This window comes from Musa acuminata, chromosome BXJ1-7 (assembly GCF_036884655.1).
Source record: "Musa acuminata AAA Group cultivar baxijiao chromosome BXJ1-7, Cavendish_Baxijiao_AAA, whole genome shotgun sequence".
NCBI classification, from domain to species: Eukaryota; Viridiplantae; Streptophyta; class Magnoliopsida; order Zingiberales; family Musaceae; genus Musa; species Musa acuminata.
Window position 1 is genome coordinate 216100 of NC_088333.1, and position 103880 is coordinate 319979.

Genomic DNA, 103880 nt, shown 5'->3' on the forward strand with positions numbered 1-103880 from the left:
AAAAAAGGAACTCAACAAGGGGTCAAGGAAATAAGGTCACACTCTATGCTACAAGAGTTTTCTTCATTGTAAACATGTCTAATACCAGAAAAACTTCCCTAAGCACAAAGTGCCAGACTGGTAGCTTCCGTCTGATAATATCTCCTATGATGAACTAAGACCCACCACCTTTGTTTCCAACATCTCAAACACAGTTGCCTTTCCTGTTTGCAAATATTTAGAACTGCAATTTGGATCATCTATTATGCACTATCGGACGTCCATGCACTTGGAATCTCCTGATGCACCATTGTTCATTGATTCCAAAGTAAATCTCCATCAAATTCACAGTATGCTACTTCTTCTGTGCACTCATTATCACATCTTTATCAAGACATCAAACACCCATTTGGGATTGAGTACAATCAGCTACAACCATTGACAGTTAGAAGTCTAATACAAAGGTTGCTATCTAAAATCAAGTTTCTACAACTAGAGTCAGAACTTCAATGTGAGATGCTTCTTCACCATAACCAATTTAAAATTACTGTCATCAAAGGAATTAACATAAGAACAACATGGAATACAAAGGATAGGCTAACACAACACTTTCTAAAGATAACATTCCAGGCCAAACATCCTACTGGGCAAACACGCCGAATAAAAATTGAAGACCATTCTGTAATTTCTGTAATTTAATGCCCGTTATTATGTTCTGGTATCCTAACCATTGTTCAGACTACAAATATTGACCAAATTAAATCCTTTTTATGTATAATGATTTGAACAGAACTATCAACAGACTTAGATCAAGTTATCCTTGAAGGCAAAAATAAAATGTCGCCAAGTTATTTATATGATCAACATTTGATCATCAAAGATAAGAGTATATATTTGACATAAAAGGGTGTCCAACAAAAGTAAATATCTTTTGTCCTACCTATGCCAGTATATCTTCTCTACTCCAATTTTTTTTTAAAGACAACAACATCCATTTAATCATGTTCTCCAACTTGAAACTGTGTTTTGATTAAAGTTCCTGATATAACAAACTCTAAACTGAAACAATTATGACAACAAAATCTACAACCCAAATAGGGATTATAAGAAGCTATTCCAGCTACAACTACCTTGCTTATTCACAATATAGCTAGTGAAATTTCTTCCCTTTGGCATATATTTCTGTAGTCATATATCTTAAGTCGACTAGAAACTTGCCAAGAAAAGCCATTGCAACACAGGTAATCATCTTGAATTCTTCTGAATTATGCATCTAAGTGGAATTTTATGTGCAATTCCAGATATCAGGTAGGGAAATATCCTTTTCACCATTTCCAGGTTCATGTATTGAATGGTCCGAGTAAAACAAAATAATGTCTGATCTCATCTGAATTGAAGGTATGTTGATCATATCTGGAAATAAAAGGAACTAATGAACTGCCAACTCAATTTTTAAAAATTCCAGAACTAGACCAGATTTTCATCTGTAAGCTATCAACCAACACAGTCAGCTATCTCTGTAGTAAACGTGAAGTGCATGAATAGAAAGACATCATAATTAATTATGGCACACCTCAAATATCATTCGACGACTACTGCTGGAATGCAAAATTGGTCAAGAACTTGCTAGCTCTTGTTCATCGAGTGACGTTTGGCATGTAAGGTTTAGAACCTCAACAGATCCTACAAACAAGAATTTATCTTTCTTCCCCTCAAAAAGAATTTGCCTTCCTTGCCCTGAAATTCTATCTTCTGAAAATGAAATGCCCATAAAACATATATAACACATTAAACAGCTAAGCATTTAGGCAAAAAAAGTCATATGCCTGTGACTGTACCAATCAGAAACATCAAAAGCTAAGCATTTAGGTAAATAGTGTAATAGGCCTGTAACTATACACTCTGGCAATGTTGAGATTTGTAACCTTCCACCAAACTTGGAAAGTAAATGGTGTTCAACCTCTTTGTTCTATTAGTTCTGTTTAAGGGTCACTTAACAAGACAACAATGTTTCTGATGACATCCTTTCCACATCAACTGATTTGCAACTTACACTACGAAAACAAAGTTCACATAAGACATTCATTTTCCAAAATTTTTTGTCCTTTAAATTAAGGTCTAGAAATCAAAGTTCCCTGGATGCATTTTAAAGAAATGTAGAAGTAACAACTAGATAAGTGGATGTAAGTCTCCAATGAGTTCAAAACAAATGATTTGAAAGGGGGAAGGCAACTTGAAAAAAAATCGGAAAAATGTGCATGTCTTTACTTCTTTTGTCAAGGAGAACCAACAAATTTACTCGGTAAATGATTAAATATGAATAAAAATTTTGGTGCATGGTGTACTTATGAAGAATGAAGCCTGCTTTACTCTTTTATTTTCTCAATTTTCATGATGCACAGACAACGGAGGATAACCTAAATTTACAAGTAGTTTGTAATTTATTCTATCATATGACAGCTAATAGATTCCTATATTTATTGATAAGGATCAATCAGTCCTAGCCAATTTTAGTCCATATTAACTGTTCCAACCTGATTCATATGTCACACTTTCACATTGATAGTCAAATATTAAAAACTCAATGCAGGGCGATCATCTCTCCAACAAAGAAGCTGGCTTTTGACTTTTGAAGAAAGTCCCCAGAAAGAAAAGAGTCATTAATGCCAGTGTCCCAACGGGGAGAGTGCTTAATAGAGATTGAGATTCTATTCTTCGGGAAGCATGGAGGCATAAAGAGGAAAGGGAAGAATGTTGCTAAAATCATCTTTTGCAACAGCTTCTCAAAAGCATAGGTGAATTAAGAAATATTTGTTACGTTCCTCATGCAAACGAAGTCCAAATCCATTGCAACTCCATTATATGTTGGATGAAATTAACTAAGTATCGTTGTTCTATCAACTATGTTATGGCCTTACAACTGAATTTCATGAACTGTATATATTCTCAAAAGCATAGGTGGCTAATCATTTACAAGATTGACCTCTCTGGTACATATTATTTGCTGATAATATTGTTTTAGCTTATGAGAATCTAGATGAAATAACTCTAAACTTAAGTTGTGAAAGCAATCCATAGAAGCTAAAGATTTTATATTAAGTAGAACTAAATTTAATAATACTAGAAATAGACAAGAGAATATAGTTAAATTGGATGGACAAAAAGTTATCTTAAATAAAAATTTAAGATATCTTGGATCAATTATTCAACAAGATAAAGAGATTGATGAATAAATTATTCATAAAGTAAAAAACAGAATAACCAAAATGACGAAGGCATCCAAGGTCTTGTGTGATCATCTGATTTATTTGAGATTAAAAAAAAAAATTTATAAGACTGCTGTTAGACCAATAATGCTTTATTGATTGTATTAAACTAGTTAAGAACCAACACATACAGCGTGTGTTGCTGTGGTGAGAATGTTGAGATGACATGTGGAGTTACCAAAAAATAAAAAAATATTTATATTTATGAATAATTAGATATCACTTTGATAAAGGATAAAATAAAAGACAATCAGATAAGATGGTATAAAAATGTTCTTAGGAGACCTACGGATGTAGTAGTTTGAAGAAATGAAATAATTACTATTAGTGGTACAAGAAAAGATAGAGGAAGACCAAAAAACTTTTTTTATAAACTATAGATAAAGACTTAAATTCTCTTAACTTAACTAAACATATAACTTTTGTCAGATTTCAATGGCGATAAGAGATCCACATGGCCAATCCCAAATAGTTGGGACTTGTGTCTTTGTTGTTGTTGTTGTTGTATAACATTCTTATTATATTTTCATTTTCATTTTAGAATTATTTTGAACTGAACCTTTTTTTACTTGAAATGCCAATTTGGCAATCTGATCCAACCAGTCTGGTCCAGAAACAATACTAAATCCCAGAACTGGATACCGAAACTAGTCTTATTCAGAAATATGGTTGATTATCTAAGAAATTATGCTCATTTTGTGAGCCATTAAAAGTTATATTCTAAAGTTATAATAAAAAAACAGAGTATCCTTATTTGGAGGAACAATGATGCCAGCCTCAACCAGCCCATCCTACTTGAAATTAAGCAAGAAATCAGCAGTGCAACAGAGATCATACTAAATAAACCAGAACAAACCAGCATGAACACACAAACAAAGCAAAAATAACAAGGGAAAAGACATCCAGATACATCCATATATAGAAACTGTAAACGATGCCTCCTACAACCAACCTAGCTAGGATCTAGAACTTTGAGTATCATATAATTTTTGCGAGTTTGGTACCATTTTGAGTGGTTGTCCTCATGAGCAAGTCCCATATACAACCTTGGAGAGATCTTCAATTTGTACAATGCCTTAATTAAGTCGAATATTGGAAATCATGCCAAGAAAAAGGGGACAATTATGTAATGATTCTTTGTCAAAATCCTGTTTTGAGGTAATATCTAAATATGGAAGTTCTTGCATTCAACAAGAAATCTGTTAGTCCAGTGCCAGCAATACCCATCAATTGTCATGGAATGCATTAGTTAATAGACTCTAGGTTATGCTATTCAGTATCATGAAGGGTCAAAGATACAAGAACTTAGCCATTTGAAGGCATCAAAGAATAGAGCACAGCTACAACAGAACAACAAGCCTTTATCCTTGTTACAACTTCAAGGTTTTGAAATAAGTTAAACTAATTCAAAACACAATGTGAATGAATCTGAATGATAAATAAATTGTAAGCTAGTTGAGCATAATTTGCATAAAAAGCAGCTTTCTCTTTTCTCTTTCAAATGAACAAATCACTCATGTTAGTGATTTGCATGCATTATATACAACAGAAACAAACATCTACAGATCTAATCTCTTTCATCGTTAATATATCTAAATCAATGAAAGAGTATGCAGTTGCATAAAAGCGAACCACCGTCAAGTCAAGAGCGTTTTTTACCATTATTTTTCATTATGAACAGCGTCATTTCAGATCCAAGCATGGTTGTATTCCTAGCCTCCAAAAGGCTTGATCTTCTGAATAAGGCCTTGATCCCCTCCGCCTCCTGGGCGGAGGACGGGCGGTCCACGGCAAGGACGACGGCCCCGCCCCGGCGGACGGTGCGCTCCAGTTCGGCCACGAAGCGGGTGGGGAACAACGCTCCGGCTAGGCCAGAGCTGAAGGCGATATCGAAGACGTCATCAAAGAAGGGCAGGTTGTGCGGGTCGGCGCGGCGAACCAGCGGGGGGAAGTCGACGAGGTCGACGCCGGTGACGTCCGATACGCCGGACTCCTGGAGGGCGGCGACCTCGTGGCCGGCGCCGGCGGAGACACAGAGGACGTGGGAGGCGTTGGAGAGGAGGGTGGGGGAGCGAAGGCTAGAGAAGAGGGCGGCATAGGCGTCGGCGCGTCGGCGCCAGGAGCGGGAGGAGCGGAGCTTGGCGAAGCGCTTATCGGGGGTGAGGACCTCACGGGAGGCGGCGTCGCAGGACGAGCGGGGGGAGGAACGGGCTGGTTTTGGGTTCTGGGGTTGGCTGCGGCCGTGGGCGCGGTGGGCGGTGGGGAGAGGGGCGGGGGCGCAGGAGAGAGAGGAGTGGGAGAAGAGGTGGAGGAGGGCGAGGGTGGCGATGGCGGCGAAGACCAATGACACCCGGTTCAGCAGCCGCTCCACTTTCTTTTCCATTACCACTTCCATTTCCATTTCCATTTCCATCTCTCTCCTCTCCATCGGAGGCGAAAGAGGGCAAGAGACGAGACGAGGAGGTCGAGGCTGGTCGGTGGATTCCTCTCAACCAAAACCGTCCAAATGCCGACATCAAGGCCGAAGTGATGCGGGACCCACCCGCCACCTGTGGGGCCCAACCGCATTCTCATCGCAGAACAAAGGCGCGAGCCGCAGTTGGACCATATCATTCCTACGATTACGGAAGGAGGGGATCCGTGGTGATGCCCTGCTTGGATATCCGGGCCGTGTCTAGTTGAAGACGCCGAATGCGCGACGACGGCGTCTTATTCGTTCCATACCACCGACGCACAACGATCGCTGCAGGAATCGTCGAACGAAAGGCCGTCCTCAAGCAACACGCGGGAAACGAACTCCTGTGGCTCCTGCTGTCACATCCACCAGGTCTCCGTCCGCCGCCGCCGCGTCGCCTACGACGAGGGCATCCTCAGATCGCTGAGCTCCAGAATATCTCCCCGAAGTCACCTGATTTATCCCCTTCGGTTCCTGCGAGACGAAGCCGTCCTTTGCTGCCGAACAGATTTGGGCTTCGGATGGCCAAGAAGAGCAAATCGGCCCGGATCGGAGGAGCTTCGAGATCCCACATCGAGGTGGCAGGTCTTGTTGTTGATAAGGACGAGACTTGTCGAACGAGGTGCGTCGCCAAAATGGGATGTTGGAGGAGATGAAAGAGGTATTTCCCCTCTCTGCATGCCGATCTATGTTCGTGTTTTCTCTTCCCTTTTACGAGTGTGGCTTTTTTTTCCACCCCAACGCTTGCTTGGTGGTGGACGTTGCATTCATTCTGCATTAGTTGTTGATTTAGCAGCTATTAATGCTCTTTTCTCTTGATCTACAACGGATCATCCATCCTATGTCTTTAATTATTGATGTTGATGTTCTTATCGTTGAGAATTAATTCATAGTAGTAGTTATCTTGGTAGTTATTATGATCTAATAGTTATTTACTTAGTTACCATGATCTAGATGTTATCTGATAGTTTCAATAACTATCTCTATAACGAGTGATAGGGTCAATAGGGTCATACGAGTCATATAAATAAGATCGTAGTTCATGAAGTAATAGAGAAGGGAGAATACACTTAGAATATCTTGTAAGTGTTCTATGTCAATCTTGTTTTAAATACTACATCAGTTTTTTTGAATCGAAAGAATTCTTTTTACTCGTATCGTAGTTTTTCAATATAACAGCTTAGTTAGATTTGGGATTTCTTGGATTAGAAAAAATCAATAGCATTCTTTCTTTTGAGTTAATTCATTCTTTGAAAGAAATGAAATGGCCATTCCAATGGTGCTTATTTTGTTAGTCGTTTGTGACCCACCACAGTAACAGAAAAGAAAAAAATAAAAATAAAAGATAACATGATTCAGAGGATTGACAATGGTTATTAATTATAGTGTTCAGTGATCAAACCCCCACAACAAATTGGCCACCAAGGCATAATTGTGAAACCTTTATTTGAATTATTTTTGGTTTATGATATTGCCTAAGTCTTGTAAGATTCCATATACATACATACCATTGGCAACCCAGCTTTTTGATGCAACCTTGGAAATGGAAAAATGGCACATCTTCCTCTTGGGTTTTTCCCTGCTTGGAGAGCATGAGATGGAATTGTTGGGGGTGGAGGAGCAATGAAGCACAAAAAACAGATTACTACTAATCGAAATTGAAAGCAAGAAAACAAGACTAGTAGTATTCATACAAGAGGAAATTAACTTCAAAACAAAACTCTTAATACTTGATTCAAGGTACCTGTTTACAGGTCTTGCAACTCAAATAACTTGCCATCTACTTCATTAGTGGTAGGAGTAATTCTAGGCACTGCGCTTTAGTGCTTCAACTAAATTAGCATCCTGAAGCACTACTCTAACTACACCCAGTTAATAGGCCACCAAAGCCAAATAGTGCCTTCACTAACAACAAGAAACATGAGCATGACACTTGACCACATTTTAACCATATAAGGAGGGAAATTAGGGCCACTAACATCATTAAGGTGATTAGCAATTGTGAATCACTTTGCAACCCTCCCCTTGATTCACAATTACAATATACCAGGTTACAATTTGAAATAAATATCCATGTAATTTGGTGAGTCTGTTTGACACTCATCCCTACTGCAATTCTATAGAATTGTAACTCCACTTACCCCAGATGAAATAATAGCATTTCTCAATATTTTTCCTTCTTTCATGCAAGGTTGGATTCTTTATCATTGTACTCCTCTTTTTTTTTTTTAATGATGATCTCTACATATTTTGCCAAAGATGTTGCATCTACATATTTTGCCTCTACCGTTATTGCTTACTTCTTTGAGCTTCAGATTCAATACTGAAGAAGTAAAGGTCATTGCTACTTCTATGTGTGAATACCTACATACATGACAACATCTTAACCTATGTCATTTAGACAAATTATATTTTCCTCCTGCATCTTAGGGATTTCTGCTTCCACAGCAGTTTGCCTTGCAGGTAAAAACTATTTCCCTTTCGCTGCTAGGATGGGAGATTTCTATCATCAGTGGTTCCTAGCTAGGTCTTGTGATTTCTACCTGCCTCCCTCCTTTGGTTTTTTGGTTTTGTCCCTTAAATGCTTAGTTACAAATAAAAAATTATTATTATTTTCCTGTGGAAACACAATATCTGTGATCTATAAGCATTACTTAATTAAAAGAAATGAAATCTAAAGCATTTTATTTTTGTAAATTAATTGCAAACATTTATCCAAAGCACTCTTTTAAAGGAAATGTTTGTTTCACCACCATATTTTTTACATTCCATATTAATTTTTCCTTGTTTGTCAAGATTTTTTGCTTCCATCTGGTCCCCAAGCCTACAAATGTGATGCTTAATTTTTTTAATTAGATTTGGCTCTCTCAATTCAGAATAAATCAGAAATAAACTTTTAGTCATCGAACACCAAAACAAGGAACCATTTGTAAAAGTAACCGATTACTATTGTTTGTTCGATGCTTAAACATGTAATACTAGAAAACGACTATTAACAAACCAGCTTGTGACACGGCCTTGGAGATAGATGAGTACAAATTTGACACAGTCGGAATCTTCAAAAGCTGACAAATATAAATAAAAACAGAATCTCTGTTCTTGCTTGATTGACACAATAAATATATCTGTTAGTATCCTTTTATTTGTTGAGATTTGAATAATATTTTATTGAGTATGTCTAATTCAATAAGAGTGTGATATAGGTTTATTTGATATTTATTTATTTATTAAAAGTTCAAGTCCTAGTGAACTCTGGGTGAAACTCTATAAATAAGGATGTATCTGTTTTTTTTTTCCTTCGAAGTGATAATTCCTTTTCTCCCTCTTCTTCTACGATAAAACCCTAGGGGTTTTATCATTTGATATCAGAGCAACGATCCTCAGAGTTCTCGTTGTAATTTCTCATAACACTTGCCACAACTATCATCACCTCAAAAAAGAAAAAAGGGGGTGAAGCCGACAGCCACGCCCCATCTAGCTCGAGCGAGAAAGGGTCGTCGTTACTATTCTCGGCTAGCGGACCACCCCTCTCGTCGCTCCTAGCCTTAGCAATCCTTGGTTGCTCCTAGCCCTTGGTGATGCTGCTCCTAGCCATGCCACCATTACTACCTCTCGACCTCGGCAGCAACCTTCCCTCGTCGCGGTGATCGAAATAGGAGAACTCTACATCTTTTATCGTAGCCATCGGTCACTACTATTTCCTCCCCTTTTTGCTACCGACATCGATAGTAAACCTTCCACCACGGTCGCCCTCCAACTGTGCACGCAACGACCATGCGCGATCGACATTTGCAACCCCCTCAATCGCTCCTCACGCCGACGCTGTCACCTTCTAGCCCCCGTAGCCTCAACCTCGACCACTCGGTGATCGCTCCCCTTGGGTCTAGCAACCGTAGTCACATGCGCAATCGCCCTCAATCGCTCCCCACGCCAGCATTGTCGCCTTCTGACTCTCGTAGCCTCGACCCTGATCGCTTGGCGATCACTCCTCTTGGGTTGTAGCAACCACAACCACACGCACAGCTACCCTCAGTTGCTCCCCACGCCGACGACACCACCTTCCAGCCCCCGCAGCCTCAAGCCCCAATCGCTCGTGATCTCTCGGCGATCTCACCCCACGTAGCGACAAAAATAGGGTAGCAACCTTTTCTCCTCGTAGCGACCACAACAAGCCTCTACGTCGCCCTCGGCGTCCACTTCCTCGGTAGCTTCGCATTCCTTCACGCCCTCAATGATACCTCGGACCAAACTTCACAACAGTCGCACCGAATAGTATAGTACCGATGCCCTTGTCCCAACACCAAAAACATGAGATGGAGATTACAGATCTGTAGTCTTACACAATAGCTGCCGACAACTCAATAAAAACCCAATTAGAAATCTTGGAAATCAGAATCGAGAACCGGTTACAAGAAACCCTTAACGATTTTTAAAAAAGTCTATTGGAGAGCTTTAGCAAGTTTCAACAAGATGAAAGTTCAAGTCTTATATTGAACCAATCTAGAGATACAGGAAAAAGGAACCAAGGACAGGACACAAGTTACCCACGCATAAAGGTGAAATTTTCAAGATGGGAAGATGGAGATCCGACCAGTTGGATCTCTAAAGTAGAAATTTTTTTTTCATTTTCACAGAACTCCAGAAGAATTCAAGGTGGAAATAGCTTCAATCCAACTAGATGAAGATGTAATACAATATTATAATTGGTACGAAACTTGCCATGGAGTTCCCTCGTGGGAGCAATTTAAGAGAGGGATTCTCGTTCGTTTTAGACCATCTGAATATGAGAATGTTGATGGGTAGCTCGTTAAAATTCGTTAGATTTCTACAGTGTTAGAATATCAGAGCAGATTTGAACGATTGTCAAATCAAGTCAGAGATTGGTCCGAACAACAACTGGTGGGAACATTTATTGAAGGACTTAATCTAGATATCTAATGTGAAGTCAAAGCTCGCCAACCCCGCACTATGATAGCTGCAATCTCATTTGCACATTTACACGAGGAAAAAATCAGCAAAGAAAATCGACGCCAACCTCGCACTATGACAGTTGTAATCTCATTTGCACGTTTGCATGAGGAAAAAATCAGCAAAGAAAATCAATGAAATAGAAGTGACAACAAACAGATGATTAGCAAGCCACCCGTCCCATCTATTCTTAGCCGAAACCCTAACACTCGAAGACTAATCCGAGAAGAACTCAAGGAAAGATTAGCAAAGGATTTATGCTAACACTGTGATGAAAAGTGAAGTAGGGAGCACCGATGTAAACAAGGGCAATTTCTAATGATTGAACTAATCGGGGAGGAATCAGAAGCTAAGAAACGTAGAGATGGACCTATCATGCATACAATAGACGTGGTATTCAAAGGTAAGTCTATAGATAGATGCAGCGCAACTCGTGCTGCATGAGCTTGATGTAAAAAGCAGTATGTCGAACAGAGTTATTTGCCATTTGCATTGCATCGGTTCTGCTCCATGGAAGTCGTGCCGCATGAACTTTGACGTAAAAGAACAGTGCCCATACGGCTTCTCGTGTGATTGTCACACATGATCGAAGAGTTCAAACAATCGAGGGACAGAGTGGGCTGCAGGAAATGAGTTTGATATGGTGAGTTAAAACAATCGATTAACATTGCATATAACTTCAAAAACATTTTGAACCCATTAGTTTGGTATAACCCACTTACTAAATGCAATTCCACCATAATTCCCAATGCCTACCTCTTAATTGCACACGTTTTAGACTTTAAAATGTTCAACCTAAATCCCTAATGTTGCATACATCATTCAACATTTCAAAACATAACATATTTTTTATTTCATATTCTTACTATCTAAATTAAGCACTCACGAAAAACTTTAAGTAATTTCAAAATAATTCAAGAGAGTTGAGTTACTTGTAGTCGAAGTCCGTCAAAGTCCAATTCATCGTTTCACCTTTGGAAGTTCTTGATTCATCCTTGGTTACCCTCTTCCTTCATTCAAGTTCATTATTTATTTTAGATTTTTATTTAATAAACTTATTAAGATTTAGTGTTCGAATTTCAAGTTCATCATTGTCCTTATTACGTGAGTCATGTGGTATTCATTTATCCGGAGTTTCAAATCTTTCTTATTCTTTGTAAGATGATTCAAGTGCTCATCGGGTTCAAAATGTTCCAAAAGTATCATTTTAGGTCATTAATGACCTGATTAATTGGCCGACCAAACTATATATACATGGATCAAGCATCAATAATACTACAATCCAAGGCCGACCAAACTATATATACATGGATCAAGCATCAATAATACTACAATCCAAGTCACTGAGAGGAAGACGAAGGCCAACAAATTAAAACTGACAATTCCAGCAATAAAATAGCATACCTTTGGTTTTAATTGGCAGACATCTCACCAGAATAAAAGACACGTCGTCATGTATCCCACGGATGATGAAGCAAAAAATTAGCTTAGCTGGAAACACAACATCATGCGTGTTCAAAGGAATTTGGGATCACTAATGGTGGACTTCCATAAATTGGCATCCAGCACCAGAGCAAGTAATCTATCATTTTACAGTTTTAAGGTTACAAGTGCACCTGGCAAATATATTATTACTTCAACCTGAAATCAACTTCAAAGGAATGTATAAACTTCCACCTTGGAACAACTGCAGTTTCCCGATTGTTACTCCAAAAAATATGCTAATCATTAAACAGAAATAAATAAATAGAAGATCCCCGCAGGATGACTTCTTAACCATCACTCGCTATATTTCAAATAACCTTTTCTGGTCACTGGGACATTGCAGATAATATCTACCTTCTCATCAGATGACGCCACCAGATTGCCGCAGCAAAATGAAAAAGACGCATTGAAGACAATGTGAGTGCAGAGACCACAGTTAACCAAACTGCAACCATTCCAAAAGGTTAAACTTCTCTAGTACCAATTCAAGTTGATGAATTGATCAGTAACCATTGATCTGCCTCTGAACTGGCCCTGAGTACAGCTCCCTGGTATTTGTTAGGCGTGAAAATGGAGGCTGAGTCTGACCAGGAGTGCTCCTCAGGGTAGTAAAGTCGTTCTCCAGCTTGGCATCAGACACAGACCTTGAAAATGCTTGTGCAAGCTCCATTGCAGAGGCTGCTTTCCCAGATCGAAGTGCCTGGATATCAGGTTTCGGTTGCTCAACAGGTTTGCGCCAGGTGTGAGTGTCCGAGCGAGGTTGTTCAAGTGGTTTCTCATTCCCTCCACTATTCTTCCGGTTATCATTTCTCCATGAACCCTTATGTGGATCTACTTTCTCAGAATCTGGCCGATAGCCTCTCCTCTCAAGATCCTTCTCGGTCCTTTGTCCAGCAGGGAGCGGAAGCCTCTCAGATCTTTCTCTAGACTGGGTGGTTGCATTGGGTTCAATCTTTGAATCATTCTTTGGAGTGTCATCCCTAGCCCTTACACAAGACAGTAGAACACAAGATAAGTAACTCCAGAAAGGTGTCTTAACTTTCTAAACTCGTAAAGTAGCTGCACTACTCACTTCCAGGTCACCACCTTATATTCAGTCAAAATAAAGGGAAAATTAAATTAATAAAATGAACAAAAAAATACATATTGCAAAACAATAAAAAAAACTTGGGCTATGATCTCATTTTAAAATATACTATCTAAAGAAAATAAATGATAGAAAATACAAAATAAAGGACCATGGAACCACTTAAAAGAATATTATAAATTTATTGAAATGAAATTATAGTTCCTATGCAGCCACCATCTGAAGTAACCAAGACATAAAATAACAAATTAGAAATATTAACCGTTGATCAATTCCAACAGAATGGCAGCTATTTTTCAAGATTATGAAGCTTACTTTTGATATTTCATTGTCTCCATAAACAATCAAAGCAGAAGAATGGTTTTAGTTCATGTAGCTATACTTAAGAGTTTCTGTGCTATGACAAAGCAAACTCTGATATTGACAATTTCTTGATCTTGCCTGATTCCATACAAGCAAGTTCCAACTTACAAGACTAATCAGTGACACATGAAAAATCAATATCAGGAAAGAGATTGGAGAAGATGATTAAAAATAAAGTTGAGCTTATCAACCTGCCTGATTCTTCATAAAAATGTTTTGTTTCTTAGCTTATAACAAAAGTCCCACCGATATGGTGTCCCAGAAACTAAGAGTCATCATAAGTCAGATTAAAATTGTAGTCTATTCTCTGAACAAGTCAGTACATCTACATTAAATTTGGTGAAACAAGCAACAAGGAAAAATTCATCAGAAACAACTGCTACCTGTTGGGTGGTGTGGTCATCTCAAGATCATTAGATGCAACATCTATTCCACGCTCCTTCAAGATCTGCAAGATTATCAATATCAGCTATACACCCAAAAGCAAAATCCAATGTTGCCAGCAACAAGGAATTACCCATGCACTGGGCTTAAGAAGGGCTTTATGAGGATAATCACTTACCAGTTCTCGTGGCCGAGCTCCGCCAAACACAGTTTGCCTACAACAGAAAAATGCATGGTTCTTAAGCAAATATCACCACCAACCATATTGTTTAGAGAAAAATCATAAAGTACAGCAGTTAAAATGTTTAAGTGTGCAATGAATGGGAAATAAAAGGGCGCATTTTCTTGAGTGTATAGCTACAGCAATATTTTTCCTCTGCATCAAGGGGTACCAATGGATTAAAAAATTCAATGAGAAATAAATAAAAAGGCATATATTATATAATTGTAAAGCTACAACAAAACTTTGCCTTTGCATATCTGTTTTACCTAACAACTAGTACATATAACCCAATCAACAAAACAAAAGATGCAGTACCTAAAGAGCAATGATGCATGGAGCAATTAGGAAATATAGAACATCAGTATGTCTTTGGAAACTAATTTGAGAATAACAAAAATCTTAAGAGTAGTGACATAAAAGAGAAATATATGCATGTACAAATATACAAGCATAACCTAAAAAAGGAGAACACAACAAGAGTTCGGTAAGACCAAATACATGAGTCATAGAACTTATCTGGATATATGAAGCAGAGTTCAGACCGGAGTCAGACATGTACGTATGAGTAATTAGATCAGTAAAAAAGCTGTTCTTCAAGGCACTAGGACTAAATAAATGCTCCCAGCTGCTAAAACTTTAGTAATTTGAACAACATGATTTTTTCGTTTAGCAAATGCCCTTCTGCTAACCCTGTATCTGTGGAAGCCTCCAGCATCAGACCACCCTTTATTTGGAAAAGGATGATGTGATTTATCAAAGCAAACCAAGCCAAGAAGAGATACAATTGGATTTGAGTTGGAAAAAGAAGACTCATATCCCCACTAGTCCTTGTGGAAAAAAAATCTATTGAAGTAGAGGAATCAGGTATGGTTAAAAAGGACTAAGTGGGAATAGACAAAGATGAAGTGACAGCTCTGCTCAAATAGTGAAGCACAATCAGGTTTTTTTTCTGATATTTCATGAGGTGGAATTTTCTCAGGGAAAAGTTCCTAGCCCCAATAAACATAATCCACAGTATATTAGGAAAAAAACATCGAGAGATCACGAAAATGAGAAGTCAACTATTACACAAATGTCAGCACAATATGCACCAAATTTTAAACTGATATAAAATAATCTCTATAATAATGAGAACTATTGCAAACATTTTACAATGAAGCTCATCTTTGGTAAGACTTCTTAAAAAATTCACTTGGCTTCCACATTTAGAATTCTCAGTCTTCTAAATTCAGTCACCAAAAACTTCTAAAATGATGTGAAAATTTAGAGTCTACATTACCCCATATGAAATCCATAGTTTGTAAATCAAAATCAAGATTAGAATTGGGCCATGGTGATACGTGTGGCTATACTGGCCACGTCTTATCAGTAGGAATTGAATCAGCAAAGAAAAGAATTTAAAATTCAAAAAAGGATACAACACATTAAAATAAGAAAGAAAGAAAAATTAACAGAGTTGCTAACATATCTTATCTAATGCGTTTTAATTTATTAATATTTTCTTAAAATTTTAATTATAACATTTCTCTAACATTTTGATACTTAATTATATATACAGAGAAGTAGTTATAACTTAAAGATTAATATACAGATTATAAGTTTCTATATGTTTGTGTTATAAATATTAAATTTTATTATAATTTAAAATAACAAGCCTCGGTACATTGCTCTTTTGAGATATGAGAGATCAAGGTTTAAGTCACGAGAAGAAAGGTTGCATTACTCCTTTATTGATGGCAACCTCATGCACTAATCGTGCACTAAGTTTGCCTTTAAAGTTTTTTACATAATATTTATATATTATATATTTAGTGCAAATTATACTCAAGTGATACTTTATAAGTTAATAATTTATAATAATATAAATTAATATATCATATATTAATTCTAATTTATAATTAAAAATTATATAAATAAATTACAAGAAGAAAAGATATAAAAAAATCTTTCTAATTCTTATCTATCCCTTCAATGCCCTCACCGAGAGGGCAGAGCTGCAGAGGGTAATTCATTGGAGCTACTAGTGGTAGCAATTGTTGAGACAATAAAGATGAACAATGATAACAGCAATGAATGATAACTAGAAAACCAATGCAATTCCTCTGATCTCTTCTTCTCTCTCTCTCTCTCTCTCTCTTATCTTCCTTTTCTTCTTTGTATTTTTTATTCTTCCAAATGGAATTCATGTCAAATTGCAAACCGGAATCAACTTGAATCATCATTCTTTTCCCCAATATTGATTAGCACCGATCAATTTTTCACCAATCTTTCAAGATGCCCAAGGAAAGAGGATAATTTGGATGATCAGGGGTTGATCCCAATTCGGCTCGTGATTTTTGTAACTATGGAAAGATCAATATGCAAACATAAAATTTAGAATAAGATAGACAGAAAATAAAGGAGTGAGATACAAACTGTAACTGACAAACAGCAACATTAAGTGAATCAAAAGTAGTTTTAGGGACAAGGAGCTAGGATAAAAAAATTTAAATAAAAATTCAATATAATTGAAGTAAAATTTATAATAGGTGACAAGCAATCACATAGGCCCAAAAAAATAAAGGTTCTGTAAGATTATAGATATGATAAAGATAAAAAAAGGAGGTGTTATCTAGCATTTTGCCATATTTTCTTGTCCTATAATTGCTATTACATATTTTTTAAGAAGAGACAAACATGTAATTAGTTAAAGTGGGATAATAATTGTGATCAAATATATTTATTTTCACTTAGAAGTTGGATAAATCTCATGAAACTGGGTAGAGAAACTTGGCTTCACAACACATATTAATGTAATTGTAGATAATGTAGATGAAAAAACAAAAGGAACACCAGACAGCAATAATTAAATGGTAGATACGGAGAAAAAAAGGAATTATGAGTTGAATGGATGTTAAAATGATTATGAAACTAGTACGGAATCAACATATATATATCCTCAAATAATGTACTTAATTGATATGAAATGCATGAGCAAATATAAAAAAGGTGCTCCATCTCCATACAATATTGATGTTTTGAGATCTTGTCTCTCGATACAAGGGAACAATGTGTTTGGCTATGCCAAGTCATGGAACATCAAAAAACAGAACAACTCCATAAACTCTTCGAATAACCACTGTTGTATTAATTATTTCACCTTTTGGAAAACCTAATATCCAATGCCCCTACATCTACTGTCGAAATCTGTTCAGCTTTCCCCCATTCATATAAATGTATTTATCAACTGATCCATCACATGAATTGCACGAAGGTAACCAGCTGAGTAAAAACATCCAAAAGGAAAGTAATCTAGGTTTGTTCAAATAAATAGCAATTGAAAAAGAAACCGACCAAGGCTCCCTGAAGATGTGTAAATAAACCAGATACTGATAGGACAGGGTTACAAGCCAAATATAGAACGACAAGATGACACGAATGCTGAATTCACAAAAAGATTATTCATTATTTAGTAGTAAATCATCCTACTAGCGAAATTAAAGCGTCAGAAGATTGGCACTAAATGAGATTTCTGACCTCCCCCTATCAGCATTCCCATCTGACTGCTCAATAGGCTGAGTACGAGGCTTTAGGTTCAATCTGGGACGCTCAGCTGCTCGACTCCCCTCTTCTGCACAAGCAGGCCCTGGTTGCGGCAGATTTATACTTCCATGCATTTCATGGACATTCTTAACTTGCACCAAGCTAACAGATGTCTGATACACCTACAAGAGTGCCCAAATGAAAGCCACAAGGTAAAGCCAAAGAGCTGGAAAATAACCAGCAACAGGACGACGGATAGAAAATGCTAAAAATTCAAGACGAAGAAGATCAGTATACCTGCTTCCTATCAAAACCTCTAGCGTGAATGTCTGGAGATTCCAGCGGTTTCCTCCTTGGAAGAAGGGTCAGTTTCGGACGCTCCAATACCTCCATCACGCCTTGCTGATTTAAGTTTGACCCACCAAATCTCCCATCACTGGAAGTTGGCCGAGAAACCCCTTCGCTAGAGAAGCCCACTGCATTCTTCTCCATCTCAGGATACACTGGAGATCCTGCCCTCTCCTGATCGCTTTCCCTATCCGTATGATATCCTGGTAAAGTCGTCTCCTTGGCATCTGCGTAGGCCACAAGCGACGAAACTGATCTCGGCCTCTCCGTCTCACGATCCCGATAGACATCATCCATAACCCGATTCGCCTCTCCAATCCTCCGATCCAACCCTTCGGATTCCTGTGATCTGATAGCCTCGCCCTCGGGAGGCCTCAGTTGCCACCTGCCCGATGACACCTTCTCAACCGCGCTGGCCTGCGCAAGCCTTGAAGCGGACCACATCGTGGCTTTGGGTTGAGTTGGCAACGGAGGTGGCGGTTCAGTTCCTACCTCCTTCCTCTGGCCCCAAGCAGATGAAGCGGAGCCCGGGTTGCCGGAGGGGGGAGAAAACGCGGAGACAGGGACAGGAACGGTGGCAGGAGACGGGACCACTTGGCTAGAGATGGGTCGCTTAGTGTCAGATCTGGTGGGCGGAGGGGTGCGGAGAGTGTTGTCAGGGGCGGCAGGGGAGCGGCGAGGTGCAGACGAGGCGTCGAAGGGCTTGCGCTCGTCCTCGTCAAAGTGCCCGCCGTTGGGGGTCGAATGGGGGAGGAGGGCGGGGGGCCTCTCGTCGAGGCCTCGAGCGGATGAAGAGGCGGCGCCCGCGGATCCGGGTCGCGGACGGAGAAGATGGTGGTGGTAGTCGGACCTGCCGGAGGCAACGGCGGTGATGGTACCCCAGGCGCCGGGTCGATCGGACTGCCTGGCGGAGCTGCAGAAACAAAAGGGAAGAAGAAGAAGAAAGAATGAATGAACGAAGAAAGATTAGCGTTGAAATCAAACTGAAGAAAAGAGGACAGTAAAGAAAGTAGTGGAGTACGCGCTGGCGCTGGCACTGGGGGCGGAGGGGAGGGGGAGCTGGGAAGGGATGGAGCCGCCATGGAAGTCCTTAAGCGTCATCGTCGTCGATCCGCTGAAAGAAGACTTCTTCTTCGACATCTCCACCCTTCTGTCTCCCTCCCTCTCTCGCTCCCTCCTCTCCGTCTGCCTTGGATTCCTTGCGAAACACACGAGACGAGCGAACGAGGGTGGTGTGTCTTTTTTGTTTTGCTGCTCTTCCTTTCTTGGTGGTCATATGATGGACGACGGATGATGGGGACACTGAGGTCGGTGTATGGGTGGAAAGGAAGACAGATATAGATAAAGTTGGACGTGGATGGGCTTCGTGTCCAAGTGTACGGCTAAAGATGGGCTGAGCCTATATTATATTACTTTTTTTGCCCTTTTTTAGTTTGGATCCGGATGAGGCATGGGATCCTAGATGAATCCGACCCGTGTTGGAAACAGCCAAATTTATACCCAAACCCGCCAGCCCGCTTCCAACACCGTACTCTAACCGAACTCTGTCCCCAACCAAACCCCAATAGGAGGCCCCTCCTCCCCTCTCACCTCGCCAACACCGGTACCGGCGACGCGCCGCCGCTTCCTCCTCCGTTTGCTTCTCTCTCGAGGTATCTTGATATCCTCTGTGAATAGATCCATTTCCATTTGCCCTCTTTCTGGGTGGCAGGGTTCTTATTCTTGTTGTGGACTTGTATGGACGTGCTGATCGTTAACAGGAGCTTGGGTTTTTTGATCGCTCTACTGTTGTTATCGCTGTTGTTAATGGAAGATGGTAAGGTCAATTTTGGTTGTCAATCTGAAGTGGCAAAGTTGATTTGCGAGACAAAGTTGGGAGAGGGGAAGAAGTTTTTATTAAGACGATGCGACGTAGAAGTCGTGATTCGAAGACTGAGAATTTCTTTTATGGATAAAAAAAAATGATTGTTTCTGGTTATACATATCCCGTTTCAATCTCTTCTTACAAAAGATTAAGTCGGGCGTGCGTATATTCCGTTGTTGCGAGGGTAAAAAGCTCACAAGGAGCTCAATATTAGTTCACTGAAGAGATTGTTTTACAAAATATAGTTTTATAACTGCTAGTTTAATGAGCAAATATTCTCTTTAAGCATCATGTTGATTTACCAAACTTGTTTGGGAGTTATGAGAGAATATTATTTGAGAGAAGACATGCGGAGCGGAGCGGAGCTTCAGGTTGATATTAGTGCTGATACGAGCACAAAAAAGGCACCTTCTATGTGTATGCTGTAGCAAGCTGCAAATGCTTACGCTCCTGCTGCATACAAAATGTTCGAAAGGGAATCTGAACTATGCATGGATTCTATTGTACATAGTTGCGGCCTAGTTGGGACAATATCTGAAGACAGGGTAACTGTTGAAGAGAAACTTAAAGAAAATTTTGGTGAAATTTGATTTCCTATATGGTTCTGTGACTTGCAGTTGCAAGAAGTTTGAGTTTCTTGGGCTACAATGTTGTTATGTTTTAAAAGTACCATATACAAAGATTTGGTATAATGTGTAATGTGGCACGAATTTGTAAAGAACGAATTTGAATCATTGGTATGTTGCATTGGAATGTTTTTTTACTTTATTGTGTAACAAGTGAAAACTGCCCCTCCATTTACCTGAATAATTCCATCCATGATTTGTGTTTAAGATATTACACGTTTTGATTGAGTTCTTCTTTCCCTTTTAATGCAGGATTTCTCAGCACCAGGCATCTTCAACCAGCCATGTATCGAGGACCAAATCCCATCAAGGCCACTGGAATTGGGACAATGGCATTGGACATCCAACTTCCAAGGTGATCTGTAGTTTTCTGTATGGTGTAGTTTCTACCGATGCAAATTGTGTTGAGTAATCTAGCACAAAATTTCAATTTGTTATATTTTACTTTGTGGCTAATCCTGTGGTCTGCTAATGAGAGGTCATTAGATTGGTGCATTTAAAGAACATGAGTTTGTCTAACTTCACATTTAACATGTCCTAAAAGTCAGTTCACTAACTTTTGCAAGTAGGCGTATGATTCATAGGATGAAGTGGTTTCTCTCGGTCATCATTACACGTCTTGAAAGGTTTCTCTTTTTTGCAAATTACTTTTATTGTTTATCAAGAGTTGGAATGCTCTCGATGTCGATCGACTGTTGCTTGGTTCAATGCATTGCAGTCTTGACCATAGGCTTCGTGGTCCTTGAATGGCTTGACGCATTTCCCCATTTCTTCTCCACCTCCACTTTCTGAGCATATTAGATTAGAGTGATGCTGCGTACCTTAACAAAACGCTTGGTTTTTTTCCGATTGACTTTGATCTTCTTGTCGAATTTTTGGCTTGTTCCTCACTGAAGTCTGCAAGTGTTTTAACTTTGAATATTTTGCAGATCATATTGGCAGAAATTGGTATTTGGTGGGGATTGGCCTGATGCTCCTACAATTGATTGGGCCGGTAGATGTGTCCTCTTCTGCTTCTGCCCTAAATTGAACAAATCCTGTATGTTCATCTTTGGTAGTGTGATTTTGGCACTCTTTATATTATGTTCTGGTGGTTGTAAAGATGATATTATAATTCATCTCATTACAGTGAAAGCATTGGCATTTCTTCTTAGACTGATGCTAACGAATTACTTGTTTTGAGAATATACGTATGTATATATGTATGTATGTATGCATGTATGGATACGGAGAAATTGATTTTTGAGTTGTAGTGGGAATCTGATCAATCTTGAATCGCTTGATAGAGCTACAAGTCTATGATCCCTCAGGCAAATGTTGATGGAGCAGACCAGAGCAGAGGCCCAGTTCAAAAGGAGTGGAGAGATGAGAAAGATAAAAAGATTGAACTTTATTCTTCGATACAGTGGTTTGTGGAGCTCCACCATTATTCTCAAAATAAAACAAAGCATCACGACTCTTTGGGTGCCAACAACAAAAAGACAAGGAAAATAATACAAGGAAGCAAGGAAAGCAGCATATAATATATGCCTCCGAACACCGACTGACATACTAGTCGATCTAGTTAACACCATAACATGTTTCACCGCACCCGTGAGGACATGAATGTTCCCCAACTTGACCGTGGCGTCCACGAAGTCGTCGAAGAACTCGGAAGCAAATCCACCCGCATGGGGTAGCACATAGGCTCTCGCCTGTGAGTCCTGCAGAAGAGCCGCGTCAGAGATGGAACAGCGCCCCTCGCTTCTACAGCTGCTAGTACTAAGTAGCCTGTGTCGAACGTAGTGAAGCTCCCGGGATCCATCTTCAGGAACGACGAACCTCGCTGCGTAGTTGGCAGGATCAGAGCTGGAAAGTGAGGAACAGGTCAGCAAATTAAGAGCATTAACTTAATTGGAATAGCTTCGAATGAGATCCAGAAAGAAGAGTCAAATCTACAACCAAGTTCACCTGATAGAACTACAAGGTCCTGCAGGATTAATCCCTCGGCTTTAAACATGCCGATCAACGTAGAAATTCCCGGAAATGGTGGTGGAAGTTGCGAGGCACTCTCGTTTTTTATTGATACAGTGCCATCTCTTCGGCCAGTCGGTACAGCCCATGAAGGGCCTTTGCTCTGATATCAAGCATCTCCATATAAAATCATCGTATGATCTCTCTTTCTCTAGGGCGATTCATTATGTGTTCTGATACGGGGAGAGAGAGAGAGAGAGAGAGAGAGAGAGAGAGAGAGAGAGAGAGAGAGAGAGACTTTGTTCAGGTGTTGCTCTTACCAGAACTACGACGTCCCTGGCAACCAGAGCCAGGACGGTCCACGGGCAGGCCTTATCCTCCATCACCCTATCGATCACGCCAAACCCTCTGGGAGTTTTATTTGGATCTGCATCCTTCTCAGTTTCATTTCCGTTGGCAGAATATAGTAGAACTGAAGCGGCGCATCCCTGCATGCATGCATCCACAAGCAAGCAAGCCTCGCTCGAGCGGTGTAGATGAATAGGTAGAGATATGTTCACATTTAAATTAGGAACTCGCCCTTACAAAACAATCAGGGAAATGCATCCTCAACAGAGCGCCAAAGAGAGAGACTCGGCGGCGCTTTTGATGACTTTGGTCATCTCACACCAAACACAATCGCTTCCGCGTTGGTACACGTCTTGTTGTAGAACCCAACACTCGGGCCTTGCGCTTCTGCAGAGCCTGAGAAGCAAAGGGAGCAACAGCAAGAGGAACAAGAGAGCCCATCCTTGTGGTCACAACTAGCTAGTTTGATTCCAGCGATGCTGTGAGGGGATTCAGAACTCCTACATAGATCTCCAGTGAACCAATACGTATTGTAGACTCTTCACACTTGCGAATGATCAAACTATGTCTCGTGAGATAAAGAATTTTTGTCACTTGGAATCTTATGAAACGTTCCAATTATTGTAGCCATAAAAAAAAAGAAAAAAGACAGGTAACTAAATCATTGATGGTGAACACCACTGTTATTGAAAGGGTTTCTGATAAGATTTAGAATTTTGAAGTCGAAATGCTAATTTTATTATCATTTTTATCTTTTCATGAAACATGTGCCTCCCTCCGCGCAGGAGAAATTTTTTTACGATGCTCTGTCCGATCGAAAGCACAAACCTCTGAACATCTTAAAGCTGACTTCAAGGGGGGGCATATTTTAGAAATCAGATCTCGGAGCAACATTCTAATTAACAGCCATAAATCGTAACATATGCATAAGAAACATAGGTTGCAAGTCCAGCGTGCAACCCTATCAAAATAGAATTCCATGCTAATCTGGTCGTGTCGAACGAAGCATATCCACCTGCAAGATGAGCAAGTCAAGCCGTCTTCGATTTGCCCGTTGTTCATGGGAAGGAAAGAAGGAAGGAAGGAAGGAATTCCAATATGGGGTTGACCACGTACATGGTGCAAGCAGTAAGAATGTGGAGCAGGATTTGGTCATAAGATCATGATTTCCCTGTTACTCTCTACATGTTTCTTAGATTCCCAGTCGGAGTGGAAATTCTAGATCAGAAGAGGCAGAGAATATGAGATAGATAGAAGAAAGATCGGGGCACATGAAGTGCCAAAGCCGTCAACAATCCCTTACAAAGAAGGTCACGAAGTCCTCGAAGAAGGTGAGCCAGTTAGGGTTCCCAACCGACGTAAAGAAGAGGTAGATGATGGAGCCATCAACGACGCCACACTCGGCAAGGGCGCACTGATCATCTCGCAGCAGCCGGCCATTGCTCAGCATCAGCACCAGCCTCTGCTCCTGAAACATCTCCTTGCTCGCGATGGCTTTCTTCAGACTCCCCACGGTTGCGTCGTCCTCCACCTCAACATGGAAGAACCTCCCTGTCAGGATCTCCACAACCAACTCCATCTCTCTCTCTCTCTCTCTCTCTCTCTCTCAGAGTGTGTTTTGGGACCATATGAGATGAGATGTTAACGAGGTTGCCGCACCAATTTCTTGACAGGTTTGGCCTCCAACAAGGTAGGGCATGGTGACCAGAGGATTACAGAAGGGAAGGTGGAGATGCAGGTTAAAGATGTCAATGGATTTGGGCAGCGAGGCGATGCTTTACAAGGAAGAAAGTGAGACGTGGTGGTGATTAGGGGGCATGCATGCGTCGGTCCGTTCCCTTAGCAAATGGAAACAAGTGGAAATATGGGAAGCAACGATGGATTCATCCATCATTCATGTACGTGATTCCAACTTTTAATGGGTCAAATTGACAAGTAATTTATGCGGAGGGGACGAGAGATCTCAGGGAAAATGGTTACCATTTTTTGCTGTGCTTTCCGTGAATATATATATATATATATATATATACATAATAAGGGGATGATCGAGCTTAGCTGGACCATCAATCCATCATATCGAGTTTTAACTCCCGAATTGTATGATAAAACCATCCCCAAAATTATAGAGTTGACAAGTCGACAAATTTGATCCCTTCTTCTGCTTCTGCTTCTATAATTTAATTTGATGTCCAACAATATAATTTAGTGATTTTTCAATAATATAACGATCTTTATCGAAGTTGAAAATTCATCAATTATGCAATTTGTTTTGCCGGAATTCTCTTGCCATATCATCTGAAAACGTTCGAGTGAGGTTCTTTTATTTTCTGTCAGCCACAACGATCCGATTGGTGATCTTATTTTTCTTCGTTTCTGATTGATTGTGTGATGCCACAGCATATGCTATACGAAGATAAATTTCAATTTTTTATTATTATGCAAATTCCTGTTCAGATCAGAAGGTCGCTTTTAGAAGAAGATTGTAATTTTGCAAAATCACGAATTAGTTCGAAGATTGTAAATTTTAATTACGAAAATTAAATATGTTTATCTTAAAATATGAGTAAGTATAGTAAGTAATTAAATCAATAAGTAATAACAATGAAGAGCATAAAAGGAAATACACACTGAATTTATAGTCGTCGTGACTTACGTCTATTCTAGATTCCTCTTTTCATTGAGATCATTCACTTTCACTAACCATCTTTTTTTCAATAAGCAAATATCAATTATCTAACTCTTTTCTTATTTTCACGTGAGAATCCTTACAACTCTATTTTATAAATAATCCTCACACCTTACTTAGAATCTTGAGAACTCAATACTTTCAACGGAGTTTATACACTTCGAATTACAAGTTTTCTTTTTGCTATCTTAAGCAAGAATGAGTGAGGTATTTATAGGCCTCAAATAGCTTAAAAAATGAATCATCTCTAGGTTTCTGGAGTACTAACGGTACTACCACCAGGCGGTACCACCGCTTGTCACACTAAGCACTAGCTATACCATCATTTACCTAAGTGGTACCATCGCTTGACACAGCATATAAGATTGTGTTCTAATGGTACTACTACTAATTTAGGCGGTACCATCGTTGGGTTTTCCAAAAACATACACTACATACTTTCTAACTCACAAGCAATTCCACCGTCTAATTTAACGGTGTCACTACTTAACTCAACTTCAAGTCACTAAATTAGCCTTCCAATAGGCTCAATTCATTCTTGATTTAGGCCAAATGAGACCATAATCAAGTTGACATTGTTACACTCAAAACCAACTCAATTAGAACTTAAACTATTTCGATCAAGACACAAATGATTATAAACATAAATCCTATGTTGTCCAGCATATTATTGGTTAATCCAGCACTTCATCCGAACTTCTAACGCGTTATTATTTGATCTTGGCATAATGCTTGATTCTTCCGGTCCGATGCTCGATCTTTGACATTATCCACTCTGACTCATTCGATATAATATTTTTTATTATTATTATTTTAAATAAAACAAGATTTTATCAAAGACTAATTATGATATTATTCATCAATGAAACTATTCACTCGTTTCATGAAATTTGACGTTATGGACTAATTACATATTATCTTTTAATTTTTCGATCTCTATATTTTACGAATTAATTATAGATTATCTTTCAAAATTAATTATCTTTAATATTTCGATCTCAAAGAGAACGTTATTATTATGAAAATAAAATATTTAATCTTATTATTTTAATATTTTTTTTAATTTTTAATCTTATAAATTTATTTTTTAATTCTTATAAGAATCTTAATGTTTTACTTTCATAAATATAAAAATCTCAATATAATTTTTTAAAAATATAATAATTAACAATATTAAAAATAATTAATTATAAAAGATTATATATATATATATATATATATATATATATATATATATAATTACACATTCAAATGTAAATATAAATGTAAATGTTGTTGGGTTAAGATACTAATAATCTTTAGCAGCACTAAATTTGGCAGCAAACTGCGAGGCCATATATATGTATGGCACAGAGAAACGAACGAACAGCAGCCACACGGAGAGAGAAGATAATAGGATGATACTTTCTTAACAACAAGAGAGCAGCATAGCATTTAAAGAGAACCCAAGAAGAAGATGAAGAAGAAGAAGATGTCTCGAATCTCTCTCGGTCACTCCTCCCCCTCTGCGTCTTATCGTTCCAACCCACCAAGAACAAAAGTCCATCACCATCCACCCCTCCCCTGCCCCCTTACCATCTTTTATTTCCAGGAAAAGCTGCTGTGGTGGCTGCAGTCTTAGGCGTCGACGATCTCCCCGGCGTCCGACGAGGCCAGTACCAGCTCCGGCTGCACCGCCTCCGCTCCGATGGTGCCGTCGATAGCGTTGGGCCGCCCCAATGCCTTGAGCGCCAGGTGTGCCGCCTTCTGCCCTGAGATCATCATCGCCCCGAAGGTCGGCCCCTGCAACCAAACCAAACACCACCGTGAATTCCTCGCAAGGAACATACCTTCTTCGTTTGTCTCTCAAGAAATTCACATGACGAAGAAGATCAAATCTTTTGCCACGAAATCAACAAATTTTAGGACTATGCTCTGTTTATGTTTGTTTCCCTGCAACCAAATCAAAATTAGGAAGACCTTCCCTGAGAGCTCTGTTTCTCTCGGGAAACAAATGTGATGAAAGGAACCTTGCGACGCACCCCTTAAATCTTTACCGAAAGAACAAAATTTGCAGCCAAAGAATGAAGAAAGATGAAATTTTGATACCATTCTTGGAGCACCGTCAATCTCGGCGACCTCCATGCCGGTAACGATCATCCCGGGCACGACCTCCCTGGTGAGGCGGACGATCGCGTCCTCCGCCGCGTTCATGTCGAGGGCTTTCATCCCCGGCACGGAATCGATCATCCCGATGCCCTTGAGCCGCTTCACTCCGGTGGCGCCGAACGGTCCGTCGTGGCCGCAGGAGCTGACCACCACCCTGGCCTCCATCACGTTGGGGTCCATGCAGGACTGTGTGTCGTGGTTCATTGACACCAGCGCCCAGTTGGTCACCACGCCGGCAACGCGGCCTTCCTTGACGATGAGGTCCTCGGCGGCGACTGCGTTGAAGAGCTTGACATTGGGGCGGGCGAGGAGGCGGCTCATGATGGTGGAGGTGAAGAGCGCGGCGTGGTGGATCACGACGTAGCTGTCGGCTTCGTCATAAGCCACGCCGAGCTCGTCCAGGAAGAGGTGGGCGGGCTTGCGGACGACCATGGCCGAGAAGAGCTGGCCGCCGAGCCACGCACCGCCGCCGGGGGAGACGGACTGCTCCACGATGGCCACGCGCACCGACGGATCCTTGGATATCTCATACGCGCAGGACAGCCCGGCGGAGCCGGCGCCGATGACCACCACGTCAGTGTCGGCGTAGGTGATCATGTCGGTCATGTAGCGGCGGGTCATCTCGCGGGAAACGACCGACTCCTTGATGGGCTCGAAGCGGAAGGAATCGAGGTCGTACCTGGGGGCGGCGGAGGCGGCGGTGACGGACAAGGAAGGTCTGCCACGGCCGGGGAGGGAGCGGAGGGCGGTGGCCGGGAGGCGGAAGCCGCTGAAGGATGAGCGGTGGTGGTTGTCGGAGATGAGGGACTTGGGGTTGGAGAGGAGGGAGGAGGTGGCCACGGAGGCTGCCATTGCAGGAGGGTGGCGAAAGGTGTACGTTTGGAGTTGGGGGAGAGGCCGGAGGAGGAGGAGGAGGAGGATGAGAGTGGATGGATGGGGTGTAAGCGAAGGGGGGGGGTATAAATAGCGGATATTCGGGAGTGAAAATATCTATGTTAGCTTTTGGGTGTCATTTTCGTCTTTACGAAGGAAGGCGAAGATATTTTGATGGGGAGTGGGAAGAAGGCGCAGGTGGCCTGCCTTCTTTGGTGTGGTGAGACTACCGCCACTAAGTTAATGGAATAAAGTAAAATATTAATTTAATTTATTGTAATTACCGCATTGAATGGGGTTGTGATCACATACAGTCAAAATAATTCTGGTGGTGATCTCCTCTGCTATTATCGTCCGTCCTGAGAGGGCGTGGATGCACACCGAAGAAGAAGAAGAAGAAAGAGCTCTTCAACATTCTATTCGATTTAAGGATTCCCTTTACTTGGAAACGTGGAATAATATTAATTGCTCTTAATCGTCCATCTATCTTAAATAAATTAAATTACTAGTTGGGGAGTTGCTATCGTGATGGAATATAAATTGCACGCAGCGAAGAAGAAAATATCTGCTGATACAACAAGGCAGCAAGCAAATGTGGATGGTCCATTCTCCCTCCCTCCATCATCAACAAGTCAAGTGGGAGGCCGACGACGGCATATTCCCGTCGCTACTCCTTCCTCATCTTGTAGCCATGCACACACCCCGATACTATCTATCGGCAACGTGTCCTCTTCTTCTATGCTTCCCCCCCAACCCCAACGTATAATAAAATATTTAACTCTGTTTACAATCAATCATATCAGGGAATCAATAGCATCATAGTTATTATTTAAACAACTATGTTGAGAGGGCGACCGACCAAAGAGAGAAACGGTCCATTTTCTCTCTTCCTCATCTTAATCCTAAATCCTAAATCATAGTTGGAAACTATCATGGATTTCCTCTTTAAATAAATAATACGAAAAGAATTTTCTCTACTTCTCATAACTATGCTGTCTGTCAACAATCCCCCCACACAAGCCACTCTTCTGATGAGACACAACACAATTAAGCAAATAAGAACATGCTCCGTAGACCATTTGGACTATGCCAGACTGGAACAAGATGCAAAGCAAAGGTGCTAACCACACTGAACGATATCACTCCCAAGATATCTAAACAAGGTTACAGCAAAGATATTTAAACACACACTATGTCCTTTGTATAAATATATGTTTAAAGAGAGTATCCATCCGGCAGTGGGCTCTCCTACAGCTACAGCAAAGTGTCTGGAACCATTCAACCAGAGGCAAGCTAGATGATATATGTCTTACTGGTAAATTACTTGAGCCCGATACGCAACTGCTTAGAAACCATGAATTTTAATGTGCTCCTTCTTCACAATTCCAGCCTGCACCGTAAAGACAGCATCGTCATTCACCGCATATAATGGAACATAATTAACTCAGGTTCACCCCTAGATATCTATCGATCACGGCCAAGACTACACTAAGGAACCGTGGAAAAGGCTATTACCTGAACTAAGAAATTTGAAGCATTCTTTCGTTGATCACCTTGAAGTTGAATGACCTATAAAAACAACAAAAAGATAAATGCATTGGCCATCGAGGTTGCTAGCAATGAGTGCATATCTGATTAGACGATAAGCTTTCCGCCTAATGACACATCAAGCAAAGGCGGCAAAACAATAACCTGGCCCAGCTCTGGGTCCTGAACCACAGTACCATTACAGCAGAATTCCTTTTTCAGATCCTTCAAGATCTTGTTATAGCTAAACTCTTTCTTGAGTCCTTGCACTGTGGTCAGACTCTTCCTGCCATTCCGCTGCTGTATGCGGATATGCACATAATCCTTTGTGCCGGCACCAGAGTCATCAGCATTTGCATCAGCAAAAGGATCTACAGAAAAAGAAAGGGAATAACCAAGATGACAGACACATTGCAAGACGGATCCATTCATCTGCACGTGCAGTTATGGTGTAGAAAAACTTCAGACACATAACCAAGGATAGTTGTGCAAATTGTCAATAACACAACTTCCTGAACATACCAAAAGCAGATGGGATCTGTGCTTCTAGATCAGACATGAACACTGCAACTGTCGAAGGGAACGTCGAAACAAAAGCTAACTTGCTTCGAGAGCCACGACCAGATCTGAAAACCACGCAAATACGGATACTGTCAACATTCAGTCCAAATTTGATACAATAATGCAATACTGCATTTCCTTAGAAAAAGACTGTTTGGTCAGCTATCGGTACAAAGGCACATTGGTACAAGTGAGAACAAGCTGTAAAACACTATGGATACTTCGCTACAAACAACACCACTTCATATATCGGCCAAAAGAGGACATCAACTGCAAGTCTAATTGCTTTGATTTTGTGGTCATGGCAATAAGCCATGTGCATCTTGATATAGAACACATCAACAAGTCAATATACAAGTCAATCAACGGCAGCAATAAAATTAGTGCAAAATCCTCAAGGGAAGTTCTTAAGAGTGACGCTTTGCATATAGTTCCGGTGTGTGCACAATCAAGAAACGATCGACAGCATACAATTAAGAAGAGACTTTGCAATTGCCTCACTCAATCTTGGTTGAATTTTCAAGAACTTCAGAAGCAAGTTAAAAGGGAGAATTTTTTTTGAAGCTCGAAGTGATGCAAAATAGTGCCCAGAAATAACAAAAAGGGAGGCATAAGAAAAATATTCTTCGTAGTTCTGTAATCCACATTTCATCCGCATTGACGATATCAGATCTAAAGTGCCACAGACGGCAGGGCAAGTATTCTCCTCTTTCTTGTTCATGTTTTAGAACCAAGTAACAACTATAGCTTTGTCCTCAAGTCAACCCTCGGATACTCTAAATCGTGAAGCATTCCTAAATCTAAACATTCGGCGTCCCCATTCAAGTCCAAACATGATCTAAAGAAGTAAACAAAGCAGGCTATTTCGCGTCAACGCGAGCTCTTTCTCTTTGTCCTTGGATCTTTCTACGCCCGTCATAATCCACATGGGAAAAGAATTACTTGGGACAATCCGCCAGTTTTCCCAGAACAATCTAAATTCCCGAGCAATATATTTCCACCTATCAGGCAGCAGATTCAAGAAAGGAAATACCAGAACAAATCAACAAAAGAGAAGCAAAACCACCAAACGAAAGCCACAAATTCATGCCCCCATATCACCGATCAAACGCACGAAAGAGGAGATTTTTTGTGTTGACCCAGAAAAGAAAGAAGAAAGAACAGACCTTTTTCGTGTTCTTACCTTGCAGCAGCGGACTGGAATACGACTCTCGCGGAGATCACACGCAAAAGCAGAACAAAAGAGTGTTGAAACCACTCCCCTCTATTATATATCGAAAGAGTTGCCGAAGTCGACGGTACAATATAAAGATGAGGGGGGGGGGGGGGGGGGCGTGGGAGTGGGTGGAGCCGCCTGCCGCCTCCTTGTCGACGACCGTATGTTTTCGAAGCCACCGTGGCCTCGGCATCAACGACTTCACGAAACATAAAGCAAAATGGACGATGCTGGTGTAACGCAACGCCATGGCACAAGAATCGCGTGAGCAATACTTGAGATCTGGTGTGCGACCGTGGTCTTATCGCGATACGGACGGCTGCGATCGTTCTTTGGTCCCACGGGGTTCGCGCTTACGTGGCGCGGATCTATGTTCTCTCTCTCTCTCTCTGTATTATTATTATTATTATTATTATTATTATTATTATTATTATTATTATTATTATTATTATTATTATTATTATTATTTCTTCCTTTTTTTAGGGTTTTTACTGAATCAGAGGCACACGGTCGAGCGTGAGGTTGGAATCCATCCTTTGAGCCAAGTGTGGTGGGATTGAGCTCAACCCCGCTAAACCGAACCATTATAATAGTGCAATTGTAATAGACGAGCACAGCCACATCGATCTCAATAAAAATATTTCAAAAAATTGAAAGAAAATTCTATTACTAAAATATGACACATGCATTCGAACTTTGAACATATCACTTTGTGTAATAATAATGCACTCGAATGGCTCAACAAAGAAATTTTATATATTGGATGCTATAAAAGAACGTTTGTGGTTATAAAAGTGTACTACTGATATTTAGAAGCTCAATTTCTAATAATGTCAAATTAAGCAAAGGGGGCAGTATGCTGAATTGTATCTTTGGATATGCTGCTAATTGCAAATTGCCAATTTAATTTGGAGACTCAAAAGCAAATGACGTGCCTGATAACTGTGCAAAGCCTACTCCATGGATTTCTCTATATGCTGATGAGAAGCTGACAAGAAGTGAAATCCCAGGTTCTTGATACATGTCCACAAACCCCACAATTGATGGAAGAAAGAATCAAAATCCTGTATCTCTACCAGGTTCTGATTAACATCCATCAGGGATTTGTGGTTTATGATCTCTTTCAGAAAGCAAGTTTCCGACTTTTGCTTGTAGAAAGTTTGCAACAAACAACAGATCATTAACGATCAGCAACATGATCGTGGAAAGACAAAAAACAAAGTTTCCAACCACACAATATAAAGAAAATCTCCCCAATACAACAACAACAACAACAACAACTACTCTAACAACGAAGATGATATATATATATATATATATATATATATATATATATATATATATGTAGAAATGCAGCCATGAATCACTTATTTATAATTATTTTTAGACTTTGTAACAATGAACCAATCCTCAATCATTTCCTGGTTTTGAAGCAATAACAGCTGAGAAATAATACAGTTGCAATGGTTTGCTTCAATGAAGAGCACATGAGGCATGAATAGGATTTACATGTAGTAGTAGTAGTCTTACAACATACTGGAGGAGAACCTGCTCATAGAAAAACAATGAGCTAGGGCTTTAGAGAATTTGACAAGTAGTGAAAGTATCTCCCTTTGCAGATCCTTCAACAAGTAAACGCTGTATTATTCCGCCACCAGGAATCAACTCACTCCATGGAACATTATATACATCAGAAGCTATTATTTCTTGGCCTGCATTTGTGAAAATGTACTTAATTATGATAACCTTGCACTAGACCTCAATCTTATACACATCAACTCATAAAAGCAACACTAGAACTTCATGGAGGCCACTACTTGAAGTTGTACTTCCAAGCTAACAAGTAAAAAGAAAATTGCAGAACTATTTGCAATCTAACTCGATAACAAATCAAAGATAGCAAAAGTATTATTGCCATGGAAATATCAACCAAAGAAATGAAGGATCTCATCAAAACCCGAGTTTTCAGGAGAGGAGTCTGGCAAGGCATCACAATGGGGAATTTTATAGGCTGGTACTTCAGGCTTGATACACCCATGTGTAAATTAATTCTTAAAGCATTCTCAGTTTAAAACTCATAATAATAGCTAAATGTATCAAAGAGGAGTAATTGTACTTCAAAAATGATGAGGTATCAAAAAAATCTAGAAAATTTTGAAATGAATGTCATTGTTTAGTTTGCTTATATTGGCCTCTCCAACAAGCTGATATCCAGAAATATTTCAAGTTATTGCATATCACCTATAAGAATATTCTAGATTCCAAGTAAATGGCAGAAATACCCTAGTGGTTGTAAGATTAGGACTCATAAAGGTAAATCATAGAAAAGGAAGAAGGATTTCAAAAGAGTGCTAGGTGTGGGGTTGAAAGCAAAGATTCCTGAATAACAACAAATGACCATACAAGACTAACATTTGCAAGAAACCTTTCGTATCATTTCAGGATCAGTCATTTTGGGATCAGCACCTCAAACATAATCAAATCCTGACCCAGGATGGTTGCGTTAAGAGCTCATGTAGGTCCACATGACAATATGCCTTTGATGGGAACATATATAATCAACACATATTTACATAAATGAGAGGAGGTATATCATTATCATTATTATTATTATTAGTTGAAGTAGAAAAACTGATACTTTAGATAATCTTAGTGAGTCTTTTATGTGTTCATTAACCAGAATGTGGCAGCACAAAGATGTTGCCTTTAGCTTGGTTGGACTTATTTTTCTACTTTGGGCATAATTTGCAAAGATACATAATGCACAAGTTTGTCCAAAGTACTCAGATAAAACAAGAAATATCCAATACAAAGATAAAAAAAATTTCTTAAAAAGGTTAAAAAATATTTTATTATGGAAAAATCTGTTCATCATTATTAACCGGAAATAAAACAAAACAAACACCTAACAAGTATAGAACATTACAGGATAAATATTATAGAGAACGATGATGTTGAAAAGCATCAATCCTATAAAAATAATCAGTGGAGGCTGCCAAATTATCAGATGAAAACATGCTGGATGTAGCGAATATTAGCTATTGAACATTTTCTCCAATAATCCTTTTTGCTTAAAGAATGCAAAGCAAAAGGCACTACAGTTTATAAAGGTGGAAATGAATGAGCCATACTGAATAACATCAAAAGAATATCATCATAAGTAGTAATTCTATCTTCCCCCAAAAAAATTGCTGATAGTGTTATCTTTATATTTTTACAATTACCAGTCATCTAAAGTATTAACCCGCTTAATTTTTCACTCTTAGGTTCTAGACCAGCATTTGAATGTTATTGCCAGGTCTAGCGTATATTACATGAGAAATCAATATAAGGTGGAACATGCTTCTTGGGAATATTCCGCAATCTACTATCACTATTAAACAAAAAAATGAACAAATAAATTTAAGAAGACCAAATAAACACAATATAATCTTTTTGAAAGAGATGCGTACCATTTTCAAATATTTCTTGTGAAGCCTAATTGCATGACTGCACGTTTTTTTTGCATCTAAATCTCCATTTGTCTCGTTTAAAATCTGATCAAACAAACATCATTTAGAGAGTGCTAAATGTAAACTGATGTGACAAACTTTTCTCTCCTAACAATTGAATGGGCTTGCAACACCTAATATGTATGGAGCACCTTAATGAACAAGACATAGTACTTAATTTGATCTAGTTGTTAGTTACTATATCGATCCCTCATTCATATCCCATTTTTTATGTTCATAGGAGTTGTTATGGATTTTCCAATTTACAGTATTTTGTCTTCTATCTTCCACATTTCCATCTCTTCATCTAATTTCGTATTCAACTCAAAGTTATGCACCATATTCAAGATCACTAGTTATTGATCAATTTACTTAGTTATGGATTTAGTTTCATAACATTCCATGTCCTCGATTTACACTTGCAGATATTCGCATTGCAATTTTGTGTAATTTTGGAAGTATATGGCAACCACTAAAGAGAAACCTATGTACTAAGTATACACGTACTAAAATAGCTTCACCCATGTATATATCTGTTGTTATCAAAGAATGGGTGGTTGCAATGTCTAACTAAATTTAGTTAAATATAAGTTCATTAATGAATGTGAATACTGAAACTGTTTGGATAATTGGGAAAAGATAGCCTATTTGAAATATTTAAAAGCATATCTTTTTGCAGACTGCAGATTAGACAAAAAGGTTGTGATTTACTTTTGAAACTAGGGAAGAATTGCATGGTTTTGCTATCCAGATAAATAATTTGGATAACGCTTAGATGTGATCATTAATTCTAAACAACTAACGGATATAAAGAGAAATAGGTAATTCCTTACCTTAACGACATCATCCAAACCACGTGCTTCCTGAATTAGCCTTGCACTTTTTTCTTTGAGAACACTGGCAACAAGAAAAACTGTGATTGGCAAAGGGGCTTCAGAAGTTTTAGTTCCGTTCTTGAGATTCTCCCTTTCAAATTTCCCAAATTGGCGTATTGACTTAACTTTCCCTTTAGACACATCATTCTTTTCAGTGAGAAGCTCTGGCTCTTCATACATGGAGAACATATCAGGGTAATATTCTAGAGCCCACATCATCTGTATGAAAATTTACATATAAGTTATGAGACTGCACAACACATAGATACCATAAAACATGTAACAAATGTGTGATACCCCAACAGTCCTACATGGGAAAAAGAGAATAACAAGAAAGTAGACATATCTCCTTGATGACTATTCCTAATAACTTGAGCATATGCTTTAAACTATGTGGCAAATATGTTCCATGCAAGTTACCGGATTAGTAGTTTATCTAGATAGCAATAATGTGCGGCTTGGTGGAACAGTGAGGTTATTCCTCTATGACTTAATCAATTAAATTTGACTTATCTAATAACTTCTTCATTTATAAGAGTAACGCTAAACTCTCCCCAAACTCCATCCCTCTATATGCATAGGGGTAAGACTGTACATTAATCTTCACCAAACCCCACAATCGGTGGGTGTCTCATGCACTAGGCTGTCATTTCTTTAAGTCAGGAGCCTTGTGCATTGGGCCACCTTTTTCTTAAGTTTATTGATAGTCACAACATTGTATCACAGTAATTATATAGTATTCTCTGTGCAACGTAATGTTCTATGGTTAATTGATGTCAAAGGTATTAATGAAGGCAATATAACTACTGAGGTATGAACAACAAGGGTGATGGAAGACTATCACAAGGAACTTTATATATAAACTTGAGAAGCTACTATTAGTAACTTTGATCTGAAAATTTCAGACTTGTTGAGTAGATCATCCCATTAAAATTTATTGGTTTAGGATAATTCATTCTTTGTAATATGTTTGTTCACATAAAACAATCATGTAGCATAAGGAAAGCATCTCAATGGAAGTTACAAAATGGTGAGAAATCAGTGTTCATCGGTCAACAAAATTTTATAAATAAATAACTATGTAACTGCTCCAAATATAGGTACCTCTTAACTATGCAATAGTTGCTTAACATGGGAATACAATTGAATAAGAACTGAAATGAAGTAGAATCTAGCAGAGAGATTGACTTTTGCTTTTAGATAAAAGACAAAGATGCTCCATGTACACACAGACGTGTTTTAATCGAATGAGCTTGACTTGTACCATTTATGAAACACAAGGAGTATAAAAAGCATTTTGGCAACAATGATTGGAATTATGAACCATATAGGCCCACATGAGAATACTGTTCATTGATGTTTATTTATAATGTTCAGTACCTCCCAAAGATACAAAGAATCTCCAAAGGATAATTCTCGGCGGAACAATACCATAAACATGCGAACTGCAAAGAGGTAATCACCTCCACCAAGTGTTTCTGTTCAGAAAATACACGGAAACAGCATTAGCACCTCTATTGATGAGGAAAGAGTAGTGATAGTGAGACAATTAAAACACTATATCTATAGGATCAACCATACAATTGACAAAAATCATCCTTAGAGACGAAAAAGAAAAAGAAATGTACACTCCAATGATGTCATTTTAGTGTCAACTGTTTATAAATTAAACAAACACCGCCTTTGGTTTAATATTTCACATTAACATTTCAAATTTTCTGGACAATTGTTTATCAAACACTTCCTCATTGATATTGTCGAACATACAACATATGAAAAAACATTTACTGCTTATGATGATAAGATACTTAGATGAGAGAATCTATAAAAGAAATGGCAAATATATACTTTTATATTTGTATCTTTGAGACACATGATATATTCTGAATGTAACTGTGCACTAGTTTATCTCATGTCATATACCTAGGTGTTGATGAAGCTTTGGGTCCAGAACTTGTGTTATTGATGCTAGACTTTGTAGTTGATTCTCCACACCAACAGATCTCTCAGTGCATCTGAAATTTCCTCGCTTTAAAATTTCACATGACAAAGTGATTAAAAGACAAGTTAACAATATTATCAAAGAAAACTCCTATCAGAAGCATTTTAATTTAGTACAAAAGTAGTTTAGTTCTAGAATATTTCAACTCAAATATGCAGCAGATCCTTTTATGTGGTAATGACCATAAGCTAGATACATCTAGAAGAAAATAAATGAAGGCAGAGAGTTACACACCACTAAAAAGATAACATAGTCTAGGACCTTCAAAACCATAAAATGGCGAGAAAAGGATTTACTGTATAAAAAATCTGACAATCTATGGATTTATTTGTGATCAATTGTTGGAGTGGTTACTTGCTTTCTAAAGCCTAAAGTGCAGTGTTATCAAACATAAACACCTAATGTTAAACCTTTTCCAAGTCAAATATTATATCTAAAAAGGATCACTATGTTATCATCTGATGAGTTCCAAGTGCACCAACTGGCATATATTTATAGTGTGGACATCCTGTTGATCGCAGAATGAATCATTTCATTTGAACTCAACATCACAACATTGAAGAAAGTTAGCATGACAAATGCTTTAGATCCTTTTAAATTTCTTGGAATGGATATTGCAATTTGTACCAATTTATGGCAATTGTACCATCATATTATCTTGAGGCTTTACCTTTTCCTTGCGATATTCATAAATAATTGCTAGTTATGGTGGAAGATAGTCCATGTGACATTTTCAATAGATCCACTTGGAAGTAACAGACACTTGTGCTGGTCTATAGAGTTAGATGGCTCTACTACTGGCTTAACCGTTCTTTAGTCACCTGGTTGTAGGCCTACAAGTCATTCAGTTAATAGGCCTAGAGGCCAGACTGAGAGTTCAATTATGCTTTTATTTAATTGTCGTCAACAATAAAGATACTGAAGATGAAAAGTGAACAAAAATTCTTTAAGAGATACGATTCCTTCTTAACATTCAGTATATATAGTACTTTGTTTTGTTTGGAAGCTGGAGTTCTAACTTGTCGGTCAACTTGCAAATAACACGAACCTTCAGTACAAGAACATGGGTGTAAAATTCTAATTACAGCCATGCTGAAGAACCATTGTGAACTTTGGAAAGAGAAGTCTGCCAAGATCAGTATGCCTTACAGTACAATAAAGGTACTAATGTGCAAAAAATTAGAAGCTTAGGAATTACAAATAAGCCACTTAGATCACTAAACTCTAAAAAGCAAAACGAGGCAGATTTGTAAATATATCTATAGAAAATGAATCATCATATCACTAGTACATTTGCAATGTGTTAAAAAGTTATTGGGACTTTCAGACATCTAGATTTGTTGCAAAAAACCTGAAGAATAAATTGCTTCTATGGCATGAAAGCATGCTTAGAACCATATAATAAAAAGTCAACTGGAAGAATTCTATATAAGCATCTGATAGAGGAAGGACATGGAAAAGTCCTGGAACAGATGGAGTGTAAAGACAGAAAACCACATGCAAAAAATCCATTAATGCTTAAAGACACAGAGTTCTAAACTTGAGGAATTAGAAAAGAATCATGATAGTCACAACCTAAGACGAGTCATTATACTTAACATGTATCATATACAAAGAAAAAACAATGGTGTTTCAGAAACAGCACCTATTCCCAGTAATTGTATTTCAATCTGATATCTGTTCATCTTACTTCCAATCTTGCACTTGAGCATATTTTACAAAGAGAGACAACAGGATCTAGATACTATAATATATCCTTCAAGGCCAGTGCAATAATACTTGGGAGATACATGCGTTCACCAACAACGCTCCAAAAAACTGAAGCATTATTCAAAAACTGATAAATTAAAAGCAAGGTGGCAACAAAAATTATACCAGTTTGCGCATCAAACGTTCAAAGCACCAAAATGCATCTGCTTCATCTTCAAGAAGAATTATCAGTGGGGAGCAAAGATCACTCATTCCTGATATGTTTGCAAGCTACGTTGGCGGATGTGCACAGTATTAAAAAATTATGTTGTTAAATCTTAAATGTGTTATCACCTTGACAATAGCCAACGTCTTTGTCAATCCAGGCATAAACAGCTAGGATATCCCAGAGCTTTGAAAGATTTTCTTTCTTCTCATAGAAGACCAGAGTTCTGTCTGTCCGAAGCACATCAAGACCTGTAACAAGTAGAAATTTATGGCCATCATGTTGGTTTATGATTAAAAGGTCAATTAAACAGAAGTTTTTATAGTTTCATTGATGAAATGGTTCTAGAATAAATTTCTTAAATAATATGTAGAACATCTTCTCAGAGGTTTGGTTAAATTCTATAGGCCCTTCTTTTTGTTTGTTCTGTTTTTTTTGGGGGGGGGGGGTTTGGTGGGGGGCGGCAGAAAGATCAATTGATCAATAGATAATGTCTAGAGAAGGAAGCACACCTGGATTTCTATCAACATTGTTTCAAGATGAGATTATAACATACCAGTGCAATAGCCAGCGGTGAGGTGTACAGTAAACCACCATCGTAAAAGGTGTAACAGGCCCAAGAAAGGAAGATATGATGGCACCAATTTTGCGTAAAGAATTATATAACATGATATAAAACATGACATAAAATCTAAAATACAAAACAGTGGCAAACCAAATATAGGTGCATACCAATTTGGTGTAGTGTGAGCTTCCATTCGATCACTTGCTTATCCAGGTAAGGCTCTGCTTCAGAACCACCATTAGCTTGTCCTTTGGATTGATCCGGATTGGCTTCCAGGAGGACTAAAGGGTCTTGAATAGGTTGACCATCCTCGGTTATTACTGGAGCTGTAATGATTCTTCCACTGCCAACATGAGAATCCAACGCCTGACACAAATCCTTCCATCTTGCATATTGCACCCTGCATGACGAATGAAATGTATTAAACCAAACTAAATTTAAATTGGAATTTAGTGCAATGAACACCAACATGTCAGCATGGAGTTGGCATTCAACCAATGGAATGTACTAGCCATTTATCAGAATGCAGGCAAGCTGCAGCTATTATGTTCTTGCTTCTGGTTACTGATTTTTAAGCATTTCTTTAGCCACATAACAAAAAGTTTCTGTACTACAATTTACAAGTGTTATGTCCTTACAAAAAGAAAAGCCAGAAAGTTCACCATGAAAAACTTTCACAGGGTCCAAAACAGAAACAAGACTTGTTTAAGAATTTTGGACAAACCATCAAATCACAAAATCAAGGTTGATGCCCTTACCCCATTGGACTAGGCTGCTGCCATTTCAAGCATGAAAAAGTGTCATTTTTAAGATGAGCAACAATTGAAATAATTAAGATGAGCATTTTAATCCTTAGTAGTGCTCAAGCCAAGGAGAAGCCTGAACACGAGCGGAAACCATACAATATTACAAACATATGGTGGACATATATCATTTTTTGGCACCACTTGCTATTCGAAATGTTTCAATGTCTACAAACATCAAGACGATAAATTGTTCCACTAATCAATGAGAAAGACGATAAATGGTTCCACTAATCAATGAGGTATGAGTAAAGTAAGTGACCACTTAAAAATGCTTGCAATGCACATAATTGATTGTCAGGTGCTAGAATAATGATCTGATGACTTAATTTATCCAGAATAATGCCAATTTTGTAATATTAGGTCAAACAGTGCAGAGGTGAAGTCTATATAGTCAATGAAACCAAGAAATGGCAGTTCATAGTCTATTGATGTTATTCTATGCTTAACAAGATAGTTGAGGCATAAACCATTGTCTGTAAAACAAATTGCAATAAGAAATAATAAATAAGCCTTAGTAGATATTTATGGGAAAAATGGACGTCCAAATATTAAAAAGAATGCTAGCTCAACTAAAGAACCTGTAAAATATGTGTAATATGCCACATGTATAATAAAACAGATTGTCCCTATCTTCTGTTACTAATTAGTTACAGTTAAGTACTGGTACTACCTCCGATGTTCTCTCTGCTGCTCTCGCTCCTCAAAGGTGCTTTTAGGATCAAAGCACCCAAGTAAAAACTCCCAGACCTCTCCACGTATTGAAGGATGAACACCCTAATTCAGGAAGATTTTTAAACAGAGGTATTAAAATTCAGCAATACCAATGATACTAAAGTATTCGTATCACAAAATATCATCAATTTTAGTTAGAGTGATCATGCAAATTGATCCCAGATATCAACAAAACAGATAAGTACAAGTCAAAGACAAAACCATATTATCCAACTAAATTAACTTCATGATTTGATTGCACCATTTTTTTATTAGAGGACGTCTTCATGTTGAAGTGTAGATAATGGCAAGATAAATATTATCAATGCAAGGTCAAGTTGATCATGAAGACTAGGGCAGACATACTGGCTTCTCTTTCGGGTGACTTAGCCAAACATCAAGCTGGTTTTAAACTGGTTGTGTATTGCAGTTTGGCTTTTGGGAGTCAGTAGACTGGTTGGTGCATGCTCGCAACACGGTCTTCGGTAACAGAAGAGAGGCAAGTGATTTATCTTATTATGCCAATTAAAAGATCAATAAGAAAAAATGAAACTATATAACCCTGTAAGCTGGAAGCATTAACATAGACTACAAATAAACTTTTCAAAATTCAAAGCCATTCAAACCATTAGCATATCTGTCATGTGGGGTTAGTTCGATTTAGGAAATGTTGAAGGAACACAATAATAAGATGGGCCTCTTAGTAGTTCTAAGGATACAATAATATCCTCTTCTTCTCACCTTTCTCCTCTCTTTTCCTCACTGTTTGTGCCACCTGTATTTTCAGAATAGTGGTACGTTAATCATACATGACAGTTGTTGCTCAGGTGCTTGATGCAACTATCCTAACCAGCTGAAAAATTGTACTGTTAACGTAACATGTCTCCTAGATAATCTCTTTGCGTGCCATCCCCTCCCAATCCTCATAAATTTACTGTGCATCAACTTCAAGGCTATCTCAAACGTATCAAAGGTGTTATCTCAAAGGAATAACACTTGTACTTATCGTTCAAAAGATAGGTACTATGTGATCGTAGATGACAATATTTTTTTTTTTTTGGAAGAATCATTTACTTGATTAAAAGAGCAGGTTGCTCAGTCATTTCTCTCATAAAGTAAGATCCTATAATCACTTGCAGACCTCAGAATATGCAAATTTTCAATAATATGCTTTTGTTATCAGCATCAGAAAGGCTATGGCTATGACACTAGTAAACCACTGCAAAAACAAAATATATATTGATATTGCAGAAATCATATTCTTTATAAATCTTGAATAACTTTGAGATTGCATCCTGTACCATATCTAAGTTACCGAAGACATCCAATATTGCTCTCAGATGGTTATCAATACTAGACACCAAACAGTATCATTCTCCAGAAGGCATACTCTACCATTACCAGCTGAGTAATAAAATCAAAAGCGCCCGCATCTAATGTGCTGAAGTTTCACTTAACAACATAACGTGGGATGAATGATCCTTAAAGTATAGCGGGTTACAAGAGCATGTACTGTGATGGCATGGCAAAACGGTCATGAAGAAGGCATCAATGCGTGAAATAAGAAAGCAGAAGATAATTTTTCTTATTCCTTATTCATGCTTCACACTAACACTGGAGCACCATAGTATGAATGTTTATATACAGGCAAAAGAAGTTGTTAAATGTTAGAGTACCCCTCGCTGTATCCGACTGAGAACTGAAGCAATGTCCAAGTGACCATCCGGACTAAATGCAGCATGCCATCTTCGTGCACTCAGAGTCTTTCCAGCCTACATGAACAAATCAAAACAAACTTTTCTTGAGGGAAATATGTGTAACATTTGTTTGCAGACTCCATGAACAGATGAGAACAAACTTTCTGGGAGAAAAATATGTGGGACACTTTTTGACATGGAGAGTTAGGATAATCCTAATGAAACTCGAATGGCTATTCATGATAACAAGCTGCATTTTATTTGAAAAACAAAGCCCATGCGAAATCATTTCTCAGACAACTGCATTCTGCCGATATGATTCGCACATTACCTTCCCGCCAGACTAAGATGACTTATTAAAAGGAGACACGCTTCGAGGACCCTGCCCTCCTGGTTTGCGAAGAGAAAATTAGAAAGAAGGCCAAAATGATTTCCCTTACCAAGTTCTGAGAACACCAGAACTTTTTTTGTGTCTTCGACATGGCTTAGGATATAAAATTTTCATGATGGAGTGAAGATAAGTATTTACTAGGCCAAAGTAAAATCTCCAGACTGTGTTTCACACATATTTCATCAACGCCTACGGACGCGGATGAACCGACTGTCCAAATGTCTTTCTTTAATTACAAAGACATGGAGCACCTAAGCATGCAGACGTGCGTTGCTAAATATAATTGCCCTCTGGAGACGCCAAAACATCGTAATTCCGTTGGGGACAGGCGACCCCAGAAAAGATAAGACGAAGAGGATCTGAGCAAGAATTAAAATCAAAGAGACCCAAAGGAAAGAAGGGCCAAAACTGACCTTAATCTTGAACTTGCTCTTGGGTCCCTCGGCGGACTCGGACCGAGCCTCGTAGAAAGAATCCGCCGGAACGCCGCTATCTTTCCACATCATCATCTTTCCCCAACGAATTCAAACACCGAATCCCCCAAAAGACCTACAAATCCTTGGGTAAGAACCGGTGACCCCCGCCCACCACACTCGAGCTGAACCCCCTCGATCCCCCCACCCGATCAAACTCTACTCACCGCAGGGACGAATGGACCCAGGTCGAGCGGTGGGAAGAAAGAAAGAGATTGATACGGAGAGGGCAACACCTCCCTGGCCTTTGGAGGGAGGGTGGGGGCGGGGCGGGGCGGGGCAGTCAGACTCGTAGATGGCTCGGCGAAGAGACTGGGGCTAATTTAAGTGATTAAGAAGCTAAATATAAGGATTTGGAAGGGATTAAGACAGAGAGAGAGAGAGGGAGGCCGGCAGGACCGAGCAGTTCCCACGCCGCCCGACTCGGTCCCTGGTGTCGTCCCCGGCTTGCCGAGTCTTGCTCCCTTTATAGCATTACTATTATTATTATTATTATTATTTCTCTTCTCTACGTGGGCGTGTTGGAGCTTTGCATGATGCGATCGATGGTCTCCATCGAATGGTGGTGGAATTGGACGCTTCGGATGATGACACGTCGTGCCCGCTGACAAATAGAGGTCGAGTAGATATACGATAGTTTGTAGGAATGTATTGGAATAATGGAGACAAAATAATAATTAGCAAAAGGATAGACCCAATTATGGATGTCAAAGAGGAAATTTCAATACAAATTACAGAGGAGGATCGAGTTTCACAAGGTAATTAAATTAAACAAGTAAGCGAATTTATATGGGAACATACGCTGAATGCTTGAAGTTATACGAGCATCCTCCTACCAAGTTTGTTGTTGTTGTTGTTGTTGTTTTATGGACAAACCGATCCTTTGGTCGATGTGTCCGAATTAAATTCCCCTCAAATATGGGAACAGAAGAAGGAAGAGAGAAGGGAATGCAGTAATGGCCAAGAAGAGGGACACGACGACGTGGCAATCGCATGCTATCGGTGATTAATGAGGAAAGAGTGGATCGATGAGCGAAGGCGAGCGAGGCAAGTGAAGAACAACAACACACCATGAGATTGAGCTTCTTCAGCTGATGATTTTTTTTTTTGCGGCATTTTCTCTGAGGATGGTATCATTCAAGATTGCACATTTTGTAGGAGTGGTTGTACCATAAACATGCACAGACCAGGCATTGTGCCAGTGCTGCATGTGATGTGTGCCTCATGCAGTAAATGCTGTGGGGGGATCCGACACCGTCTCTCTCTCTCTCTCTCTCTCTCTCTTTTTGTTTTTGGGAGAATTCCTTTTCTGGATCTTCATTCAACTGAAACTGGATTCGATTATTTTCTTTCCCCTGTAGTACCAACGTCCATCGCTCAGGAATTTTGTAATATCATCATCTCTCGAGTCTCCGACGTTTGATAAATGGAATTTAGATATTTAGAATATTTTGCCTGCCTCCTCCATCCAACTTCTTTCATCATCTTACTATTGATTGCCTCATGCAAATTATATGTCTTTTGATAACTTATTTAATAAATAAATAATAATGTTTTCGGCATATCTTTGTATTCATTGGACTTGCAACAAGGCTTTGATGATATATTCTCCTAAGGTACCGAGTTTAATTTTATATTACATATATATATTTTTATGGGATTTTGTGATCTTGGCCGGTCCATTTCATTTATGGCTTGACCAGTGTCGACAAGCTTCTCTTCTTCCACTCGAACAGCAGCAGCAGCAGCAGCAGCAGCAGCAACAGCAGCAGCGAGTAGGCTATCAATAAATGCAATTGCACCCGCTATACCTTCCGCAATAACTCCTCCGCCCACCGCTCCCTTTTTCCTCCCCTTCCTCCTTCCTCCTCGCGGCAGTCTCCCTCCTCTTAAGATTCCAGTTTCCGTTTCCAAACAATACTGCACGAGTCAAGAAATGAGAGATAGAGAGATTTAGGAGCGCTCTCCCCTCTCCTCAGAAACACTTGGAAGCCGCCACTGATGCATTCTTAAACGGATGGAAGTTTTGTCTCGCGACTTCTCCCTGCAGCATCCAAGCTAGGTTTCGATCGGAACAATATGCTGAGAAAGAATAATGATCCCGGCAACCAGATGGAATCATCACCGGTTTCTAGGAGAGGGTATGAGGGTGCCTTCCCAGCTTTGGCACTTGGTCAGGTCTGTAAGCTACACTAGATACTCAAAGATAAGCCGTTATATTTTTCTCTATCTTTCTTTGGACTTTAGTGCAACGATGCCATGAGGGTACATGTTCTGAGAGAAGGTGGCATCGAGTGAGAACAAAGTCGTGGGTGCATGCACCCGCTTCGCAAAGCTACCTGCCCCTCTGATTCGCGCTCTCCATCGCATTGCAGCTTATTTATCTTTGAGGGTTAATCTTTGCAGCCTATATAGCAGCCAGCAATGGCGGCCGTAGCGAGTGGCTACTGGTTGGTTATGAGGGGTTTGAGAGAGTTTCGCTAGCTAGAGGCTGTGGAGTTTAGGGAAATGGAACAAGGTTGAGCTCTTACATTTTCTTTTCGCTCTTTCTTCGCAGATGTTTATCTTATGCTCGATTAAGATTACATTCCCTGTCTCTCTCTCTCTCTCTCCATCCATACCATTCTCTGTCCATGTTCTGATGTGAGAGACAACGACTCATTCCTCTTCATCCGTGTGCTACGGTTTCTCAGCCATATTGCTAATGTTCATGTAGCAAGGCAGTTCTTAGTCTCTTTGACATTTATATTGAGAAAACGATATCGGTGAGACCTGCCCTAAAACTTAATGTTAGTCGCAGGATCTTAATTTGTTCGTAATGCTCTTCTGACTAATTTCTCCTTCTTATCCACTGTTAACCTTGGGATCCATTTGCTTCTTAGTTTCTCTCTAAATCAAGAAAAATTACATATCGACATGCATGCATGCATGCATACTAGAATTTTAAGCAAAGATTAAGGTTTGTTGTTTGTGGCAGTTCATGTTAGAGGATCAAGAGCAAGATGATCTCCTGGATGATCAGATGATGGATCAGCTGATTCCCGACGTCGATGAAGACTTCGCTAACACGCCAGGAAGTGAGCCCACGGAGGGAGCTTCCGAGGACGAGCTGCAAGATCATGGAAGCCGCGGTAAGAGGAAGCGGCACCACAGGCATACTCCGGATCAAATTCAACGGCTGGAGTCGTAAGAACGATCTGCTTCCTCCCCCGACCTTTTTTGTTTTATTTCTGTTCCTTCGGAGAGCTTTAACATGGTTCGCCACACGGACGCTCTGCTATTCATTAGGTTCTTCAAGGAGTGCCCGCACCCTGATGACAGGCAGAGGAATGAGCTCGGCCGAGAGCTGGGATTGGAGCCTCTCCAAGTGAAGTTTTGGTTCCAGAACAAGAGAACTCAAATAAAGGTCTGCCTCGCCTTGCTCTTACCGCGCGTGCCCACCTACTAAAAGACTTTTGATGTGAAAGCCATACATAAGATATCATCGTACATCGCTTCCTCTGTTCATTCATACACACTCTGTCACATCATGCATGCAGAACCAGAGTGAGCGGGAGGAAAACCAAAGGCTCAAGGATGAGAACGACCGGCTGCTATCCGAGAACTTAAGGCTCAAAGAGGCTCTGACCGGTGCCTGCTGTCCCAACTGCGGTGGCCCTCCTCATCTCGGTGAGATGTCGATCGACGAGCAAGAGCTGCAGGCCGAGAATGCTCGTTTACAGGACGAGGTACGCACTTGGCTTACTCGTCAAGGATGAAAGGCTGCTATAACTCCGTGCCCTTCTTCTTGGTGCAACAGATCGGAAGGATCTCGGCGATAGTCGCAAAGTACGCTGGTCAGCAGCTGATGACCTTCCAAACGCCTTCGCCTTCCATGGTTGGAGGCTTTAGGGCCCAACCAGAACCAGACATGACACTAAATGACAGCTCCAGAGGCGGAGAGGTTGTTTTCAGGCCTCACGATCGGCGAACCGAGATGGGAAGACGGACGGCATTAGCATTAGCACAAGTCGCTGCCGAGGAGCTTCTCGCAATGTCTCAGCTGGGCGAGCCTATATGGACTTGGGGCTACGACGGTTTCCGTGAAACCTTGAACCAGGAAGAGTACGCTCGGGCATTTCCCGGAGGGCTCGGGCCAAAGATGGAAGGCTTGAGAACCGAAGCAAGCCGCGAGACCGCAGTCGTTCGCATGCACACCGGGAGATTAGTTGACATCCTAATGGATGTGGTACGCAACACATTATGATGATGATGATGATGTTGTTGTTGTTGTCCTTCTTCTGAAACTCTTACGAGTTGCATGGAATTCTACAGCAGTTGCATGCATTGACCGGATTGTGGATTGTGTTCCTCTTGATGATCTGCAGAGTAAATGGAGTGTGTTCTTCTCCAGCATCGTCACAAGAGCGACCACCGTGGAAATGTTTGCGACTGGAGTAGGAGAGGGCGGCTACGACGGCACTCTGCAATTGGTATAGCTCCGTTACATGATCTCGCTGTAGAGTGCATCTATATGTCTCTGCGATCGGTATAGCCCTGTCACAACAGAGACCACTCTGCTAACCTAGTTAATTGGCACCGGGAGCTCCGAGCTTAGTCCAGGTGTTGTCAGTTCGCATACATTGATAAATGGTGAATTTGATTTGATTAATAGGATCTTTTATCGAGAAATTTTACATAGCAGAACCCTATTGTTCGCTTCTTAGCATTACTATTTTCATCACCATTTTGTTCATTGGCTATGTGCATTCTCAGATGGCTGCTGAACTACAAGTTCCAACCCCTCTTGTTCCTCTCAGAGAGAGCTTGTTTCTAAGATACTGCAAACGCCATGACGGACTCTGGGTGGTGGTTGATGTTTCTATGGAAGTACGTCTCAACCCGATGGCTCGGTACCGAAGAAGACCGTCGGGCTGCGTAATACAACAACTGCCAAATGATTACTCCAAGGTAATGAGCCGACAAAACATCGATCTCCACCTTGCAAGTTCCGTTAAACTGTTTCTCTTCCAGATCTGATCTCATGTGTCATGCTCGCTACTACGATGTAGGTGGTATGGATCGAACATGTCGAAGTGGATGACAGTGGTGTTCATGACATGTTCAAGTCGATGGTGAACTCCTGTCTAGCATTCGGAGCTAAAAGATGGGTATCGACAATGACGAGGCAATGTGAGAGGTTAGCTTGCCTCTTAGCCACGAACAGCTCCAGTGCTGATATAGCCGGTGATGACCCTTTCCTTTCCCTGTAAATTCATACGTCGCCTTGTTCAGCTTTCTATTTTCACATCTCTCTTTTTTGTAGCAAATCCTGATGGAACGAGGAACATACTCAAGTTAGCTGAGAGGATGGTGGTGAGCTTTTGCAGTGGTGTAAGTGGGTCTGTGGCTCACCACTGGACAAATATATCCGGGAACGTCGCCGATCATGTTAGGATCAGAAGCAGAAACAACGATGGAGATCCAGGGAGGCCTCCCGGAGTTGTTCTGAATGCAAGTACGTCCATCTGGTTGCCAATTACCCCGAAGAGAGTCTTTGAGCTCCTGCGGAGTGAGTCCTTACGCAATGAGGTATTCAGGGTTCCAGAAATAGTGCGTTCTTTCATTCTCACCCCCCAAAAGAATTAATTACTTGTGTTCTTCCTTTGAACTACACATCAATCACTTGGATTATGTTTTCATGTGGTTATAGCCAGCCATTCCAAACTCTTTTTATATTTACATGTTAGAGTCTGAGCCAGTTCACGATGACATGACTTGCTATTCCAAGGGACAGCATTAGCAGTGACGTATATGTTAGACATTAGCAAATTACCATGAGATTTCTTTCTTTCTGATGCAAAGCCAACTTAGTTATATCTGACAACACAAACTTGTTTGGAAGAAGATGTAACCCTTCATCCGGTCGTTCTGATTTCAATTCTGTAGTATACCCATACATAATTACATTCAAGATCAATCTCTCTCTCTCTCTCTCTCTCTCTCTCTCTCTCTCTCTCTCTCCGTAGTATCCGTATGGTACTTGAAAAATTCATGCATGACATGCTGGCATCCAGTAGGTGGTTGGATAGAAGATGTGTACATCAATCACATAGATAGATATTTGTAATTTTTCTTGCGTTTTATTGTTGTATGAAACAGTGGGATATTCTCTTGAAAGGAGGCATGATTCATGAAGCAGCTTGTATAGCCAATGGCCAACAAGGAGGCAATTGTGTCTCCATATACACCGTCGGAGTAAGTCTTTTGTTGTTCCTTTTTTTCCCCTTTTTACTCTTTTTACATTTTCTACTCGAATGCCTTGAGCTGATAAAAATGCATGCTGATCAATGAATGGTAGCTCCCTGAAGAAGAGACCACCAACATGATGATACTTCAAGAGAGCTGCTCCGACCCAACTTGCTCGTACGTGATTTATGCTCCTGTCGACGCTGCTGCCATCGCTGCGGTCCTCGGTGGTGGAGACCCCAACCACGTAGCGCTGCTGCCTTCGGGCTTCGCCATACTCCCCGATAGGCCTTCTTCCGCGGTCGACCATGATGCGGAGACTGACTTGGGGGGGGGTTCCCTTCTGACCGTGGCTTTTCAGATCCTAGTATTCTCGGGTCCCGGTTCCAAGATATCCCGTGGGTTTATAGCAACAGTCGACGGTCTTCTATCCTGCACCTGTGACAGAATCAGAACCATTCTATCGGGCAACAGTGTTCGCTGACGCAGGAGGAAAAAGAGGATCCTTCATCGTAAGTCGATCTTCCTTCCGAAGTGGAAGTTAGCCTGCCTCCGATACTAGGAAGATCAAATCATCATCATCATCAGAGATTTCTGATTGGCTTTAATAATCAAGAACTGAATGGAATTGATGTTTCAGGTCTATGATTCTGGAATCGTTTTTTGAATGCTTGCTTGCTCTCTAACTCGATTCATTTTCCCTTCACCTTGCAGGAGGAGAACCACTGGGACTGGGACTGGGACTGGGAGTTCAAAGATCAAAGATGCATTTTCCACTCTTCAAGCCATGGCGGTCGTCCTTTGGTTTTCAGAACAGTAGTCCATGATATGATAATTAGATGGTTACCGTATGTATGTTAACAACCGGAACAGTCCTTTTTCATTTTCAGCATGAGTTGAGGATATTTTTCTAATCCGAGCAATCTTCTTCCACTGTTATTCTTCTTGTTGTTGACCTTAACATGTTGTTCATGATGGTGGGGATGAAGCACCTTGTGTTTATTATGCAGCATTTGTTCTGTTAGTAAGGTTCTAGTTCGAGATGGCCAAGTAGACAGATTGGGATCTTCTTAGTTGTAAAGTTCCTCCATAGGGGTTGATCGTCTGGGTTTCTTCGAGCAACCGATGATCCTGCATGATAGGCCGACACAGTCCTTTCGATGCTTAAGTTAACAAAGGAGAGAAGATAACAGTGTAAACTATATGATTGAGTTAGTATGTAGAGAGCCCCCCCTTTAACGATCCATAGTTGCTATGAACAGTGATCCATAGTTGTTATGCACATTAGAATAATCCAATTGAATGGTTGATATTTTGTGAGAATTATTACTTTTTCTTTCTTTGTTATATCAGCAGAACAGTCTCCCTGCCAAGAAGGACGCCACTCTTAGGTAGAAAAATCTCAGCTTTCTTAAAGGAGGCTAAACGATGATGATTCTGATCTGCTGTTGTCAGCCTCCTCATAACAGGTCATTAATGAAGACTAGTTCGTTTGATCCAGCAATGGCATCATCCACAAAGCTTCTAAACTAAGCATTAAACATGGAGTGATAACTCTCGAATCCATAGGAGTGGATGCACATTGTCACTTCACTTCTTTTTCTTTAAAGCATTTATGGGGTTAGACCGAAGAACTCATTCGATGCCTCCATGGAGTTCGTCTCCCTCGTTTATCAATCCATCAAAGGATCTAGATTTTATCCAATTCGATTCATAGCTCAAAATTTTGTAGAGTTGTCTGTATCAATGATGTATCGAAAGTTTTACAGCATATCTATGTATAAAACCATCGAGGAGTACAAATCAAGGAGAAGACTACGACTCACTCCCCACATGAGTGGATTAAAATTTTATTTTTTTTCTTTTTTTTCCTTCATGTTAAATCTCCCAAAACCAGGTTTGGTTCTTCTTCCTTTTGGGGTAGGGGTTGTCACGGATTGCTGTGCTCAATTCCCATGAGAAAGAACACATTAAAAACCATACATAATGATGATTCAATCTAGAATCACACGATCTAATATATGCTTATATAAAAAATTAATGATGGCAAATTCATCTAATTTTATGAACCGATATCGTCTTCCTTGTGGCTGGGTGTCTAATACACACGCAACGGTGTCCGTCCTTCCAGGAATACCCTCATCCCGAAATGCGCCCCACCCGGTTTCTCGGTATGAAAAGACGAAGCTGCCCTTTGGGCCTAGAGAGACCGTTTTAACGGTCGAATTTAGTGAGGCGGGAGCGGTTCTTTACGGGAAAGGTGGAGTCAAAAGTGGCAGCAACGGAGGAAACAGTCGCAGGATGCACTCCCACCACGAAACGGAAGAGAAAGAAGTGGAGAGGATGTGGGAAGATTGGGGCAGTTCGATCAAGGCGTAGAATAAGTTGGAGAGATCGTAGGAGAGAGAGGAACCAGACAGATAGAGGGAGAGAAAGAGGAGGAGCAGGGAAACCGATGGCGCAAGTAAGCAGAGGAGAACAGGCAGAGGAGGTCAATGGATCATCGATCGAGAGAGGGGACGAGGAGGACGCAGCAGAGGGGAGTGCGGGTTTCAAGCTTAACGTCCACGCGCCGGAGTTCGTACCCAGGTCACAGTTGCAAGCCGTGCCGCCCTTGTCGGGCTGCTTCTACCCTTACCTCCCTTTCTTCGAGAATGGATGCGGCGGCTCGGCGCTGGGGCCGGGGTGGTTCTACTTTGCGGAGCAAGAACCCATTCACTTCATTCCGGATTTCCATGGAAAGGTTGAAGGACATTCGAAGGACCACAACGATGTGATCCAGAAGATCGTAAAGCAGGTCTCACTCATGCAATTCGTCCTCCGTTTTCCTCTACCGTCAATTGTTGCTATCATATCGCGTGCATTGCATGTGATGTAGGTGGAGTACCAATTCAGTGATACTAATCTGGTCGCGAACGACTTCCTAATGAAGATCATGAACAAAGATCCACAAGGCTTCGGTGAGTAGATGATGATGCCATTGACGGTTGATTCAGTAGGGAGATCGATCCTGTTTCAGATGAGTATACTCGAATCCTCTGAAGCAGCTAATCCATACTTTGTTTTTTTTTTTTGTCCTTCTGGTCCCAGTTCCGATGTCGGTCGTCGCATCTTGGAAGAAGATAAAATCTCTGGGTGCAAACCATCACATGCTCATCAAAGCACTTGGGACCTCAACCAAGCTCGTGAGTGCTTCCTGCTTTCTCCATGCTCGCTCCACCGCATGTCATGACAACAACTGCTTCGGCTATTATGTTTGGCATCTAGCATTCACATTCCACTCTGCAGGCTCTCAGCGAGGACGGCAAGAAGATTCGGCGTAAACAACTCTTCACGGAACGAGACAAAGAGGAACTGCAGGTAAAGTAAAGTAGGAAGCACATCACGAATCAAGGAACAAGTTACACGTCTTCCTTGTGTGTGACTCATGGCATTGTTTCGTCTCTCTGCTCTAGTCTCGCACTGTTGTGGTAGAGAACTTGCCCGAGGATTACTCACGTCAGAACCTTGGAAAGCTTTTCAGCGTTGTTGGGAGGTTAAATATACTTGTATTTTCACTCCTATCGATCGACCGAATATATATATCTATATATAGTATTATAAGCAGAGGTGTGAATTAGCTTTAAAAAGAAAAAGAGTTTCTCGTTTTCCTGGACAGCGTGAAGAACATCCGGATATGCCATCCTCAAGAACCCAATTCTGCCACGAGTTCTAAAAGCGATGTGCTAATCAATAACAAGGTATGTTTATCTCGGCAGATATATATGATGGGAGTTGAGTAGAATCGATTGCGCACTTTCCCAGTCCAAGTCGTAAGTAGAATTATAACAAGGTATGATTTGATTGAAGCTGCATGCACTCGTGGAGTATGAGAGTACCGAGCAAGCTGACAAGGCAGTAAGTTGACGAGGAATTGTCGTAGATTTGGCATTTTGTGATCCGTGCTAAACTTCGTCTCATTTACAGCGAAAGCCATTGTGCAGGTTGAGAAGCTAAACGACGAAAGGAACTGGAGAAAAGGCCTTCGAGTTCGAACTATGCTAAGATGCTCGGTACTTTTTAATCTCTTCTCTTCTCTTCTCTAGGATTCATCGGCTAACTACGTACATACATCTGATTCTATACATGCTGAGCTCGCTTTTACTCCCTTTCTAGCCAAAATCCGTGATAAGAAGCAAGAAATTAGACTACGATCACTTCGATCTGTACGCCGAGGACGATCGATCACCTTCCTCTCCAACATTAGGCTCTCCTCGCATCGAACACCTACTTGACCACAGCGTAAGTCGCCACCCGATGATGCCCATCTCTAATCGGCGTTCTTGAATCTCTGTTGCATGTCTTGACAGACGGAAGACAACCAAAGCGGTTCCAGAAAAGGACGGGGAAGGGGGCGAGCCAAGTCGCATGGACTACTGCTTCAGAGTCACAGTGAGAGTGGCTTACTGCCCCACTCGCCAAACTCAGGCGGCGCCCTCGGCCATGGAGAAGCCTCGAGCAAGCAGAGTCCGCAGGGGCCAAGAATGCCCGACGGCACGCGCGGGTTCGCCATGGGTCGCGGGAAGCCGCTGAGCCCTGTGCTTGGACGCGCGCCATCACCAGCAGCAGCAGGTCCATGAGTCGTCCCTTCACCCGTGAATCAGAAGCCGGTGGCTGTGGGGAACATCCCGCTTTCCTTCATAGCGATGGTGAAAGATGTTGTAATGATTAGCTGCTCGCTGGCTGGGTTGATCGGAGTGAGCGACGCTGTAATTCTTCCCTCTTTTCCCACCGTCGAGTGCTCATTTTGTTCCTTCATTGCTTCAACCACTGATTTGTACGATGTAATGGTCTGCAGCTAGAAACCAATAAATCTTCGGATGAATACTTTGTTCCTATGATAAAAATAATTTTATTTTTATTTTTTTAAAAATTATATTTTATATGTATATAATAATTTTATTTAGTTCGATTTGAAATAATGATATTTTCATACACTTAAATTATCTATGTGAAATTAGATCAATTTGAAATGATGATATTTTCGGATGTTGATTTTGTAAATTATCTTTATAATAGGAATTTCACCTTATAATTAATATCTATATTTTATGAATTAAAGTTGGAGGAATAATTTATAGAAAAAAATATTTAAATATTTTATGATATATTAGAATAAATTTTTTCTTTAAGAATGATAAAAAATAGTTGTATGCATTATGGTATACAATATAAAATATAAGAATAAAGAGTGCTGTGAGATTTTGAAGGTTGCAAACTCCATGGAGCATTATTAATCAATCTTGCATTCATGAGACTGTGAAGGTTTGAGCTGCCAAATAGTGAATCATAACTCCTTGCGATAAAAGGAAAAAACACACCAAAAAAAAAAAAAAAAAAAGAAGAAGAAAAGAGCTGGAAATTTGGTAGAACAAATCCGGCTCATTGAATTAGTAGTAGATAGGTTCCCACCGTGGAGCCTAATTTGGATTTGATTTGGTTGGATAATGATGATGATGATGATGTGGGCCCACCCACCCCCAGTATGGATGGACCACTGCGGTTGAGGCTTTAATTGAGATAATGGCATTGCTGGCTACAGCTTGGAATGGACTCCTCCTCATAAACACACACTCTCTCTCTCTCTCTCTCTCTCTCTCTCTCTCTCTTCCATTTTACCTCCACTAGTACTCTATTTCCTCAGAAACACTGTCAGTCCTCAACCTGATTCACACCACATCAACATGACTATAATAATAATAATAATAATATGGTATTTAATTGCCTTCAACTTAAAAACTACCACGAAAGGCATGTATGTGATGAAGTAAGTAGTAGGATCCAATTTCATGGTGTTACTATAACCATTAATATCTTTACCAATTAGAAGAAGAATTTTTGGATTTGGAACCCTTTGTTGTTAGCATTAAAAAATAATTATGTTATTACATTAAAAAAAACACTTTAAGATCTGATTATTCGAAAATTATAATGATACTAATATGTCAGTAGAATTATACTCATCAAAATAAAATCTTATATTTCAGTTCTTGTAATAAATATTATTATACAGTTTCATAAATCTTAATATTTCAGCTCTTGTAAAAATATCTTATGAATGTAATGTAATAATAATAATAAAAGAAAAAAAGGGTGAGAAATAAAGACTATTCGGGTCTTCTTCTTGTTTTCGGGACCTCAGTAAGAGACACAGACAAGAAAGAGAGAGAGAGAGAGAGAGAGGGGTCATATGACATGAACGGCGGTTATTAATATGCTGTTGTTAATGCCGCCCGCTTCCCCCCACTGACTGCCACCACCATCACCACCACCACCACCACCACCACTTCATCATCACCAATAAAAGAGACTGCCTCCTCCTCCCTCTTCCCTCGCCCTTTCTACTTCGAGCGGAGAGGGAGACGGAGGGGAAGAGATATGGGAGGCCCTCCACTGCTCTCTTTCCCTTGCAAGCTCCTTGCCGTCCTTCTCTTCCTCCTCTGTGAGTCCATCTTTGCCTCTGCCGTTCTGATCCTTACTTCTCTTTCCTCCTTTGCCCGTTCTAGGATCCGTTCCCTTTCTCTTAATTTACCTCGATTTGTGATTCCGACCTGGGTTTTGAGGCTTCGGGTTGGCATTGTGAGATTGCTTGCTGGTTTGGTTGCCTTATCTTGTTGATCTTTGATGTTATTAAACATGGCTCCTTTCTGTTTGATTTTTGGTCAAAGAAAGAGTTCTCGTGACGATCTACTCGTATTTAGCACTAGTAGTCCTTTTACGAATTTTACTTGGTAAATTTGGTGTTTATTTGGTTCGCTTTACGCTCTTCTGGTAAGCTCATGGTTTCTTGGGTTTTTCTTCACCGAAAAGCCGGCTGAAACCGCACTGGGACCCTTTTTTTATTTTTATTTTTATTATTTAGATGCTAGGGGTTGTAAAAGGTGAGCTTTTTTACTCGTGAGTCCTCCCTTGATGAACCTCTCATTATGTTTAGGGTTTAGTGTCTTAAAGATGCCTTTTCTGTGCTTTCAACGAGCAATGCGGTGGAAATGTCTGTGGTCCGAGGTTGTAATCCGATTTAAGAATATGATCCCTGTGTTCCTACTGAAACCATGATGTTCTTGCGTAGAGCGCTGGCTTTGTGACTGCACATATTTGTAAGAAGATCTAGCTTCCTTCAGCCGCAATCGAAACTTTGTGATGTTACCTGCCCTTGTGGCATAAATTTCACTACAAAGTGGCTGTAGTTCACCACTCGTGTTGCTTCCTCCAGAGACAAGATATGATTTTGCCTATTGCATCTGGCCAATTGCAAATTTATTTACCTACTAGGAAAAGAAACAGTCAAGGATGGAGTACCCTCTACTCTGACGGCATTGCTTACTGGTTTCACCATCTTTTAGGTGACCGAAAGGGTATGCCTAGTTGATGAAAGAAATTGGAAATTCACTTCGATTAAAGTGATAAACGGCTCATCAAAATTGAATTTCAAGTTCCGCATTAGTTTTATAGTTCTTCATGGCCTCTAGACATATGCCGTTGGCTAACTCTCTGGGATAGCATCACTTGGAACTACATTTCGATAGGCTTGTGACGAAGGTTGCTCCAGTGGACTGATCAATTTCCCATTAGTTTAGAATATTTCACTTCTAGAGGAATTATAGTGGTGGCCACTTGGCATCAAGAGATCAAGCTGCAACTAAGAAAATAGGTTACTGACAGTACTTGTTTTTCTTGAATTTGCTTTCGGATGTGATTTTCACTAGCTTTACAGAGTTCAAGTCAGGTTGGTGATTGGATCCTAATTCTTTTCCTAGTATGCTCATTTCTCACTCTTTGATATTTTTACCAACTTTTGGTCATATCTATTTTCATAATACTTCAGACAATTGTGTATATGTATTGAATAGAGAAAGAACACCTATTTCATTTACTAGTTATAAACAAGAAAAACACTTAACAAAAAAGAATTTTGTCTGTTAGATGAACTTGTATATTGAACCTCTAATTTTTTTTATCTATCATCTTATTTAGGCAAACATCTAACACATGCCACAAACTGTTCTGCTGCCTTTAATTTTCTTTAGTTGGTGAAATTACTGAAAAAATAAAGCACCAAAAGCCTTCATTCTACTCTAGATTGATAAGTTTCCAACGCATAATTTGGTCTTGTAACTTGACCGATAATAATTACGTTGGTCAAGGTATATTGATTGTTATTGTCCTTTTAATGCTAGTTCTTTCTTCCATAGAATTGTGGATTTTCTTTGACACTCTTATTAAATCTCATGAGAACTTGTACTTATCTCTACAGTGCACACATTTACGATTTGGCTTTGTTTCATTGGTAACAGATGCAACAACAATGAACCTCAAAAGTATCACAGACAAAGGATTGTTTATATAATTTCACTTTCATATGAAATCCCAAGAATTTTTACTGTGCTTTATTCTAGCAGACTTTTTCCTGTTCAGGCTAGCCACAAAAAAATCTCATGCCATGGATTGTTTATATAACTTCACTTCATTTGAAATCCCAAGAATTTTTCACTATGCTTTTAGAGCAGACCTTTTTCTTATTCAGGCTAGGCACTTCATTGTTATTGTAAATCATGTCGTGTTGTGACTTATGACCAACCTTACTACGTAACTGATGTTCAGGTCTGCAAGACTTCTACAAGTTCGACAATATAATTGTCCATAGCTTTGCAATGGTGGATCAGATAACAGAAGAAAAGGAGAACGCCCTAATGCCTGACATTTCTCCAAGTAGTGCACCACAACCTTTTCTTCCTGTTCTGGCTCCTTCCCCAATGGCAACACCATTTTTCAACAGCAGTATTCCAAAACTATCAGGTCCTGATAGCTTTATGATAAATTGACTATAATGAAGCTCAGGAGTAACTATAAGCCATATGAGTTGCACTTATTGTTACTTTGCTTTTGTAGGGCAGTGCATATTAAACTTCTCTGCAGTTGACAGTTTAATAAATACAACTGCTGTTGATTGCTGGACCTCTTTTGCTCCTTTCTTGGCCAACGTAATTTGTTGTCCCCAGTTTCAGGCCACCCTTATCATTCTAATAGGGCAATCAAGTAAAGAAACAGGGATGCTTGCTTTAGATTCCACTCATGCAAACTATTGCCTATCAGATATTCAACAAATTCTTGGAAGTCAAGGTGCCAATAGTGACCTTCAAGAAATTTGCTCAGTCCACCCATCTAACCTCTCTGAAGGCTCCTGCCCTGTAAGTGATATCGATGGGTTTGAGAGTGTTGTTGACTCTTCTCAACTCCTTACTGCATGTGGGAAGGTGGATCCTGTGAATGAATGTTGCAGTAAAATCTGTCAGAATGCCATACTTGATGCTGCAAGGAAGCTTGCCTTGAGAGATGGTGGATTGACAACAAGCATGGCTATAAATAATACTTTGATTCAGCACTCATCTAAAATTGATAGTTGCAGAAACATTGTCCTTAGATGGCTGTCTAGTAGACTCGATCCATCATCTGCAAAGCAAGTGCTGAGACGGCTGTCCAACTGCAATGTCAATGGAGGTAGTTTCAAGTTTCATTTTCTTCTCTTTTAAATATGCTGCTTCAAAATTCTTCATTAGTAATCACTTGATTTGTTTTCTTTTGGGTTGACACTTGATGTGCATGCACAATATGCTGGCTTATTTACGATTCCTTCCAAATTAATTTATTTTTTGTGAAATGATTTGTTGATTTGACCTAGTTGATTAAGATAAAACTACTGCTAGAAAGGTAATACAATATGGATCAATTGATGTCAAGTTGTTTTTAGATTTCTCGAAGTTCTCCAACTGATAATGCACTAATCACAGATCAAACACGATTAGTGAATGACTTTTACCTCATCATTATTTTAAACTACACTTGATACCAAGGAAAATTATTGTTTGATATATTTATGACAAAAATATGTTCAACTGTTTGAATTGTTTTTTGGCACTGCCATTTGCCCTTTCAGGCATCTTCTAATCTGTATTTCACCTTATTTTGAAACGTTTCCCATCACATGGTAAAGCAGGAATCGGAAACACCTCCATTTTTGTTATTTTCTGTGACATTTCATGTCATAAATTTGTAGTTCTCCTTCATGTCATGGATCCCACTATAATTGATATATAAAATTCATCATTAAAGACTTTTGTTTTGACCTCCAATTTGTATATACATATCTAAAGTGATTTTTTTTATGATTTTGGTTATCAATCATGTTGGAATATTGTGGTTTACTGCTTTTTTTGTTGTTTTTGTATAGCTTAATTGTTATATTTCTATTGTTGTCCAACTACGGTTAGATGCTTCTCTTGTTAACTGCTTTACCTTTTCAGATTACCTTTTCCCCTGGATCTAACCCATAGAATGGGTTACTCACTTTGGTCAAAGAAAAATAAAACAAAATATGCAAGTTGGAGCTAGCAGCTTGTTTATCATATTATGGAGGAATTGGTGTAAGGTTATGAGATCCCCTGGACAGGTGTAAAATGACCCGTAAAGATCCTCAAAGTTGTTCGTAGCATGAGACTTCTTTCAAAGTCTCTCTTTCTTTACAAGTCTGATTTGGCCCATTACTATTACCCACCATCAATTAGAAAAAAAACAGTAGAATGGTAGCTAGCCAATTCTTTGCTGAAGTGGTGCAAGCTTGATTGAAAAAATATTCGTATGTAGCTTCATTTTGAGTACTGTTCCAATATCAGTTTTCTCGAACTGGTATGCTTCCGATATTACTAAGCATTATACCAATCTGGACTTCCCGGTATAGCAAAGGAATATAATAATAATAATGAATGGTTTACCAAGTGATACTGAGCTATATGTTTCACTGCCAGTGCTTGGTTTGACCTTGTTAGGCACTGGTTAGTACATACTGTCCAATCAGTATTTTTAATGACAATTTATAGAATTATCAAAATTATCTGTAGCAGCTGAAAGGATATCTAAGAGCTTTTCCTGAAGTAGTAGAGGTTTAAGGTTGCCATCAAGTTGAGAATGAGAGAAGTATATGATCCAGTGAAACAAATCCGCTGTTAAATTTATTCCCAATAGATGAGAGACTGAAACATGAACATTGATTGTCCAATAGATGAGGATAAGATCCTAAAGATGAAACCTTTGAAGAATGAAGTTGAGTTAAAAAAACACTTGAGGAACAAGTGTTCTTGAAGTTTTATCATCAAAGTGGATCACTAAGGATTTAAAGAAATGATATAGAGACAACTTATGCTGATACTTTCCCCAGCTAACAAAGAGATTTTATGAGTATATAGATGTACTATTTTGCTGTCACATTAGAATTTACCTTTAACAATCAAATGTGTCTTTGACGTGTTTTGGTTCAAGAACTTGCTCAAAGAGTCATTCTAGGTTGAGTGGCAACTACTGAATTGCTTGATACTCCACCAAACAATATTTCAGAATTTGCTAAATGAGGAGAGACCATGAACACAAATGTTCAGTCTTGAACTAGAAATGTCTAAAGTAGAACTGTACATCGTGAACCTCTTCATGATACTGTTTGAGTTCCTACTATAACTATTAAGCATCTGGACCATCAAGAAGCATGAAAATTAGTTGTAGAAGTAGAAACACTGCATCATTGATGAACTGCTTCTTCAGGATTTGGCATCGGCATGTACGATCAGGTCCTACAAAAGGTTGGCTGGGATATCCAGTGTCCTTGTTTGTTCCTTTTAGATCTCCCAAGATTCTGCAGATGTGTATGCTCTCAATTAGTAGATATCTTCTCAACCAGATGATATATTGTCTGTTCTATATACTTGATTGCTTCTGCTGTTTCCTAACTTCAAAGCGAATGCTCTGTTGATTTCCTCTTACTTCCCCTGCGCTTCTGTTTGCACAGTTTGTCCACTAGATTTTCCAGATACAAAGGGTGTCGCTAAAAATTGTGGCAATGAGATCAAGAATGATACTGCCTGCTGCCATGCTATGGAAAATTATGTATCTCACTTGCAAAAACAAAGCTTCATAACCAATTTGCAATCCTTGGGTTGTGCCTCCTTGCTTGGTCTGAAATTGCAAGAAATGAATGTCAGCACAAATATTTATAGTTTGTGCCAGATATCTCTCAAGGATTTTTCACTCCAAGGTTAGTAGTATATAGCTTTGAGCTATAACATCAGAATCTATTATCTTTCACACTCCGACTGGTATGAGAGGTGGCCAATATCTGAAACTTTTTTAGCATTTTTTGTTGATTTTTTCAATTGCTAAATATCACACTGACACTAATTTTTTTCTTTTTTTACCTTTGTATGGGCTGTGCTCAAATTTTGGAATTGCAAAACAGTTGGAACTCAAGGTAAAATCTATTGTTCAGTGTTAATGTCCTAGTTGTGTTGTTGACATGCTGATTTATTTTTGATGCTATAATTTGTTTAGATGATTGGATTGATGAGCTTCAGGTGTGGTAATTTTATTCTTGATTTTGGTAGCGTTTGAAAGTGAAACTTTCTTTAGATGATTCACCTTTCCAACATCTAATGATACCCTGTTAAATTTGGTCTAGGAGTAAATAGGCATGCATTGTTTACTCGTCAGCAGTTCCTTATGTATGATATGTCTGAGGCTTATCCCTATCTTGTCTGTATCAAAGCTGATACTTGTTTAACACCATTGTCCAAAGCTCGTGCCCAATATAAATCTGAAATTCTTGAGAAGACATCCTAGGAACTTGTAGCAGTTTAAAATTGGAGACAGTGATCTAAAGCAGGCACTAGCACATGCAACAGATGCCAATAGCCTTCCATTACGTCATTGTGGATGATAGCTGATTTTATAAATTCATTTATTTAGTTAATGGTGAGATGAATCATCCCAGTTGGCTTTCTTTGCTTTTAATGCTTTATGTTTCAAAGTTGTTTAATATAGTAGCTATGTATTGATTCCATGTTTATATTTTGTCCTATTAATGGGTGCAAACACAGAAATGAATATTGTTTCAGCATTTAAGTTGCTATTAGTATATTGTGTTGAAAGCAGATGGATTTTGTTCCAGAGTCTGGATGCCTTCTTCCAAGCTTGCCATCAGATGCAACTTTTGACCCTTCTTCAGGGATTAGCTTCACATGTGATCTGAATGACAATATAGCAGCTCCTTGGCCATCTGCATCTCAAGCATCATCTTCTTCCTGCAATAAGTGTATGTAACTTAATATACCATCTGTCCACTATTTGTGGTCTCTTTCCTTTACAATCTTTTTTCTTATTCATTACACAGTGGTATACACTTTGTCTGTGAGAATATTCCAGTGGTTCAACCTCAACTTTAAAAGGTCTATTTAGATGATATTTCTGTCTTCAATATATTTCTGCATCTATTCAGAAGATTTTGCAGTAACAGACACATTCTGACTTGCATATCTCATGTTTATCTTGATTTGAAAAAGGCAATTTCTAATATTTGAACCAACAGTGTTCTTATCTTGTTCAGCAAATGAAATTGGAAGATTTTTGTTCACATAGATTTGGTTCTGTTGTTCTCCTGATTTTGATCAATTCAAACCGCACTCCCCATCCTGTTCTCTTCTGCTGTTTCCCTTCTGTTAGAAATATGTATTTGACATGGTCTTTTGATTTTTGCAGCTGTTAATTATCCCTCACTGCCCGCTGCAACATCTTCACAGTTAGGTAAGATCAGTACATATAATCATGATAATCCTTACATGCACAAATGATATAATTAACAGCTGTTAATTTGTTAGCATAGCTTTGCTTAGACATGCCCAAATGATATACTCATGAAGTTAAACTCAATGGTTCACACTACTTTTGAGGTTATCTTTTGTGCTTTTGTCCAAGTTCTTGTTCGAGCTGTTTCTTAGGATCTTCGTTTTTGAATAGCTCTGATCATGGTATTAGCACCCTTTGATTTTCAAATATGAAATCATTAATATGTTCCTATATACTGTTTTTTTGTTTTTCAGGTCTAATTGGAGCTGATATGAAACTTGCGATGGTCTTTTCTTTATCACTGCTACTTATAATGCTACTGTAATCAACTTGGGCTCCCAGTGTAATGATGTATCAAGAATGCTGCCACCAGTAATGTTCATCCTGGTCCTCTTATCACTAAAGGTTAGCATTTAGTGGTGGCACTATCCCTGTAGCTTTAACGATATTCTGCATCTGTTAGGAATTTTAGTGACCATACTTTTTGGTTCCGTGATTGATTCTTGTAATCAATGTAATAAATATTTGTACAGTAAAAAATGAGTTCAAGAAGAGAATGTGCTTGTAATTAGTTAAATTTTAACCCATTTGAAATTCCTCTGAAGCTTAGATCAGACGTAAAATTCACATCGCTATGCATGATCCTTGTATGATAGCTATCGCTCGGATAGAATTGTGCAGGGACAGAATGCAGATGAAGAATGTAAACTGGCTGATCTAGATGAATGCTTGTATGGATTGTTTATATATGTAATTGAATGATCCTTAATGTAATGAGTGTGCAACACTATTAGAATAAACATATTCTCTTTTTCTAAGTTGACATAAATTTGTGTTCCTTTGTTGAGGTCCAAAGACATGATATTTCTTTACTGCTTAATGGCTTCACTAAGTCTGCGGATAAAGTTTCCCAAAGAAATTGAATGCTAAAGATATCTTTGCTTTCCTTATTTTAAGAATTTGTAAGATTTGCCATTATATGCTCATTTTATTAAAAAGTTTTTTGTAATCATTGTTTGTAAATTTGCTGAATGATATTGGAATTTATCATTCACATGCAAGTATTATAATTTTTTTTGTAATGCTTGTGATAACGAGATTAAGGAAAGATGAATTTTTTTTTATAAATTATTTAATAAATATTTCACATATGATTTAGATTTAACGATGAACAATAGTGGTGGATTTAATAATTGTAGATTTGTTTATAAAATTTTTATTAATGAAGTTAAAGATGCATTAAAGTAGATGAAGATAATTAAGTTTGATGGTATCCTCGTTGAGATCTAAAAAAGTTTAGGGGATAAGAGAGTAGTTTAGTTAATTAGTTTATTTAACAAAATCATGAGATTCGAAGGGATATACTATGAATGGAGAAAGAGTTTTTTAGTGTAAATTTATAAAAAATAAGGTGAAATTATTCAAATGATAAAGAATTAAAATCATGATTCGTACTATAAAGCTTTAGTAAAAAGTTACTTAAAGTAGGATAATACTTGAAACAAATATGTTTGAAAATTAATTTGATTTTATGTTCGGAAGATAATTAATTTATTAAGATAATTAATAAAAAATATAGGGAGAAAGAAATATTTTTATATTGCTTTTATTGACTTAGAAAAAGCCTGGGTTCCTAGAGATTTATTTTGGTAGATTTAAAAAAAAAATATATATCCACTAATTATATTGATATTATTGAATATATATATATATATATATATATATATATATATATATATATATATATATATATATATATATATATATATATATATATATATATATATATATATATATATATATATATATATAAAGAATGTCCCCTCGACATTCTTTACTGTTGTTGGTGTATGGCATGTACCAACCAGTTTAGGATGAGAATTCCACCTCGAGTTCTTCCTCCCATATCTCATGGCGCATGCTCCAAGTCTCAATCCACATACTCCGTGCTTTCAGTACTCCGGAGATCATATTCTACCGAGGGTCCTTCCCATGGGAATTCCTGCTATTTGACACCCTCGAATCCACCAATCTCTGTCCTGGATGGATGTACACAGATGATCGAGGATCACAAAGAGCTGAGCTGGATCCAGTCATGGCTTAACATCAAGTCAAATTGGTTTCTTCGATCACATCGTGCAGAAAGTTGCAAGTATAATTAAATCAGCAGCACAGTGGCAGCGCCAGAGAAAGGAGGCGACCATCGGAAATATGGGGGGCTCATCCATCATCGGAAGCATTTTGTTACCTAATACGGGTGATGGGGTTGGAGTCCCATTGAATCTTGTCTTTTGTTACTGGCCTTGCCATGTGTTGTCAGCGTCACAGTCTTCGCTAGATTTCAAGCAAGAAGAGGGGGGGGTGTGGCCCTCTCCTGCCCTCTCCGCTGCAACCATCTTCCTAATTCACCTCTGCCTGCGGCAGTGTGCATGGTATTGGCGGTCAGGAACAGAACAGGACACTCGAGTTTTATCTTTGCTGGGAAGCTGACACACACATACAGATGCTGTGCTCTATTTCTACCATGATGGAATCTAGTCGCTGATTGGGATTCGAGCTTGTGATTTAGCAGCTAGATTGATTCCGGTAGTATGGTTAATGATTACAATCGACTGTACGTTACTGTTAACATTGACATTTGGTGTGCCAGAAATCTATCATTTGGGTGATCGCACTACTTTTTCTATTTCCCGAGTGTCATTCTCCCCCCTTTACTTGCTGGTACGATCCATCTCCTTTGCGTCATCCCTTTCTCTCTGCCACACCGTAATGGGGCGATCCGCCGCCCGGACGCAATTCCCGGAGAGCACCGCTCGGGCCATCCGCCCCTCCAAAACCACCACCACCCCTCGACGGGCCCGCCGCCGACGCCGCATCAAGAACCCGTCTTTCCCCGGCGGAAGGCGGAGTCGCCCCGCCACTCCCCTCCCGACGTGGAAGCTCGGAGATGCGGACCGCTCGAGGCGCCAGGAGGAGGACGAAGACGTCCGAGGGTCGGCGGCCGCGTTCTCTGCCAGGACGCTCGCCGCGGCGTTGTGGCATTCGCAGGTGGTGGAAGTAGGCAGCGGCGGTCGGCTTGGATTCGAGGTAGGACCGTACTATAAGCTTTCTAGGGTAACATATATGGCAAACCTTGAATTTTGATTCGGTTCTTAGCCTAAAATTCGCTGCTTTACCCGTGATTTCCGTGTAATGATACCCCATAGTGGGTGAATGCTTTGATCTCGTCGTTCAAGAACCCTTGCACTGGGAAGAACGATACCTCGGTTGTCATGGAAATGGCAATTTGTTTATCTTTTGCCCCGTTGTTTTTTTTCCTTCTTGGACTATATGGAGGAGTTTTGCTCGAATTTGTTGCAAGGTTTGGTTGATCGTCCCAAATATGGCTTTTTTTCTTTTCCCTACAGTTCCCATTGAAAGAAATGAGGAAGCGATCGAATGTTGTATTTTTTTTTTTTTTTTCCATGCAGAAAGAAGGTTCTCCTGTATCCATAGTAGATTGATTGTTCAAAATTGTTTAAGTGTAAATCTTTCGGCTTTGTTGTTGTTGTCGTTGTTGTTGTTGTTGTGTGTTGTCAAGTGTCAATCTATCTCTCGCCTCAATCGGAGGACATCTTTGGAAATTCCAAGTGATTATGATTCTTAGTATCACAAAAACCAACTCAGAGAAAGGAATTCGTTTTGCTCATTGTATTTGATCGGGATACTGATTCTTAATATTAATGAGATTTCTCATCTCTTTAGTTGGCATCATTGTGTTAGATTAGATTCCTCTGTTGTGGTCCTGTATCAGCTCTAAGAAGTGGTCCTAATATGGTGCTTCTTTCATGTGGCAAATCGTGTCTGTATTTATGCCCATTGTGTACTACTTTTTTTTTTTTTCTTCTTCTTCTTCTTCTTCTTATTGCTTATTATCTTACCATATCTGTGCAATTTTGCAGCCTGATCCAAGGCATGTGAATTTCCCGAATGTCTGTGATCATGATAGGACGGCCCTCCATACTAGCATTAGTAATGAGTTTGCTAGTCCTAGTTCAACCAGCAGGTCCAAAACTGCCATAAAGAAGGTAATCTTATCTTTGCGGTCGGTATGCTATTAGGAGTATTGATTATTCAATCTGATACGGCATCCTTTTAATTGGTTTTATCCAAAAAGCAGCATGAATTTTCTGGCATGTTTACCAATTTCGCATTGGAGAGGACAACAAAATGGGAGGCTGGGTGCTCAGGATCTGCGGAAGGGATCTACCATACTTTTGGTCACCAGAAGCTTCTCAAAGATTGGTTGAATACTGCCTCTGTCGTTTCTGTTCTCCAAGCAGAGCTCGAGCAGGCTCATTGCCACATTAATGAGCTCGAAAAAGAGAGACAGTCTGCCAAGGAAAAGCTCGATCACTTCTTGAAGAAACTCGGAGAGGAAAAAGCTTCATGGCAGATCAATGAGCATGAGAAGGTTCGGAACATTATAACATCCATCAAGGATGACCTCAATAGAGAGAGAAAAAGCCGGAAGAGGATGGAGATTTTGAATTCCAAACTGGTAAATGAGCTTGCTGAGGCCAAGTTATCAGCAAAGCAGTACTTGCAAAACTACGAGAAGGAGAGGAAGGCACGCGAGCTTATTGAGGAGGTATGCGATGAACTTGCAAAGGAGATTGGAGACGACAAGGCCAAAGTAGAATCTTTGAAGAGGGAATCAACAAAAATCCGGGAGGAAGTGGATGAAGAGAGAAAGATGCTGCAGATGGCTGAGGTTTGGCGTGAAGAGAGGGTACAGATGAAGCTGGTCGATGCAAAACTCATGCTCGAAGAGAAATATGCAGAGTTGATCAAACTTCAATCTGATTTAGATTCTTTTCTCAAAAGTTGTGACATCACTAATGCAAACGCATCATCGCTGAAGGAAGCTGAGGTGCTTAATGTGGTTGCCAGCTCGATGAAGTTCCAGGATGTTGAATTTCTTTATCAGCCTCCTGCTTCAGGGGATTTCCTTGTCTCTGATGAACTCAAGTCAAGAGACGAGGCTAATGAAAGGGGGATCGAAAAATGCTATGGCTACAGTCCCAAAAGTCATGCCTCTAGGATACACACTGTTAGCCCTGAGACTGATATCTTTCTGGAAAGTTGCGTGAGCCATGCCGAGGGTCAGGGTTCTTGCAATTCTCCAAAAGGGAGTGATCCATCCGCAAATGGCATCCATGAAGAAAGCCATGCATCAGTTAGCAGAACTGATTGGAATCTGAAAAGTGATGCTAGCAATTTAAAAAGTGAAACTAGTGAAATTTGTTCAGGAACCACTAAACAATCTAGGAAGAAGGTGCCTTATATAGGTAAATTTTGGAGATCATCTTGTACAAGCAACAGCTATAACAAGAAAACCCCACTAGATATATCAAATGGAAAGCTACTGAATGGTGGGTTGTTGAATGCCGCTCTATCCCCTGATATGATTTCAGGTGAAGCTGGTCTAAGCTCACCGAGCGTGGAGCAGGGGAGCTCCTCTAATTCAATTAACCCACATGTAGGTAGAGGAACAAAAGGATATGTTGAATGGTCAAGGGACACAAAGAACCATAGTTTGAAGACAAAGCTCCTGGGGATGAGAATGGAGAACCAGAAAGTACAGTTGCGCCATGTTCTTGAACATAAGTCTTAGCATGAACAGTTTTTTTGCCATCAGAGATGTGTGCCATTCGACCAAGCTGGCTGTTTTTTGGTTTCATGGTAGTGCTGGTGCCAGATCTAAAGCATGACTATGTATTTATTATATGATCACTATCGCCAAGGTGGAACGCAGCTGGGTCGGTAAGAATTGGGCATACATTTGGGCCATTTAATGCATTAGTTGCTGTTGTTGAAACTACTTGTACCTTGATGCCTCCTTCAAGCTACGGCGAGAACCTAGAGCATATTGTACGAGACTTCTCTTTGTATGATCATATTCTTTCTCGTAATCGTATATATTTTGTTACCTTATGATACACGTATCATTCTTTGAAGCAAGCAACAAGCGAAATATGTTGGATCTTTTTCTTTTCTTTTTTTCTGTAGTGCTTTTAAAGAAAACTTTACATGGATTGATTTCCTCAAATCTGTAGTTGCTTCACGTTTGCCTCTTGTTGTCATCATTGTTTACCATTCGTAATTTTTCTATAACATTTTCTAGATTCTATAATAATGGAGTTACCCTTCAAAGTGTTTGAGCATTAATCCTCAAAAGACATTTGGATCTTCGATTTGAAGGAGTTGGTGCTGATGGTGATTGGTCTCCTGAAAACCTGCTCTATAGTAGCAATTTTAGTTGTTGCAGACGGTAGCCATGTCAAATTAGTTCATGCATACAGACTGTACTTGTGATTTTGCGAAGTATAAGTCATGTATCTCCAGTTTTTAGGGGGTTTTTTGTTTTCTTTTTTATGTGTGTAATTTGTTATGAACTGAATAATTTGGCAGCTTCACTCGACTAGTGAGTCATGGCTCCAGACATTGTTTCAGTTAAAGCTTGCATACAAAATAACCCATATCAAGTGGCTTTTCTGTGTGTGTTTTGATTGCAGATCCTGCAAGTTGCTTGCCTGTGTTGTGCTTGGAGCAGTGAGGAGGACCATTACAAGCATGGTGAGTGTCCTTCGAAACGGGTGGTGGCGAGTCCCAACGCTGCCAAACCGAGGCCTCACATGCCTTGCCTTCACACGTGCGTACGTCCAAACATCACAGGTTAGTAGGGTATCTATTATCATGCGATTGCCATCTAGTGATGCAACACACAGATACCAATGGGCAACACCTCCTTGCAGAGTACATACACTCTGTTTGGCGAATGATTGGATTTAGGTGAAAGGCTTCTGTACAGACACTCTGTTTGGTCAACACCCCCCCTTTCTATTATTATTATTATTATTATTATTATTATTAAAGTTATATTAAACTGGATACAAGATATGGACTCTGACAAAGATCATCAAGTACTCTCGTATTCATATAAGCTCAGAACAATCCTCGTAAGAAATAGTCCCATTTTAACAGAAATTGAAAGAATCAAACTTGAGTTTTATGCGAGAGAGCAAATTATGGGGACTCCCGTGAGGACATGACAGGCTCACCTTTCAAGGCACAATCATGTCACTAACTCCGAGGCCCTTCCACCACCCAAGAGGAAGATGAAATGCTGTACTGCGGAGCTTCACTTCACTTCACTTCACTTCACTTGTTGCTTCTCTTCCCCCACTCCCCCATGTTTAGCAGCTACAGCGAAAGGAGACTTGGGCACACTCCTACTTCCAATCATATGTCCATTTCAGCGGTCTCACCGCCACATGGAAGGATAACGCGAACACATTTTGTGAGTACACAACCTCTTCTCCCCTCCCTACCTCCCTCACCTTCTCCCAAGGAATGGAAGAGGTTCCAAAGGCCACTACTGCTGGGGGACACTTCTTGGGTAATGCTTCCAAGGAGCAGAGACTTTTTGACAAGTTCAAATTGTTAAGTGTCTGGAACAAGGTTGTTGATTCCAGTATCACCAAGAGAGAGAAAGAGAGAGAGAGAGAGAGAGAGAGAGAGAGAGAGTTGGTCGGTGTGTTTTCTCTCTCTGCTTCTTCCTGCTGGCCCCTACCCAGGTGAGGTGGGGCTCAGAACTTGACGGTATTCGGTGAGCGGGCCCCCTCTTTCAGGACCGGTGGCGTCGATGGACGTCCCCAAACATCGTGAGGGCTTGATGGGTTTGCAGATCCTTCATGTATCGGTCCAGCAACCAGACGCATGAGTCTCTGATGGAAACGAAGCGATCAGTGGGGTCCACGGCCTGCAACCAATGAGATGAGTTTTCCCTGTGTTCGATGGCTCCATCGAGACGAGGGAGCAGTCTGGTGTGCTTCGGTGGAATCCCTGAATGGTCGTAATCACCAAAAAGACTGTTACACTCCCTCGCAGCGACGGACACACTGTACACTATTCCTCCAATATATGGTAAAATTATTTCTCATACATACATATACATATATATATATATATATATATATTATTGTCCCTCTTTTCCGATGAAGAGAGACTCACTCTCTTTTTCCTCTTCCGGTTGGTGTCACCTGTATATAAAAATAATTGATGTCCTTCACCAACCCATGCACTTAACATGTTAATTTTGAGGAATAATTCTTTGACTACTATCTTATCTTTTTCATTAAAAAAACCAATTAGAGGTTTATCTTCTTAAGTCATCTAAATCAGAATGCAAGTTCATTGAAGTGGTCTCCTTTTCCTATAGGCCACATTGACGTAGACACATTAAAGTGGAGTAAGTTTGAGCCACCGATCCTTTCTCACATCCATCCTCGTCGCTCGCTGGGTATGTATTTTCGTTTTGGTGGAGTGTTTTGTTTACCCGAAGAAAGCCTCCTCCTTCCATCATCCTCAGCCATCCAATGTGCCGCGACAGCCGTCACTTTTTCTTGTCCCATCCAATACATTATATATATATATATATATATATATATATATATATATATATATATATATATATATATATATAATGTATCATGAATAAAACTATAGGCATATCCGCATAGAGTATTCCTATGATTCAGAAATTAACACTAAAATTGATAATAAAAGAAAAAGAGTCTCTGCTCCGCCTCCCAGGAATCTTCACTGTTTCACAACCTCCCATTACCATACAAAATTGTAGTCGATAGTAATGAACTGTTTTGATGGTTTATGATGATATGATACATGATTTTAGTTGGAATCCTTTGTGCAAGGAAACGGGAGCCTTTTGTCGCATTGCATCATGCATGCATGGGGTTAAACCCCGCTCCCACCAATCGCTCTTCCTACCCACGCCGTGTGGGCCCACACGTCTCAGCTATGACACGGTAGCAGCGGCGCGGGGCCCAGCGTCAAATGAGATACTGGACGAAATGAAACTAACCCCCAAATGAAACATACGGCGAAATGAAGCGCTTGCCCTATAAATACAAGAACCGCCCGCCCTCCCGCGATCGCTCTGTGTCAGCGTGTGATCATGGCCACGCGACGCAGGCACTGGGCGGAGCGGCTCCTCGCTGCGCCCGCCCGTTTCGGCGACCAAGGCCACGTGGCCTGCGCCGACGACCTCCCTGACCTCGCCGAAGCCGAGGTCTGGTCCTCCTTCCTCGCGCCCGCCCACGAGGCGGAGGACGCCGACGGCCGCAACGACCCGGATCACGCCAGCACCCGTCCCTGGGGGCACCGACAGGTGGGCGGCCTCTCCCTGGCCTTCGAGGGCGCGTACCGGGGGGCGGCGCCCTCCCAACGGCCGCAGGTGAGGCACCCGGCGTTGGCAGCGTCGGCGCCCGTGGACGTGCCGGCCTGGCCTCGGTCGCTTCGTGCCTGCTCGGGCGGGCCGGCCCCGGAGCGGGAGGGGGAGGGGGAGGGGGAGGGGGAGGGGGAGGACGCTGACGAGTGGCTGCCGCCGCACGAGTACGTGGCGAGGGCGCACGGGAGGAGCATGGCGACGTCGGTGCTGGAGGGCGCGGGGAGGACGCTAAAGGGCCGAGACATGAGCCGAGTTCGCGACGCGGTCTGGAGCCAGACGGGCTTCTTCGGTTGAAGGTCGTACCCACGGCGGCGCCCGAATCTTACAGGACTGTTTCCGTCCCTCTCCATGTAAAAGTAAAAAAAAAAAAAAAAGGAAAAGAAGATTCTTTGTGTGTGTGTGTGATTTGGCCGTGTAAAAATTGGGAAGCACTGCTTGTTTGGCAATGAGCTTGACGTTCAATAATCATGATAATAGTAGCAGGAGAGCACATGTTTGATGATTCGAGGACAATAACAGAGACAAAAGCGTGATCGGAAATGGGAGGAAGAGGCGTGGCAAAGTGGCACACTGCTACTGCCTCATTGGGTTACTACTGTGGGGGTGTGTGGACTTTGAGAAGGGGAGGTGGGAATAATTGAAGTGTTGGCAGCGAGGTATGGCGGACGTCGGGAGACAATAGTAATTGGTCGCATAGCTCATATTTCATGGGAAAAGGACCAGGTGGTGGTGGTGGTGGTGGTGGTGATGGTGGTGGCGGTCCCATTCCCATTTCAAAGGCGGCGACGTCACGTCTTGGCATCGAGCAACATGTGTAGGAGTGATGTTCTTGGAACTTGCCTCCCTCGATCCTCTTCTCCAGCAGCTCATTCATCCCCCCCCCCCCCCCCCCCCCTTTGGAACTTGCCTTCTCTTTTTGTCTATTCTCCTTTAATACTTCCCCTTTTATCTTTAATATTTCCACTTTTTATCTATTCCAAAATTTTGAAATAAATATTTTAAGATTAAAAATATTATTAACGATATCAGGTATCAACCCGAGCGAGGATAAACCTCCACTCTTTCATAAACTAATCTTTTAGAGTGTTAGGAAAGAATTTTGGTATTGAAACAGAATAATGAAGAGATTTGAAGAGAATAATATTTAGGTCATCTATAATGAAATTCTTTTAAGAGAGAGAGAAAAAAAAAAGTTTCCATGGATGATATTATGTCGAGCAATTTTAAATCTTGAGTTACCTTTAAAAGAAATCAGATGTTGAATGGACAAATATCTCTTAAATAGTAGGATAAGACTAAAATTAGATGGACTAAAAGAAGATAGAAACAATATATATTATCAAAGTTTAGTGATAGGAAAAGAGATTTGAAGAGGATATTGAAATCCCGGTGGATGATACTATTATGTCAAGCAATTTCAAACCTTGAGTTACCTTTTATAAAAAAATCAGATTTTGAACACACAAATATATATATATATATATATATATATCTTAAATGGTAGGATAAGACTAAAACTAGATGGATTAAAGATGAAAATAGAAACAATATATATTAACAAAGACTAAAACACTAATGAGTTATATAACCGTTGATAATAAGAATATCTCTCATAATTCTTCAATAAATAATCCTTCAATAATAAGAATGTCTCCGAATAAGAGCTACGAGGGATGATCTTTTGATAGTGGATGCTCAAGGCATATGACCGGAGATCCAACATACTTTTCAAATCTCACTAACCGAAACAACAATAATAAAGGAAATATCATTAGCATTGGAATTATTAGTAACAAATCAAATCTTTTGATCTAAGATATTTTGTTAGTAAATGGTTTAAAACATAACTTATTAAGTATTAGTCAATTATGTGATAAGTGATATCTAATGTGATAGAGAAATCACATAAAAACAAATCTAAGATCGCTTTAAGGCGCAATAATAGTTATACTATTGATCTTGACGGTTGTCATGACGAAACTTATTTTCTGGTTTTAAACAATGATGTATGACTTTGGCATAGAAGGCTAGGATATGTTATGTTAGTATGAAATCAATGACACAAATTGAAACTAAAGAACTTGTAAGAGAAATATATTTTTCTTAAAAAAGCTTATCGAGTTTTCAATAAGAGATCCTTAGTTATTGATGAATCTGTTTATGTTATTTTTTATATATTTTTTAAACTAAGAAAATAATTTTGATAAAAATTTTGGATTTGATAAATTGAATTAAAATAATAATTTTCCTCTCAAAGTAACTTCCATATATCTATTCCAAAGAAATCTTACCCAAAGAATAGAAGTATATAGATGTACATCATAAGAAGCTTATTATTGGAGATATATTGAAAGGTGTTCAAACTCATTCTTCGTTTAAAAATTTTTATGCAAATGCTTTTTTTTTTTTTTGTCTCAAATTGTATCTAAATGTATTGACGATGCTCTCCAAGATGACTCATGGGTTTTTAAAAGAATTAAATCAATTTGAAAGAAATAAGGTTTGAACGCTTGTTTCTAGACCTAGTGATCATCTTATGATTGATATTAAATGAGTTTTTAGGAATAAGCAAGATGAACAAGGTATCGTGGTTCGAAACAATTCTAGATTAGTGGCCCAAGGTTTCAACCAAGAAGAAGATATAGACTATGAAGAAATTTTCACTCTTATGGTAAGACTTGAAGTCATAAGGATATTCATTGCCTACGCATGTTTTAAAAAATTTAAGTTATTTTAAATATATGTGAAAAGTATTTTTCTCAGTGGTTTTATTTTCAAAGAAGCTTATATTAAATAACTACTTTGAAAGTGTTCTTTTTTCGAACCATGTTTATAAGTTATCTAAAGCTTTATATGGGTTGAAGTAAGCCCCTAAGACTTAGCATGGGAGGCTTAGTTCTTTTCCTATTCAAAATAATTTTTTGAAAGGTAAGATCGATACCATATTACTTATTAAATAATTTAAAAATAATTTTTTATCATTCAAATTTATGTTGATGATATTATTTTTTATTCTGACAATGAATATTTAATTATTTACCAAAAGTATGAGTCAAGAATTTGAAATGAGTTTAATGAGTGAATGGATATTTTTTTAATCAAACTAAGTATACTTTGAATCTACTAAAATGGTTTCACTTGGATAGTGCTAAGACCATTAACACACCAATGAGTATTTCTACTAAGAAATAGACAACGAAGAAAAATACTTTGATCAAAAGACTTATTTCAATAGACCTCGTGTCGGGGGATATAAAATCATATAATATTGATTATCCGATATATGATTATCTACTTATTATTCTTTCATCGGATCAATATGTATCACTCGTTAAAGTTATAGAATTCACAGCATAATATAGGTAAGCCTGTGACTTGTTTTGCACACGACAACCACGTTTGGTCCAGCAGAGCATAGTAACCATGAATACACAGTTATTATACATGAGAAGAATTTTATTTTGGGTTAGAGTGATGATCAGTATCATTTGTATTTTCTTGTGACTTGATTTTGACTATATTATTGTACACGTGGAACACATTTTAGTTTACTTTACTTTACTTTTGTATGTATTTATTATTAAAAAAATAATAGAAGATAAAGAATAATTATTGTAGAAGCTTTATCGAAGAAGAAGTGAAGAAGCTTCTATCAGTTATTCGGAAGAGGAAAAAAAACTGAGTGCAGAGAAGGCCATCTTTCATTTGATTTGTTGTCGACAACACACTTCCACCCACAGGTCAAATGAGCTACGTTTTACACCCATAATTTGCCATTGCATCCGCGACGATGTCTGCCATCCATCTCTGAGGAACTCAAAGCTGAAGATGGTTTTCTTTACATGCCCATCAAGCATATCTCTCTCTCTCTGTATACCCCTTACTGCTTTGAGGATCTTCTCTCATAACAAAAAAAATGCACTGCACATACGCACTACATCAATAAACATATGAATTGATACGACACATTTTTGCTGTCATGGGAGATCGGAAGGGATTCTGCTTATTTCAGAAGACTGCATCCCACACCATCTTTTCGCCTTCTCCGCATCGCCGATGAACCTCGTTGATCCTTTCAGCTGAATTGCAAATGCCACTGCAGGTCCAATCGAACGAGGCAACACAGATGTTGCCGGCCTGTGCTTTCCACTCGCAGTCTGCAAACAAAGTAGCGGCCATGATTGTGGACTCTATTCAAACAAAAAACGCTGGAATCAGTAGCTTTACCAGGTGGGGTGCCACAACATAATCTGCGGTCATCGATGTGTTCGACGTCTAGTCCGATGAACCATGATCCCAGTGAAACATCCTCATTTGCATACTTGTGAAGCACATGCCTGATTTCAAGAGAAGCAAAGTATAATTCAGCTTTCAGAGTAAAAGTAGACAGCAAAACAAGCAAGCAAGGAAGGAAGGTTGGTTCCGTGCATCATCATCATCATCATCCAGTAGAAGAAACGGATGTAAAAGATGTAGCTTACTGATTCATGGATATGTAAGCAGCCAAGTCGTTGGAAATTGCATATAGCTGACCGGTAGCATGTCGGAAATACTTATTTCCATCTTCTCCAAACTTCCAATACTCGGGCTCGTGATATCTCACCCCCCTGTCCGGTAACAACAGTTTGAGATCAAGACTAGCGCTAAAACATACATATTATCCAGTAAAACAAATGCTTACTTTTGAGCTAGGACTGGACCAGATTTCATACATCCAATATACACCCGAGGCTTCGACCGGTGCTTAGCAAGAGTCATTCCAAGAGTTGCTACGTGATGTTCAAAAGTAGATGATGATGATGATGATGATGATTCGATCCAAAACCTCATATTGCTGAACAAAAGACATAATATGTAGGCAATAAGAACAATCGCTTAACGTACCAATATTTACATGAACATCATCATCTACTTTGATGTAGAAATCTGCATCCCACATAGAGACAGCAGTTGCAAAATAACTTTTTGTTTTCGCTGATAACTCGAGATAGCCTTCGATGTGATCCTGAAAACATTTATTTGTAAACATCAGATCAAGATTACATACATACAACAAAGAAAACACATATTGTGCTAAGAAAATTAGAAAGAGTAAACCCGAACCAACCAGCCTCATCAAGTCCCCGTGCTTTCTATGTTCGGCTTCGATTGCCTTGTCCAAAATTCCACCAGATGTAGCGCTGTGAGAGTATCCCAAGGCAGTTTAGTTTCAGTGTGAACTTTTCTTTTTGATGCTATACTATACTATACTATACTATACTATACTATACTATAGTATAGAACACCTTATCAGAGAATGTCTTCGAAAACCAAATAGAGTTGTAATACTCTCTTAAATTCCTTATTTGTAACATTGTCATTTCTCTTCACTTTGATCGCCCGGTAGTAACATTTGCGACCTAATAATGTTTAAAGATGTAGAGGTAAAATTTGTTGTCTGCCATATATCAAGAAGATCTCTAATTCTCCTGAAAGATTCTACAGCTTTGCCTAGAAGGAAATTAAGTTTATATGCAATAGTCATGTGCAAAATCTAGAAAATGCACACAATCTTTATCTCACTTCATTGCTTGATAAACTTGCATATGTACAACACACACATGCTCACTAAACAGTCTAACACTGAAAGAGTAAAAAAGGAAAGAATCTACAAGAATTGTTTTGCAATGATAGTACCGCAGTTACGCACCTGTGACCAATGACAAAGCGAATGATGATCCCTCTCTCTTCCTCCAATTTCTTTCTTTTTTCGCCTATTAATTTTAATTTAGAAATAATTTGATCGATCATCAGATCCAAGAAATTTATCATTCGACAAGAAGCAAATGTATGTAAAACGATGAAACCTTGAGGCATCCAAGTAGCACGAACTGAATCTCTTCTCCTACGACTGCTGAATGCAGTATTAATTCCTACAACCATCAGATATTTTCTTCGACCAGTGGCCTCGGCAGCTTTCAGAGTCTCCGACAATGGAGCACCATTGAGTATCGACTCCTGTGTAGCTCTAGCAGCTGCTAATTCCATTTCTAAGTCTGATATTGTCTTATCCAGTGTCCTGCATAAAAAAGGTTTTTATCACCGAGCAGATTAGAGGTTATCGATCGAAACTCATCCAGAATTCTTCTGATTGCACCAAAACAATGCCCAGACTCACTGTATAACTTCCTGTGCATTTGAAACTCCGTCGAGGATATCTTTTGGCTCTGGTTTTTCATTAATCTGATACAAAAAAAAAGAAGAAGAAATGGAACACAACATCTTTCCTCGTACAAATGAATGCAACAAATTTGTGCCTAACCAAATTGTCAGTGCTAAAAATTAAATTGAAATGATAAATGAAGGAAAGTTGCGTGTAAGGTTAATGCACTCACTATTCTCGGATTACAGTCGTTGGCAACAAGATTCAGTTTATCTTCTGTTCCTGATGTCCTGATGATGTCCTTCGCTTCAGGCATCTTCCAACTGTCAGTCACCATTGTTCAGTATCACAATCGAAGCACCAAGTTAATTGTCTAAAATGATCGAAGTTGGTACCAAACCAAATGATCGTACTCAAAACTACAAGTTTTTCAAAGGAAAGCATGCGATGATGCTATCTATCGACTAATGAGACCAAAGAGTAGAGTTATCTTCTACATCAACATATTTTAATCAGGTAGGTTCATTGAAAAATCCAAAGCACAACAAAAGGACTGGAACTTGGTGATGCACAGAATATGATTGATGTTGAGAAATACTACAACTTAAACCGCTGTATATATAATAGTAATAGTAATAGTAATAAACATATAAATGGAAGAAAATCTGTTCAGTATCATTCAGTATCTAACAAAGAAAAAACATAAAATTACCCTACTTTGCAGAAGCTAAGACATGATACTCTGCAATTTTCTTTTGAATGCTTGGCCTCGTATTCTTCTTCATCTCATCCATCCTTACAGAACTGATATAAAAAACTTATAATGATGTCAAAAAATTCATTTTAGCAACTTTCTGTACCACCATATTTTCCAGCAGTCCCTCATCTCCTCCTACAACGATCGACAGAACCGAATTTTCTAATCTGCTTTGATGTATGAATCTAATCGAGATTGAATACTAATTGGACCTAGTGCAGCACGATACAGACTCGATCCGGCTTTTACAACGAAAATATGAAATTATAAGGATTCATGAAATAAAGGAATTTAAAGGTCACAACAAGGAATACAGAATTCAGGAAACAAAGGGCTCCGAGTGAAGCAACTAAACAGAGGAAATCGGCACCTGTTAGCGAAGAGCAGACCAGCACAAAAGCTTCCAAGGCAAAGCAAAAAGGTCCATTTTTTGGGCACCTTTCCCCTTGCCCACAACTCTCCTCCCCCACCACTTCCTCTCTTGAAACTCATGGCTGCTCTCCTCTTCTTCTCCCCTGTTTATTGCGCTGCTAAATCCCTCCGATCACCACCGCCCATCTCGAATTACGATAAAGATGCCACCTTTCTCAGCGGACGATGCATATGAACGAAACACAAGGAATCGGGGAAATCACTACAGCCAACGGACGCCTTCGGCAGGGGAGGCGATCGAATTTGCTTCACAAGGGAAACAAGAGATAAAAAATTGGCTCTTTATCAGCAGAGTCTCTTCCTCTCTACTCTCAGTCTGTTTCTCTTAGTGGTGCACCGTCGGGGAAGGAAAAGAGACGCACCAACCGAAGAGGTGAGGGGAAAAGAGAAAATAGGAAGAAGGAATAACCTGATGAGATTGCTATTCAGTGGATTGCTTTTGGAATAACTGGTGCAGATTGGCCTAATTGTCCCCCAGGTGGGGCGGAGATCATCCGGGTGACGCAAAGGAAGAGAGGGTCATGAGGGTCACATGGAGAAAAAAGTAAGATCATGTGAATTCTAGGATGTTTACATGCGATGACCTTTTGGGGTCAACCATTTTGCTTCACATTTCCTACACCTGAAGTAATCGTTGTGCAGAATTAATGAAGCATGAATTGCTGATTCAGGCAAACATATGCATGTCTAGTTCTTCACTTTTGTTCTTCTTCTTCTTCTTCATCTGCATGTGGAGTAAACTACATACAGCAAGTGCAACAGCAAAGGCAGATGTTTTCTTGGAAGCAACAGCAATGATGCGTGCCTAAAGCATCCATCAGATATAACTTCTTTTACTCCATGACAGTTAAAAAGTGTTCTTTCTAAGGAATACATCAGCAAAGAAGGACAGAGAAAGTGTTCAAACATAGAAACCTTAATGCTTCTTGTTCAACAAGTGGTTGAAACCAAGTGTTGAATAGCAAAGTTGCCTCCATTTCTAATGATGCAAGACCAACTGAGCACCAGCCGACATGGTCCTGGCAATGCCCTTCGACCACATGGCAGTTACCCCATCAACATCATTCACCAGCCAACAGGGATTCATCATGTGATATGGAAGGGCAAAATAATATTGCCAACGAGAACACAAAGACCATGTTTCCGATGATGACCTCTCAACCACCTCACCCATGAAGAAGAAGAAGAAGAAGAAGAAGAAGAAGAAGAAGAAGAAGAACCAGCCTTTCTTCCATTCTCACCATGAACCGGCGATCAGAGGAACAAAAGACCTTCCGAGTTTGATGAAACAAACGAATCTGATTTGCTCTTCCAGGGCGCAGTGCATGAAGCTGTGGATGCCGATCCCAAGGAGGTCAACATTGATAGATAGACTTTGCACAGTAGTTTCTCTTCTTTTTCTGTGTGCTCGGGCTCGCGACGAGTTAGTTATCTGCTTGCCTTGGAAACTACTTTCAAGCCATAGCTGAGTGTGTCTGAGAGAGAGAGAGAGAGAGAGAGAGAGGACCTGCGCCTCCACGTGCGTGGGAGGGGAGAGAGGCACCACATGGGGTGTCTTCGTCCTTATCTCTTGCGTCCTCTCTGCTTTTTGGTTGCTGTGAGACTTCCATGGCCTCTGTTATTTTAGTTGCCACCTTCTAAGCTGTCTCCACCTAAAAATGTTAGATCTGATTGAGAATCTTGTGGCGTATGAGTTGGAACAAGTTGTCCGGAGGATCTAGTCGTCATTTTAGCTGTAAAAGAAAATATGTATTCCAAAGTATGAACTGTTCTTGATCCAAGAATTTTCTTTCTTTTTGTGTATATATGTGAAATGAATATTTTTTCTGGTACATTTAGCCGTGGAGGATTTACATGCAAACACAAAAACAAAACAGGTAACTGATTCCCATTCATGGAGAAGTATTAAATAGGCAATCCAGTTAGCGGATCAGATAATTAATTATTAGATAGAGATCTTCAAATCAGTCTGATGAATGATAGCAGCACAACAGAGTCTCTCTCTCTCTCTCTGAACAGTTTCTGAGTGCTAATAATGCATTTGAAGTGAAATTTTTCTTGGTTTGGTGATGCACAGCGGGTTGCCTCTCTCTATCCGAAGTGGATAGAGAGTAAGCAACGTATCAAAGTTTATAGTTGAAAAATAATGACTCAACATGAGCACGATGAACAGAGCAAGTAACGTATCAAAGTTTGGAAGTCCTACTTCAACGAGTTATTATTGCACTTCCACTCTCTATCCGAAGAACACAAACATTTTGGTTTTGGTTGACACTGACGAATGTAAAGCTAAAATACGTACGTAAGCCCCGAGATGTTCTAATAACCCCCCCCCCCTCTCTTTCTCTCTCTCTCTCTCTCTCTCTCTCTCTATGACCATAGTCGAAGGAATAGCATTGCGTCTGCTGAGTCATCAACAACCCTAAGAGGGCGACTCCTTTGGGGCCTGCTCTCGATCTACAGTCCATCAACAAAAAAAAAATATATTATTTTGATGAAATGATATGGTTGCTAAGCTAAAGGCTGAACACTTAAAAACTTTATTTAGATACCTTTGTGAATTTTATCTTCCCCAGAGAAAGAAGTCCCAGTGCTTTGAATAATACTCCAAGGACCTTCTTCAAGAGTGAATACTATGCTAGTCTGAAACAATTAGTGACAATAATCCCTTTACATTTCTTGATAGAACTGAGTCCAAAGAAAAGTAGCATGTCAGTTTAATACCTTAAAGGCTCTATCGATCCTTGGAATTATAGGTTCCCGAGCAAGGACAAGAAATCTCAAAACATTTTTGGGGACATCCTGTCATTAATAGATGATAACATCTGAATACATAGTATTGAAAAGAGGTAGAAAAAAGAACTAAAATTCTAAACTTCCACCAAAGTACAAAAACTACAAAGATACAACGACAAAAGCTGGAACATACAATGCATGTCAAAAAGAGAAATATGTTGGACAAGTAGTGTGCCTTGATATGAATGCGCACACCATCTTCCTCAAAATTTGTACACCATTCAATATGCCTGAAGGACTTACCAAGGAATATAACCATGTCAGATGAACCAAATTAAGCTATGAGATTCCTTCCTATTCAGTCAGTTACCACGATATCTTAGTTATGTATTTTGGCAAACTACAGAAAATATTTCATCAAATATTAGAATAAATATGTTCTAGTTTTCACCAATATGGCAGTAATTTTTACTAAAAACATTCATTGCACATTTTAATCAATGTAAACAATGTCTCGGTGCAGAACTATTTATAATTTGATTAGCCACCATGTTTTCTGACTCATGAGAATCCTGTCGAAAATGGAAGCCATTACTAACTGGGAGCAGTTGTTTGATAGAAAAGACATTAAACAAATCAAGCAGGGCAAATAACATAACAGATATTGTTAATGCATTTAATAATGGTATCTGATGATTTACTAAGGGCATGCAGCTCCAGTGACAATGGAACTCAAAATGGGAAAAAAAAAAAAAAAGTTCACTATGTTCCCAATCTCACAATCAAACACAAGGATAAAAAAGAATTCATGTGATAATGATATAATTAAGATATTAAAAAATCTATTCTGACTACAACCGCATTGCAATTTAGAGAAAATCATCCTTCACATGAAAACAAGATCTACCACACCAACAGTGATAGGAGAAAGTTCATTGCCTGCATAGTTTCCTCGAGCACATTATGCCCATAGATATCTGCAGCCCGGGCACTTGCAATTGCTCCTGCATCCCTTAAACCCTATCAACTGTGGAAAAGGCTCTGAAAGGTCAAAGATCGACTTTTAAGGCTTGCAAGGAAGATATGCAAATTTTGTGAACTACCTGAGTGGCACCAGCAGAGTCATCGACACTTTCTCGAACAACAGCCAACGTGCTCGATGCAATCTCACATTGGCCAAGTGCCTGAAGGTGAACTTACTGATAAAAAATCAAAAGAATAAAATGTCCATAATTAGATGGATACAGAAATGTGAATCGACCTGTGGGTGGCTTAAAACACGCCTCAACTGCTGCTTGTGCACGCCTGGCAGAGCTACAAGACGGTGGTTAATGGACAACTGCACCTCACCCACAAGGCACAAATTATGGCAGAGAAGCAAGTCATAATTCTGATGATAGCTTCCGTCCATTGAATTCTCAATTGGCAGAACTGCTTTATCAACTAATGAAAGTACAACTGCCTGTAAATGCTCAAAAATCATATGCTTTGGTGTTTAGGCTGATTTGGCTCAACTAAGATGATATCTCATTGACCTTGAATGCAACCTCAAACTGTTCACATGGAACAGCTTCACCCTGTGGGTATGCTTTCAGGACAGAGTCCTCACTGAAGACACCAGGTGAACCCTATTCAGAAAAACAAAAAGAAATAAATTTTGTGCATGATCATAGCAGCCGTAATCCTCAGAATGAAAACAGAATATAATTGTATATCCAAAGGGGTATACCTGATATCCTACACGTACTTTAGATCCATGCTCAGAAACAGAGAGATCAGTTAATGACAATGGTTCTGCATATTGAAAAGCTATCGTTTACTACCAAGAATACACTGCCATAAATTTAGACCATATTAAAGCTCATATGACATTTTATCCAGGTTAGAGGGTGAGCTCTGGCACCATGGTGAGGTTGCTCCAATCTAAATGTCAGGGGTTTAAGTCACCAAAACAATCTCTTTGCACTCATGGGTGATATGACATTGTCACAAAAGCGAGCTAATTGTGGCATTTTCATCTCCGTCAAACTCCACTTAAAATTCTGTCTTGTGTGGCACCTTTACTGGCACGCAGAGATTGCTTGGAAATTTAACCTACGTCGCCCGTCATGCCTTCATATAGCTTTTTCCTTTTAAGAGACCAAACATCCATCATGCAATGTTTTCTTTTCCTCTTTCCTTCTCTGTGCATGTAGTTGCAGGTAGTGGTGCAAGAATTACATTTGAATAACAGCTAGCTAATCCAAGATCAAAGACATTCTCATCATCTCATGCCCGCCCAATGCTCAGGTCACCATGAAACTAGATCCTGGATACTAATCTTGTTGACTCTCTTCAGAATGTGAGATTTCCAAAAAAAAGAGCACTTATGAGACTTTTTCTAGTTAGGGAAGGCATGTATATATCTATTGTTACTATTACTTCTTCATAGTTCTACTTATAAATCTAGTCATTATATATACTTAAAGGAAACATAAACAGCACTTGCAGAATCCATATTAAGTGTTTGTAGGATCATTAATTCCTTTGTTAAGAGCAAAAGACCATCTCATATGACCATGAACTGATTCCCCTACCTCTTACTAACTTGCTCATTAATGCCAAAAGGTCAAATAGAAGTGGCACTATGTTTATAACATGTATCTCACTAACGTCAAGGCTATTCTTATGAGTTGTCTTTACTCCTCCACAAGTTTTTATGTCCACGAATGGAGGAGATCTTATGACAAAGAAAGACAATATAAAGAATAAAATCTCTCATCTTTGTTCGACAAATTAGAGATAAAAGCGTTTCATTCTGTGTTATCCAGTTACTACACGAAAACTGTTTCCTAGAGATATTCTAAGACTATAAAAAACAAAACCCATAGCCCTACCTATCCTCCACAAGTCGATTCAAGAGAAAAACAAAAGAAATCAAGTTCATGTATTACAGTGGTAGAATATTGCAAAATGACTAATCTGAATTTACCGACAGCTGAATTCATGCATGAAAGGTTGCGCTTTTTTCCCCTAATTCTTTCAGATACAGGGAAAGACAACGGTGCAATATAAAATCAAAACTTTGTATCGGTACAAGAGATCAATCCAAGTTCTTATAAGTATCTAATCAGATCATTAATACTCCGCTCCAGAAAAATTACATGGCTCGCCAAAAATTGTAACCTTTGAACATATTAAACTAGCCAATGAAAAATTAATTAGTAATCACAACGACATATAATTCATGACTAAAGCAATACAGTGATTGCGGAAACCAACACAAAGAAAGAAGTATAACACCGTAACGGAGCAGATACACAAGGAAAAGGGTCATTTTTCCAGCTGAACAAAGAATGAAGAACCTACCAGGAAGCGAGCTCGAATTCCGACCCGACTTCCTCGATTCCTCCACCGCCCGGTCCGCCGACAACTGCAAAGGCGCCGCCGGCGACAAGTTCTCATCTTCCACGGGCTTCACACGGACAACGACAGAACCCAATCTCCCACCCCTCACCCCTTCCCGCCTCCAATCCGGAGTGGCCATAGCCGGAAGAGCTCTCGACGGCACATGTGGCGGCGGCGGGAGCCGGCATGACCAGCCGACGCCGGCCCCAGGGACGTGGAAGCCATGTCCGGCTCCTTCAACTTGGAAACCTCGGAGCCCAGAACAGCGCATTATCGATCCAATAGGATGAAGAAAGAAAGGCGGGACCTTTTTCTCGGCGGCGGACCGTAGTTATCAAGAGAGGTGGGTGGGGAGGGAGGGGAGCAGAGGGAAGAAACAAGAGCGCAATAAAAATTGCGTCTTGACGAGGGACGGAAGTGCTCCGTAGGCTAGTAGTGCTGGAGTCTCCGCTCCGAGGCCACGCTGGGTTTCGTGGTGGTTACGTACGTGGCATACCAAAACAGTGTGACGAGTTCTATCGTGACCATCTAATGAAATAATGACCATTACGATGGTTACAACGGCCGTTATAATCACTATGTTATAAATGCCTTGTATTATTATTATTATTATTATTATTATTATTATTATTATTGTTATTATTATTCGAATAGGATTATTATTATTATATTTTTATTTTTAAAAATTTTATGATAATTAATTATCAAAAATAGATATTTTTTATATTGAAAAGGGGACACATCACCATATATCAACAAGATTAAGCTTAAGAACCGGAGGGCGGCGGCGGCGGCGGAAGTCGGTGAGGGAGCCGTATGTTCTCGGAAGAAAGCATAAAGTTCCATGGAAGCGCCTCCAAAGTCGCAAATAATCGCCCATGCAATTCTATGTTCTTCCACGTATGCCTCGACATATTCTAAATACGGAGGGATGCTCACGAAGCGTGTCCAATGTTAGAGAAGAGAAGCGGCTCTCTCTAATGATGGTTACGGTGGATAACATCGATCACGTCGTACGAGGTAATTTTTAGAGACATTGCGATAATGTAGGGAGTTCCAACATCATCTGTCAGCGTATCGGGACGCTTCATCATGAAATGAAAGGAATCGATCGAGGAGAAGAAGAAGAAGAGTGGCAGCAGCTCCTTCCGAAGGTTACGGTCGATGCCGATCGTCGATAGTATCCTCGTAGTATGTATGATCTCTAAGAGACGGACAGAGAGAGACAGAACGGTGGCGGTGTCCTCGAAGAGGGGAAAGGGAGGATGCAAAGGAAGGCGTGTCATCTGGCAGCGGCGAGGCGGCGGCGGAGGCGGAGGCGGAGCACCACGTGTGAGGCCACCCGGGCGTACGCACACCGATCTCCTTGCCCAACCTTTCCCTCCTTATTAATCCCCTAATTAAACTAATATGTTAATGCCACAACTCCAGTCTTTTTCCATTGGCCATAAAAATCTATCCCTTTTTTTGCTTTTTTTGGCACTTGCAAGTCTCTTACCCCCTAACCCCTGCACAATTGTATCGACTGAGGGCCCACACACTCTCGCTCCCCTGGGCCCCACCACCACCCTCCCCAGTCCCCCCCCACCTCCTCCCTTTTTCCTTTTCCCAATTCCTTCTCCTTTTAATCTCGCCACCTCCTCGACGCGTTCCATCTCACCCCGCGCGCCACCACCCTGACCTCTCTGATCGCCGACCCGCGACAAGGATCGGAGATCAGCAGGCCATATATTTCGATTGTGCGAACCACCACATTGATCGAGAAGCTCCACGAGGAGATTTCTTTTTGCCCACGAGTTCCAATTCTTGGCCTGCAAAGAGATCCTACAGTTCCCATCCATACAAAGCTTTGCTTCTCCTTTCGCTTTTTTAGCTTTGTTTATTATATTTGATTTTCCGTATGTAAACAAGTACGAGGCCGAGGTTGACAGAGTACAGAGAGAATTAAGCGGGGGAATAAGAAGCCATGAAGGGCGAAGAAGAAGATGGAGGAGGGAAGAAGGCGGGGGGAGCAGGAGGAAGAGGAGCGCTGAAGAAAGGGCCGTGGACGCCCGCGGAGGACGCTATCCTGATGGAGCACGTGCGGCGGCACGGGGAGGGGAACTGGAACTCGGTGCAGCGGCACAGCGGCCTGGCTCGCTGCGGCAAGAGCTGCCGACTCCGCTGGGCCAACCATCTCCGCCCTAACCTCAAGAAGGGCTCCTTCTCCCCCGAAGAGGAGCTCCTCATCCTCCGCCTCCACTCCCAGCTCGGCAACAAATGGGCGCGCATGGCTGCCCACGTACTGCTCTTCCGATACTACGCCCTTCCTCTCTGTTCTCCTGTCTGTCCTTCACCTGCATGAACTTGATCTCTTTCTCTCTCTTTCTTTTCTTCCATCCCGTCAGCTCCCCGGGAGGACCGACAACGAGATCAAGAACTACTGGAACACCCGTCTCAAGCGCCGGCAGCGAGCCGGCCTGCCCATCTACCCGCCGGAGCTACAAGATGGCGTCGGATTCGACCACTACCAGCTGAAGCATGAGGCTCCGACGTCGCTCTGGACGCCGCCGCCGCTGCCTTCTCCGTCGTTTGCAGCAGAACACAAAGCTCAGCTCCCCTCTCTTTGGCCAGTTCCATTGCTGAATCACGACAGTTTTCGTCCTCCGTCAGGGATCACTCTGTCCCCTCTCCGGCGGAATGAGTTCCATGGTCACCTCGGCTTTAAATTCCCGCCCTCGCCGCCGCCTAATCCGACTTCTCTGTTTCCGAAGCAACAGCTTAGGCTGGGGCATTCTCAAGCGACTCCGCCACAGCTGCTGTCGCCCCTGCCATGGCCCCCTCAGGGGAAAATGGAGCTCTCTTCATGCCAACTGTTCCCGGATCTCGTCGGAGGCGGCGACGACCCCACCGGCCGCGAGCTTCTGGAGGCGTTGCTGCAGGACGAGCGTGTCACCCAGGATATAAACATAGGGGAGCTCTTGGCGCTGCCGACTATCGATGAGCAAGGCGCGTTATGGGAACAAATCTTTGGCGACGGCGAAGGCCAAGGGGTCGATGAGACTTCTCAAGGCTACTTTCTGGGATCAGCCACTAAACTGGAGGGTTTGCACTGTGACATGGGTGAGTTCCATCGAAGTAATCTCCCTGTTTCTGTTGCATGTGGTTGCCGGCAGTGAAAGAAAATAGTTGATGGAGACGGAAGCCGTCTAAGTTCTAATGTTTTCATCATATCTCCTCACTTGGTTTAATCAACACGATCTATGCATGTCGTGGTAATCGCAGTGCAAGAAAATGAAACTCGAAGAGTAATGCTTCGACTTGTCTCTCGTCGTGATGCCTTTTTCTTCTAACCTCGTTTATGAAGTCTTCCTCATGCAATCTGTATTTGTTTCCGCCAATCAAAGCATATCTCGCCATGCTTGCCTGATTTTTGTTCTTCATTTTATATCTACTCTTCCTCCATCTCGAACACTGATTTCAAAAAGCTAAAACAGGATTCGAATTTTACTTTGCATTTTCTCTGTAATTTCTGCTCTTCTCTTTGGTTTGCTTATTACCTATTAGGCTGTTCAAACTCAAAATCTTTATGTTACTAATCACTAGCCCTTTTAGCAGGAAACAAGATAAAGAGTGAACTTCCGGGCGATGCCATTCCGGTGGAAGACGATACACCCGGAGTCCTTAACATCCCGGAGCCCATGGTGTCAAAAATCCCTGGCTGGTGCAATATCGACGCCGCAGAGATCTCCAATGGGCAGTCGGCAGCGACGGTGAGCGACGGAACGGACATACAACGGTTGGCTTCATCCCTCTCCGACGCCCCCGCAGAGTATGACCGGAGTATCAGTTCATGGCCGTGGAACAACTTGCCAAGAATATGTTGAAGACCTTACGAGCATCTTCGTTCGTAGTGAGGTTGCTTGAAGCTGTTGTATGGGTTTCCGGGGAACTGGGTTTCGAGACCTGTAACTAAATGCTCTGGACTCTCATACTGTGTATGAACTTGTATCAAGTGGCTGGCTATGTCGGAGAGCAAGTGATGTTTCTACGGTTCTTTTCTTTCACTGTACTCTGTTAACTCTCAGGTTGTAATCACCATGTTATGATTAGAAGGGATCTTCATTCTTGGGTAGGTATGATCAAGGAAAAATTGCTCATTTACAGCAATTTTATTGAATCTCAAGCACATAAAAAGAGGTAGCATAGCTCTCTTTTATTGAATCTCGAGCCACCTATCGACGATCACATTGGATTTCACCGAAGCAGCTGAACATAGCGTTTTAAATCATAAATGGGAGTTATACAAAGGTAAGCAGCGATTGCAATTTGGACGGAGCAACACGAATGCTGCAAAATGTATCAGCAACATGGAGAAAACAGAGCTTGTTCTGGATCTCATTCCTAGCAAGGCCTATGGGTCACCCCCTCGTGACGATGACAATAACTGAGATCACAGCGGCCTGGTCCGGCGGCCGGATGCTCGGCCGCAGAGAAGGGCGTTCCTCGGAATTGGGTTCTCATCCCTCCATGAGTTAGCAGGGGAATACACACGGAGATACAACTGCTGGCCCAAGTATTGACGAGCCCAGTTCTCTGATCTCACGTTCCACATTCCTACGTTGTCCAAAGGCATGTAAATGGCAGACCAAGACTTGGGGTAGACCTGAAAGCAATCAAAAGCAGCAGCAGCAACGTGAGAGAGATGTGCTTTACTGTGTCATCTGTTGCAAATAACAAAGCTCTAGTGAGACAGATTTAGCCAGCCGTTAGCTATGCTTCTCAGGCAAGGGAGGTCAGGTTACTATTGCTCGCTGGGATAGATTCACAGATCATACTATCGGTTATGGTTATTAGATGTTTACACTGCTCTTGATGGATCTTAGAGGAAGCAGTGGAGTAGGATACAAGAAAAGATAAGACAGTGAACCAATCATGCCCTCTTCCACCACCTAAAAAGCCTTTGATAATTAATGGATTGCCTCCTGCCTTGTATGATTCAGTGGAGAGAAAGCAAACGAGCGAGAGTGGGAGATGAGACACGCACCTGAACAGTGCAACGAGCAACAGCATCTCTCAGATTGTAGCTTTTCCTGCTCGCTGCTGACCATTGTCCTCCATCCATTCTGTAATTGTTGGCATTAATTAATTAGATGGAGGAAAAGAATCGCAAGGGCAAAGCTTCTTTTGATGCACATTCTCGTACCCGACGATCCAGAAGGAGTATCCGTCGATATGCCATGACTGCATGGTGTTCTCGTAGTTCTCGAAGACGATCTCGACGTAGTCTCGGAAATTAGCCGCCATGACCGACGTCTGGAGGTATCCGCCTCCGAAGGTCGGGTTGTCGGAAATGCTCCCAAGCGAAAACACTCCAGGGATCTTGTAGAAATCGGCCACCTTCAGCGGCGTATCAGCTGGGATGAAGGAGACGCTGTTGACAGCGTATCGCTGCTTGCCATTGATGAACGGCGCAGAGCTCGCGAGCCTAATCGTCCTCGTCGTGTTGACGAGACCGTAGTGGTACGAACCTTGCGGATTCGGCCTCGGCCCGCTGGCCGTCAGATTCCAACTGCGTTCCGCAATCAAAAAAAAAAATATATATATATATATATATATATATATATATATATATATATATATATATATATATATGCAGATACATTAATTTTGCAGTAGCAACCAATCATGTGAGGGTGATGAGCAAGGACAATACCGAATCGATCTCGCCTGATTGAGAGACCAGTCGATCTGAATGGTCGGTCCTCCTGGTGGCGGACCAGCAGTTGTTCCGCCGGAGTTGCTGTAGCGAAGGATGGCCGTGGTGCTGAGCACTTTGCTGGTGAATCGAGTGGAGGCCACGATGTAGTAGTCCATTGCGGGCTGATCCGCTGTGACCAGAACCGAGCAGGACTGGCCGAGATGAAGATCCAGCGAGGAATAGGTGTTCTGTAGAGTGTGGGAACCTTCGACCTCCACCAATTTCATGGCGTGGCCTTGAATTCTTATGTTCAACGATGCCGTCAATCCAACATTCGATATCCGAAACCGATACGTTCGGCCTTGTTGAACGGTGAAGGTGTTCCCGTTCCATCCGCGACCATTGATCAGAACCCCATCCGGGAAAGGGAGATCTCTGCCGCTGTCTAATACGTATTTAAGGGTCTACAAACAAGAAAGATGGCATGGTTAGTAGTGCTACCACAAGAGCATGCCGCAATGAAACACTGTTTGCAGTTCGAGTGCTTACACTGTGGTTGGCCTTGAACCAATCGCCAATTAACAGGGTGAAATCTCCGGCAGGAGGAGGGAATGGCACGGGGATCAACGGCCGGCTGAGGACTCTGATGCCACCGAATCCACCGGCGGCCTTGTGGAATGCAAGGGAGGGGAAGTAGAAGTAGCTACCGATCTGGTCCTTGAACTGCATGACATACGTGAAGTTCCTCCCGGGTGGGATGGGGCAGTTGGTGCCGTAAACACCATCCTGCCATGAGCTCTTCCTCTGCTGTATCCCGTTCCTGAGAAGAAGAAAGAGTTCATGGATAAATGCCTGTCGAGCGAAGCATCAGAGCACGCATGATGCGTGCATTTCATCTTTCTCAAGAGAAGAGGCTAAAGCTTTCGATCCACCTAATAAAACCTCTCTCTCTCTCTCTCTCTCTCTCTCTCTCTCTCTCACATTCCTCCTATCAGAAAACCTTTCTTCAACTTACAATGACCTGTTTTTACTATTTGTAACGTTCACAGATCACCACCCCCTCGGGTACTAATTTTTACCAGCCATGGATGATGATGATGCCATTCTCTCTTCTCCACCGACGAGGTTTTCAACCAGATCAGTGAGACCAACGTAGAGCCAACCAAAAGAAACGAATGAATCATGATCGAACATCAAACCTCATGCTGCATGAAACGCAATTAATTGATTTCACCAAAATTACTCTAGCAAGGAAATATGACCGTAACCCAACCGCCTCACCACCCTGCGCTGCGCCATCAAAGCCCACCTACCGTTTGCCTTTTTACTGCGATAAATCTTAGGTTTAATTTTTCCTCGTAAATCGCCTCAACTTTTTTTCCCATGACACCGTTAATTTACTACAAAAAGAGTTGAGATGTGAATTCCTTTTAGGGATGTCGGCGTGATTGCAGCACGAAATGTAGGAGACGAACACAAAAGAAATCCATGCTAACAGAGGAGGGAGGGAGGGCATGGCAAAGGGAGAAGAAGGAAGCGAAGCTAGGGAGAGCAGTAGTGACCAGGAGATGAGGAATGGTTCAGGCAAGCTGTTGAACACATTGACGATGACATTGTCGTTGGTGACAGCTTCGATCTGCGGCCCTGGGAACTGTCCGTTGATCAGAATTCCCTGCGCCATGGTTCCCACCACAGACAGAGATCAGTATGAGACCGGATCAAAAACCACAAGGAGGCCAAGGAAAACAAAAGCTAAAGAATCGGAGAAGAGTGACCTGTTGCTTGACACCCATGGGCCAGATGTCTCCATAGGTGATGTTCCAAGTGAAGAACCTGTACGGGCTATCCCCAAGAACACCAGAAGCAGCAACATGTAGAAAGAAGAACAAAGTAATCAAGGAGGTAGCCCTTCCCATTCTCAAGACTTGTTGGCTCCTAAGAATGGGATCCTTCAACGCTGGCTTAAGTGGCAGTAGGAAAAAGTGGGGGGAGAAACCCTGGAGGCAAAAAAGAGAAAGGCAGCAAGAGAAACGGAGATCTATCTATGGCCACATTACAGAAGTGGGAGACAGACTAAAAGAGCAGTAGAGAGGATACTCAATGTGCACTTGCACTTGTAGTAGTAGTAGTAGTAGTAGCAGTAGAGTGGTTTGTGTCTCCTTTTGTAAAGTGCTTGAAGAGAGAGAGAGAGAGAGAGAGAGAGAGAGAGAGAGAGAGAGAGAGAATCACTGGAACTAGAACAAAAAACAAAAGCTCTCGCACATAAAATAGTATGTATGGTAAGGAAGTCTTATCATACAAATATAATTTCTCCATACATTGGTTTGTGTTATCGGGCAAAGATTCTTCAATTAACAGATGTATTGGCCCATGCCATCCTCTCAACAAAAACCTATGCACATACCTAAGGCAGTTAACAATAATTTGTGAGATCCAAGTTTGAGACATTTTGCTACTACTCTACATATAATCCCGGTTGAGGATTTTGGTGGATGTGCCAAAAAATATTTTGTTTGACGTCAAACATGAGTCCAGTAAATTCTCATCGACAGTATGATTTGACTGCTCTCGGAGTTGAAAGCTACCCATCTCAGTCAAAATTCAAAGAGATAATAATACCTTTACAAATTGACGTAGGGATGCTCGATAAGCTGTCTGCATTGTGAAGTCCCCCTTCTTCCTCAATGAATAAATACTTCATGTGTACGCTCCTGCCCGAGCTGCGATGGACAGTGAGTCGCACCAAGTTCACATCTTAAGCTCGGTGTTGGATTCCCTCCGATAGTGATCAATCGATAGATGTTTGCAGCATTGCTCCAAACACCCACAATGAAAAATGACTCGTGTGTTGCTGCTATGACCAGAAAGAAGAAGAAGAAGAAGAAAAAGAAGAAGAAGAAGAAGAAGAAGAAGAAGAAGAGCAGAGCATGTGCAGGGTGGGTCTCTGTCCGCATCAAGTGAATTGATGTGCTGCTGCTTCACCAGATCTACAAGCTTGCATGCATGTGCGGATGACAGAGATGGCAACAACAGAACTGAGGACGGCCAGCCCCATTCCTCGGTCGAAGCATCCACCTCAATGGCCTGTCCATCTCTCCAAGGAAATCCCAACCGAGGAGAAAAGTGACAACGATCGAGTAGAAAATGGATCAGTGGTTCGGATATTCCGGGAAGACGATGTGGATACGAGCGAGTCCAGTCCAATTTCCCGAGAACATCATCAACTGTAGACATTTTACTAATACTAAAACATACATCCAACAACTCACTGACACATGATTTATGATTAAATAATAATAATAATAATAACATATAATACGTAAAACCTCTTTTTCTCTATTTAACTGAATCTCTTATAAATAAATCCTGAGGATCGATTTCAATAGTTATAAAATAATAAAACCAAAATATTCGAGGTTTCTTTCCATGTTTAGACTATATGATTCTTCTTCAAGAAATTTGATGATAATAATACTATAGTATATCTTCATGCTAGGGTTCAGCAGGCAGGCATGGCGAGGTGAGCGAAGACGGGCGCCACCACGAGGACGCAGTGTCACGGGCGAGTCTCCACGATTCCCCCCAGCCACCACCAGCCGGCTTTAATTTTAGACGCCCTTGTGATGGCCGTACGCACAACACGATATATATAGAATAGACGGAGGTTCCGGCCACTGACGCTTTCCATGTCCATTTCTCTTCATGCTCGTTTCTCAACACTACACTACACTACACTACACTACACTGCACTACGGCGGACGCCGACACAGCGGTGGCGTTTTATAAGTGCATTTAAGTCGGGTCTCTGAATCCATTGAATCCGAAACAATAAAGTGCATCCGTCTTCTGTTTCTTACCATCATCAGATTTTAAGTTAGAAGAAGCATGCCCAGTGATCACGCTGCCCTTTTTGTGCCGCGGCATCGCAGTAAGGCGATCGAGCAGCGTCCAAAGTGAACCACCGCACAAAGACTCTCATTGCCAACTACCAATCGGCATTACATCGAAGAAATCTTTCGGTTAGCATGTGATTTCATTTCAGAAGAACTGCTCTAATTTCCTTTTTCTCCTTGAAGTCTCTTTGTCTATGATCCCCAAAGCTAAACAACTTTAATCTTCTTTTTTTTTTCTTTTTTTTTTTTTGATCTTTAGGGCCACAAAGAATGAGGAGGGGTCTTGGGATGTGCAGCAGCCATAAAAAAAAAAAAAAAAAAAAAAAAAAAAAAAGAAGCGAGGCCGGAAAGGAGTATTCAATTCGTCATCGTGCAAGGATGGCATCGCATGCACGTGAAGGCTTCGAGCCACAACAAATGCTCAGCTCGTAACACCCTGTCGGTGTGGCTTTCTTGTTCACATTGTTGCTGTGTCGTCGTCGTCGTCGTCGTCGTCTCCACGAATGACATGCATCGTCAACAACGGCAACAATGATGTCGGTCCGGTGGCTCTTGCCCATGCCATGGTTCATCTTTGTTGGTCCAGCCTATAGGTGGGTTTCGACGGAACGAGTTGAGCCCAAATCTTATCTATTAAAAAAACACCTTATTAGAACTGTGTGTGGCGTGACAGGCGTGCGAACAAACGGTGAAAAAAGTGACGCCATAGAAAACAAAACAGATAGAGCAGAGAGGAAGCTAGGGTTTTGAGATTTTTATTAGACGATCCCGCGATTAAATTTTGTCTATTTTGATCCAAATTTTATGTAGAGAATCCATACAACAAGCTCTATAATTCTAATGAGCGTTTGAGAAAAGTAACGCAAAACAAACTTCGATCATGGAAAGATAAATCGATTGAAGCACGAGAATCAAACGTTGATCAAAGTGGATCGTGTCAAAGATCGAGCATCGAACTAAAAGGATCGGTCATTGTACCCAGAAAAATCAGATGTTACAGGAGGTCAACATATCAATGGATAGAGTAATACGCCGAATGAAAGGATAATGCATCGAAAGTTCGGACAAAGTGTCGGATGAACTAATGACATGCTAAAAAACATAGGATTCATGATTGTAATCATTGTATCTTGATCGAAGCAGTTTAAGTATCTAATTGAGTTGGCTATGAGTGTAACAATGCCTAATTGATTAGGAGCTCATTGGCCTGAATGAAAATTGAATTAGGCCTATTGGAAGACACCTAAGGTTGGGCCAGGCGATAGCATCGCTAGGCCAAACATCGCCGGGCCAAACGATGATACCACTTGTAAGCTAGAAAGTATAAAATATACTATTTTGAAAAAACTCGATGATGGTACCGTCAGAGTTAGCAGTGATACCACTCAATGTCAGGTGATGGTATCACTAAAAAACAGTCCAGACTATGTCAAGCAGTTTGGGCTAGGATTCATGATTGTAATCGTTGTCTTGATCGAAGCAATTTAAGTGTCTAATTGAGTTAGCTTTGAGTGTAACCATGTCAACTTGATTGGGAGCTCATTGGGCCTGAATCAAAGTTGATTGTAAGCTAGAAAATACAAAATATATTTTTTTTCGAAAAAACTCGACGGTGGTACCACCCAATATCAGGTGGTGGTATCGCTAAAACACAATCTCATAGACTATGTCAAGTAGTGGTACTACCCAGTGCAGGCGGTGGTGCCGCCAGTACCTCGAAAACCCAAAGATTTAAAATTTTAGTTATATTTTTTAAACCATTTGAGGCCAATAAATAGCTCACTCATACTCATGCTTGCTTAACGTAGCAAGAAAGAAACAAGAATTCTTGAGAATAAAAATATTGAGTCTCTTTCTCATTGAGTTTAGAAGTCTTTCTAAATGATATATGTGATCTTTTGTAAAAGAGACGTCCAAAGAAAAATAGATTCTCTCCTAAACTTGTGAAAAGAAAAAAAGATTGTAACAATAATAATTGATCTTCGCCCATTAAAAAGAAGTTCCTCGAGAGAAGAGAGAAGAGGAACTGAGAATGGATGTTTGATTGGGACCACCGAACTAGTATAAATCCGATTTATATTTTTTCTTATGCTTTTCATTTCTATTACTAACTGATTTAATTCTCACTATCTTCGATCAAAACTTTTAAATCAAAATTTTTCGAAAGTACTAATTCATCCTCTCCCTTCTCTTAGTGTCTTCACGATCTTAAAATGAATCACATTTTTTCATGCAATTATTTTTGATATTTTGTGTTAGGAAATTGGCTCAAAATTAATCTGAGATAAATTAGAGTTTCAGAATTACTCGTAGATAGGTTATTCTAAACAGTATGGGACAGACTTTCCGATACCACTGCATGTCATCCATCGTACCAATTTTCAATAGGCTTTAAAATCTTTCACGATATTAATTTGGTAATTTAGGGGAGGATGTTGGACATTAGATTAAAATTTAGTTTTAGATAAATGAATCATTTAAGAGATTACTAAAGTTAGAATTCTTTATTTTAGTTAAAGTCTCACTTTTGGATTGACCCCTATTAATTCTAATATCGAGAGAGAAAAGCATATCAAGAGTGAGATATCAAGATATTAAATAAATCAATACATTTTTTATTTATTAACTCTCTCTCTCTCTTTGTTTTTTCTCCTTTTTATTTTTATTTTTAATGAATGTTTAAAGTCTATCACCTTTTAAAAAAAAGTTAGGTATAGAGGTAGGGTTAGGTTTTGTTGGGAGGATTAGTAGGTTAAGAGGTCTCGAGATATAGATCGAATCAACAAAAAAAATCAGACAATAAAAAATATAAAACAAATACAAACGATTTAATGTGATTCGGATTACAACACAAACGTCGTTCCTACGTCCACAAAAATCCCATCGCGTGCGACGAGGACCGTAGTGAGCGATGTGATCATGGGTTGTGGCAGGCGACTACGACGAGCAATGTAGGCCCATGAGCAGGCGATGATGAGAGGAACGCGATGTGATCGCGAGCTGCAGTGAATGGCCGTGGCGAGCGGCGCGGGCCCACAAGCAAGCAGCGAGTGGGGCGGGCGTGGTGAGGAACGCGAGTGTGAAAACACCCCGACATGCAGTGGAGTGGTGTGGTGTGTGTGAACGGAGGCACTTGTTCTCCCATCCAGGAATATTTTGCAGGGCTACGTCAGGATCGTATTTTATTTTTGTGTCATGTATTTATTTATTTTCTTTTGTATGTTAATGTTTTTGGGCTTTGTTCCCACAATCTGATGTGTTTCCGATGATAAAAGGGGTATGATAAAATGGAGTGGCGAGACTTCAATTTAGTTTACCTTCTTGAGCCGGACCCGGACCCGGACCCGGACGGGCCGGGCCGGGCCAAGCCCAACCTTAACAAGAACTGGTGCAACTGAGAGCTTGATTGTTTCTCTTGCGAAACTCTAATTGACAAAGCAAAGCAAAACTTAAGCGGAACCACCCTCGTCTCACCATTCCAACTCAAAAACACCGGCCTTCTTCGCCCCATGTCATGACGCGCGTCGACCAGCGAAAGAAAAATGCCGACGCCATCGGTAGCCACAGTTGGGAGGAACGAAGGCATTTTATGTTGTTGATTTTGACGGACCTCCGCTCTTCTCACATCTTCCGAACCCATCTCTTTCGGACCTAAGGATTAGGACGACGGCTTCACCTCGTAACCGCTTTGCGGTGGCTGTCCTATCCTCCCACCCTCTACCGTTCACACTATTGGAACGTGCGAAGGGCGAAATCACCCAGTGGTGGCTTTGCACATATGAGGATTGTCTATACTATAAATATGCACCCACCCCTTTCATCACCCCATCAAGCAAGAGAGAGAGAGAGAGAGAGAGAGAGAGAGAGAGAGAGGAGAAGAAGCGAAAAAAAAAAAGAAGTAGAACTACAATGGTTCTTCTTGATAAGATGTGGGACGACGTCCTCGCGGGGCCTCCGCCTGAAAGGGGCCTCGGCAAGCTGAGGAAGGTCTCCACCAAGCCCTTGAACGTCAAAGGTCTCTCTGGTCCACCCCCATTAGAACTCATCTCCATCTCCATCTCTCATGTTAGCAGCATTCCCTAAAGACATCGTTTTGGTTTCCACGCAGAAGGGGAGAGTAGCGGCGGCATGTACCAGCGGTCCATGTCGATGCCACAGACGCCAACCACGCCGGTGACGCCGACGTCCGCCAACGCCCACACCCCGCGCCACGACGTGTGGCGGAGCGTCTTCAACCCCGGCAGCAACGCCGCCACCAAGAGCCTCGGCGCTGACTTGTTCGACAAGCCTAAGCCCAACTCCCCCACCGTCTATGACTGGTATCAGATTGTATCGTATCATTATACATATCCATCATTATATTACACCCTTTTCATGTCATGGTTTCTTCTGCCTCGTGCATTGTTTCTCTTGTGCAGGCTTTATAGTGGTGAAACCAAGAGCACCCACCGCTGATCTGATCTGAGCTTGGCTGTTCACAGATAGACAAGTGAAGAAGGTCAAAAAGACCAGATAATTACCCCCAGAGAGTAATGTCTTTTGGGATTTGCTGGTTTTCGTGGTAACCTACCTACCTAATAAGCTAGCTTGCTACTGTGTGCGTGCGTATGAGAGAGGTGTTTGGAGCCTCCTCTTTTATGTTCGTTTCCCGTGAATTAAGTATCATCTGCTACAATGTCACCATATTATTTCCCATCCCTCCATAATGATAATAAAAGCTCGTCTTTAACTTATCTGCCTGAAAACTCATCTGCCTGGGAACTTTGGATGTACCTAAATCTGCAGTTGGTAGAACTTCAAGGGCCCAAAAGGCTGGATGGGCAGGAGGAGTCAAGTCAGGCCAGGAAGGGCTGTTCTAATTCTATAAGCAGTGTAGTGTGCAGCACACTGTGATGTTATATGAAAGCTAAAGATCAGTTTGCGCTTATTAGGAGCAGTTCAAGCTCACTAAAATTGACCATTTTTAGCGTGCCAATATATATATATATATATATATATATATATATATATATATATATATATATATATATATATATATATATATATATATATATATATATATATATATATATATATATATATATAATCTTAAAATCTTAATATATCCCATAGAAAAAAAAAAAAAAAAAAGACTAACCTTAAAAGTATGCTCCTTGAGTAATCAAGATCCGACTAGTGCATTGTAAAGCCTCCTATTCCTTGACTTTTGTGTTTTTGCGTGGTGACCTTGCAACTTGACCTGTCACATGATCATTATTATAATCATCTACCTGTTTATGTTGAAGCATGAAAGTTCTGAATATGATTTCCAACTATAAATGAGAAAAAATAATTAAATTGTAAAAGAGATTGGTAATTATCAGGCATGCCATGAAGTGGTCACAGATACAATGAGATACTCAAATTTCTTACTGATACAACTTAATAGGAAAGTTTCATTCATCCCTCAAATTGACTAAATTTGTGCCTTGTGTTTCATTAAAAATCGCAAGTTCACAACATGTGTGTACTTAAATCCTCATATTCGAAAAAGTGCAACTAAAAGTTGTTGAAGTAAAACTATCAGCGTAATGTATTAGTTATTTCCAAAGCTCGTATGATTTTAAATGAACTCATACGTGAAACGGCTTATTGAAGTTGATCGCACCTATTGCTTTGGATGTTCGTCACTAATGACAAGGTTGACTCAAAAACATCAAGAAAATTCAGATAAGCTTCTACTCCAATCAGACTTCCATGAACTCTTCAATCTGTCAGCCCCTCAAACTATCAGAGCTTCAATAATTTTGCATCATTTTCAATCAGAACAATTTTTGTTCTGACAAAAGCTTTCATCAAACCATATCACATCAAGAACAATTCTATCTGATTGGATTCATCATTTCCACTAAGATAACCGATGGTGCACAAGCAATGATTCATCATTTAACGACGAGAATACTCTTGTTAATCACCTCTTTGTGTGCACAGTGTTTGCAGACCCCACTGTTCATGAGCAAATTATAAACACGAAATTCTCACAACATGCTGACTATGTTTTAGCAACAAACTATGAAGGTCTTTAATTTACAGGATCTCCTTTTTCAAATCAATGTGTGCACCGACGTTCTTAACTGAAGTTTCTAACATCTGAAATCTTTTAAGGGTAAAGAATACATCGTTTCCAAATTCCAATATGGCATACACTGCAATGATGCTATAAAAATTTTTCAAATTCCCTTAAGATAGATATTTAAATTTTTCATACATATCAGCCCCATTATCATCAATCTAATAAACTAAAGTTTACCACCATTAGTTTGGAAAAAATAATTAAAAATTTAAATAACTTGAATTCCACTTACACTTTTACCAATTGCTCAACTACTCATTTCCAAAACTTAAATTTAGAGGGGTAAATATGAAAATAATACTGCAAGAAGGATACATATATATATGCATATTCATATTTTTGAAGGATACCAATAATAATTGGACTTTCAACCCTTAAGAATCAGGGGTTATACATATGCGTGTTAAACTAGGATTTAGAACGGAAAATATGAATATTATAAACTTCAAGGGATTAATAGTCAATCCTTGGCATCTCGAAAACATTTTTCCTAAATCAACTAGAAAAGAAGCCAATAGAGCAGAAGGATTGATTTCAGGCATGTCAAAGCGTTGCATGGGTTAATGACCCCCCAATTCCATTTCTGACCTCGGACCCTTTGGAATTCTTGTTTTTGGTCCAGAAACATCGATTTCAAAGCCCCAAACACAGCCAAACAAACAACTAAAATCCTTTTCTTTCTTCCGTTTCCAGGATTTTTACAGGACCCGAA

The 103880-nt window shown here is 40.3% G+C and overlaps 16 protein-coding genes across 23 annotated transcripts; 8 read left to right on the plus strand and 8 right to left on the minus strand.

The window, feature by feature from the left end:
- Window positions 1-4586: 4586 nt before the first annotated feature.
- Window positions 4587-6104, minus strand: LOC135678053 (uncharacterized). The gene has a single exon (XM_065190367.1). The coding sequence runs from the start codon at window positions 5671-5673 to the stop codon at window positions 4888-4890; it is 786 nt and encodes a 261-aa protein (XP_065046439.1). The 5' UTR covers window positions 5674-6104; the 3' UTR covers window positions 4587-4887.
- Window positions 6105-12176: 6072 nt separating this feature from the next.
- Window positions 12177-19348, minus strand: LOC135678054 (uncharacterized). 2 transcript variants are annotated; one of them, XM_065190369.1, is made up of 6 exons: window positions 19102-19348; window positions 18030-18993; window positions 17727-17914; window positions 14166-14202; window positions 13987-14051; window positions 12177-13133 (listed from the first exon to the last, which is right to left on the minus strand). In XM_065190369.1, the coding sequence occupies exons 1-6, from the start codon at window positions 19218-19220 to the stop codon at window positions 12656-12658; spliced, it is 1851 nt and encodes a 616-aa protein (XP_065046441.1). In that variant the 5' UTR covers window positions 19221-19348; the 3' UTR covers window positions 12177-12655. The 2 variants fall into 2 exon arrangements, with proteins under 2 accessions (XP_065046441.1, XP_065046440.1); XM_065190368.1 differs by having other exon boundaries at window positions 12177-13139.
- Window positions 19349-19376: 28 nt separating this feature from the next.
- Window positions 19377-21666, plus strand: LOC135586071 (uncharacterized). The gene is made up of 3 exons (XM_065190370.1): window positions 19377-19732; window positions 20823-20925; window positions 21500-21666. Exons 1-3 carry the CDS (start codon window positions 19524-19526, stop codon window positions 21539-21541), a joined length of 354 nt encoding a protein of 117 aa, XP_065046442.1. The 5' UTR covers window positions 19377-19523; the 3' UTR covers window positions 21542-21666.
- A 5276-nt stretch (window positions 21667-26942) lies between these two features.
- LOC103991030 (thiamine thiazole synthase, chloroplastic) lies at window positions 26943-28641 on the minus strand. The gene is made up of 2 exons (XM_009410389.3): window positions 27646-28641; window positions 26943-27339 (listed from the first exon to the last, which is right to left on the minus strand). Exons 1-2 carry the CDS (start codon window positions 28555-28557, stop codon window positions 27175-27177), a joined length of 1077 nt encoding a protein of 358 aa, XP_009408664.1. The 5' UTR covers window positions 28558-28641; the 3' UTR covers window positions 26943-27174.
- Window positions 28642-29683: 1042 nt separating this feature from the next.
- On the minus strand, window positions 29684-31980 carry LOC103991029 (protein translation factor SUI1 homolog). 2 transcript variants are annotated; one of them, XM_009410387.3, is made up of 5 exons: window positions 31850-31980; window positions 30628-30731; window positions 30271-30476; window positions 30094-30147; window positions 29684-29968 (listed from the first exon to the last, which is right to left on the minus strand). In XM_009410387.3, exons 2-5 carry the CDS (start codon window positions 30662-30664, stop codon window positions 29924-29926), a joined length of 342 nt encoding a protein of 113 aa, XP_009408662.1. In that variant the 5' UTR covers window positions 30665-30731; window positions 31850-31980; the 3' UTR covers window positions 29684-29923. The 2 variants fall into 2 exon arrangements, with proteins under 2 accessions (XP_009408662.1, XP_009408663.1); XM_009410388.3 differs by having other exon boundaries at window positions 31833-31976.
- A 1245-nt stretch (window positions 31981-33225) lies between these two features.
- LOC135678056 (rab GTPase-activating protein 22-like) lies at window positions 33226-45244 on the minus strand. 2 transcript variants are annotated; one of them, XM_065190372.1, is made up of 11 exons: window positions 44749-45244; window positions 43924-44019; window positions 42207-42310; window positions 40898-41130; window positions 40294-40416; window positions 40126-40214; window positions 38172-38277; window positions 37629-37726; window positions 36207-36467; window positions 35335-35418; window positions 33226-33594 (listed from the first exon to the last, which is right to left on the minus strand). In XM_065190372.1, the coding sequence occupies exons 1-11, from the start codon at window positions 44842-44844 to the stop codon at window positions 33583-33585; spliced, it is 1302 nt and encodes a 433-aa protein (XP_065046444.1). In that variant the 5' UTR covers window positions 44845-45244; the 3' UTR covers window positions 33226-33582. The 2 variants fall into 2 exon arrangements, with proteins under 2 accessions (XP_065046444.1, XP_065046445.1); XM_065190373.1 differs by lacking the exon at window positions 35335-35418.
- A 1424-nt stretch (window positions 45245-46668) lies between these two features.
- LOC135678057 (homeobox-leucine zipper protein HDG2-like) lies at window positions 46669-51975 on the plus strand. Its single transcript, XM_065190374.1, has 12 exons — window positions 46669-46986; window positions 47786-47994; window positions 48097-48214; window positions 48348-48536; window positions 48608-49036; window positions 49176-49280; window positions 49564-49758; window positions 49860-50034; window positions 50114-50379; window positions 50950-51045; window positions 51149-51548; window positions 51751-51975. The coding sequence occupies exons 1-11, from the start codon at window positions 46888-46890 to the stop codon at window positions 51518-51520; spliced, it is 2253 nt and encodes a 750-aa protein (XP_065046446.1). The 5' UTR covers window positions 46669-46887; the 3' UTR covers window positions 51521-51548; window positions 51751-51975.
- Window positions 51976-53434: 1459 nt separating this feature from the next.
- On the plus strand, window positions 53435-55895 carry LOC103991173 (la-related protein 6C-like). Its single transcript, XM_009410531.3, has 10 exons — window positions 53435-53833; window positions 53915-53996; window positions 54127-54221; window positions 54325-54396; window positions 54492-54571; window positions 54695-54776; window positions 54886-54933; window positions 55020-55088; window positions 55192-55317; window positions 55386-55895. The coding sequence occupies exons 1-10, from the start codon at window positions 53492-53494 to the stop codon at window positions 55653-55655; spliced, it is 1266 nt and encodes a 421-aa protein (XP_009408806.2). The 5' UTR covers window positions 53435-53491; the 3' UTR covers window positions 55656-55895.
- Window positions 55896-57227: 1332 nt separating this feature from the next.
- LOC135586907 (uncharacterized GPI-anchored protein At1g61900-like) lies at window positions 57228-65314 on the plus strand. The gene is made up of 8 exons (XM_065190375.1): window positions 57228-57517; window positions 59677-59871; window positions 59965-60573; window positions 62909-63154; window positions 63356-63367; window positions 64064-64207; window positions 64651-64695; window positions 64992-65314. Exons 1-8 carry the CDS (start codon window positions 57454-57456, stop codon window positions 65060-65062), a joined length of 1386 nt encoding a protein of 461 aa, XP_065046447.1. The 5' UTR covers window positions 57228-57453; the 3' UTR covers window positions 65063-65314.
- Window positions 65315-66612: 1298 nt separating this feature from the next.
- LOC135678058 (uncharacterized) lies at window positions 66613-70720 on the plus strand. Of its 2 annotated transcripts, none has more exons than XM_065190376.1 (3): window positions 66613-67824; window positions 68679-68804; window positions 68894-70720. In XM_065190376.1, exons 1-3 carry the CDS (start codon window positions 67336-67338, stop codon window positions 70391-70393), a joined length of 2115 nt encoding a protein of 704 aa, XP_065046448.1. In that variant the 5' UTR covers window positions 66613-67335; the 3' UTR covers window positions 70394-70720. The 2 variants fall into 2 exon arrangements, with proteins under 2 accessions (XP_065046448.1, XP_065046449.1); XM_065190377.1 differs by having other exon boundaries at window positions 66614-67824; window positions 68897-70720.
- Window positions 70721-73756: 3036 nt separating this feature from the next.
- LOC135680079 (protein S40-5-like) lies at window positions 73757-74323 on the plus strand. Its single transcript, XM_065194070.1, has one exon. It carries the CDS (start codon window positions 73757-73759, stop codon window positions 74321-74323), a length of 567 nt encoding a protein of 188 aa, XP_065050142.1.
- A 3389-nt stretch (window positions 74324-77712) lies between these two features.
- LOC103991025 (probable beta-1,3-galactosyltransferase 2) lies at window positions 77713-82791 on the minus strand. Of its 2 annotated transcripts, none has more exons than XM_018828388.2 (11): window positions 82602-82791; window positions 80404-80494; window positions 80187-80251; window positions 79876-80087; window positions 79719-79782; window positions 79137-79209; window positions 78914-79034; window positions 78711-78798; window positions 78511-78636; window positions 78257-78366; window positions 77713-78186 (listed from the first exon to the last, which is right to left on the minus strand). In XM_018828388.2, the coding sequence occupies exons 1-11, from the start codon at window positions 82685-82687 to the stop codon at window positions 78038-78040; spliced, it is 1185 nt and encodes a 394-aa protein (XP_018683933.2). In that variant the 5' UTR covers window positions 82688-82791; the 3' UTR covers window positions 77713-78037. The 2 variants fall into 2 exon arrangements, with proteins under 2 accessions (XP_018683933.2, XP_009408655.2); XM_009410380.3 differs by lacking the exon at window positions 82602-82791 and adding an exon at window positions 81299-81790.
- Window positions 82792-83680: 889 nt separating this feature from the next.
- On the minus strand, window positions 83681-87827 carry LOC135679797 (arogenate dehydratase 1-like). 2 transcript variants are annotated; one of them, XM_065193777.1, is made up of 8 exons: window positions 87445-87827; window positions 85826-85890; window positions 85632-85724; window positions 85358-85558; window positions 85200-85280; window positions 84085-85123; window positions 83913-84003; window positions 83681-83817 (listed from the first exon to the last, which is right to left on the minus strand). In XM_065193777.1, exons 1-6 carry the CDS (start codon window positions 87752-87754, stop codon window positions 85058-85060), a joined length of 816 nt encoding a protein of 271 aa, XP_065049849.1. In that variant the 5' UTR covers window positions 87755-87827; the 3' UTR covers window positions 83681-83817; window positions 83913-84003; window positions 84085-85057. The 2 variants fall into 2 exon arrangements, 1 of the variants encoding a protein (XP_065049849.1); XR_010515334.1 differs by lacking the exons at window positions 83681-83817; window positions 83913-84003; window positions 85826-85890 and having other exon boundaries at window positions 85058-85123; window positions 85200-85724; window positions 87445-87576.
- Window positions 87828-89120: 1293 nt separating this feature from the next.
- Window positions 89121-91534, plus strand: LOC135678060 (transcription factor MYB97-like). Its single transcript, XM_065190379.1, has 3 exons — window positions 89121-89764; window positions 89871-90585; window positions 91081-91534. The coding sequence occupies exons 1-3, from the start codon at window positions 89450-89452 to the stop codon at window positions 91347-91349; spliced, it is 1299 nt and encodes a 432-aa protein (XP_065046451.1). The 5' UTR covers window positions 89121-89449; the 3' UTR covers window positions 91350-91534.
- Window positions 91535-91653: 119 nt separating this feature from the next.
- LOC135678059 (L-ascorbate oxidase homolog) lies at window positions 91654-95317 on the minus strand. The gene is made up of 7 exons (XM_065190378.1): window positions 94939-95317; window positions 94726-94835; window positions 93713-93983; window positions 93179-93627; window positions 92669-93034; window positions 92510-92588; window positions 91654-92128 (listed from the first exon to the last, which is right to left on the minus strand). Exons 1-7 carry the CDS (start codon window positions 95077-95079, stop codon window positions 91916-91918), a joined length of 1629 nt encoding a protein of 542 aa, XP_065046450.1. The 5' UTR covers window positions 95080-95317; the 3' UTR covers window positions 91654-91915.
- Window positions 95318-100532: 5215 nt separating this feature from the next.
- LOC135678061 (dormancy-associated protein 1-like) lies at window positions 100533-101789 on the plus strand. 2 transcript variants are annotated; one of them, XM_065190381.1, is made up of 3 exons: window positions 100555-101071; window positions 101165-101375; window positions 101475-101789. In XM_065190381.1, the coding sequence occupies exons 1-3, from the start codon at window positions 100966-100968 to the stop codon at window positions 101509-101511; spliced, it is 354 nt and encodes a 117-aa protein (XP_065046453.1). In that variant the 5' UTR covers window positions 100555-100965; the 3' UTR covers window positions 101512-101789. The 2 variants fall into 2 exon arrangements, with proteins under 2 accessions (XP_065046452.1, XP_065046453.1); XM_065190380.1 differs by having other exon boundaries at window positions 100533-101071; window positions 101165-101789.
- The last annotated feature ends 2091 nt before the right edge of the window (window positions 101790-103880 follow it).

Bases quoted from the DNA above. Each gene is read 5' to 3' on its own strand.
- LOC135678053 (XM_065190367.1), bottom strand. From the start codon at position 5,673: ATGGAGAGGAGAGAGATGGAAATGGAAATGGAAATGGAAGTGGTAATG.
- LOC135678054 (XM_065190368.1), bottom strand. From the start codon at position 19,220: ATGTCGAAGAAGAAGTCTTCTTTCAGCGGATCGACGACGATGACGCTT. The intron at 17,915-18,029 runs GTATACTGATCT...GCACTCTTGTAG, and splicing joins GAGGTTTTGATAGGAAGCAG to GTGTATCAGACATCTGTTAG. The intron at 14,203-17,726 runs GTCAGAAATCTC...TTTCTGTTGTAG, and splicing joins GGGAATGCTGATAGGGGGAG to GCAAACTGTGTTTGGCGGAG.
- LOC135586071 (XM_065190370.1), top strand. From the start codon at position 19,524: ATGAGGCATGGGATCCTAGATGAATCCGACCCGTGTTGGAAACAGCCA. The intron at 19,733-20,822 runs GTATCTTGATAT...CTTTTAATGCAG, and splicing joins CCGTTTGCTTCTCTCTCGAG to GATTTCTCAGCACCAGGCAT. The intron at 20,926-21,499 runs GTGATCTGTAGT...AATATTTTGCAG, and splicing joins TTGGACATCCAACTTCCAAG to ATCATATTGGCAGAAATTGG.
- LOC103991030 (XM_009410389.3), bottom strand. From the start codon at position 28,557: ATGGCAGCCTCCGTGGCCACCTCCTCCCTCCTCTCCAACCCCAAGTCC. The intron at 27,340-27,645 runs GTATCAAAATTT...GTTTGGTTGCAG, and splicing joins TTGACGGTGCTCCAAGAATG to GGGCCGACCTTCGGGGCGAT.
- LOC103991029 (XM_009410387.3), bottom strand. From the start codon at position 30,664: ATGTCTGATCTAGAAGCACAGATCCCATCTGCTTTTG. The intron at 30,148-30,270 runs GTTATTGTTTTG...TTGTTTTTATAG, and splicing joins AGGACCCAGAGCTGGGCCAG to GTCATTCAACTTCAAGGTGA. The intron at 29,969-30,093 runs GTAATAGCCTTT...TTTACGGTGCAG, and splicing joins CTTCAAATTTCTTAGTTCAG to GCTGGAATTGTGAAGAAGGA.
- LOC135678056 (XM_065190372.1), bottom strand. From the start codon at position 44,844: ATGATGATGTGGAAAGATAGCGGCGTTCCGGCGGATTCTTTCTACGAG. The intron at 40,417-40,897 runs GTATGCACCTAT...TACTTGTTACAG, and splicing joins GCTCACACTACACCAAATTG to GTCTTGATGTGCTTCGGACA. The intron at 40,215-40,293 runs GTGATAACACAT...CAAACATATCAG, and splicing joins AGACGTTGGCTATTGTCAAG to GAATGAGTGATCTTTGCTCC.
- LOC135678057 (XM_065190374.1), top strand. From the start codon at position 46,888: ATGCTGAGAAAGAATAATGATCCCGGCAACCAGATGGAATCATCACCG. The intron at 49,759-49,859 runs GTAATGAGCCGA...ACTACGATGTAG, and splicing joins TGCCAAATGATTACTCCAAG to GTGGTATGGATCGAACATGT. The intron at 51,046-51,148 runs GTAAGTCTTTTG...AATGAATGGTAG, and splicing joins TCTCCATATACACCGTCGGA to CTCCCTGAAGAAGAGACCAC.
- LOC103991173 (XM_009410531.3), top strand. From the start codon at position 53,492: ATGGCGCAAGTAAGCAGAGGAGAACAGGCAGAGGAGGTCAATGGATCA. The intron at 54,222-54,324 runs GTGAGTGCTTCC...TCCACTCTGCAG, and splicing joins TTGGGACCTCAACCAAGCTC to GCTCTCAGCGAGGACGGCAA. The intron at 54,777-54,885 runs GTATGTTTATCT...ATTTGATTGAAG, and splicing joins ATGTGCTAATCAATAACAAG to CTGCATGCACTCGTGGAGTA.
- LOC135586907 (XM_065190375.1), top strand. From the start codon at position 57,454: ATGGGAGGCCCTCCACTGCTCTCTTTCCCTTGCAAGCTCCTTGCCGTC. The intron at 59,872-59,964 runs GTCCTGATAGCT...TTGCTTTTGTAG, and splicing joins CAGTATTCCAAAACTATCAG to GGCAGTGCATATTAAACTTC. The intron at 64,208-64,650 runs GTATGTAACTTA...TGATTTTTGCAG, and splicing joins ATCTTCTTCCTGCAATAAGT to CTGTTAATTATCCCTCACTG.
- LOC135678058 (XM_065190376.1), top strand. From the start codon at position 67,336: ATGATTACAATCGACTGTACGTTACTGTTAACATTGACATTTGGTGTG. The intron at 67,825-68,678 runs GTAGGACCGTAC...GCAATTTTGCAG, and splicing joins GCGGTCGGCTTGGATTCGAG to CCTGATCCAAGGCATGTGAA. The intron at 68,805-68,893 runs GTAATCTTATCT...TTATCCAAAAAG, and splicing joins CCAAAACTGCCATAAAGAAG to CAGCATGAATTTTCTGGCAT.
- LOC135680079 (XM_065194070.1), top strand. From the start codon at position 73,757: ATGGCCACGCGACGCAGGCACTGGGCGGAGCGGCTCCTCGCTGCGCCC.
- LOC103991025 (XM_009410380.3), bottom strand. From the start codon at position 81,420: ATGAGTTTCAAGAGAGGAAGTGGTGGGGGAGGAGAGTTGTGGGCAAGG. The intron at 80,088-80,186 runs GTGAGTCTGGGC...TTTTTTATGCAG, and splicing joins AATGCACAGGAAGTTATACA to GACACTGGATAAGACAATAT. The intron at 79,210-79,718 runs GTGCGTAACTGC...ATACTCTCACAG, and splicing joins CGCTTTGTCATTGGTCACAG to CGCTACATCTGGTGGAATTT.
- LOC135679797 (XM_065193777.1), bottom strand. From the start codon at position 87,754: ATGCGCTGTTCTGGGCTCCGAGGTTTCCAAGTTGAAGGAGCCGGACAT. The intron at 85,891-87,444 runs GTAGGTTCTTCA...TTCAATATGCAG, and splicing joins GAATTCGAGCTCGCTTCCTG to AACCATTGTCATTAACTGAT. The intron at 85,124-85,199 runs GTAGTTCACAAA...CCTTTTCCACAG, and splicing joins ACTCTGCTGGTGCCACTCAG to TTGATAGGGTTTAAGGGATG.
- LOC135678060 (XM_065190379.1), top strand. From the start codon at position 89,450: ATGAAGGGCGAAGAAGAAGATGGAGGAGGGAAGAAGGCGGGGGGAGCA. The intron at 89,765-89,870 runs GTACTGCTCTTC...CCATCCCGTCAG, and splicing joins GGGCGCGCATGGCTGCCCAC to CTCCCCGGGAGGACCGACAA. The intron at 90,586-91,080 runs GTGAGTTCCATC...CCCTTTTAGCAG, and splicing joins GGGTTTGCACTGTGACATGG to GAAACAAGATAAAGAGTGAA.
- LOC135678059 (XM_065190378.1), bottom strand. From the start codon at position 95,079: ATGGGAAGGGCTACCTCCTTGATTACTTTGTTCTTCTTTCTACATGTT. The intron at 93,984-94,725 runs GTCACTACTGCT...TCTTCTTCTCAG, and splicing joins GAACCATTCCTCATCTCCTG to GAACGGGATACAGCAGAGGA. The intron at 93,628-93,712 runs GTAAGCACTCGA...TCTTGTTTGTAG, and splicing joins GGTTCAAGGCCAACCACAGT to ACCCTTAAATACGTATTAGA.
- LOC135678061 (XM_065190380.1), top strand. From the start codon at position 100,966: ATGGTTCTTCTTGATAAGATGTGGGACGACGTCCTCGCGGGGCCTCCG. The intron at 101,072-101,164 runs GTCTCTCTGGTC...GTTTCCACGCAG, and splicing joins CAAGCCCTTGAACGTCAAAG to AAGGGGAGAGTAGCGGCGGC.